A 129,895-nucleotide genomic window follows, 5' to 3' on the forward strand; every position below is an offset into this window, starting at 1 on the left:
ATATATATATATATATATATATATATATATATATATATATATATATATATATATATATATATATATATATATATATATATATATTTATATATATATATATATATGTGTGTGTGTGTGTGTATATATATATATTTTTTTTTATGGGTACGAACTGTCTCGTAAATTGGGTATGACTTTACATGTTCTGATGGGCACGATATGCTTGGGTACGAGTGTCCAGTACCTCGCTACTATTATGCTTTGAGGAAATACAGGTGAATCATAAAACTAAAAATTGCAATAAAATTAAAACATTTCGACTGACAACTGGAGTCCTCATCAGTTAAATAAAATAGTATAATATAATATATATTCAGGTTTAAATGTAAAAATGTGCCAAACATGTCCTAGCATGGATAGAAGACTTTCTACATGACCGCAAGCAGTGTGTGGTGATTAATGGCACGAAATAAATCATCCATACCTGTCACAAGCGGGGTACCACAGGACAGTGTATTGGGCCCGCTGTTGTTTGTTTGTTTCATAAATGACATGCCAGACGTTGTACACTACTCCAGACAAATGTTTGCCGATGACGCCAAGTTATTTCAGGAAATCAAGAACCAAGCGGACTGTGAAGAGCTGCAGAAGGACCTCTGCGGGCTCCAGGAATGGTCGAAGAAATGGCTGCTGAGATTCAATGTCACGAAGTGTAAGAGGATGCACCTGGGGCGTACCAACGGTAAGGAAGCGTATCATATGTCCCAACTAGATGAAGAAACTGCACTATTTGAGACTGAATGTGAGAAGGACCTATGATGTGTATGTTGACAATGAGCTGAAGTTCACGGGCCATTGCGAGAAGAAGGTAAATCAGGCAAATAAATTATTGGGTCTTATAAGAAGGTCGTTCAGATATCTAGACGGTCCGTCTCCTTTAACAATCTTCAAGAGTGAAGTGCTTCCCCATCTGGAGTACTGTCACCCCGGCTGGTCCCAGAGATATGCTAGGGACTGTCAGTTGGTTGAAAATGTTCAAAGGAGGGCCACCAGACTGGTGCCTGCACTTCGGCATCTCAGCTACCCTGAGAGATTGGAACGCCTGAACTTGCCCAGCTTATACTACACAATACGCTAGATAGCTTCAAACAAAGGTCAGATAGATATATGAGCAATAGGGGTTGGGTGTAAATGGGACTGCCCAGTATGGACCAATATGCTCGCTGCGGTTTCCTCCATTTGTATGTTCTTTTAACGTTTTAACCATAATGTCTTTAATATGTATTTTCAAGACTGAAAGCCAAAACTTAGTCTTTTTATTACAGCTTTCTACTTTTTGTGGATATCATGAAGATTAGGTCTACCTGCCCGCTTGCTTTTGATGTTTTCTTAACTTATATATATCTACCACCTAATTCCCTTATTTATGTTATTTCATGTGCCTTACAACATGGTATTACCTCTTGTTTTATTTAAGGAACATCATTGTTCGTGATTAAATAAATATATAAATGTATAAGCAGATAATCATGTATATTTATGCAATGACTTCTAAGAATAAAAATGTATATGGCTAATGACAAGAGTCTACGCTAATGACAAAGTCGATCTCCAGACAATAACACGTTTTCTATGATGACCTTAAATATTTATGGTAAAATTTAATCGAGAGATGGCGAAGCAGTCAGGGGCTGAACGTTAATTGAATGTAGTACAAGTTTCTCTATATATTCCTTCCTTGGTATAACACACCATTGTGACGTCACCAACAAGCCATTAGCCTGAGTGAGCCGCGAGGGAAGCACGTGTTGTGACAGGCTGTTATGTGGTGATTAATTTTTTAGTATTTTTATATTAAGTTATTTAAACACAAGCTTATGTTGCTACTGTCCTCTGTGGTGAGTAAATTGTTGGTATTTTTATTTTCATAATTAAGTTACATGTGATGTTAGAGAGTTGGTTAACCACCACCATGGTAGTTTGTCAACCCAGCAAGTAGTTACCTAGAGTTTTATTCCGTCATCAAATGGAAATTTAGGGGAAGATGTTTTATGAAAAGGTAATTGCAAAGATAAACTCCGCCATTTTATATATTATGCTGCCTTGGTATTAGTGTAGTTTATATTGGTGTTTGTAGTAAGAAATAATTCGTTGCCGTCGACGATTTGGGGAATTGAAAAAAATTAATAGGGTTAATATTTGCTTTTATCCCAATAGGTATTTTCGATTTTGGTTAATATATAGGACTAACCCGCCATATCTCACGTCCAGAAATGCCTCAAAGTTCTTTCTGTTTAATATACCAGGGAAGTTGGGTCCGACTAATTACCCAAATGTACCCAAATATAGCCGGAATGAAGTCAAATAATGGTCCTAGATGAATAAATCGGACTGCTAATCACTTCTCGACTAGTATTTGGTGTCACGAAGTCACAAAAAATTGGTAAACTTAATTTAATCTGAGTTAATAGATCGAGTGATGTACCTAATCTAACCTAACCTAACACAACTCAGATTAAATTAAGTTTACCAATTTTTTGTGACTTTGACACCAAATAATAATTGAGAAGTGATTCACAGCCCGATTTACGCTTGTAGGACCATCATTTGACTTCATTGCGACTACATTTGGGTTCATTTGGGTAATTACTCGCTCCCTCGGTACAAGCACGCGATCTATTAACTCAGATTAAATTAAGTTTTCCAATTTTGTTTCACTTTGACACCAAATACTAGTCGAGAAGTGGTTGACAGTCCGATATACAGTATTCATGTAGGACCATTATTTGACTTCATTGCGGCTACATTTGGGTAATTAGTCGGACGGGGGGGGGTCTAAAAAACACGTGATTTCAAATTCGTTCAAAACTTATCAAAATACATAGGATACCCTATTTTTAATTTTGAAATAAAGACCGGTGTGATACTATAAATTCACCAAAAAAAATTTATACACTAATATGATATTAAACACAAAAATGGAAATGACAATGCATAGAACCTAATAGAACCTGACCTAACGTACCCAACCTATGGGTTTGCTAGGTCAGGTTCTATTAGGTTCTATGTATTATTGTGTTAATTTTTGTGTTAAAGAACTTACTTTAATATTGAGGTTGATGTACATCAGCAATGGCGAGGAGAAATACGTGGAAGCGTTCACCATCATTTGGGAAACGTCTCTTGAACAGTATAACAAAAATCAAGAAAATAACAAACAACTTCTGGCCCTTTTCTACACCTTTACTTTATTTTTTTAATAAGGAATCGATTTTCTTCTATGTCATTTCCTGGGCAAATGCATAGTTTTTGTCAGGTCAGGTCAGGTCAGGTTAGGTTTGGTTTGGTTTGGTTTGGTTTGGTTTGGGTAGAGGTTAGTCTATTTTGGCATGACAAATAATTATTCTCGTGAATTTTGGTGTTTTTTAGTCAATGCTAAATGTTGTTTCTTTTGAAAATGAGCCTTTTCGGGGGTTTGATTCCTCAAAAAATTGAAAAAAAAAATGTTGCATTTCCAAAAGAAAGATGTTCAGAATCGACTAAAAAACAAAATACACCAGAAAAAATATTTATCATGCCAAAATAGGCTAACATATTACCATGTACCTACTACCCTAACCAAAATACTTGTACACCAGAAAAATATCTTATACCAATTGGGACAAAACAAATTTTTACCATTAATAGTGAGCTGAGTGAAGGTTTATACCAGAAATAATTTATGGAATTGAACCAAAATTTATGGAGATAATATTTATATGATACCGAATACGAAAATGGAAGTGAGAATGCACAGAACCTATTATAACCTGACCTAACCTAACTTTTAAACCTGTACATTGTCGTTTAAATTTCCGGTAATACTGCAGCTTACGGGTAACACCAGAAGGAGTTGTTGGGTTATGTTCGTTTTTTTCCATAGAAGATATTTGGCTGATAGCAAGTAATAGAACCATAAAAGAACTTTTTATGGTGTTACTATAGTGTGCCGTCTACAAAGATATCTCTAGTATAATCTTAACCAACCCAACCCTACCTGACCTGACCTAATATAACCCAACCAAACCTAACCCATCCCGACATAACCTAACCTAATCCAACCAACCCAACTTAACCTAGCCCAACACGACCTATTCTAACCCTACCTATCCTAAACATCTTGTAACCTGCATGCTATAGTAGCACCCTTTTTATTTTAATTATAAGTATATTGTTTATATTTTTTAGTTTTTCTCTACTATAATAAATCACCTGTAGTGTGCAGGGCATGAAGGCTGAGGGAAATTGCAGGGTAAAATAGTGTTAACTGATCAATTAACACTAAAATGATGTCTGTACGTGCTTTGTACGTGAAATAATTAATTATTTGTTGTAAATATGCCACAGAAAAATCTGCTTTTTGGTGCATGCTGTCATCTGCTCTTTGTTTGTGCAACAACCGACCTGTTCTTTACTTTACTTTTACAGTTATCCTCTTCGCCACTGATTGGCACGTTAGCTGCTTGGATGGTCGGTCACGTCTCTGTTAAGCACTGTTGGCTAGTACTGGGCATGCACTGGCTCCTGAATATAAATATGAACCTGCTCCAGTGATGGTCAAGTTTGGCCTTGAATGAGCTCAAACTCTTTGCCGCCACAACGCTCTCTGGCAGATTGTTCCAAGAGTTTACAATTCTCACTCCAAAAAAGTTTGCCCTCAGTTTTCTGGCTTCTTCAACCTTGAGCTGTGACCCCTTGTGGGGTGGATGTTTGCCAGCTCCAAGTATGTACATTTGCCTGAGTAGGTCGCCCCTTGCCCGTCTGTAGTATAAGCTAGGTAGTTGCAGGCATTCTAATCTCTCTGGGTAACTGAGGTTCCATAGAGCAGGCACCAGTCTGGTGGCCCTCCTTTGTTTTCAGTCGATTGACAGTCTCCAGCTTACCTCCAGACGGGGAAGCAACTCACTCTTATAAGACCTATTAGTTTTGTTGCCTGTTTCACCGTCTTTTCTTAATGGCCCAATTGTTCCGGCTAATGGAGATATCTCTTTACTAGTCATTCAGGCAGTTGGTCTGCTCTTTGTTAGTACTTTACTCTGTTATGATGTTTATTATCCAGTGTTAGTACCGGAGAAAACCTGCCATGTTTGGTCGTGTCACACTGAATAACACCTTTCCCACGTACTGTATGTCCGAGGTCAGGACTCAAACCCAGGACATGGTGGGTGAGAGATATGTGTGTTATCACTAGGTAAATGAGATTTGTTCAGGGGATGAAATAGTAGTCTGAAGCCTTTGATTGAAATGACTCAAACTTTTAATTAAAATGACTTAACCTCAGGAGTAAAATGACTTAGCCCCTTGAGTTAAGACATCTATTTACTGAAGGGAATAAATTCTTATATTCAAGAGGATAAGTTAGCATACTCAAGGGGTAAAGTCATCATACTCAAGCTTTTAAATCATCACATTGAAAGGGATTAAGCTGTACTCGAGGGATTAGATGATCATACTCAAAGGGTTAAATCATCATATTGAAAGGATTAAGTTATATTCAATGGATTAAATCATCATACTCAAAGGGTTAAATCATCATATTGAAAGGGTTAAGTTATACTCGAGGGATTAAATCATCATACTCCCAGGGCTGTACTATAGTGGTGAACATTATGCTGAAGGGTCATACTTACATCAACACAAAATAAGTAAACATAAGAACATATTTAAGTACAGTACATTGTCTTTTATTTCAGCTATGGACTGTGGTATCACTGAAGAGGCTGAACGAGGGTCCCTTATGCTGTTGGGTGGGTTGGTGGGAGGGAGGGAGGGCTGGGTGGGATGCACTGTTGGGTGGGAGGTAAGGTGTATTCATGGAAGTGAGTGTGTGTGTGTGTGTGTGGATGAGCAGTCCTCCTATCCACACACCCTTCCTCCCATCCACACACCCTTCCTCCTATCCACACACCCTTCCTCCTATCCACACACCCTTCCTCCCATCCACACACCCTTCCTCCCATCCACACACCCTTCCTCCCATCCACACACCCTTCCTCCCATCCACACACCCTTCCCTCCATCCACACAGACCTTCCCTTCCATCCACACACACCCCTTCCCATCCACACACTTCTTCCCCATCACACATCCTTCTTCCCATCCACACATCCTCTTCCATCCACACACCCTCCCATCCACACACCCTTCCCTCCCCATCCTTCCCATCCACACACCCTTCCCCATCCACACACTTCTTTCCTTCCACACATCCTTCCCTTTCATCCACACATCCTTCTTCCCCATCCACACACCCTCCCCATCCACACACACTTCCTCCCACACACACACATCCTCCCATCCACACACTTCTCTCCTCCCATACATGCCCCACCCACACACACCCTAACCACCCACCCACACACCTAACCACCCATCCACCCATCCTTCCTCCCACCCACACACCCTTCCTCCCCACCCACACACCCTTCCTCCCACCCACACACCCCCTCCCACCCACACCCTTCCTCCCCCCCCACACACCCTCCCTCCCTGCACCCACACACCCCACCCCCCCACACACCCTTCCTCCCCACCCACACACCCCTTCCCTCCCCACCCACACACCCCTCCTCCCCACCCACACACCCCTTCCCTCCCACCCACACACCCTTCCCTCCCCACCCACACACCCTTCCTCCCACCCCACACCCCTTCCTCCCACCACACACCTCTTCACACACCCTTCCTCCCACCCACACACCCTTCCCTCCCACCCACACCCTCCCCACCCACACCCCTCCTCCCACCCACACACCTTCCTCCCACCCACACCCCTTCCTCCATCCCACACCCTCCACACACACCACACACCCTTCCTCCCACCCACACACCCTTCCTCCCACCCACACACCCTTCCCTCCCACCCACACACCCTCCCTCCCCACCCACACACCCTTCCCCCCACCCCACACACCCTTCCTCCCACCCACACACCCCTTCCTCCCACCACACACACACACCCTCTCCCACCCACACACCCACACACCCTCCTCCCACCCACACACCCTTCCTCCCCACCCACACACCCTCTCCCACCCACACACCCCTCCCACCCACACACCCACCCACCCCACCCACACACCCACACTCCCTCCCCATCCACACACCCCATCCATCCACACACCCGTCCATCCACACACCCCTTCCCATCCCCACCCTCCCCACCCACACACCCCCCCCCATCCACACACCCCCCTCCCATCCACACACCCTTCCTCCCATCCACACACCCGTCCATCCACACACCCTTCCTCCCATCCACACACCTCCCTCACCCCACACTCCCCATCCACACACCCCTTCCCTCCCCATCCACACACCCTTCCTCCCATCCACACACACCCTCCTCCCATCCACATCCTCCCATCCACACACCCGTCCATCCACACACCCTTCCTCCCATCCACACACCCTTCCTCCCACCCACACACCCTTCCTCCCACCCACACACCCTTCCTCCCATCCACACACCCTTCCTCCCATCCACACACCCTTCCTCTCATTCTCACACCCTGAGGGTCTTTTTAAATCTCAGATTGTGTGGCTGTCTTAGGTGAATGGCTCTCTCGCTCAGGTGGATGGCTGGCTGGCTCAGGTGAATGGTTGACTGGCTTAGGCGAACCTCTGGCAGGACAAGAACCCCACCAAACAGGTAAAGTACTTGGGACACTATGTAATGTCTATATGTAAGGTATTTATGAACATTGTCTAAAACTTTTTGTATTCCAGGTATGTGGCTGACTGTGGACCCACTACAAGGTGCTTCCTGGAGGTGGTAAAGGTAGTACAGGTAAAACTTATTTGTGAAATAGTTGTAGTAGTAACATCACTATAGTTAGAAGTAGATACACAGTAGTAACTCCGCCTTGTTCAACTGAACATGCCGGTCCCCAGCCCGGATAAAGGAGGAGGGCTGCTGCAGTGAAGTTAGTAGATACACAGTAGTAACTCCGCCTTGTTCAACTGAACGTGCAGGTCCCCAGCCCGGATAAAAGAGGAGGGCTACTGCAGTGTTGCATGATCACCACTTCATAAACTCCGTTTTCCGACCAATTTATTATACAAGGTTCAGTAAGTTATATTTTATCAAGACCATGTTTACTGTATTTTCTCCAAGACCAGCAATGTAGTATTTTAGCTTTTTGTAGATAGTTAGTTTTGAAGAAATGAGATATTTACATAGATACTCACTACCACTTGATATGATCATTTCATACTTGTAGATGGAATTCTCAAAAAATAAAAGGAATTGTATATTCAAAGTATGTTTTATTTTCATTTGTATTATACACGTTACAGTATGAAATAACAGCCTAGAAATTTGATACAAGATTTACAAAAGTGAGTAAGCAGGCAGCTGGGTGGGGGTACGTAGGTGTGATATTTGTTCGGTTTACACCGTTCAACACCCTTCTCACATCTGTCCCAGGCTGGAGTTTGGGCCCAGGACAGTGTTGAGAAAGAGCCTACCACCAACACCCACTATACTTAGGTCAAATTTTTTATATTTTTGTTAAACCTCGTCATTGCGGCGCAGTTTTTAATGCTGAATACAGTGGTGGTGATGAACGTTTGGGGAAATGCGTAATTATTGAGTTATGACCACCCGGCTCCGCCAATAGTGGGCTGGGCTTCGAAGCAAGAGGGAAAATGTGAAATTAAAAAATAAATAATACAGTAACCTAACCCAATCTGGTCATTGTACTCACTCACTGGTTAATTATTACGTAAATACTGATGCACGGTTTACGCTCGTTACCCGCCATTGGCTTCTAGTTTAGGCTCGTTTGTCATCGCTCATTTGGCGGTATATTTGCCTAAAACATTAAGAAATTACTGGTTAGACGTTAGAGAAACACTTAATATAATACTAAACCATATTAATGTACTTGTTTAAGCTGCAAAGTAGGTACCATAGGCCTTACAGCCCAGTGAAACTTGGAGGTACGACCCTAGGAGGTAAGTGAACTGCAACAACCGGCTGGCAAGTTTGTTACTTAAATCCGCATTTATTAGGCCATAATTAAGTATATTAAATACTACCCAAAAGAATAACCATTTCTCTTGGCCATTTTGACTGTAGACAGTCGGGAAAAAAATTTACACGTATATAATGGAGACTAGAGGTACGGGGTGTGAGACTTTCCTGCTTGTCAGCTGCAGCCGGTGAGTGGTTGGTGAAGGATGGGGTGAGAAGGTGTCATGGTTTTGGGGTGGATCGGTCCACCAAGAATCGGTGGTAGTATGAGTGGATTATATTATATAAAGATAATAATATGTCGTATTTCTTATTTCTTACCGTAGAGTCCGATACCTTCACACTGATTACTTACAGGAGATTATGGCGTATCTACGTAGTTCACTCCACCACTCGACATTCCATGATTTATACTTGATAAATGATGATTTAATGAATTCATTTAATTTTCAACATCTATCTAAGTTACTGGTTATACTTTGTCATAACCAATCAGTCATTACCTTTAGTAATAATAGGATAGGATCATAGATACGGGCAGATAATTGCACTTACATTTATTTGTCAAACTTCCATACAATGATTTACAATTTGCATGGATATATGATTTACTCACGTTCACGCTGTAATAAAATTAATCTTCTAAAACAGGGAATTTCCAACTTGGGGACACATGTGATTACTCTACTGTGGTATGACTTAACAGAGCCTTAATTCTTCAAGTGATACATTTACTGCCAGCCTGGATTGCTTTTGTTGCAACCAGGCTTCATCACAAGAACTTCTTCCCACGGCCATAACAACAAAAAGGTACTCTTGGGTTACCACACATAGTCTCGCGTCACTGACAGTCACTGTGGACGGTTGTCGCGGCAAGTAGAACTGGTAAGCGTGACTTGAATTAACCATTAGGTGCAATAGACCAGCCTGGATTGCTTTTGTCGCAACCAGGCTTCCACACGTGATATTTCCACAGGGATAACAAACCTAGGTTAACACACTTAGTCTCGTGTCGATCACGGTCACGGTAGACGGGTGTCGTGCAGGAGAACTCTGTAAGCGTGAATTAATTAACCATTTACTGTAGGTTTGATAGGCCAGCCTGGATTGCTCTTGTCGCAACCAGGCATCCACACGTGATATTTCCACAGGGATAACAACCTAGGTTAACACGCTTAGTCTCGTGTCGACGACGGTTCACAGGACGGAGTGGCGGTGGAGTACTCTGTGTGGTGTGGTGTCCCGCCCCCTTTCAGGAGGGAGAGGATGGAGACGACGTCTTAACTAACCCATGGCTCAGGGGATACTACTCAAAATGAGGTTTTTGGGTGTGAAGCGATGAACAGTACAACACTGTTCCACTGCCCACCCCCCTAAAGGCTGGCTAACATACACTAATTGAAAAATACATGTCCCAGTTATGCCTCGCCGGGCGTCTTATCTCTGGTAAAACAAACTTTGGAGTTGGTTGCGTGGGTAAGCCTAACGCAACCCATGACAGAAGGAGTTAGTCGAGACTTTATATATGAAGGTTGAGAGTGACGTCACGAAGCTTCATTGAATCATTTTGATGCTTCATTGAAGCATTCGAAGCTTCGAACATGAATATACGTTAAAATACCTAAAAACGTCAAATTTATGGCCCAATTTCACGTTTGATTAACTTTTAGGATATAATACAGCGAAAATTGTGTCCCATAACTAAAAACTAAAAAGAAAAAGAAGAGAGAAAAGCCGGGACTCGAACTCGGGCCTCAATGAGTGGGAAATATCTACTTGCTGGCAAAGTTGGTTATCTACTTATCATAGAGAACGGAAAATTTGTATAATAGAAAATGGGGAAATATCTACTTTCCTGGAAAGTTGGTTATCTACTTTCCCGAAAAGTAGATTTTCTACTTTTCTGGAAAGTAGATTATCGACTTTTCGGGGAAGTAGATTATCGACTTTTTGGGAAATATGACCTAATTTTGCGAAGTAGATTATCATAGAAAATGGGAAATTTGTATCATAAAAAATGGGAAATATCTACTTTCCTGGAAAGTTGGTTATCTACTTTCCCGAAAAGTAGATTTTCTACTTTTCTGGAAAGTAGATTATCGACTTTTCGGGGAAGTAGATTATCGACTTTTCGGGGAAGCAGATTTTCGAATTTGGGGGGAAATATTACCTAATTTTGCGAAGTAGATTATCATAGAAAACGGGAAATTTGTATCATAAAAAATGGGAAATATCTACTTTCCGGGAAAGTTGGTTATCTACTTTCCCAAAAAGTAGATAGATTTTCTACTTTTCGGGAAAGTAGATTATCGACTTTTCGGGGAAGTAGATTTTCGAATTTTGGGGGAAATATTACGTAATTTTGCGAAGTAGATTATCATAGAAAACGGGAAATTTGTATCATAAAAAATGGGAAATATCTACTTTCCGGGAAAGTTGGTTATCTACTTTCCCGAAAAGTAGATAGATTTTCTACTTTTCGGGAAAGTAGATTATCGACTTTTCGGGAAGTAGATTTTCGAATTTTTGGGGAAATATTACCTAATTTTGCGAAGTAGATTATCATAGAAAACGGGAAATTTGTATCATAAAAAATGGGAAATATCTACTTTCCGGGAAAGTTGGTTATCTACTTTCCCGAAAAGTAGATAGATTTTCTACTTTTCGGGAAAGTAGATTATCGACTTTTCGGGGAAGTAGATTTTCGAATTTTGGGGGAAATATTACCTAATTTTCCGAAGTAAATTATCATAGAAAACGGGAAATTTGTATCATAAATAATGGGAAATATCTACTTTTCTGGAAAGTAGATTATCGACTTTTCGGGGAAGTAGATTATCGACTTTTCGGGGAAGCAGATTTTCGAATTTGGGGGGAAATATTACCTAATTTTGCGAAGTAGATTATCATAGAAAACGGGAAATTTGTATCATAAAAATGGAAATATCTACTTTCCGGGAGAGTTGGTTATCTACTGAAAAGTGAATAATTTCTACTTTCAGAAGTAGATTATCGACTTTTCGAGAGTAGATTTTTCGAGCCCCCCGGAAATATTACCTAATTTTCCGAAGTAAATTATCATAGAAAACGGGAAATTTGTATCATAAATAATGGGAAATATCTACTTTTCTGGAAAGTAGATTATCGACTTTTCGGGGAAGTAGATTATCGACTTTTCGGGGAAGCAGATTTTCGAATTTGGGGGGAAATTTTACCTAATTTTGCGAAGTAGATTATCATAGAAAACGGGAAATTTGTATCATAAAAAATGGGAAATATCTACTTTCCGGGAAAGTTGGTTATCTACTTTCCCAAAAAGTAGATAGATTTTCTACTTTTCGGGAAAGTAGATTATCGACTTTTCGCGGAAGTAGATTTTCGAATTTTGGGGGAAATATTACCTAATTTTGCGAAGTAGATTATCATAGAAAACGGGAAATTTGTATCATAAAAAACGGGAAATATCTACTTTCCGGGAAAGTTGGTTATCTACTTTCCCGAAAAGTAGATAGATTTTCTACTTTTCGGGAAAGTAGATTATCGACTTTTCGGGAAGTAGATTTTCGAATTTTGGAAATATTACCTAATTTTCCGAAGTAAATTATCATAGAAAACGGAAATTTGTATCATAAATAATGGGAAATATCTACTTCTGAAAGTTGGTTGTTTACTCTGAAAAGCAGATAGATTACCGGAAAGTAGATTATCGACTTTTTCAAAAGTAGATTTTGACTTTGGGAAATATTACATCAATTTTAAGTAGATAATCATAGAAACGGGAAATTTGTATCATAAAAAATGGGAAATATCTACTTTCCGAAAGGGTTATTACTTTCCGAAAGTAGATAGATTTTCTACTTTCGAAAGTAGATTATCGACTCGAAGTAGATTTTTCAATTGGGGGAAATATTACCTAATTTTTCCAAGTAAATTATCATAGAAAACGGGAAATTTGTATCATAAATAATGGAAATATTCATTTTCTGGAAAGTAGATCGACTTTTCGGGAAGTAGATTATCGACTAGAAGTATTTTTAAATTGGGGAAATATTACCTAATTTTGGAAGTAGATTATCATAGAAACGGAAATTTGTATCATAAAAATGGAAATATCTACTTTCCGGGAAAGTTATTATCTACTTTCCCAAAAGTAGATAGATTTTCTACTTTCGGAAAGTAGATTATCGACTTTTCCGTGAAGTAGATTTTCGAATTTTTGGGAAATATTGACTAATTTTTATGAAGTAGATTATCATAGAAAACGGAAATTTAGTCATAAAATGGGAAATATCTACTTCCGAAAGTTGGTTATCTACTTTCCTGAAAGTAGAAAATCTATCTACTTTTTGGGAAAGTAGATTATCGACTTTTCGAAGTAGATTTTGAATTTTGGGAAATATTACCTAATTTTCCGAAGTAAATTATCATAGAAAACGGAAATTTGTATGATAAATATGGAATCATCTACTTTCCGGAAAGGTTATCTACTTTCCCCGAAAAGTAGATAGATTTCTACTTTTCGGGAAAGTAGATTATCGACTTCGGGAAGTAGATTTCGAATTTTGGGGGAAATATTACGTAATTTTATGTAGGATAATCATAGAAAACGGAAATTTGTATCATAAAAATGGAAATATCTACTTTCCGAAAGAGAGTTTCACTTTCCCGAAAAGTAGATAGATTTTCACTTTTCGAGAGAGATTATCGACTTTTCGGGGAAGTAGATTTTCGAATTTTGGGAAATATTACCTAATTTTTCGAAGTAATTATCATAGAAAACGGAAATTTGTATGATAAATAATGGAAATATTCATTTTCTGGAAAGTAGATTATCGACTTTCGGGAAGTAGATTATCGACTTTTCGGGGAAGCAGATTCGAATTTGGGGAAATATTACCTAATTTTTGGAAGTAGATTATCATAGAAAACGGGAAATTTGTATCATATAAAAATGGGAAATATCTACTTTCCGAAGTTGGTTATCTACTTTCCCAAAAGTAGATAGATTTCATTAGAGTAGATTATCGACTTTTCGCGGAAGTAGATTTTTCGAATTTTGGGGAAATATTACCAATTTTGCGAAGTAGATTATCACAGAAAACGGAAAATTTTTATCATAAAAATGGAAATATCTACTTTCCGAAAGACTTTCCCGAAAAGTAGATAGATTTTCTACTTTTCGGTAGATTATCGACTTTTCAAAGATTTTCGAATTTTGGGGAAATATTACGTAATTTTTGAAGTAGATAATCATAGAAAACGAAATTTGTATCATAAAAATGGGAAATATCTACTTTCCGGAAGTTGGTTATCTACTTTCCCGAAAAGTAGATTTTCACTTTCGAAAGTAGATCGACTTTTCGAAGTAGATTATCGACTTTCGAGCAGATTAAATTTGGGAAATATTACCTAATTTTGCGAAGTAGATTATCATAGAAAACGGGAAATTTGTATCATAAAAAATGGGTAATATCTACTTTCCGGGAAAGTTGGTTATCTACTTTCCCGAAAGTAGATAGATTTTCTACTTTTCGGGAAAGTAGATTATCGATTTTTCGGGGGAATAGATTTTCGAATTTTAAGGGAAATATTACCTAATTTTGCGAAGTAGATTATCATAGAAAACGGGAAATTTGTATCATAAAAAACGGGAAATATCTACTTTCCGGGAAAGTTGGTTATCTACTTTCCTGAAAAGTAGACAGATTTTCTACTTTTCGGGAAAGTAGATTATCGACTTTTCAGGAAGTAGATTTTCGAATTTTGGGGGAAATATTACCTAATTTTGCGAAGTAGATTATCATAGAAAACGGGAAATTTGGATCATAAAAAACGGGAAATATCTACTTTCCGGGAAAGTTGGTTATCTACTTTCCTGAAAAGTAGACAGATTTTCTATTTTTCGGGAAAGTAGATTATCGACTTTTCGGGAAGTAGATTTTCGAATTTTGGGGGAAATATTACCTAATTTTGCGAAGTAGATTATCATAGAAAAAGGGAAATTTGTATCATAAAAAACGGGAAATATCTACTTTCCGGGAAAGTTGGTTATCTACTTTCCCGAAAAGTAGATAGATTTTCTACTTTTCGGGAAAGTAGATTATCGACTTTTCGGGGAAGTAGATTTTCGAATTTTGGGGGAAATATTATCTAATTTTGCTAAGAAGATTATCATAGAAAACGGGAAATTTGTACCATAAAAAACGGGAAATATCTACTTTCCGGGAAAGTTGGTTATCTACTTTCCTGAAAAGTAGACAGATTTTCTACTTTTCGGGAAAGTAGATTATCGACTTTTCGGGAAGTAGATTTTCGAATTTTTGGGGAAATATTACCTAATTTTGCGAAGTAGATTATCATAGAAAACGGGAAATTTGTATCATAAAAAATGGGAAATATCTACTTTCCGGGAAAGTTGGTTATCTACTTTCCGGAAAAGTAGATAGCTTTTCTACTTTTCGGGAAAGTAGATTATCGACTTTTCGGGGAAGTAGATTTTCGAATTTTGGGGGAAATATTACCTAATTTAGCGAAGTAGATTATCATAGAAAACGGGAAATTTGTATCATAAAAAACGGGAAATATCTACTTTCCGGGAAAGTTGGTTATCTACTTTCCTGAAAAGTACACAGATTTTCTACTTTTCGGGAAAGTAGATTATCGACTTTTCAGGAAGTAGATTTTCGAATTTTGGGGGAAATATTACCTAATTTAGAGAAGTAGATTATCATAGAAAACGGGAAATTTGTATCATAAAAAACGGGAAATATCTACTTTCCGGGAAAGTTGGTTATCTACTTTCCTGAAAAGTAGACAGATTTTCTACTTTTCGGGAAAGTAGATTATCGACTTTTCGGGAAGTAGATTTTCGAATTTTGGGGGAAATATTACCTAATTTTCCGAAGTAGATTATCATAGAAAACGGGAAATTTGTATCATAAAAAATGGGAAATATCTACTTTCCGGGAAAGTTGGTTATCTACTTTCCCGAAAAGTAGATAGATTTTCTACTTTTCGGGAAAGTAGATTATCGACTTTTCGGGGAAGCAGATTTACGAATTTGGGGGGAAATATTACCTAATTTTGCGAAGTAGATTATCATAGAAAACGGGAAATTTGTATCATAAAAAATGGGAAATATCTACTTTCCGGGAAAGTTGGTTATCTACTTTTCCGAAAAGTAGATAGATTTTCTACTTTTCGGGAAAGTAGATTATCCACTTTTCGGGGAAGTAGATTTTCGAATTTTGAGGGAAATATTACCTAATTTAGAGAAGTAGATTGTCATAGAAACGGGAAATTTGTATCATAAAAAACGGGAAAAATCTACTTTCCGGGAAAGTTGGTTATCTACTTTCCTGAAAAGTAGACAGATTTTCTACTTTTCGGGAAAGTAGATTATCGACTTTTCGGGAAGTAGATTTTCGAATTTTGGGGAAATATTACCTAATTTTGCGAAGTAGATAATCATAGAAAACGGGAAATTTGTATCATAAAAAATGGGAAATATCCACTTTCCGAAAAGTTGTTATCTATTTTCCCGAAAAGTAGATAGATTTTCTACTTTTCGAAAGTAGATTATCGACTTTCGGGGAAGTAGATTTTCGAATTTTGGGGGAAATATTACCTAATTTTCCGAAGTAAATTATCATAGAAAACGGAAATTTGTATCATAAATACGGGAAATATCTATTTTTCTGAAAGTAGATTATCGACTTTTCGGGAAGTAGATTATCGACTTTTGGGAAGCAGATTTTCGAATTGGGGAAATATTACCTAATTTTGCGAAGTAGATTATCCAGAAAAACGGAATTTGTATCATAAAAATGGGAAATATCTACTTTCCGGGAAAGTTGGTTATCTACTTTCCCAAAAGTAGATAGATTTTCTACTTTTCGAAAGTAGATTATCGACTTTTCGCGAAGTAGATTTTCGAATTTTGGGAAATATTACCTAATTTTGCGAAGTAGATTATCATAGAAAACGGAAAATTTGTATCATAAAAATGGGAAATATCTTCAGAAAGTTGGTTATCTACTTTCCCGGAAAGTAGATGATTTTCACTTTCGGGAAAGTAGATTATCGACTTTCGGGAAGTAGATTAATTTTGGAAATATTACCTAATTTTGCGAAGATAATCATAGAAAACGGAATTTGTATCATAAAAAATGAAATATTCCGCTTCCGGGAAAGTTGGTTATCTACTTTCCCGAAAAGTAGATAGATTTTCGGGAAAGTAGATTATCGACTTTTCGGGAAGTAGATTGAATTTTGGGGAATACCTAATTTTCGAAGAATTATCGAGAAATTTGTATCATAAAAATGGGTATATCTACTTTCCGAAAGTTGGTTATCTACTTTCGAAAAGTAGATTATCTACTTTTCGAAGTCGATTATCGACTTTTTCTGAATATTACTTCCGATTTTATCGAGAGAAACGGAAATTTTATGATATAAATTTCCGTTTCTATGATAATCTACTTCGCAAAATTAATTTTCAGAAGTCGATAATCCATTTCGAAAAGTCGATAATCTACTTTCCCGAAAGTAGATTATTCCACTTTTTGGAAAGTAGATAACCAACTTTCCCGGAAAGTAGATATTTCCCATTTTCTATGATACAAATTTCCCGTTTTTCTATAGTTAATAAATAACCAACTTTCCCAGAAAGTAGATATATCCCATTTTCTGTGATACAAATTTCCCGATTTCTATGATAATCTAAATTCGCAAAATTAGGAAATTTTTCCCCCAAAAGTCGATATTCTTCGAAAAGTCGATAATCTACTTTCCCGAAAAGTAGATTATCTACTTTCGGGAAATAAACAACTTTCCCGGAAAGTAGATATTTCCCATTTTCTATGATAAAAATTTCCCGTTTTCTATGATTAGTAGATAACCAACTTTCTCAGAAAGTAGATATTTCCCATTTTCTGTAATACAAATTTCCCGATTTCTATGATAATCTAATTCGCAAAATTAGGAAATTTTTCCCAAAAAGTTGATAATCTACTTCCCCGAAAAGTCGATAATCTACTTTCCCGAAAAGTAGATTATCTATTTTTTGGGAAAGTAGATAACCAACTTTCCCGGAAAGTAGATATTTCCCGTTTTCTATGATACAAAATGTCCGTTTTCTATAATAGAATTTCTGTTTTCTATGACAATCTAATTTTCAAAAAATTATGTAATCTACTTTCGTGAAAAGTAGATATTTCCCGTTATATATATATATATATATATATATATATATATATATATATATATATATATATATATATATATATATATATATATATATATATATATATATATATATATATATCTTGATAAAATCACACGGGAAAATGGAAAAAATGTGTGTGTGTGTGTGTTTGTTACGACCCTTGGCCTCTTAGGGTTTAACAAAATCACAAATTCAATTTCTCTTTGTGTAACAGGTCCAAGGAATAGATCCACAAATCATCACTTCATTACTATGGGGTATATTGAAATACATCCAGTAATTTTAATTACAGAATATATTAACAAACAAACAATAAAACAAATATATCAGTATGTACAAAAATAAACAAGTACAAATTAAATCTGATCAAATAAGTGACTTAACCGTGTGACAAAATAATGAACATAAAAGTAAAGACTTATTTAGTCTAGAAACTACAATGAACGTGGTCTATCCACCACACGTTTCTGCTAGTGTGTATATATATATATTAATATATATATATATATATATATATATATATATATATATATATACAGTAAACCCTCGTTTTAACTAACCCTCAGTTAACGTAAATTTAGATTAACGAACTGCCTTCCATAAGGATCTTCCAATTACGGTTAATGAAAAAATTAAGCTCAACGAACTTCTTACGAACCGACCTCAATATGTTTTAGCTTGCACTGACGGGCAACCAGCTTTAGTATCAATCGCCAATACATTAATCGGTTCTAGGGCTTAAATCCTTACTATTTTTGTAAATATCAAGAAGTTTATACTATTCAATAATTTTAAAAGTTTAATATTCAATTTTTAGTCATTTTAACAATTATTGAACAAATTGAAGGTAAAGTGACTAGTTTAATCTGCGCATCCAGCCTCTTAACACAGCAAAAGGCGTCAGTCTCTCTCGTTTTCACTGGGTAACATCTTGCTTGAGACTCTCTTCAACTAAACGTTTTTTCTGTGTTTCCAAGCAAATTATTGGTCATTTTGAAATATATTTTATATATTGACAATATATAATGCAGTGCAGCGTTGATTTAAAAGAAAATAATCTTGAATTAAACCAGAGCTAAAATTTTATGGGTGAAATGGCACCATGGGGTGACTTCTCTTCCACCCCAATGCCTTCTCTTCTTCCTTCTCCTCCACCCCATTCTAAATCCCATCATCATCATCATCATCCAGAGCCTTCTCATACACACCTCAAAGTAAGTGAACTTTTCTACCATTTTTGTTGAATTTAGGAATTTTCGGTGAGCTGGAACCAGTACCCAAAACCCATTGAAACAATGGTTTTAGGTTAACGAACGTTTGGTTAACGAAACGACCTTCTGGAGCAGTTGATTAAGTTTAACGAGGCCACTATATATATATATATATATATATATATATATATATATATATATATATATATATATATATATATATATATATATATATATATATATATATATATATATATATATATATATATATTATATATATATATATATATATATATATATATATATATATATATATATATATATATATTTATATTTATATATATATATATATATATATATATATATATTTATATATATATATATATATATATATATATATTTCATGTAAATCACAATGAAACGTGGATAAGATAAATCTTGATAAAATCGAAAAAACAAGCACCTCTTTGTTTTTATTCAAGACATCTTCAGGCCTCTGAAGATGTCTTGAATAAAACAAAAGGTGCTCCATTCCATTTTCATCAAAATTATATATATATATATATATATATAATATATATATATATATATATATATATATATATACAGTATATATATATATATATATATATATATATATATATATATATATATATATATATATAAACTTATTTTTTAATAAATAACGGCGCTACTATAGTATGTGGTCTACCGAGCTGAAGTTGTGTCTACCAGGATATTTACACTGATGTAGCCTCAGTCATCTTCTGTTGGTGGTGGTGATGTAGCCTCCTGTCATCTGGTGGTGGTGTAGCCTTCTGGTGTTGGTAGTGGCAATGTAGCCTCAGTCATCTAGTGACGGTGGTGGTAATGAAGCCTCAGTCATCTGGTTGTTGGTGTTGGTGATCATGTGATGGTGGTGGTGGTAATGTAGCCTCAGTCATCTTCTGTTGGTGGTGGTGGCCTCTTGTCATCTGGTGGTGGTGGTAATGTAGCCTCAGTCATCTGGTGGTGGTGGTAATGTAGCTTCAGTCATCTGGTGGGTAATGTAACTCAAATGTCTGGTGTTAGTGATGCAGCCTCAGTCATCTGGTGTTGATGATGCAGCCTCAGTCATCTTATAAGGTGGTGATGTAGCCTCAGTCATCTGGTGGTGGTGTTGTAGCCTCATTCATCTGGTGGTGAGTGGTGATGCTGGCCTCCTGTCATCTGGTGGTGGTGAGTTGTAACCTCCTGTCCATCTGTTGGTGGTGATTATTTGTATGCCTCAGTCATCTGGTGGTGGTGGTGTTGTAGCCCCCTGTCATCTGGTGGTGGTGGTGTTGATGGTTGTCATCTGGATGGTGGTGGTGATGTAGCCTCCTGTCATCTGGGTGGTGGTGGTGGTCATGTGGCAGTGGTGGTTGTGATGTAGTCTCCTGTCATCTGGTGGTGGTGGTGGTTGTGATGTAGCCTCCTGTCATCTGGTGTAGCCTCACTCATCTGGTGGTGGTGATGGTGGTAATGTAGCCTCAGTCATCTGGTGGTGGTGATGTAGCCCTCAGTCATCTGGTGTTGGTGATGGTAATGGCTGCCTCAGTCATCTGGTGGTGGTGGTGGGTGGGGTTGGGTGGGGGGGCAAAATTAGCTTATGTGCTACTACAATGATTCTAAATGGATGAGAAAAGTATAAGAATGAATTGTTAACAAAATTACCCAGACTTTTTCTTCTGGGTAGTGCAGAGTATTTGTAGCAGGCAGTTACACAGCACTACCCTAGGCAGCATCACTGGAGTAGACTGGAACTCACAGACTTACATTAAGCAGATTTTTTTTTCACCATTTTCTTTGTGAACTTTTTATAGTTATGCAAACTTCAAATTTTGAATGTCATGTGAACACAATTGATTTGGTTTTTGTAAATGAAGATTTGTTTTTTAATGTTTAGCAATTTTATTTGGGCAAAATATGAAATTATGAACATTCATCCTTACTTCTTTTGTAAACATTTTTGTCAAAAATTAACTTACTATGGAGTCTTCATCATCATGCTTTTCCTTGTGAATATCTCCAGCATTTTTTTTTACTGACCTGCTTCCTGTGCTTGGAAGAAACATCACTATGGCACTACATTCATCGAGTGTAAAAGCTTCTTAGTAGTTAGCTACTTACAGTGTGATTCAATGAGGTTGTTGACATCACCTTCAGTTATGTCACATACCCAGTATTACCTATGTTCTGCAACATCTTATCAATGACCCTTAATTTTGTGCTGTCATCGGGAAAATCGGGTATACAGTAGTAGGTTGCCTGGAGTTTTTTGTTGGTAAGCCACTAAGTTCAGGCATTGTACTGTATTCAACTGACCATAGATACTCAGGACCAGCTGCTTGTGTGAAGATAATGAATGATCCCTAACTTAATTATCATAAACCATCGACCTGTGAACATTATGTACAGGTATGCAGATAAACAGAAATCTACAGTATTTTGAAAAATAATAAAATTTTATGTGAAACTTACTTCATAATAGAGGTTTTATCAGATATACAGGATATTATATTCTGTACAGTAATTGTATGTCATACTGACTATGTATTGCTGGTTTGTTTTCAATATTTCCTACAATGTATAACAGGTATGAAGACAAGACATGAAACAGTCCAGAAACTTTGATGATTATTAATGTCAACCATCTTTGGCATTATAAGTCACCGATGATATTGACTACACACAACAAAATGAAACAGAAATTCAACACTTATCAACTGTACCAAAAGCTTTCAAAACAATGAAGACTATGAGAAGTTTCCTGCAATGATTTTAATTACAGTACTTACTAGTCAATGCAAATTAATAAGCATAAAAAGGATAAAGGAAACGAATTGTACAGCTTCAAATATCTACTAAAATCATAAAAAATAAACAAATGTGAAATATACAAATATATTTTTAAGTGCAAATAAAAATGAGTTGAAAATCTTGAGCAGACTACAGTTAATCCAAACTGCAGTGCACTCATTCTGAAGTACCTGTAGATGGCCTTCTCTGTCAAAACACAGATATTGCCTTCATACATTATTATTTGAAGAGTAAAGTGATTGCAATACAACATAAAGAATATTTACCTGTACAAATATTGTAGTATGTATATTCTATAAATTTCTTTTTACATATTTAACAGATTTATGATGCAATTCCTCTCTCAACATCAGTGTTCCTGCTACAAATAATTCTGTCATATCCCCATCTCTTGTAATTATGTGGAAATTACTTCAAACTGCAATTCTGTACTTTGTGGGTGATAATAAATGAATGTTAACGATTACCCCAAGGGTTCGTAATTTGTGACATTTACATTTAGAAATCATTGAAAATAGCTAATTCGATGTCTGACACTCCTTGTGTTGATCGCCAGTTATTTTCAGGATAGTCATCGAAGTTCCGGGTGTCGCCTTCGTAATTCACTTTAGGTACAATTGGAGGCTGTAAAAGAAAATTACCTTATTACTTCAGTACAGTACAGCAGTTTATTTGTCACAGTTTATCCCTAAAACATAAAAATCTATTACAGATACTTCAACCTACTAAATATCATAATACAGACTAAAATGGATTATTCTCTACAGTTCTGCCTGCCAGCAAGATACAGTACATTTATTTTCCTTTATATGTGTATCTCATTATTACCATTATTCATAAATTCATTAATAAATCTGAACAAGTTCTACAAACACAAGGTATGGATTCTCTTCCTGTGATAATCCTTATATCATCTGTGGTGCAAATGACCTATTCATTAAACTCTGCCATTTCTAGTAACCTGAGTAACCATTATAATTCATAGCTGTTCACTAGTTGTCAGTCGTCTGATGGATTGTGCCATCACCACCATTTTTTGTCTTTTCAATGTACAATATATTGAGAAGTTTTAAGTTGAAAAGATCTAATTATGTTAAATAAAGTAAAGAAAAATAATGCAGTGATACAACTCAACAACCAGAAAGAAATTGACTGCTATAACTTGTAATGATCCCTAATGATCTCAAGTCATTAAAAGTTAATGAATGTGGGGTTAAAGATACCAAATCAATTTGGAAAGCATTACTCACATGGTTCACATTTTTTTTAATACTGTACAATATGTTTTGAACACAAAGAAAACTTGACGGCAGCCCACACACTTCCTCCGTAAATGGCACAGTATCCTTTGTTGTATGCAGACAATTTTCTGTTCCAACATGTTAAGGATCCGACTCACTACAGAGGGGAGCAAACACCCAAACCACTGAATCTCATCATAACTAACGAAGAGGGTATGGTGACCAAGCTGGAACACCTAGCCCCCATTGGCACCAGTCACCATGTAACATTGTCCTTCAGATTTAAATGTTACTTGATTCAAGACAAAACCAGGCCAAGGTTTAAATATTACACTGGTAATTATGACAGAATGAGGGAAAAGATGAGGTGGTATCCACTGGCCTGACTCACTCTGCTGAATATCATAACCAATAAAGTGAACCATTTGATCAATAAATATATACCCAAAACCAAACCCAGTACCTCCAGGAATACAAGGGGACCAATACACATGAGACGTGCAGCGGTTGATGAAGTTAAGAAGAAAACTCAGGACTTTGAGACGTGGGTTAGGAGAAATGATGATCAGGATAGGAGTATGTATGCTAGATCCAGGTACCAGACAAAGTCAGAGTGTAGAAGGGCTGAAAAAGAGTTTCAGAGGCGGATTGCAAGCAAGGTCAAGTCAACCTCAAATGTGTTTTACCGCTACGCAAAAGTCGAAAATAAAAACACAAGTAGGTGTATTGGACTTGGGGCTTGAAGATGGTATAGTTACGCAGATTCTGACCAGTAGGGTGGTCTGTTGTAAGGCTGTGACATGTCACCATGCTGCCAAGATTTAGGAGAAAATTTATAAAATTGCGTGCCAAGTGCTGCGCATTTATAGACTTCCCCATAGGCCTCTGATGCCTCTATACCTAGCTCTCACTCATGTGCCTCAGTACACTGACAACCATCATGGAGGAAGTGTGTTCATCTCCAAGTTACCCAAAACCATCCACTTTGCATGGTACAGGTGGTGTGCAAATGAGATTTAGTGTAAATCGTTAGTGGTAAGAAGAAAATGTTAAATGGATAAGTTTAGCACTACTTCTTCAGATAAAACCTTATTAAAAATCAAATACAACAAAAGCAAAACATCTAAAACTGTACAGGGTATCCCAGTACAGTAGTATGTGTGTTACTTTAAAAGTTAAAAAACACATTTCTAACACCTATTTATATTTTTCAGGAATGAAACAACCCTAAAGGCTCACTATACCAATCAAGAGAAGGTGGAGTTGGTGTTATGACATGTTTGTAGAAGAAGTTATTTCACAAAAAAACACCCTGAGAACCCAAAGCTCCACCTTCTGACTGAAAAGAGTCAAACTACCTTAATAGTACCAAGTAAGTGATGGCAGAGGAAGCAACCATTCCTGAGTCTCCAGAAATAGATTAAAACATTAACCATCTTGTCATTATCTGGCTCTACAGCATAATCAATGTTTGCATATGGCAGTAAAGAAAGACTGAAGTTGCAGTGTTTAAGACTTAATGTCAGTAAGATAATTTTATATTACGCATAGCAATTATATATATATATATATACAGTATATATATTTTTTTTAGTAAAGCACCTTACTTTGGGAAGGAGGCATAGTACACATTATTTTTTTTAGCTACATGAACATAACCAAGTTTATGACTTGCATAGTTTCAACACATTTTTTTAACAGATGTTGGAAGATGGTGACCAGTGTATACTGTAGTTCAGAGCAGCCTGGGCTTACCTTTAATTTTTTCTGATATACGTCTTCCCAATCAATATTCTTGAAGAATCTATGTCTTTTGACATCATCAGCTCCATTCTGCAAAGAAAATAAACCATCAGCAGTGTTCTCCCAATATCTAGGAACACACAACTATCACACTTATTCAACTGGTAATACAGGGTATAAGATAAGTGAGAGCTTTTAGCATTGTTACACAATATTTACTAACTGGAAAGTTATCTTTCTTTCTGAAATCTTGGTTAAGTGGACACAATAGTAAATGAACATGCATACACACACTGTCCCTTCATTCATTCATTCACTCTTACTGATGTACGAGTTGTGTTCTGCTGTGGTACAGTACTCCCTATCAACAACTTCAGCTATGGTGACTACTTCTGCTATGGTACTCCTCCTCAACAACATACAGGTGTATCAAATCTGATTTACCCATCACTTTACACAAACTTCCTCAAAAATCATCCATGGTCATGTACTCCACTTATTCATGCAAACAGTGTTTCTTCCTGGATGTCCATCCCCCTTGTGTCTATTGTGTCCATCATTCTGTTAGAGATATTCACTTTATTTACAAAGTAATTTTTGTTAGATAATTACAAAACTGTAAATTATTTTAAATATATAAAAAATTCATATTTTCACTACATATAATGTGACTATAATATGGGTACGGTATTTATATTTAAAAGATAACAAAAGTTAGCCAATTAAATTACAGATCTTTCAGTAACAATGCCTAATATTAAATACTATATGGACAGAGAGCTGACAAGGATTTACAAAACTAGTACAATATGGAGAACTTGAGTGTCTATTTAAGAGGTAGCTGCCATGAGAGAGAAAGATCAAGAAAGAGATGGAAGGACAGGGGTGGAGAAGGCACTGACAGTGAGGGAAATGGACATCCAGGAAGCAGTGATGACAGTGAGCGCTTTCTGGACATGCTTACAATAGTAAAACTTGAAGTGAGTAAAGACAGGTAGAGTCTGTCTGTGCCCTTGATACAAGTCACAGTGCAATATAGAGGGAGTGAACTTGTATTAGCCAGCCAACTTTATTTGATGTCTTCATTTTACATTGGAAGAAAATTATTTGCACTTGCCTTACATAGCTGGCACGATAATAAATGAAGCAATATATAACAAAAGATACTTTACTAAGAAATCACCATACTTAAAAAAGATAACCATACAACACCATAAAACATTGTGAATGAAAGCCATATTGAAGCACTGCTCTGAGAGAAATACATTATATGCCACAGAGCAACATCAGGAATAAATATGATCCAAATATATAAAGACAGGAGAGCTAATAAAGAGGATGTATGGGACAGGAATGCAACTACTGAGTGAACTGGGGAGAAGAACTGACAGAATGAAGAATAGGTGAGGGAGAGAAGGAAGGCATTGACAGAATAAAGGGGTATGTGGGACAGGACCTCAAGGATAGAATAAAGGGGAGATAAAAAAGAACTGACACAGTGAAGGAGGGTGAGCGATCAAAAGAACCAGGAGAGAGGTTGATAAGAAAGGAACAAATATAGGAAATTATAGACATTACACTTCACACAGGTATAAGGAGAAGGTCTACAAGGATCATCACACTTCACACAGGTATAAGGAGAAGGTCTACAAGGATCATCACACTTCACACAGGTATAAGGAGAAGGTCTACAAGGATCATCACACTTCACACAGGTATAAGGAGAAGGTCTACAAGGATCATCACACTTCACACAGGTATAAGGAGAAGGTCTACGAGGATCATCACACTTCACACAGGTATAAGGAGAAGGTCTACGAGGATCATCACACTTCACACAGGTATAAGGAGAAGGTCTACGAGGATCATCACACTTCACACAGGTATAAGGAGAAGGTCTACGAGGATCATCACACTTCACACAGGTATAAGGAGAAGGTCTACAAGGATCATCACACTTCACACAGGTATAAGGAGAAGGTCTACAAGGATCATCACACTTCACACAGGTATAAGGAGAAGGTCTACAAGGATCATCACACTTCACACAGGTATAAGGAGAAGGTCTACAAGGATCATCACACTTCACACAGGTATAAGGAGAAGGTCTACAAGGATCATCACACTTCACACAGGTATAAGGAGAAGGTCTACAAGGATCATCACACTTCACACAGGTATAAGGAGAAGGTCTACAAGGATCATCACACTTCACACAGGTATAAGGAGAAGGTCTACAAGGATCATCACACTTCACACAGGTATAAGGAGAAGGTCTACAAGGATCATCACACTTCACACAGGTATAAGGAGAAGGTCTACAAGGATCATCACACTTCACACAGGTATAAGGAGAAGGTCTACAAGGATCATCACACTTCACACAGGTAAAAGGAGAAGGTCTACAAGGATCATCACACTTCACACAGCTAACTACAGTAGAACTGAGACTGGTGTTGGTGCAGTTATAAAATATTTACCTTCATGTTTCCGAGCCGTTTTGTACGATCCTGAGTAAGAAGTTTCTTGATAAGGTCCTTGGCTGCAGCATCCAAGTGTCTTGGCCATTCTACACGACCACCCAGTATTTTTTCATATATACCAAATGGGTTATCATCAAAAAATGGCGGATACCCAGCCAACATTTCATATATGAGGATACCTGTTACATAGAAAAATAAATATTCAGTATTCTCAAAACACACACACACAAATATATATATATATATATATATATATATATATATATATATATATATATATATATATATATATATATATATATATATATATATATATATATATATATATATATATATATATATATAGTACCTGTATACAGTACTGTATATGTATATACTGTATTACAACAAATTTTCCTCATATGCTATTTCCTACCAACAAGCCCATTTACCAAGTAAAAACCTGTCACTTTATACTTTACAACCCAAACTGAAATAACAATACGTAAAAGACAATGGAAAATTACTGAGTACAAATAAAATTTGTTGTGGACACAAATAGACAGACTGATAGACAGGCACATGGACAGTTGTATACAGTATTCCCTTCAACTTTCAGTCAATGAGTAAACAGCTGTCAACTGCATGATGCTGAGGTGTATAAAGCTATAAAATCATTACAGTCATCCCTTAAACATTAGAAAGTACAACAATCCTGCATTGTTTTCTATAAATTATACAACTACCATACTGACCTAGCGCCCACCAGTCCACAGCTTTGTTGTGTCCTTTGCTCTGGATGATCTCTGGTGCCAAGTATTCAGGTGTGCCACATAGTGTCCACGTTCTAGAAAATATTAAAACTCAACCACTTGTGTACGGGGTGGGGTCCCCTCTCTGCTAAATACAGTAAATAAAATCGTTTGGCGCTGGATAAATAGAATATTAAAAGTGACGTCCCTATAGTGTAGGCATTAGACTTGTACACTACATACAGTACTGACAAGTATCTGAGTTGATGGCTGTCACAGGAAATACTGGGAGATGTACTCCTGACCTACATGGAGAGAAACTAACATCTTACATACCACTACAAGTATACTATGTGTTCTATACTGTACAGTACTGTATTGTACAGTAATGTGGAATAATGAAAACTTTCTGGAGTTACAGCTTTCTTTTTTAATATCTCAAGATTTCTGCCACTATAATGTAATGTTTAAGTACACTAGTAGGTTACTTTGGATTACAGATGAAACCTCTAAACAATTTTGGAGAAAGAAAAAAAGTCTCTGGTAGCATAATTAGTTCTGCCACCAAGTCCTCCAAGTCCTCCAAAAAATTCAAACTCCAATAAGAATTCTGTACATAACTTAAACATTTGAGTTTTCTTGTAGGTCAACATAAAAATAAATATCAAAAGTGTTGTACACACCTGTCAGTGAGTTTCTTCGCAAAGCCAAAATCTGTGATTTTGAGATGTCCATCTCTGTCTAACAACAAGTTCTCTGGTTTGAGATCTCTGTACACCACAGAGAGGGAGTGAAGGTACTCTAGAGCACTCACTATTTCTGAGGCGTAGAAAGATGCTGAGGGGGACAAAATCAGATGAATATTAGTTTAAATATAACTTGTAGCTATATGTACTTATTGTACAGGTGTGTGTACACACACACACACACACACACACACACACACACACATAATGTCACAAATTAAAACAACCTAAATACTGACAACTTTATAAAGTAATGGTGAATTTATACCTGCAGCATGGATTCAATAGACCATGGGACATCAACTCCAAATATCGGATAATCTTATATACTGTACTGTATGTTCAATACAGTATTTCATTGGGTAGCAGCCCTGCAAATGAGACTGACAACTAAAACAACATCATACTTTCGTTGTTTCAAATTACAGTAATTAAATCTATTTGCAGTAATTTTCTGTATATACAGTATTTTACAAATATTTGTTATAATTTTAAAATGAGGTGGCCAATTACAGGACAGTATAATATTATCATGCCTACAGTACTTGGAGGGGGGGGGGCACATATAATACAGTACAGTACCAAGATCTGCAGATACACACACAGTCAATCAGGGTTCAACATTGATAAAGTAACCAATACAGTATTTGCATTAAAAATAGTGTTTCCTTACCCCTACAGTGTGACTTTATTATATAGATTACGTAAATAATAAAAGGTCCAAGTAAATTACAACTAATGTTATAAATTCACAAAGATGTCAACCACTTCTTCACCTATGACTTACAACGAATGATGTCAGTGTTGTGTGTTTGGGGAACTTTAATACAGAAATGCTGAGGAATGACCTAACTGACAGCGTTGAAGATAGAAAATTAACAACTATCATACTATCAGCCCCAACTGTTCTGGACTTCTGACGTTATAATGTAAAGTACAAAAAATATTTTATCATTGAATTATAATTTTCTTTAAGACTATTATAAAGTATGGTGGCCAGTAGTGCAGAATCCCCATGTTTATCAAAGGTAGCTAAATGTTGTGTAGCTGAGTATTGTTATAACTAATGATGCCGTCAGTATCATATATGCTATACCAAGACGTTTTTCACTTATCTGCAGTGTTTAGTGATGACAAGTCATTTGGAAGCTAAAAATGCCATCTCAACACACACACACACACACACACACATATATATATATATATATATATATATATATATATATCAACTTACCTGTTGTCATGGGGAACTTGCCAGCATTTCTGAGGTAGGCAAAAAGTTCCCCACCACACACATACTCAAAGAGCATATAAAGGAAACGATCATCCCGGTAATGCCAATACCTGCAACATAAGACAATGGGTATGTAGTCAAGATGGAAGTTCAGTAAAAGACACAAGTCTCAGTACAGGTATATTCAATGCTCAGCACACTAAGATTGTGGTAATAACATATGACAGATATAGAATTCCTATAAGAAACCCTGTCAATATTGTGGGGCTTTAAAGAAAACATTTTATCAAAAGTGAATCGATAAAACTCAATTTTTACATCAAAAGAAAATTGTAGGCCCTCAATTGTCTAATATTGTGGATTTGACATAACTACTACTAGAATTCCTAGTTACTGTACTGTTGGGATATATTTAGAAAAAAGTGGCCTCCAATAACTCAATAATCTGGCTTACAAATAGCCTACAGTCACGTGGATTTATAGGAATCCTGAAATCCCAAAGACACTGCAGTTGGTGCAGTAATGGTAACAGATTGGGAAGTAGTGGACAAGATATATCAATATTAGAACAGTAGTAGAGGGTAAATGTTGTGGCAGCAGAATGGACACAGCACTTGCTTCCTGTCTGGGGCACCTTCAGTCCATTCAGATATGAATGGGTACAGTACCTAACTTTGCGATTGGGGAATTGAGAGCTATCGAGTGTACTGCTGACCACACTGCCATGTACCAAATTAAGGCTTAGGCTACAGTGTGCTGTATCCATTTTGCCCTTAATGGGCGATCAGACCTACTGTACACGACCCATTTTCACTCTCAGTAAAGGAAGAGTTATCACCTAAAAGTGTCATATACTGTATACAAAACATGACAACAGTGACACTGAGGAAATAATATATCACTATTTATTTTTCTATAATGAAGGGATGACTAACCAAAAAGTTCTCACATATCTATAATGAAAGGACTAACCTGAAAGTACTCGTATATCTATAATGAAGGGATGAGTAACCAGAAAGTACTCCTATATCTATAATGAAGGGATGAGTGCCCAGAAAGTACTCACATATATCTATATATAACGAAGGGATGAGTGACCAGAAAGTACTAATATCTATAATGTAGAGATGAGTGGGGATGAGTGCCCAGTAAGTACTCACATATCTACAGTATAATGAAAGGATGAATAACCAAAAAGTACTCACATATCTATAATGAAGGGATGAGTGACCAAGCGGAGAATATTCTTCTCGTTCTTGACGTGTTCTATTTGCTTGAGCCTGATGACGTCACTGATGGCCAGGATCTTCATGGCCAGGTACTGTGACGTCACTTTGTCGCGGCACAGGCAAACCCGCCCAAAGGTGCCCGTTCCTGTGGAGAGAAAGAGTGAGTGAGTGAGTATGTAGAGGCTCTGAAACAAGTAAAGGAACCCTGTATATGGAACTCAGTGGGTGCTTTTACACACTCTTTGGGGGCTCTTAAAAACTGTGGACTCATACTACAGTAGCTGTAGGAACACTGTGGGAGTTGTTATTGGTTGTGGGAACACTGTGAGAGCTGTTATTGGTTGTGGGAACACTGTGGGAGCTACTATTTGTGGGAACACCGTGGGAGGTATTACTAATTGTGGGAACACTGTAGGAGCTGTTACTAGTTGTGGAAACACTGTAGGAGTTGTTACTAGTTGTGGAAACACTGCAGATGCTTACTAGTTGTGGAAACACTGTGGGAGCTGTTACTAGTTGTGGAAACACTGTGGGAGCTGTTACTAGTTGTGGAAACACTGTGGGAGCTGTTACTAGTTGTGGAAACACTGTGGGAGCTGTTACTAGTTGTGGAAACACTGTGGGAGCTGTTACTAGCTGTGAGAACACTGTGGGAGCTCTTACTACTTGTGGGAACAGAGTGGTCTTACAAAGTATGGGAACAACATCAGCACTCTTAGTAGTTGGGGCAATACTGGAGGCTCTCACTGACTATGAAAACACCATGAGGCTATTAATAACTATGGTAAATAACGTGGGGCTCTCATGGGCATTATAATGACTGGTAAAATTTCAGCTGTGGAAATTTCATTAGCTAATTCTCCACGGGGCGGGGATGTCACCATCAGCAATATAATACCAATACCCATATAAAATAATAACAGGTCTAAGTTTCTTTCAGTTTTATTGTCTTGTTAAGTTAGTTCTGGTTTCCACTGGTCGGGTAGTAAATTACGTTACAGCTACTGGTATGTTAATTTATAAGGGCGGATCCATGGGAAGGTCCTGGGGGGCCGGACCTTCTGTTCATCAAAAAATTCCAATACATTTTCTTTAATGCAGTACTGTACTCACGTGTTTTTGTATAGTAAAAAGTTATTACTATTGATCTCAAAATATATCTCAATATCAAGTGCACATGGCCTGAAAATGGGCTCAAAATGCTCATGACATTGGTCAGTTTTAGCCCCCCAACCTCCTTGATTCGCCCCTGGATTTAGGTTAATTGAAATAAAATTGGCTTTGCTTGATGGGTCAGGTTTGTTTGGAATTCTTCTATTTATTCATTCATATACTTCTCACATCTACTCTGGATCAGGGATTGAACCCATTGAACCCGGGACTGTGACAGAGCAGTGAGAGATAAGCGCGTTACCCCTGTACAATGCAAACATTTTATTTTTCCCTTACAACCATCTTAGACCATTCTTATCAACTCTCATCTCCCCGTTCAGCATGCCCTCCTTCCTGTTTTCTCTCTGCCCTCCCCACCAACGGTACTATACAAGTCTGTTATTTACCCGTCAATCAAGTGTTAAGTCTTAAGAGAATAACCTTCCCGCTGGGTTTACATCCCACACAGTTATGACCCTGAGCGACGTGAAGGAGTGTTTGTTGAACTTCCTGTTAGTTCACAACGCAAGTGCTTTACCCCTAAATCTAAATTATTGCTATTAGACAAAAAATAATGAGTCTGCTCAACTGCGATGGTGGCGAGAGTAACGGAGCGTTGTTTGCCTTCTTGCGGGTCCACCTCTTGCATTTGTTATACACTGAGCTTCGGAGAATAGAGTACAGTAGCTGAATACTTTTCCTGTGATGTACTTTACGATAACATGAGAAAACATAATACTACTAATTCTGAATGGCTGTGACCCTATGGAGTGTGAACGAACACTGTTTACCTCCTCACTGTCCATAAAACAAGTAGATCATGAGGATGTGAACAGTTTGTCCCCCTCCCATTAGTTCATACCTCGAATTGTAATGTTCACTCAATATTGTGAACATGTTCCGCTGGCTGCGATGTTAATGTCAAATAGGACGCACATGGAAGATAAACTATGAAGATAAGGACATCCCCACACTGTTACCCACAAACATTGCACAGCCCGCGTCTCCTAAATTTACCTACACAATAAAACCCACAAAATAATTCACTACACTAGAGATGTTAAAATAATGTACAAGCTTAGGAAAAATTACCATTAAAATTCGGAGTTAAATTCGCATCAATAATCACTCAAACTCCTTAGTGCATTTACATCTTTATGAATAAATGTTATAAGGAAATTGTTCCCAAGGAGCTTGAATAAGGAAGGTGGCGTGTTTAGCAGGTGTCGTATAGTGCCCGTTAATGTAACATAAAAACGTACAGCCCGAGCCTACCTAGCAAGTGCAGCAGGGAACAGCTGTGCAGCTTGGCAGGAGGCAGCACCGCCCGCCGGAAGACTCACATAAGATGCGACACAGCTGTCAGCGTCTTGGTCGGCGGCCATGACGGGTCGCGCCATGCAACCCACACAGTTGCTACAGATCACCGCTATTTTCAACCCTCAACCTTGTGGTTCCGGAACCTCATAGATTCAAAAGTTCTTTTACCGTCAATTCAAGTTGAGAAAACATACCTAGATGTGATACAGTCTAGGTTCAATTTCGTTTCGGTGCAATTTAGACCACAATTTTCATCCCGCAGCTGATGTGAGCCAGCTTGATGCTCTTTCGCATCACTTATAAAAGAAAAGCATCAAGATTCTATTAACCCTTATGTACAGTCAAAAAATATTTCCACTTCACTCCTGTAAAAAACTGTACCGAACCCAAATGAGATACTAGAGCACTATCTGTGGACAGTCAAGTAGTTTGGAGTCTCGGGCGTGTAACGGGGGATATATACCGCAATATTTAATCTGTTCTTTATATATATAAAAAAAAAAAAACCTTTATGTGTCAAAGACTGTGCGAGTTAAATCACAGGAGTCCCGCATCTCTAACCACGAAGAAAATTAACGCGCGAACTTCTGAGAATCTGAGCTTTGTGATGTAATTGTCTTCTTATCCATGTGATTGCGCATAATTACCCTCCAACAAATAATTACAGGAGAAGTAATTATGGATGGGTCTATAATTCCTTTCAATAGCGACAAACTGGTAATATCGTGCTGGTCTATCAACTCTCACACCGGGAATTATAGCCACGTTCAACAGTGATTGTTAGATCAATATACAGACCTGTAAAGTTGTGTGTGTGTGTGTGTGTGTGTGTGTGTCGGTCTACATCACTAACACCGATAAAACTTTACAACACAACTTACCACGAGAAAAAAAAAATATCCCAAATCCCATTAGACCACCTTTACCATAAAATGGGTAAAATCCCCATCAAAGAAAATCCCATCAACTGATTTCAAATTATAAAATCTCACCAGCAACAAGACATCTGTAAAACAACAGAGAGGATATTTATTACAAAAACAAACACAATCAGAAGTCTACTCTTACGCTCCTCATAAAATCATTGTAAATAGAAGCCACCAGACTGACGTGTGTAAAATACGGTTATGAATAAATCAGTACCGGAGTTGTAAAAAAATAACAGGTGGAACTGTTAGAATTTATACAGTATATAATGTGTGGGCAGCGCGTCCTTGGTGTTATGTTTTTATGGGAGCTGTAGTAGTCCCATACTGTGAACACTAAGCTTAATAACATACATAATGACTTGTCCGTGTGAGTCTGGTTGCCGTACAGCACAAAGCCTTCGTTTACTGGTTTTGTTCGGATTATTTTGTGTGTGAGTACTGTGTCAATAATGCCAAAGTTGGGTCCATATAAGGCGTCTGTAGCTTATGCCTGGTCCACTGTTGAAACATATTTTCACTTTACGGGTACAGTGTATCTAGTTATTTCACGGCTACAACTAGGGTTCCTACCTCCCCTGGCCTGGAGAGCCACTGTAGTATACTGTATACAGTAAATTCTTTATGAAAATGTGGACACTAGCTCTACCGCTACTTATTTTGTAAAGATTTGAAGATGTAGTAGTAGTACAAAAGAACTTAAGAGCTTAAGAATAGAGGAAACTGCAGGGGCTTATTGGCCCATACTAGGAAGTCCCGTTACACTCAACCCCTATTGCTCATATATCCATCCAGTCTATGTTTGAAGCTATCCAGCGTATTCGAGTTAATGATGATGTTTGGTAACTTGTTCCACTCATCGACTACTCTATTTCCAAACCAATGTTTACCTATCTCGCGCCTAAATCTATATTTGTTCAATTTAAATCCGTTGCTACGAGTTCGCTCCTGGTTGGATAGTTTGAGTACCTTTGCTATATCACCTTTGTTTAGCACTGACTTCCATTTATACACCTCGATCATATCACCCCTCACTCTACGTCTCTCAAGGGAGTGCAAATTAAGATGCTTTAACCTGTCTTTGTGCTCAAGGTTCCTAATGCCAGGGATTAGTCTTGTCATTCTCCTCTGAATTCTTTTTTGGGAGTCTATATCCATTCAGTAGTACGGTGACCAGAACTGCATAATCCTAAGGACGTCTCACAAGCGTAAAATATAGTTTTAGGATAACCTCGCTAGTCTTGTAACTAACACTTCTTAGTAGTAGTAGTAATAATATCAACCAGAACAGGTCTGCTTAAGTAACTTAACAACGCCAACGATTTTAAAAATATAAATACAATAATAACAACCAGAACAGAGTCCTGATTAGTGCCATCTCAACTCAAGCACTGAAGTCTGAGTCATGTAAAAAAAGTCTACCCTAAACCACCATAATAAACAAAAAACTACATACACTTAGCCATCCCTAATCTAACTTAAAAAAAATGAATCAATGGAACGATTTTCTTAGTCGATCTACCGTATAATACGTAGTCTGGTGCTGAACACAGCAAGGATTGGTTATGATTGCATAGTTCACGATAGTCAACCAATCAGAGTACATTACCGTACTTATATCTGAGGGTTGGTGACCACAGTCCTCCACTCTAAATGTTCTCGGGCTATTTTTACCAATACTCCATGAGTATGTGACTCTCTGGGGACCCAGTTTTAATTTCACTCATGCACCCCCCCCCCCAGTCTCTGCCTTCCCTAGTCCTCCTACCCCCAACTTGGTCCATCAGTATCTCTGTTACCGGTATCATCCCCTCATCCCTAATCATATGACCAAAGCATCTCATTTTTCTTTTCCTGTACATTTCAATATAGACAACTATTATTCTACTGAACATATTTTGTAATATTTTGAACAATCTTGAATATATCACAATGTAGAGGAATATGCCCAGTTAGTGAAGCCTCACCTAGGTTAAAATAGAGTGCTACAGTGATCGCTAGGTGGCAATCCTGATAAAAATAGGTGAAGGAGGCGGCACTAAAATTAAACTGGCAACTCCAAAATTACCTGGAGGGGAAAAATAACCCAAGAGGTGAGTTAGTGGAGGACGGGAGTGTTTGCCACCTCTTAAAGGGGAGGAGGGGGACAATACGCCTCTAAGTAGGAAGACCCAAGACCCACATTTTCAACGGATCTTATGATGAATAATCCTCGTAAAAAAAAAAAGAAGTAAAATTAAACCTAACAATTTGACTTAAACTAAACCACAAAAATAACATAAATTTCACACTGGTTTCTACCGCTAAAGACAACCGGAGAGGCAAATACTTTCATCTTGACCTACGAGAAGTATTCAGCCTACAAACCTTTGAGACTGTGGACCCAAGCGTGTATATAGATAAGGGAACTGACGCCAACGGTAGGAGGGTAATGGATCTTCGTCAGCGTCAATAAATCAAAGCCCTAATGATACGTGGTCAGGTAACGGTATTAGTGGGAATAGTATTAGGGATAACAGAAAGAGGATTGATAGTCGTAAAGGTCGTTAAAGTAGTAGTAGTGGACGTAGAAGTAGTAGTAGTAGTGGACGTAGAAGTAGCAGCAGCAGTAGAAGAAGCGTAGTTGGGTTCCCGACGAGAAGTTTAGAGTAGCACCTACGGGAATAATACATCAATGACCTTCCCCACGGCCTTCCCCAGGTGTTTGTGACGTCACCCCTCCCCACCCCATCAATACTCGAGGCAGCAGCAGAAGGTCAAGTACTATATACTGAAGTGTGATGACGGAGGCTTCTGGTCGTTGGGTACTAGGAGGCGAACCTATAGTCTTCCCTTGTACTGACCAATTCATTTCTCCTATTAATATTAGACTAAGCTATTTTATGGTATATATGTTTACATTCACACTTTACGAATTAATTAAATCTTCCGTTATAGTTAGTGTAAAAGAATAAAAATACAGACGACATATTCTACCGTGTATACTGAGTCGGCATTATTCTCACCGACTACAGTACAGCTTAACGTTCATTACATAATGCAGTAATCACCTTTACGATACACTCAAGAGTTATATTCAATCCGTTACCATAAATTTTATTATAGTTACGTATTGATTCTGTTTATCAGTATAATAACAATTACATATCAAGCTCGTTCCCAATAATTACTACATGTGAGTGTCATATCGTTATTACCTTAATGTGAGTAATTGGTTTAGCTGTGTTAAAGTTTAGCTTCACGTGGATTAGCTATGTTAAGTTTAGTTCCACGTGGGTTAGCTGTGTTAAGTTTAGCTCCATGTGGTTTAGCTGTGTTAAAGCTTAGCTTCACGTGGGTTAGTTGTGTTAAGTTTAGCTTCACGTGGGTTAGCTGTATTGTTTAGCTCACGTGGGTTAGCTGTTAAGCTTAGCTTCACGTGGGTTAGCTGTTAAGCTTAGCTTCACGTGGGTTAGCTGTTAAGTCTAGCTTCACGTGGGTTAGATGTATTAAGTTTAGCTTCAAGTGGTTTAGACTGAAAATCACCAATTTAGCTAACCTCCGTGGTTCCCTTTAGCAGGACGGATGTGATCGAGGTTGTTGTTCATCCTGGGAGAATTATCAAAGTGATGGCGTAAGAGGCTAAGTGACAGATAGTGACATGTTGTTTATGTGACGCCATTAAGACCTCGCTAGTACAGTTTATGAGGTTATGGATAAAAATTACGCTACTTTTCACCCTATATAACGGCATATGGTGACACCGTTTATTGGTTGTCACGTGAGCGTTGCCTGGTTAAAATATAACTTTCTTTTTTCGCGGTTTGTAAAGGCTTCTATGATTTTCCATTTAAACTTTCTGGTCTCCTACAACGAGTCACTGATGATTAGAAATTAATTAAAGGTTTGGCCAGACGCCCGGGTTCTCCTAAATTGGTTCCGTTGTCGTATACAGCGCCAACACGTATCCATTAACAGAACGGCGGCGTCTGATTGGTTAGCACCGAGAAGAGTCCCCAGAACGGCGGCGCCTGATTGGATAACACCGAGAAGAGTCCCCAGAACGGCGGCTCCTGATTGGATAACACCGAGAAGAGTCCCCAGAATGGCGGCTCCTGATTGGATAACACCGAGAAGAGTCCCCAGAACGGCGGCGCCTGATTGGATAACACCGAGAAGAGTCCCCAGAATGGCGGCTCCTGATTGGATAACACCGAGAAGTCCCCCCAGAATGACGGCCTCTGAATGGCTAACACACAGAAGACTCCCGATCAACAGCGATTCGTCTCACAATGGTTACCGAATCCACCAATCACACCTTGTTGCCCGTTTACTACACACCTGCTGGCTATGTATAGGACAACAGGGCACCAGTTTATGACTCGCCTGGGTGACCTGACACTGTGTAACCCACATTCACATTTAGCTCGTGTCAGCGATCACGAATTTATCAGTGCGGGTTATGTTGTGTGAAATAGATTGTAACTGCCCCTGCTTGGCCCGACTACAGAGTGTATAAACAGAGCCATCTACCCTATACAGTACACGTTAAAGTCAGTATATCCACTGTTTCTTCTCTGGATTTATTTTTCTATGGTTTTAAGTTTCTGGTCTGGAACTTTTTATTATTATTATTATAGGAACAACAGGCTACGTGCACACTGCGACGCACCAGGACAGCGCAGAGCAGGGTAGATAACAGATCCGGTATGATGCGTACGTGGGGTCGTGTACTGAATAATGGAGTAAATTACTTTCATGTTCAGTATGTTTTTTAATTTTTATTTAAAATGTTTGCTTCAGAGTTTTATGTGATCCCATATATCATCTTTGAGTTTGGTCAGGATCAATGGTGTCATAAAGTACCCTCTGACTCCCAACAGCCTATATAAGTTCCTCCGCCATATAAAAAAAAAAACTATGATTTTATGTCTCGAAAAAACCTGACTCGTCCACATGTTGAGCAAAAACTGTTTCAACACAGTTTTGCACCTGCTCCGTGCTGCCCTGCCTCCTAATGTGCGATCCCTCAAGTGCGCCTGGACTTAGAACAGCTTAAGAAGAACAAGATGGAAGAATAAAGAAATATCCTCATTATTATCATCCCAGGATAAACCATGCGTCGTATTACACAACGTACTTATCACTATCTGTGTACCAACAAGAGCGATGGTGCCTTGAGGTGCGGCGGGTGAGTGGGAACAATACTCGTCTCTTATCATAAGGGTCACTGGCTCGATCCTAGGGTAACCCCAGTCCACCCAGCTGTGAGTAATTACCAACATGGGCGACAAACCTTATGTTAGTTATTACCAACACGGGCAACATACCCTATATTTAGCGACACATGAACTAGGGGAGAGTAAAAACACTAGATTGATGAGGCAACGGTGGTGAGGGGGAGCTGCCAGAGAGAGGGAGGAAGGGAGAGGAGAGGAAGGAAAGGAAAATGGTAGGAAAGGAGAGTAGAAAGGAGGGATAGTGAGAGGGAGTGAAGCAGAGCTGGATGGGAGGATAGAATGAAGAAAAGCAGGAGGGAGGGAGGGAGGGAAAGCAGAAAGGAAGGAAGGAAGGAAGGAGGGAGGGAGGGAGAACAAGTGGAAGGGGAGCAAAGTGTTATGGTGTCACTAGGGAGGTGTTACAGTGGCACTCAACAAGCAGTGCCACCCATACCTGTGTCAAGGAGCCATAACGCAGTCGACAGATGACTTTGGCTCAGTGCCTCATGCAAAGGGGGGGGAGGAGGGAGGTTAAAGTGGGGTGGAGGGGGGGGGGGTGGGTAGGAGGGGGAAGGCACGGGCAGGATGAAGTAGGATATGTAGAGAGAGAGAGAGAGAGAGAGAGACCAATAAATTCACACCACAGTCAAAACACAAAACCTCCGCCATAACACCAATAACTCTAAAAAAGTCCAAATGGCGTCCAAATGGCACAGAGACTCTACCGTTCTAGGGGATAATTTAAGGTGAGGAGCCCCCTGAGATGAGAACCCGGAAGTGTGCTTTATAAGGGAAGGTAAAAAGTAGGACAAACACACTCAAGTATTTACGGTGAGGGAGACGATGCTGCTGCCTACACACACACACACACACACACACACACACACACACACACACACACACACACACACAGAAACAAACACACACACACACACACACACACACACACACACACACACACACACACACACACACACACACACACGCATATACTTATTCGCATATACAAACACACACACACATTCATACATACATACATACATAAACACGCATACACACTTATACATACAGAAACAAACACACGTATATAATTATTCACATACAAAAACACACACACACACACATAAACACACAAACACACACATTCATACATACATACAGTATCTAAAACAACTATCTGTACAGGTGTGGGTCACTATGCTCCGAAATCTTACGAGTGACTAGTGACAGCCCTCATATACCAAAACATATCGTCCATGGTCTCATATTGTTCCCCACAAAGTATGCAGAGATAGTTGTTTTAGCTACTGTACAGCTCACATATAGTCAATAACATTCAAAATAACGTAAAAAAAAAAACCTAAAGCTACCGACTGAACTAGCAACACTCTCTCTCTCTCTCTCTCTCTCTCTCTCTCTCTCTCTCTCTCTCTCTCTAGTCAGGTGGCTGTGTTAAACCACCATAGAAAAAGTATCTCTCACGTTCCATAAACATTTATTAGTGACGTCAGGAAAGGCCGTCTCGGGAAGCTAACTAAACGCCGGGGAAAAATAAAAATAAATATATCAATAAATAAATAAAATAAATAAATAAACGCCCGTAAGAAGAAGAACAGGAACAGAACAAGAACAGAACAAGAAGAACAACAGAATAAGAATAACAGAACAAGAGCAATAAGAACAAGAAGGACATAACAAGTAGAAGCAAAGAACAAGAACAACAAAATAAGAACAAGAACAACAACTGGCATCTTAACGACGTGTTTAAATATTACGTACAGATTAAATAAACATTATCTATTTATAAGGGGCCATACTATTTAGGCCGCCACCTGTGCCACTTATACCCACAGGTGTGAATTACTGTACCTGTACTGTACACCTGAACCGTACACCTGAACCTGGACTCTACACCCACACCTGTACACCAAGTCAGACACACTTGAATTACAGACCAGACCAGACCAAACCAAAGCAAACCTAACCAAACCAGACCAGTCAAGGTGAGGGAAAAATGGGGGGGAGGGAGGGATGAGACTTTCTTGGTCCTTGTACATTTCCAACTTACCGCTTATAGCTGGCCTGAGTGAGAGGAGGGGGAGGAAGGGAGGAGGGAGGGTGGGGGGAGGGAGGGTGGGTGAGGAAGGTAGGGAGGGGGAGGGAGGGGTGGGTGAGGAGGAGGTGGGAGGAGGTGGGTGAGGAAGGTAGGGAGGGTGAGGGGGCGGCTTGGCGGTGGAGGAAAATTATGGTAAAATTAATCTGCAGGTGGGTGGTGTGCGGCAACTCCTTTCCCATTACCCACCCACGCCCACCCATACCCCACCCACACTCGCCACCCACCTACTGTGCCTTATACCATCTATATGCTGGTCACGGAACCATCCACCTCACATACTTATTCTGCCACCACCCACCCACCCACCACCTCACCACTTAACTGCCCATACTACTCTACCACCCACCTCACATACTTATTCTGCCACCCACCCACCCACCCACCCCACCACTTATTCTGCCACCCACCCACTCACCACTTAATCTGCCGCCCATACTACTCTCACCCACCTCATTACTTAAATCTCCCACCTGTACCACCCACCACCACCTCACGGCTCACTCACAGGGTTTAAGCTACAGATTTAGGAATTACTTGTTGACTTACCGGTGGCGCTCAGGTGGGGGGGTGTACAACCCCCCCAGGTCACCCGCACCCCTACCAAAAATCAGCTGCAAAACTGTGGGGCAAGGAACACACACACACACACACACACACACACACACACACACGGGCAATTTATTATGATGTTAAGAGGAGGGAGGGAGAGAGAGAGAGAGAGAGAGAGAGAGAGAGAGAGAGAGAGAGAGAGAGAGAGAGAGAGAGAGAGAGAGAGAGAGAAGAGAGAGAGAGATACAATCTTAGCCCTCAGGAAAATCGAAGTGGGGGGTTGGGGCGGGGGAGGGGCGGGGCGGAGGTAGGGGAAGGGAAAGATGAAAGGGGAGATAGTGGGGAGAGGAGAAGGAGAAAGGAGGGAAGAGGAGGGGTAAAAGGGGGAGGAAGAGATGGGGAGGGGTAAAAAAGGGAATGAGGGTGTAGAAGGAGAAAGGAAGGGGTAATGAAGGGTGAAGAAGAGAGGGAGAAGGAGTAGTCGTCATGGTGTAGGAAGGTGATACACTGACAACAGCTGCTAACACTCTCTCTCTCACCACCACCCACCCACCCTCCCACCCCACACACCCTACACCCACCCTACCACACCCACCCTACCACCACCACACCCTCCACCACCACACTATCCATCCGGGTACAACCACACTACATCACCAACCACAATATGAGTAACAAACAAACAAGTTCACACAGCCACACCTCACAAGACCACCTCTCTACTTTGGACAATGTTTATGAACGATAAACTAACACACACACACACACACACACACACACACACACACACACACACACACACACACACACACACAAACACACACACACTGTCTTTAAACCATTCATGTAATATTATTGTTTCCTCTGAGTAAACATAAATTTATCTAAACATTAATTCCACATTATTTTGAGTACTATATTAGAGTACGGTCATTAATTCAGGTACTGTCATTATTCAGAGTAATGTCATTAATTCAGAGTACATCATTAATTCAGAGTACTATTAATCCAGAGTACGGTCATTATTTCAGAGTACAGTCATTAATTCAGAGTACAAACATTAATTCAGAGTACAATCATTAATTCAGAGTACAATCATTAATTCAGAGTACAATCATTGAAAGACCAGTTGCCAATTTATCGTAGTCGGACAGCTCTTGTAAGCCAGTCAGCTGATGCGTAATGTTAGGTTAGGTTAGGTTAGGTTAGTGCTTCAGTCAGGCTCCACGTGAGCTCTGATAGACACTGAAGCAACATAACAGTATGCTTTCCCCGTTATGTACTGTATACAAGGAGTCAATGGTTCACCCCAGCCAACTGAAGCAGTATCGACCCCCAAGTGAGATAAAAAATTTGTCTCTTCATATAATAGGTTAGATGGGGGTCCGCATCTAACACACTCTATAAAGGATTTCTCTCCACAGTAATCCGTTAGATGGAGGGGTCATATAACGAACCCTCGATATAATGGACTTTCAACTCTATATATTCCGTTAGATGGAGGTCTATAACGAACCCTCGATATAATGGACTTTCAACTCTATATATTCCGTTAGATGGAGGGGTCATATAACGAACCCTCGATCTTCAACTCTATATATTCCGTTAGATGGAGGGGTCACATAACGAACCCTCGATATAATGGACGTTCAATTCTATATGGTTCGTTAGCTGGAAGTTTCATATCTACAGAACCTCGATATAACGGACTTCCATCTCCATATAGTCAGTCCGTTAAATGGAGGTTTCACTGTAATATCAATAATAATCTAACCAAAAATTAGATAACACATAATTTACCTCACCTCGCTATCTGCTGTTATCATATGACGATATTTTTCACTACGAGTCCAGTTTAAAATGAGTCCGGAACCTATGATTAAAAATATACGAACGGAAAACAAAACGAAACAGGAAAATTCTCTCAGCGTTTCCGTCAGTTAGAATAAAAGAAAAATCCCAAAACGTTATCTTCCCAGTACAGTCTCAAGGGCAATTTGGACGCCATCTTGGAGTCAACGTGTTACCTGTGAAGCTCCGTGTTGTTACCTGTGATGCTCCGTGTTGTTACCTGTGATGCTCCGTGTTGAGGTGAAATTAACGCTCAGAAATATCACAACTACTGGTCTAATCTGGCTTAAGCGGTCAGTTCAGTTCTGGGGTGCAAGTTGGTGTGTGTGTGTGTGTAATCGGGGTCTTAGTCAACTGTAGGGTGGAGATAATAAAGCTTTGTTTATAATTAACTTATGGGTTTAAAATGGTAACACACACACACACACACACACACACACCATTACAAGCATCACCTTGAGCCAGTGTTGCCAAATCAACAAGATAGACAGTGCCACCTTACCTGACGCAGTGTTGCTAACTCCTCAACTCACCTGCAAAGACAAGGGAATTTTTGAGCATGTGATGGTGATTGGTGCGAGGCGTTAGTAACACTGCCTGACCTCAGATGCGTCACCAATGCGTCATACAGAACACACGACACACACACACACACACACACTTACTTATGATACACTGTTATTCCTTTCCAAAATAATCTCTCTCTCTCTCTCTCTCTCTCTCTCTCTCTCTCTCACCAAACTCAAATTAATCTCATGAACAGCAAGGAGGGCAAGTTGAGAGGGAGGGGAAAGGGGGGAGGGGGAGGGAGGAGGAGGGGCGTGAGTGGGCGGTGAGAGACAAGCTCTTAAAGGTGTAATAATGAGATTGAACACAGATCAGCTGAGTGTGTGTGTGTGTGTGTGTGTGTGTGTGTGTGTATAAGGGATCAGAGTCACAAACCAGGAACAATGTATCGATCCACCCCTAACACTCCACCTCCTTGGTATTAACCTTTGACCTGACCCCATACCGAAGATTACAGGTGAAATTCATAAAGGGACAAATAATTAATTATGAACCATTACCCATTAACTATCATAAATAAACTACCATTACCTATTAACTACCCAGAAAACACAATTATTACATCCAGGATCGTTAGAGAGATGGTGACCTGACCTGAAATATCTCAAAGGTCACACATACAGGTCATTAACGGGTGACCTATGACCCTGGAATGTAAATGAGGGCGCTTTGTGGGGTTTCAAATATGCTCCGAGTTCAATATTGACCTAGTGACCTGACCTGACCTGGTGTACCGTAACATAACATAACCTGACCTAACCCATCATATAGCCTAACGTAACATAACCTAAGCTAAACCAAACGTAACATAACCCAACCTAAGCCTAACCAAACCCAACCTAACAGCTTCTACGATCACACCCTTATAGGCTTTACAAATATTCCCTCTTTAATTAAACGCTGTGGCCAGGTGAGGGACAGGTGTATGGCTGCTGACTCCATACCTGTAGCAAACGTGAGGAGTAATTTACCACAATCACGACAACAATCACACTAACTATCGTAATCACGTCACCATAGCTACTACCAGAATCACTGTAGTAACCAGCACAGTTACTACCACAATCACAACCACCACCACAGCAACTACCACAATCACAATCACCACAGTAATTACCACAATCGCAACCACCACCACAATAATTACCACAATCATAAGAATCACTGCAACTACCACAAAGAATGCCTACAACTACCAGTATTACCACAACACCAACCACAATTATAACACAGGAAGGGTTACAGAAGCCTTAGTTAGGGTGACTGAGGTACATGACTCAACTAACGCTCCCTGTCTCTCTCTCCCTTCTTCTTCTCCTCCTTTTCCCTGTCTCTCTTCCTTTCTCTCTCTCTCTCTCTCTCTCTCTCTCTCTTCTTCTCTTCCTTTTCCTTGTCTCTCCTCTTTCTCACTCTCCTTCTCCCTGTCTCTCTCTCCTTTTCCCCTTCCTCTCCTCCCTGCCTCCTGACTCCCCACATGGAAGTTCTGTGTACCATGGTCAGGGTACTGCTGTCAATAATCCATAAGGCCTCTGTCCTTGACCTGTCTTGAAGTTTTGAAGACGCTAAAGAGTTTGTGATACTCTTGGCACAATCCACGCGCATGAGGGCATGGCACTAGCATTCCGCCATGACTTTACACTGATTGGCCCTTGTTCATCATGGAGGGAGGTGATTGGCCCTTGTTCATCGTGGAGGGAGCTGATTGGTCCTTGTTACATCTAAATGCTTAACTAATAGCCTCTCTTGGAAACACCAAATTTCTTAGGTTGCAAAAATTAATTAGATAAATTTGAGTTTTTAATTGGGGTCACTTATTTTGCTTCCATACAACGTTCCTAATCATCTGAATTTTAGCCACCCCAGTTTATTTCACCTAGGGTGCCTAATCATCACCTGAAACAAACTAGGGTGTCTAATCTTCACCTGAAATAAACTAGGGTGTCTAATCTTCACCTGAAATAAACTAGGGTGTCTAATCTTCACCTGAAATAAACTAGGGTGTCTAATCTTCACCTGAAATAAACTAGGGTGTCTAGTCTTCAAGTGATCACAGTTTCCTCCCACTAAACTGTACTCTACCACAGTCATGTCCGCCTCACGTGTAGTTTATCGCTTGGCATGTGGGCGGTGACGCGGTTCAGTCCTTATTAATATAAAACCTGAAGCCTTTTACCACAACCAGTGCCTCATTTCCTCCTCTGCCTCACCGACCTGTCATACGATCTGTCACTTCAGGCCAATGACAGTCAATCCATCAACTTTTAGTCACGACACATACATACATACATACATACATACACAAAGATCAGGCTTTAAAATTTCGTCAACTGAATCGACTTACAATTTCCATCCACAAAAGACGCGATAAATCATTCACACACACACAGGGACCTTAAACTACGGCTCCTTAATAAATCGTAGTTATAAACGATCTTTTTATCAATATATCGTCGTTATAAATGTCATTCTTCGAGTCTGTATGTATGTATGTATGTATGTATGTATGTATGTATGTATGTATGTATGTATGTATGTCAAGTCACCATGAGTTATGCCATGGCGGTATGACAGTCAACAAACCCGAACTAGACATTTAAGACGAACTGACACCTCATTAATAAAAGTCAGATGAAACCTAAAGATTTATCCATCACAGGACGGTATAACTCCCTCACCTCGGGGTTATGATCCAGTCGCCTGCACTTATACCTGGTACAATCATTGATGTGTTCAGTGAGATGTGGCAAGGCTGTGTTTGTTTACATCATATTAAAACTCCCACAATGACCCTAGGGAACTTAAGGATGCTACAATAGATAAGCATTCCACAGTTGCCACATCTCATAAAACGTACCAGACATTGTGCCAGGTTTAAATGCAGGCGACGACTGTACTAAATTATTGTATAGTGATCCCCATCTGGCGAGTGAGGGAAGAATTAACTGTGAATATCATGTGTCTATGGTGTAATGACTACCCAGTGTGTGTGTGTGTGTGTGTAAGGAAGGCGTTTATAGTGTGTCAATGCCCTAGAAATCAGTGTTATCCCATCCCAACACATGTGAATATTTATACATGTTTAAATATAGGGAGTCAACGTTGGCAAAGACACACCATAAACGTCTCCTGTACTACACTGATAAACTAACACTTTTACAGGGAATTGTATCGTGTTACCTGTGAACACCTTATGTGACTCGTTAACCCAGTGTGTGTCGGCCAAACCCTCTTGAATGCTATAAATTTGTCCACTGCTTAACATATCCCTTGAGTACGATGAATTAATCTCTTGGTTGTGATTTAATCCTTCGAGTACGATAACCGAATTTCTTGAGTACGATAAGTTAACATCATGATTACAACGACTTAATCCTTTGAATATACGAACTCATTCACTTAAATATGAAGAAATTGTACTCAGAAAATTATTGTACTCAAGGGGTTAATAACATACAGACTTTAATAACATTTAAAACTAATACCTAACCTAACATGACCTGATCTAACCTAACTTAACCTGACCTAACTAAATCTGACCTGACCTAACCGAATCTATTTTTTTGCATCACAACAACAGAGGCAGAAGTGTTTCCCATGTGTTACAAAGTTTATTAACACCACAACAAACTACAGGAGTGTATTGACATTAACTGGTATTGTTCTGATGTGTTGGCAGAGGTGGAAGACATGACCCAAAAAATAGCACAATAGGCCTTTGACAGAACTCACCATACGGAAACTAGCTTTAACAGAATCTAGTTATTATGGGAACGAGCCATACGGAAACTAGCTGTAAAGAAAACTAGCTACAGTATTACGGAAATTCACCACACGTAAACTAGCTATTATGGAAACTTAACCATACAGAAACTAGCTTTAATGGAAACTAGATTTAACGGAAATTCGCCATACGGAAACTAGCTTTAGCTATGGTGGATGAAACAAACTGAGGGAGGGGGGGAGGGCGATTCTTCACGTGATTCAAAACTATACGTACTGCACTCACATGACATAACACAGGTGATCAACTATCTCATTAACCTATTTTAATATACAGATTTAAGCTATACCCCCAAATGTCGCTGCCTGGGGTGTAATTATATAATCTAATATAATCTAGATACGTATAATAAGACTAATTTATTTATTTTCTTCAAATCCGGATTATTATTACCTAATCCCGCAGATAAACTTTGGTATAGGATGGGGTGGCCAATAGACTGACAGACGGTAAAAGTGAATTAGTTACTCGGTATATGCAGTGTAAGGTGGGGGGTAATAAGAGGGGGTAGTGAGGGGGATAGTGAGGGGGATAGTGAGGGGGATAGTGAAGATAGTGACCTTTGTGACCTTGGTGAAGTGGTATCGCTTAGGTCAAAGTGGCAATGAAGTTTATTTTGTATATGTAGAGTCACTCAAAAAACTCTCTGTACTTGAGGTGATCGATGAATTTCAGAATGAACACTACGACTCCTGTTGTCTCGGCAGGGTTGTCAAAATCCTTCGTCAGTTGTGTCATATTTTTTCACCATAATTTTGTACAGATAAATTTTATTAGTGTGTGTATGTGTGTGTGTGCAGTACTTCTCCTGATCACTACGTAGAGGGCCTTTAGTACTGTTCAAGTCTATAGGTTGTTGTTGGGCAAGTAAACACAGTGGTGGACAATAGATAAACAAACAGACGGATGGACGGACGGTCGGTTACACACATAACACTACATAAACATAATGTGTTGCAACGTTGTAATGGTCAGAGCACGGCACGAATTTCTGAGAACCTAGACTTGGAATAAGATAAATAAATAAAATTAATTTGCCACACGACGCTCTACACACACACACACACACACACACACACACACACACACACACACCAGAGTATCGAAGTCACTAAAATTTAATGGTCTAATTTCCACCAAACACCTTAACACTAACCTAACCCCCAAGGTAAAGCATTAGGGTAGTGTTTAATCATCTGGTGAAATAAGTTGGTGTTACTAATCTCCAGGCGAACCGACAAGGGCACAGCACCACGACTCCAGCATAACAAATAGAGAACAAAGCACAAATATTATATAAAAACAATGTTACAATGGTATAAACACGAGACAAAAAAATAACGCTTCGATATCAGAACATGAATGATTTAAGGGGGGATATCTAATCTAATTATTACCTCCAGGATGATTACTTTCCGATATCGTAATATTAATCGCGGAGATAAATTTAACTTACGATCCTGGAGAAAAAAAAACATACGAACAAAACAAATATTATGGTAACACTGCATGCATACCTCGGTGTTGCCCTCTATGCGGTCACTCACCCTACATCAAGGCACCACCCCCCTCCCCCTTACATAAGATAAAATCCACCATCATCTTAATCTAATACCATCAAATGCAACCACACCGTATATGTCATCATCGGAACGTGTGAGGAATTTTTCTAGGTGTTCGTGATCTCTTTACGACATGCAATGATATTCAGGACCTGGTGACGGCAACACTGGGCGGCGCTCAGCTGATGTTGACAATACCAAAACAATACCAAGAAAGTTGAGTTTTTATTGTTTGTTGACCAGGAAGAGAACTCCGTCGTCTTTTCTCTACAAATTATAGAAAACTGTCGCCCTCTCTCTAAAACAAAAGAAAATTTTTATTTTCCTTTTCTGCAAATAAAGAAAACTTTCTCTTAAAAGATCAAGAAACATTTTACTTTCTTTCTCTACAAAAATAAAGACAATGTAACGTTCTTGCCCTACAACATCAACAAATTTCTAAGGTTCTTTCTACACAGAATAGGAAACAAAATCTTACTTTCGCTTCCAAACATCAACAAAAAAGTTATCCTGACCTTCAAGAAACAACGTATAAATCAACTCACGTTGACTCTAGCATCAAATCCTCACAGCATTGTCCACTGAGTTTCCCTTCTTGATAGGGTATAGAGCCGGCGTAATTTCGACACCATTCCAGGGATTATATTTTGTGCTGAAGGTGATATAACTAAGGTAGGTTAGGTTAGGTTTTCACGTTAAAATTTCAAGGGAGAATGATATCTATAGGAAGCCAAACAGAGAAATAAACATACGAAGCCTTAAAGAATTCACCTGTGTTGTAGCTTAAGTGAGAGAGTTAATTTTAATACAGGTAAAGTTGTCAAGGTGAGAGCGTGACTAGGACGAGTATAAGGGGCTAGTTGTGGTGTGCATGGGGCAAATCAATGGTGGGGTGAGGGGTGATAATGGTGCATGCTGGTCATCATGCACCATCTCCATCACTATCTAACACCACTACCACCGTCACCAGCCCTTACCACTATTGGCATCACTACCAACAACCACTACTATCACCCTCACCACCCCCTACCAACACCACCAACAACCATCCCTACCACCACCAACAACCACCCCTACCACCACCAACAACCACCCCTACCACCACCAACAACAACCACCCCTACTACCACCATCACCAAACAAAAAACTTAGATTACGGACTATTTAGGGTGATAGTGATGAGAGTGATAATGATGGTGTTAGCTTATCATCACGACGGAATAATTGCACCATACTTCCCTCACCATCTACTACTGAGACAATCGTTCCCAGTACACGACGCTCAATACACTATACTGACTTAACAATCTGCCTACACGAATAATAAAAAATCCCCGTCTATAGCCTTAAGGTGAATAAAATACCAGATATAACCCAAATATCCAAGGAATTTTGTCTTAAGTGTAAATATATAAAACGATGAACTTAAAGGTATTCTAACTTTATTCAATTTAAATTATGGTTATTCAAGTTAAATATATCAATGGCTGAAAAAACACACAACACACACACACACACACACACACTTGAGTATCTCGGAGTACACATGTGTTAGTATATATTAATAAACAACACGCAGCATGACACATTGATTTGCGCTCTCTCTCTCTCTCTCTCTCTCTCTCCCTCTCTCTCTCTCTCTCTCTCTCTGTGTTAACGTGTATAGTGTGAGGTCCTTCTCTTGCTACACGAGACACTAAGTTCAGGTTAGGTCACATAAACACTACTACGGTTTGTTGTCCGTAGGTAGTGACGCCATAAGTTAAGGTAGAGTGACGCCATAAGTTAAGGTAGAGTGACGTCATAAATTAAGGTAGAGTGACGTCATAATTTAAGGTAGAGTGACGTCATAATTTAAGGTAGAGTGACGTCATAAGTTAAGGTAGAGTGACGTCATAAGTTAAGGTAGAGTGACGTCATAAGTTAAGGTAGAGTGACGCCATAAGTTAAGGTAGTGACGCCATAAGTTAAGGTAGTGACGCCATAATTTAAGGTAGTGACGCCATAAGTTAAGGTAGAGTGACGCCATAAGTTAAGGTAGAGTGACGTCATAAATTAAGGTAGAGTGACGTCATAATTTAAGGTAGAGTGACGTCATAATTTAAGGTAGAGTGACGTCATAAGTTAAGGTAGAGTGACGTCATAAGTTAAGGTAGAGTGACGTCATAAGTTAAGGTAGAGTGACGCCATAAGTTAAGGTAGTGACGCCATAAGTTAAGGTAGTGACGCCATAATTTAAGGTAGTGACGCCATAAGTTAAGGTAGAGTGACGCCATAAGTTAAGGTAGTGACGCCATAATTTAAGGTAGTGACGCCATAAGTTAAGGTAGTGACGCCATAATTTAAGGTAGTGACACCACTAGTTAGGTAATGGTGCTGACACGGGGTAAATGTTCCTGTGACAAAATAGAATAATTAAACCTGGTACTAACAAAATTGGTGAAGCAGTAAGTCAGTCAGTCAGTCAGTCAATTAGTGAGTGAGTCAGTCAGTCAGTCAATTAGTGAGTGAGTGAGTCAGTCAGTCAATTAGTGAGTGAGTGAGTCAGTCAGTCAATTAGTGAGTGAGTGAGTCAGTCAGTCAATTAGTGAGTGAGTCAGTCAGTCAGCTCTATAAAGACAATAGCTATCACCGCCGCGTAGGTTACAGTGTTAGGGGGCTAAGTTATCGTACTCAAGGGGTTAAGTCATCGTACTCAAGGGGTTAAGTTATCGTACTCAAGGGGTTAAGTTATCGTACTCAAGGGGTTAAGTTATCGTACTCAAGGGGTTAAGTTATCGTACTCAAGGGGCTAAATCATCGTACTTAAAAGATTATAGGTACCGTATATACAGGGTGTTTATAAAAGACCTCAACGATTTGATTCTTTAATATTTTCCACACTAATATAAAGCTAGACCCCCATGTATAAACGACAGAACAAATATCAAAGTTTATCATTAATCAGTTTGTTTGATTACTGACTGATTGACTGAGAACTAATTTTACTGACCTACTCATTTTGCCTCCACGATCACCGGCCATTACACTATTCGAGATGTGTGTAGGATCAAGGTTACCAACATCCATCAACCACGTACCAGGGTCAGGGATGGTTGATGCTTTGATGTTGGTACGCTTGAACATACATGGTGAAAATTTGAATATCGATTGGATGTTGTGCAGACGACCAATGGCTCTATATACATAATTTTTTTTAGCTTTATATCTTAATTAGAAAATAATAATCAAATTGTTCAGGTCTTTTATGAATAAACTCGATTTCCACGCGGGGAGGGGGAGAGGGGGGGGTTAGTTCATACGCCTGCCTTCACTATTGAGACGTTTCCTTTCTACGAAACTTGGCAACAATGTGCGGGGGGTTTGTTGACATTAAAACAAAGATGGCGGCAGTTTCTTCCAGTGGATGTAATTCGATTGTGTGAAAGGGTGGAGGAGGAGGAGGAGCTAAGGACGGGAAGAAGGAAGAGGGAGGGTGGAGGTGGGGTGTACAGCAAGGCGGAAGGGGGAAGGAGGGAGAGACAGAAGAAGGGAGGGAAGGAGGGAGAGACAGAAGAAGGGAGGGAAGGAGGGAGAGACAGAAGAAGGGAGGGAAGGAGGGAGATATAGAAGAAGAAGAAGAAGAAGAGAGAGAGAGAGAGAGAGAGAGAGAGAGAGTTACAAAACATTCCAGGTGACAAATGTATCGTCCATAAGAAACAAAGGAACATCAACTAAACCAATTGTAAACAAACAAAACAAACCAAAGACACAAACAAACAAACAAGGTCCTAGGGAGGCGTATAAGCGGCCAAGCGGAAACAGAGGGAGGGAAGGAGGGAGCGGGAAGGGAGGGAGGGAGGATAGTTGTCTTGATAGTACTCTCTCTCTCTCTCTCTCTCTTTAACTGTACTATCTATCTACATCTTTCACTCATACACGCAAAAAACAAAGTTAAAACTGAGAGAGAGAGAGAGAGAGAGACTCAGTAACCCTGTGACTTTTTCTTACCTGAACATCACTTATCAAACCCCCCCCCCCCACCCTCTCTCCGTTCCTTCTTTCCCTTCTCGTTCACCCTTTCCTCCCCCTGTTTCTCCCATTCCACTATTCTTCCTTCCCTTTATCATTCTTTTTCACTTTTCTTTATCTATCTATCAACATCCGGGTTCTTTTTCGTGTGTGTGTGTGTGTGTGTGTGTGTGTGTGTGTGTGTGTGTGTGTGTGTGTGTGCCGGGTGGGCCAAGTCTCCCCTTTAATACACCTCTGGCCTCCACCCAACAGCACAAGATGGCCGACAAACTCTCCTGTGACTATCTATAACCGCCTCGACCGTCTATCTATCTATCAATGACAAAATAACGGCTGTCTATCTGTCAACACAAGAGGTTAGGTTAGGTTGGTCTCTCTCTCTCTCTCTCTCTCTCTCTCTCTCTCTCATAAAAGATGGACACTGGTCATGCTTGTGAAGTATTTAGGATATGTGTGCTGTCGGTAGGTGAGGGAGTGGAGAGGGAAGGGAGAGAGGAAGGAGGAAGGAGAGAGAGAGATGATGGAAGGAACAGAGAGAGAGAGAGAGAGAGAGACCACACACACACAAACACACACTTGCCACCATTCTGTCATGCACAACAAGTCGCAGGCTGTCACAAGCACCAGGCCGGGGGATAATGAGGGCACCAGGACACCCCGCTACCCTCACTAAATTATGCAACGTCACACCCTCTCACACTGTTACGGTACGAGCCATCACCTCAAACACACTGTCCACTGTCACGTCACACTACACACTGTCACGTCACACTACACACTGTCACGTCACAAGTTCACAACACATCACACTACACACACACACACGGTCACAACACATCCCGCCACACTAAACAAACCCGTCTCCAGTGTTCAAGAGGTTCGGTGTTGGGGTTCGGTGACAGATTACGGAGGGTTCGGAGGGTTCGGAGGTAGGGAGTCACGAAACTGTCAGTGTGCTCGCTGTTTCCTGTCTCCCACCAGTGACAGAGGCAATTGGTCTTAAGATATCGATCACGCATTCTTCACTTGTGCCTGCTGCTACTACTACAGGTCGTATTACCACCACCACTACTACTACAGGTCGTATTACCACCACCACTACTACTACAGGTCGTATTACAACTACCACAACTTGCTTAGTTGATGCCGGAAGAACAGGCTTCCCTCACACGCCACCAGGATCACGTGACACCTATCACCAACACGAGAGAGAGAGAGAGAGAGAGAGAGAGAGAGAGAGAGAATAATAATCTTGGTTCACTCTCTGGTGGTTGAAGTTAAGGAAGAGGAAAGATGAAGGAAGGAAGGAAAGGCTGGGAGTAGAGAGAGAGAGGTGGGAGGAGGGCGTGAGAGAAAAGAGAGGAGGGAGGAGGGAGGAGGAGGGAGGAGGAGGGAGGGAGGAGGGAGGAGGGAGGGAGGGTGGTGACGGAGATGTGACACACCCTCCTCCCCCACATCACGTCTCCCCATGTCTCGTGCCTTCCTGTACTTACGTGTATACACACACACACACACACACACACACACCACCAAGAAACCCTCATAACACAACCAATAAAATACATTAGGGTAAAATATACAATAAGATACAATAGTTTATGGACAACATCTTGGAATACGTGCGCATTACCCATCGCTTTACGCCATTTGAACCAACACCACGCAAATTCTGTTCTGTGAGTTCATTTTCCAGACTTGAGATCATAAACACGTAATTTTCGATAAGACAGACAGACAAACATCACACAGACACACACACACAGGTCGACTGCTATCTTATGACTCTACAGGATGAATGCAAACGACGTAACCAGACAAGTTATTTATGTAATTCATTTATATAAAACTTGTCCAGACAACAATAACACGACGCTAAGTTACTGTTGATGGGTCTGACGCCACACTTTTGTCTTTTGTTTTCTGGTGTGGTTAAATATCATCATTAGTTTATGAATATCTGTGAGTCTTTTAAATGTTTCTTTTTATATATCGAGCCATCAAAATATGTTAGTTAGTTGTGAATAAGTCAGTAGTAATGGTGGACTTTTATGATACATCGCACTAGGCTACTTCACTCCACTCCACGCCTTCCTGACCTGACCAATCGATCTTTATATCAAGGAATGTTTTATTATTTAATGTGTAAAGAAACGTATTGAGCGATTCCTGGGAGCCATAACCCAACCCTTGTTTATGATCGTTTTCCTTGGTGAGTCACAAGCGTGTGAGTGGATCTGGTTCTGATGAGAGGATAAGTAGGGAAGTGAGACGAGGGTGGACTACTGCACCAGTGATTGTTTACATAAGAGTGACGCCTAGAAGTCTCTCACAAGCCGCGTTCGTCAACAGTACTCAAAACACAAGACCCACGTTGTAAGGTTTCCAACGTGAGACTTCCGCTGCTGGTTTTAAATAAGCCAATTACAAGACACGTAGACGATGACCTGCACTAATAAGCTACACAGTCATCCACTCACATACACGTACACTATCTATGTGAGTGATAGTGTGTGTACGCGCCCACCCGTTGTACACACTACCATGATGCAAGTTATCAAAATTCGTACTTATATTCGTCCTAATTAGAGGTAAGAAAATGAATCTGTCTACGGTAGAGTCTCTGCGTATTTCGAAGCCATACGATCTCCTCGTCTCAAAAATTCACACAAGACAGCCTCTATCCTAATCTATATCAACTTAACCTAACCTCCTCCGACTAAAACTGACCTAACCAAACCCAATTTCACTTAACCAAACCTAATCCAATCCAACGTAACCTGCCTTAACTCTGGGGGTCGTCTGCACCACTAGTTCACGAAAAGGAAAAAAAAAAGTCAAAATTTCCTTCACCTAACCCTCCCTCCCATAGATCACTGGGGGAGGGAGGGAGGGGCAACAGCAGCTTCATCTGAATAAAATCGTTACCCACGCCCCTTACGGCTATGTTCTGCTGAGTTTAGAGGAAATCGGTCCGAGGATTTTCTTTTTTTTTTTTAGGTGGTCGTGTAGAGAAAAAGGCTGACGCAGTTAGGTTGGGACAGCCCCCAGCCTAGTCGCCGAGTCAGGTGATAAACCCTAGGTTGAGTCCTTTGGGTAGGTGAAGTGGATCAGCTGAGGGCGGGACAGATGACTCCTTGTGAAAAACAAAAGTTGGATCTCTCTCTCTCTCTCTCTCTCGCTCTCTTAAAAAGCTAAACTACCTCCTTTCTCTCCCCTTCTCTGAAAAAGCTAAACTTCCTCCTCTTCTCTCTCTCTCCCTCCCTGAAAAAAAGCTAAACTACCTCCTTTCTCTCTCCTCTGAAAAAGCTAAACTTCCTCCTCCTCTCCCTCTCTGAAAAAAAGCTAAACTACCTCCTTTCTCTCCCCTTCTCTGAAAAAGCTAAACTTCCTCCTCCTCTCCCTCCCTGAAAAAAAGCTAAACTACCTCCTTTCTCTCTCCTCCCTCTCTGAAAAAAAGTTTAACCACCTTTTCCCTCCCATCCTCCCCCTCCCCATCCGCTAGTCTTTGTGTAGAGCATTTCAGTGACGGATAAAAATAGTCCTTAATGAATATCGTTAATTAGAATAGTATGGAAAATCGAAGGTTCCTTATTTGTCGTCGTTGTTGTGGTCATCAGCGTGTATAGACCAAATACCATCGGCCTATATCCCAGTGGACAAAAGTCATCAGACAAGATCCCATTGGGCAAAATCCCATTGAATAAATTTCCACTGGACATAATCCCAGCGGGCAAAATCCTACTTGAGTAAGTTACATTGTTTTAACACTTTTCAGTATAATGACCTCTTCTAAAATGACCTATCCCCTTGAGTACAATGATCTTAACTCTTGAGTATAATGACTAAAACCCTCGAATACGTTGTCTTAACCCCCGAGTACGATGTCTTAACACCTTGAGTACGACGTGTTAACCCTTTGAGTACGATGTCTTAACCCCATAAAATTAATGAAATAATCTCTTGAGTACGTTATCTTCACCACTTGAGTACGTCTTAACCCCTTGAGTACAGTAATTTACAACGTTCAATAAATATAAACACCATTTTGTTCACATTAAAAAACTGACGAAGATCCGTAACTAAATTTACCTGTGGACTTTTATTTCCTGATCTCTAAATCTGTTCTGCCGTCACCATCTGTCACCACCTGTTTGTGTATACAGGCAGGTGGTGAGGAGGAGAGGTAGGTGGTGAGGGAGAGATGAGGGGACAGGTAGGTGGTGAGGAGGAGAGGTAGGTGGTGAGGGGGAGACAGGTAGGTGGTGAGGGGGACAGGTAGGTGAGGAGGGACAGGTAGGTGGTGAGGGGAAACAGGTAGGTGGTGAGGAGGACAGGTAGGTGGTGAGGGAGGATGGTGGTGGTGAGGTAGTGGGTGGTGAGGGGGAGGGACAGGTGGGTGGTGAGGGGAGGGACAGGTGGGTGGTGAGGAGGAGGGGGAGGAGACAGGTGGGTGGTGAGGGGGAGGAGACAGGTAGGTGGTGAGGGGAGGGACAGGTAGGGACAGGTAGGTGAGGGGGAGGGACAGGTAGGTGGGGGGACAGGTGGGTGGTGGGGGAGGACAGGTAGGGAGGGACAGGTGGGTGGTGGGAGGAGGGACAGGTGGGTGGTGGTGGAGGACAGGGTGGTGGGGGGAGGGACAGGTGGTGGTGGGGTGAGGGGAGGGACAGGTAGGTGGGTGAGGGGAGGGACAGGTGGGTGTGGTGAGGGGGGAGGGACAGGTGGGTGGTGAGGTGGGTGGTGAGGAGGGGGACAGGTGCTGGGACAGGTGGGTGTGGTGGGGTGGGGAGGGACAGGTGACAGGTGGTGGGGGGGGAGGGACAGGTGGTAGGTGAGGAGGGACAGGTGGGTGGTGGGGGGGAGGGACAGGTGGGTGGTGAGGGGAGGGACAGGTGGGTGGTGAGGAGGGGACAGGTGGGTGGTGAGGGGAGGGACAGGTGGGTGGTGAGGGGGGGAGGGACAGGTGGGTGGTGGGGGGGGGAGGGACAGGTAGGTGGTGAGGGGGGGACAGGTAGGTGGTGAGGGGGGACAGGTAGGTGGAGGGGAGGGGACAGGTAGGTGGTGAGGGGGGGACAGGTAGGTGGTGAGGGGGGACAGGTAAGTGATGAGGGGAGTTAAAAGGTGGAGGAGAGAGGAAAGGTGTGAGTGGAAATGCTATGAGGTGAGAGTGGAAATGTGCGAGGTGTGTGGTGACAGGGAGGTGGTGAGGGACGAGATGTGAGGGGAAGGTCTGGTGGTGAGGAGAAAGGTGAGAGGTGGTGAGGAAAGACATTAAGAAGTGTGAGGGAACAAGTGTGTGAAGTGTGAGGGGAGAGGCAGATGTGAGGGGAGAGGCAGGTGTGAGGGGAGAGGCACGTGTGAGGGGAGAGGCACGAGTGAGGGGAGAGGCAGATGATGGGAGAGGCAGGTGTGAGGGGAGGGGCAGGTGTGAGGGGAAAGTGTGTTAAGTATGAGAGGGAGACATTAAAAGGTAGGTGAGGGGAAAGGCAGGTGAGGGGAGAGACAGGTGAGGGGAGAGAGAGACACACCTGTCATGACTTATCTCTCTCCGTGATGGGTCGTAAGAGAGACACTTGAGCTAACGGAGGAGGACGCGAAGTTGGTTGGTTGGCTGACTGCCTAGTTAGCTGGTTGGTTAGCTGGTGGGGTTGGTTGGTTACTGGTTAGCGGGTTGGTAGGCTGGTTGATTAGCTGGTTGGTAGGTTGGTTGGTTGATTAGCTGGTTGGCTGGCTGGCTGGCTGGTTGGTTGGTTGGTTGGTTGGTTGGTTGGTTGGTTGGTTGGTTGGTTGGTTGGTTGGTTGGTTGATTAGCTAGTTGGCTGGCTGGTTGGTTGGTTGGTTGATTAGCTGGTTGGCTGGCTGGTTGGTTGATTAGCTGGTTGGCTGGTTGGTTGGTTGGTTGGTTAGTGGGCTGGTTGGTTAATTGGTGGGGTGGCTAGTTAAATTCCAATCTAAAAAGTTTGTTAGTTTTGTGGCTATTTAGTTTCATCAATATTATGACCCACATGTACGTATATAAATTATGTTTCATTAAAAAAAATATTAGGATCTCTATATATGGGCACTTACACGTGACTTAATGTTTACTAAATAATAATAATAATAATAATAATAATAATAATAATAATAATAATAATAATAATAATACAATAAAAACAAGAATAAAATAACAACAACAACAACAATAATAATAATAATATAAGAACAATAACAATAATAACAACAACAATAGTAATAATAATAACAAAAATAATACAATAACAAGATTAAATACCAACACTAATAATAATAATAATAATACAGTAATAATAACAACAATAATAATAATAATAATAATAATAATAATAATAATAATAATAATAATAATAATAATAATAATAATAATAATATGCATTCGACAATAAGAGCGACTTCTTGGTTACGGAAGACCTGAGTTGCCTTAACGTGTGAAGTTACCGTAAACAAGGCAGAGATTCCAGCAGGAGGGGAGGGAGGCCAGATCGATCCCCCACACCCAGACCATTATCACATGCACAAAGCCCACCACCACATAAGGGAAAATGATCACAAAACCCGCCAATTTTAGTCGGATCACATGCCAATTCGCGAACTCGTCCTGATTAGCGGAGAAGGGGGAGGGAGGAGGGGGGAGTCTCAATGCTCCTGTCAAGTGTTAGGGAAATGTACTCTCCTTTAAATGTTCTCCGTACACATAATAGATAAGGTAAGGGCATGTTGGCGGGCAATTCAAGTAATAGCCCGCGAACTCCAGGGGGGTACAAGCCTAAAAAAAATAATAAGTGAAGCCTCGTTTTAAAGTATTTTATTAACCTGTACGTAGACGAAATTAATCTACTGTATGTAAATAAAGAGACAGAAAATAAATAACACTTGTTAGAGCAGAGAGGAGGGGGGCAAAGGCGTGTACACAAAGTTTCAAGTGGGATGACTAATGGCTTATCGCCGAGTCATCGTTTTATACCACACAATGTAAAGAGCCGGGGGACACACACACACACACACACACACACACACACACACACACACACGGTGATGCATCAACCTTAGTGGAATAGAAAATAAACTCGGATACTTCTGAAAGGTACCGAGTGATGCATATTTGTAGGAAGGAACACGACAAACCTCAACTTAGTACAGTATGTTGCTCTTCCACCTCCCCTCCCTCACTCCCACCTCAATCTCTCCCTTCCTTTCACCTTCTCCCTCCCTCTCAGCCCCTCTCCCAGTTATAGTACCAACCTAGCCCTCTCATCCCCCCCTCTCTCTCTCTCTCCACTCCCCAGGGTTAGTATTCTTAATTAATCGTACGTCAATCTCTTCCTCTTAACATCAAGTGACAATATCGACCCGTGAGTGAATTAAATAAGTTCTGGTATTTCCAATTAAGAGAAAAATTTTGACCCAATGAATCCATCTTGGTGTTATATCGTGAGTCAGTTAGGTAAGTTCTCACATCGATCAACACACAAGACATCCTGAGTGTGACTAAAGAGATTCACACACTCACACACTTGTCACAATAACATTCATCTATCAATGCCACACATGATAACAGAAAGTGCAGCAACATGTCACCGTACTCGACACAGTGATGGGTATTCCTTGACAACTTATTGGAATCAGTTGGCAATCAGAAAATGTTACTGGAAACACACACTAACCACTGAGAATGAGTTAAACGCACAGGGTAACCAAGGTCATTAGAGAGAGAGAGAGAGAGAGAGAGAGAGAGAGAGAGCAAAAAAATCTTGGTCACTTAACCTACATTTGATATCAGGACCTAAGATACATATATTACCTATACAAAAATAAAAGTACAATATACCGAGCGACCCAACACACAGACAGATGTGGATAACAATATATGCTCATTCCATTGATAAGGTGAGTAATAAAAGCATGCAGGTACCGTAACACTACCGCACAGTGGCAAACATCTCACCAGGTACAAGGAAGACAGACATACCTAACGGCAACTGGAGGTGACCACTACCACCACCCCGGGGCAGCAGGGGGCCAGGAAGTGTCGTTTCTCACAGGTAAACCCTCCAATACTTTCACAACCACACGTATAGCCCATTGTTTATAAGTATCCTATCCTAGTTCTCACGTCTATTGAGGGTGGATAAACTTAATGTACGATCCTTTGAGACTGTATACCTTTGTTAAGTGACTCACGTGGGCCCCAGACTGTGAGAAGCGTCCTTACATCTCAACTGGGGAGGGGGGGGGCACGGTGAGGAGGAAGGTTGGAGAACCCGAAGGCCTGGTAGCGACCCCTCCTGTGTGACGCAACACTACCGCTGTGACCACACGCACCTCACACACACACAGAAAGGGACTTTTATGATAGGCGACGCAATAAACACAAGAAAAAACTCGACCACCAACTCTCTCTCTCTCTCTCTTTCAACTTCACTCCCTTTCCCTCCAACACTATTTTTTCTCCCCCGCCATCACCTTTTTACTTTCTCCATCACTAATTTCTCCTCTCTCCACCTCACCCCCACACACACACACCATCACCCTTCCTCTCTCCAACACTCTCCCTCACCCCCCACACACACCATCACCCTTCCTCTCTCCAACACTCTCCCCTCCCCCCACACACACACCATCACCCTTCCTCTCTCAACACTCTCCCTCACCCCCCCCACCCCACACACCATCACCCTTCCTCTCTCCAACCTCCCCTCACCCCCCCACACACACACCATCACCCTTCCTCTCTCCAACACTCTCCCTCACCCCTCCCCCCACGCACCAGTGACTCAGTACGAAAAGTCAAGATTATTAATAGAGGCCCCCACCACCTTACCGGTACCTCCCTCCCTCCCTCACCTCTCACATTCGCACATCACTTCATCTCACTCATTTCCCTCACCTCTCACATCACTTCATCTCACTCTCCTTTCGCTCATCTCCCTCACCTTTCAGTCACACACCCCTCATCGCTCACTCATTTTCCTCACCTGTCACATTCACACATCTCTCATCTCCCTCAACTCTCAGTCACACAACCCTCATCTCTCACTCATTTTCCTCACCTCTCAGTCACACATCCCTCATCTCTCACACCTACCTCACCACTCACAGGAAACGACCATAGGAAGCTCTCAGTGGGGCCTACCACACCGGACACAAATTATCAGAAAGGGGGGGGGGAATGGTCTTGTTTGCAGCTGGGTTAGTGCGGGTATAAAATAAAATAAAAACCATATAAAACGCTGATGACTAGACTATCAATCCGCAGAATCAATGGCTGACAGTGAACCATAACTCTTTATCGATATTAATGATTTTTTTGTGTGTGTAGATATGAGTTATAATGCCCATAAGATTGTCTATAAACCGAAAAAAAACAGCCCGCGATCAGTGACTTTCATCCATATTGTTCGTATTGAAATTGTACCGCATGGCGAAATTTTCTGAAATATGAAATAAATCTCGACTTTGTTTACACCACCACCCTCCTTCCTTCCTCCCCCTTGCATCGCCACACACGGTTCACATCCCAGGCTGTCGGTCGTAAGGTATTCATTGCTGCTCGTATATTTCAGCTATATATACCGGTATGATGTAGGCTATTTATAACATGTAACATTTTTATTACTGGCGTGAGACAACTAAAACACACACACACGCACCGGCTTCAGCAGGTCGACTCTAATTTGGTCCGAACTGAAAAATTTACTTATTTCTTAAGACTAACATAAACTTACACCCACGGTACCTTAAATAATTTTTGTCCTAATGTAAATACAAATCCATTTCTCCATTCTCACCGTGTGTTTGAGGGGACGTGAACAGTAGTATATAATATTTAAGGAACAAACAGTTACTAATGTTAATTGAGAACCTTTAAAGAAAACCCTATATAAGGCACAAATCACCTGGACTGAGATATAACTATGACCCCCCCTCCCCACCCCTCAGCCAGGTGAATTTTGGTTGCCTGGGTATCACCTGCAAGGTCCACTGTTGATGTAAACAATTCTCTCTCATAGACACACTTATCAACATCTACTGTACTGTATACACAAAGGTTCTAAAAACAGTGCGGTGCCAGATTCAGTTACGTCCCCACACAGGCGCAGGAATTAATTTATCAGGCACCCCCTTTACACTGTGCAAGGCGAGGCTCAAAGGCACTACAGGCACCCAACGGAAGCACACAAAGAACAAGTTTGCCTTTTGGTGCATTGGCATAAACAAAAGTTACCGTGTCAACTTTGAACATTTTGAACAACCTCTTGACAACAAAGTGTAGTGGCCTGGACCTGTTGTGTATATGACCTTGCCAGCCTAATCAATGAGACCTTGTTTCTTACAACAAAAGAATCAGATAAATCAATGTGTCTTCTTTCTGGTTTAACAGGTCACCAGTAATTAAGGAGGTGCCGTGACCCCCAATACTGTTCAGAACGTCAGGCGAATAACATGTGACACATTTCATCATATACATAGGCTACTGGTCGCTCATTCTCCACTATAAAAACCAAGATATTATATTAAAGGCCCAACATACCAAAATTAAAACATAAATTATCATTAATAAAGAAGTAATCGTGTCCTGAGGGAGTGTATTTACAAGCCCCCACCCCCTCCCACACACACACATAAGAGCCACTGTTTCGCTACACCTTGGTCACACACAGTTCGCTGATGTCTATGCTCTCCTATCAGAGTAGACATGAAGGCTCCTGTTCCCGAGTGTATACAGACAGACACAGATACGCACGACGTCGAAACTCATTACAAATTCTTCACCACTTTCAGGACAAACACATACATACGGTACCACCAGACGCGCCCTTAGGAATAAATCTAAGTCACTTTAAGTGAGGCGGTGACGTAAAGTATCCCGTCGACACAATGTGTTCAGCGTACGTAATTAACACCTACTTAAATGTAACTCTTGCCTCACTCAGTCACTTTAATAAGTCGTTTAAATAGTGTGGAGTAATATATTCAACAGAGAATATTTGGCTAAAACTCATAGTGTGTGTGTGTGTGTGTGTGTGTGTGTGTGTGTGTGTGTGTGTGTGTCTCCTCGCTTACATGAGCTAATTAAATGTGTTATCGCACGTCCAGTTAGGAAGAAAAATATGAAAACTTTTTGAGAATCCTTCTTTGTGTCGTAACTTCAGCAAGCCAGTTATACATATATATCACCAACAACAAGATGTGTATACAAGTAACTAAATGTACGACATTTAGCGACTGCAGGTGCGAGGGGTGAGGTAAGTTGAGGGTCGCCTGGGTGTTATGTACGCAGCGATGATACCTTATTTGAGGTGCTCCAGCCTTCCTCGTCCTCCTCCGCCACCTACTGCCCTCACCTGTACACACACACACACACACACATGCGAGCCAGATTACTGTATCTCACTAACGGACAAACAACATTATAGTAGTTTTAGTGTACCGAGATATTTCGACGGCTACGGTCCTTAAGCATCATTAAAAAAATCTTGTTTTTTACACTAGGCAAATAAAAACTTACCAAAGCTGGTCGGATTAATGAACTTCCGGAATGTTACTACAGTAAAGACAAATGACTTGCTGACCATTGAACTCAACACACGGATGGAGGGTTGGATTAATTGATACTCTAATCATTGAATTCACGAGCTAAACAACTGGAATAATATCAGCGTGTGCAGTACGTCTTCAGTGTCTATTAAGGAACTCAACACTATAAATTTAACTTAATTATCCCTATCATATTACAGTTGATGTCTCCACGTGGTTATTTACATATTACAGCTGATGGACACCTTATGGCTACTGGTGTTCAATTGCGTAATATCTTAAGCTCGTGCTGTGATCATGAGATACGGGATTACTACAGCTGATGTTATCACATGGTAATATTTACATGCCAGAGGCAATGTGGTCACGCGATGGGTTTTGGTCCCACTGCAGGTGTGGTGACCATGTGGTACTATTTGTGTTTGTTTATATTTACACGATCACTGTTAACGTTAATCAGCTTTCGTCATTCATACAATTCTCATAATTTTCTGATAACGGAAAAGTAAAATCACTTTAGGGTAAATTTTACACAAACGTCGAAATAATGAACAGTCTCAGTACAGTACCGATAGTTACACACACAAACTGATGATTTACAGGGGCACAGGAACTTGTATAATAATACTAAAAAAATATTCTTACTGTCAATCCATCAAACACATAAACTAACTCGCCATATCGCAATCACTCGGCCATATACAGTATAAAGTAACTCCACCAAGACTAAATAAAGTCAACCGCACCAAACTAAACACAACCAAATTAACGAAACGAACTAACGAAAACTAAATCAACTTGTGAAATCTATATTAACGAATCTTGAATTAACCAAATCTAAGCTTAAATTGTCAACCGAACCTAAACAAACCCAACCAAACTATTTCTGGTTGTTAAACTGCAAAATGTAATTAGTGAGAATTGCTTAGGTACTTGTTACTGCTTGACGAATGACAAAAAAAAAATTTAAGGCTAGTCCCGAACACAGGGGCGTTTTTGGGTTTAAGTGTCTATCGATACTTGGCCTGCTATCTTGGCGTCGCTCCCGGTCCCCAGTTTCCTTGCTTCAATATCGATTAGGTTAAGACTACGGACGAGGAAACACGGAGTCGGGAACAAATACCCGTGCACTCCTGCATGCCCATAGGTTTAGGATCACCTGAAGATTCGTCCTCCCCAACTTATTTCACCTTTAGATTAACCATCCTAACTTTATATCGGGGTTAGGTTATGTTGTCGTTAAGGTGGTTAATCTTCAAGTGAAATAAACTGGCGGCGAACCTTCAGGTGATCCATGTCAGGGTTCCGTTGAGGAAGCCGTAACCACTCACTGCCGCTTCTTGTGAAATCAGATAATGTACCTTGCTAGGTTCAGTTAAGGCAAGTGTGGGATTAGATTACGGTGGGTTAGGTTAATATAATGTTAGGGTGATAGCTGTGTTAAGATGATTGAGTGGGTGCTAGGAGATAAAAAAAAAAAAACTATGCAGTATAATGTTTTCGTTTGCAAATTCCTGTATTTCGAGTTATTTTTACTTTTCAATTTTACCGAAAAAAAAATGATCGCACACGGTGGGTAATGTTTTGAAGTAGAGAAAATTTGGGGGATAAAAACAGCCAAAAACACTGACTATACCTAACGAAACCTTACCTTTCTTGTGGCGATTTTGCGTCGTTTTATGAAAAAACAGACGTGTTTATCTTCATGATAATGATAGTCTGCACCACACTTTGGACGCTTCTCGGAAGTTTGCAGAATAACAAAGGCCTTAAAAATGTCAATTTCAGTGGCGTTATTTACAAAAACACCATGAATGGTTTGCAATTCTGAAACCTTTCGCAGATAAACCACCTTGTGACTGACAAATTCCAACTCTTGAACATGCACAGGAGTAACATGACACCGAAGCTTCCGCTGATTGGCTGACTACCTGTACAACTGGAAAAGTATAAATTTGTGATAAAAACGCTATCGGTTTTTTTTTTTTGCTCTATCTCCCAATATATAAATCATTATGGAGTTCCGTGGTTGTCCTCTACCGAATCTTAGCCATATAAAATAGATTGGTATAAGGGGAAGATGCGTAGGGGTTAGGTTAAGATACATACTGTAGGAAGGTGTTAAAATAAGTTAAGCAGATGCTAAGTCATGATAGGAGCGAGTCATATTTGGTTATGTAAGGTTAAGTCCTTCATTAAGTTTGGTGTTGGGTCAGGTTTGGATATGTGGGGGTTTTCTCCTTAACTCATATCATAACATTTTCACACTTACCTATGGTCTTAACAATGTCGAAGTCGTGCAGGGAGTACTCCCTTGGGGAAGGTACACCGTTGGTGGAAGGCGAGGGCGGCTCTTTCTGCATGCCCACTCGCCGCCGGCCGCCCACACGCCCACCAGACATCATGGTGGTGGCAGACAACCCCTCTACCTTGAGCTGCGCCACCTTGCCGCTGTTACTTGGCTCCTGACGACTACTGAGCCCTCACGAGGCCGACTCAAGGCCCGAGGTTGTAAGACCAGTCACTTAGGCCTAGCACAAAGGTCACCAACCTCGCCACAACACTTGGCACTGTTAACAGCTGTGAGTCAAGAGGACGATGATCACTGCTGGATTAACGAGGTATTGACAGTTTTACCCCCGCCACACATACAGTACACACACCGGTTAATAGTGACAATTTTATTCAACAAACTGCATCAGTTGAGGTGACAAAGTACAACACTCGGTAAGCAATAGGTTGTATTAGTACACTTGGGTGGATCACAGTGGGAACAGTATGTCGAGCAAGTTCTACTGCCCAGGTGTGGTTCTGCCTCACAAGGCTGGGCGAAGGTCACGAGGCTGTGTATGTCTGGTGGTCACATTAGCGCATGTTACACTCTGGGGACACTGCACTTGCTGGGTGTCCCACGCCACACACTGGATGTCCCACCCCACGTAAGTGTGGGTACACAATAGGCGATGTTCACCACATACTACGTTTATCATTAGGTTGGCAGGACCTCCGACCCCGTCACCCCGATACAGTCAGACAGGGCAGCCAGGCAGGCCAGAGTGGATGATGTGATGACACCACCTCACACACCTGCCCTTCACACCACCACCACTACCGTCACACACCTCCCCACCACACACCACATATCCGGAATTCCAACTGGTGGCAGGGGTCACCCAGATTTCCCTCTCACACCCCCGGGATGGTAACTTGTCGACCAGTCTCAACGCTGTAGAACTTCCCCGGGTGAGCGTGGGGGGCACTGGGTCAAGTCCAGGGTAATAGGATCGCCCTTGGCAGCCTCACACTGACCTGGCCATTTAATAGGGAATTTAAACAGTGGACGGAGACGTCGGGCGGCAAGTGGCCACCACTCACTAGTCACCTGCGGTAATGTCAACGATCTCGAGAACCTACACTGATCCAAACACCTGTCATAACTCTCACAATAATTCGTCTCACCCATTAGGGTAGCATTTTTATGGCGTAATATATTGACAGCACACGTGGGATGCACAATGAAAAGCAAGCACACAAGATGGACTGAGCCCGGCAAGGCAACGTATCCTCTCTCCCCTGCTGCCACAGCCACACTGATGATGGCGGCGGCTCCGGAGCCTCCGTGGCAGCAACTTTCGAGCTGGACTCTCACCACTACCGCTCTCACCCTCCCTCCCTTCACCACGTTCACATGTTACGCACACACGCGTGATATCCAAGTTCTGTTAGAACACGAATATCTACGTCTGTCAACAGCTCTGAGGTAATAAGGCATTAATCATCAACTATGTCGAAAAGTAAACAGCAGACGTTGCCACACTGCACCATACGCGACGGTGATGATGGAGGTGATCACCGCGGTGCAGGGAGGCATTGTTATTATTTTTCAGCGCGTGGAAAATTAAATGCTATTGATTCCGACGATTTAATATTTATTTTTAAGTGAAACACATTCTACCTTGATTTTGACTGGTGTAATACAATTGACAACAACCACAACATGTGATCTATTATGATTTTAGAAGGGGTATTAAAATCTAACTTGCTCCACGATGTCAATGTGAATTATATTAATATGCATGCGTTGGGGGATTTTCTATTTTTTTATGAAATAAGGGTACCTTTGGGATATGTAGGACACAGTTTTAACGATAAATTCAGCACTTTATGGGTCATGAAATTTTAGTTATTTATAAATGTTATTGTTGTGCCATAAGTAAAACCAGTTAGATGCATTCTTTCATCTTCACTCATGGGGAAAGACAAAATATCAGTTACTATCAGTATAAAATGTTTCATGACTGAACTCATTATTAATCAACCGTTCACTTACTGAACCAAGTCGAATGAAATCATGACTATTCTCCAGAATATTGGTTTATCTGATTTGGGTGTCATGTAATTTGGCATATTTCTTTTTATGCGTTTAACAAAGTTTGTAGTTCTAAATCTCCTGTCACACAGTATTGACCGTCTGGATGTAATTAGAAAATCATTTATTAGCTGTCGCCTCCACCACGAATTTTAGCTCTATTTAGATATGTTGCACCTAACAAGCACAGAACGTACTTAAAAAAAAATAGCTTGCAAGCTTCGTTAGCACACTTCCTCCCCTTAATTACGTGAACGTTTATAACCTGTCAACACTGATAAGGTTTACAGCTCCGCAAGGTCGTTTCATAAGAAAAGGTGACAAAACTATTGATGTATTATTCGCCGATGGCATATACTGTGTTTGTATACAGGGGCAGATCCTGGAATATCAAAAGGGGGAGTCTAAGAAGTTGTGGGTGGGGGAACAGGGGGAGCCCGCCGAGCTAGTTTTTTTGTGGGGGTTTGAAGCCATGTACACTTGATATTAGGAGATATTGTGTGCCTATCAAACATTTAATCAGTCAGAGTCGTTTGCCAATGCGTAACTTGAGAACCAGTTTCAAGAAGCCAAATTTATTGTCATATGCAGTGGTATTTTTTAACTAGATATTTTAACTGCCATTGCCAGAGAGCAACATTCACGATGTGTATATTATATAACTAACAAAATGTTAAGAAAGGCGTGTCTTTGGGCAATGATGGTACGTTAGTACGAAATTTTAAGTACTGTACAAAACTGGAAACCTACGATGCTGACTACTGTGAACTTCCCTATTTTCAATATACGGTACTGTAGCCTGTCCTCACAACATGCAATACAGGTATACCTACATTTGCTATAACAATCCGGTATTATACTTTGTACAGTATACTGTATACTGTAAATGTACATATAAATGGCAATGAAATCGTCAATACATTTATGCTGACGATATAGTTAAGGTTAGTCAAGTTATTTTGCTTAGGTTAATTTTTTAGCAGTCTGATCTGTACACAATTTTACATATTGCAATATGCACATATTTAAGGTTTCTGTCCATTTTAATGTACTACAGTATTTGTAAGTGCATTCTAAGCTTGTAGTCTATAGACAAGTGTAGAGCTATGACAGATCTAATTAGCTGCAACAATAAAACCTTATCCCAATATTCCGCATCAGAAAAAAATTAATACTGAAAATCCCAGCAGCTCAAATTCCCTAAGTCTCAATACATTGTTGGGTTGTGTCCTTGAATAATTCCTAGGTAGAACTTATAAAAGTCCCCTGATCAGTGGTATTAGTCCCCCTGTATGAGTATTTCTTGAAGTAAAATTCACCCACTTATTGCATAGCACTGAAGACTGAGTTTGCTACAAAACCTGGTCAGGTGGAGACCCAGAGTGGTTCATGTTTGGTTGGTACATGGTAATGTGAGCCTTCTTAGCCCTGCAGTTTGGCACTCTCAATATGAAAGTGAGTTGTGTGTTGAACTTGAAAATTATTGCTTGACTCACACTAATTGCATTGATAAAGTTCCACCCACAAGACAAACCCCTCACTGAGTAAAATCCTGCCCAAACATTTTGCTCTGGTATAAATACCATTAGATAATCTCTCATTGTAGACGAATGCATCATGCAATTTCTCACTGGATTCTATCTCACCAATTAATTTCTTATTTAATAAAATTACTATTTTTTAATTATAAAAATCTCACCACCTAAGTTCCCACTGAATAAAATCCGAAGACTGTTAAGACATGTTCTCATTGCATAAAACTGGACCAAGAGATGCATGTGTCTAATTGTGGAGGAGAGGGGTGATAAGGGCAGGCCAAGAATGACATTGTAAGAAATGATCATTAAAGTTAAGAACTTGATGAAAGAGGCTGCAAGAGACCATGCGCATTAATAGCTGTCGTCCCATAACTGCTGCTAAACCCATGCAGTGTGGAAATGGGCCATAAAATGTTGATGCTAAAATCCCTTCAAACAGTGTCTCATAAGACAAAATCAAACCACAAATAATAAGCTGCACAAAATCCAACCAATTTAAACTTTTCAATTGTAATAACCATTTAGTTCTCAACCCTTTGAACACACCGACATTATATTCAAGGAAATAGCATTGCATTCAGATGGTTAAGGCATCATATTAAGGGATTAAGTCACTATATTTAGATTACAGGTGCTTCTCTACTTAAGAACGTTCAACTTCCAAACTTTCAGAGATACAAACATCATCACTGAAGGGGGTTACCTGCCAGAACAGGTGTTTAATGTGGATGAGACTGGATTATTTTGAAGAAAATTCCAGATTGAACAAACATTACCTTAGAGGAGAAGAGTGAGCCAGGTTTTAAGGCTGTATCAAAGGGTATAGCTGTACTACATAGCCATAATCTTTTCATTTTTTACAATATGTTTGGTATCTACATGAGTAAAGTTAGTTTCAAGTCATTTCTGAAATCTTTCTTTAAATTCTTTTTTTCAACTTTCTCTCATGGGACTTGTTTAATCTTGGATGTACTATATGGTCATATTCAGCCTTAGAAGAACCATAACAACCTGAGTTGGTCCAGCAATTATAGTCAGTTCTTGTCATCCAAACAGACCAAATGTCCTTCCTCTTAAGTGATAAAAGTGAACTAACCCAGGAGCCCATCTCTCTAAAGTGTCACAATAGCACTAATCCAGACACCTGTCTCTTACTTCTGGTTATTCTTAACAAAGACTTTCCAGGCATTCATTTGTTTATAAAATATTCATCAGAACTAAAATAATCAGACTACTGACTTGATTAAAGATGGAAAAGTCAGAACCTTGTAACTACAGTATTTACATTTTGAACCTCTCAGTAGTTTCCTGAAGGTCTAAGCAGCATTACCCATGCTTTTAACTCTGACAAGTTTTTCTTGGTCTTACACAGGGTAGCCAGACAATCCTCCATGGAGGTAAAAAATTGAACCCACCACTATTCAAATTAACCAAAGGAATGGAGTCGCTGCCAGTTTTATACAAAAGATACAGTACTCTTTTGTTTCACATAAGAGTACAGTAGTGTATTTTGCTTTTTCCTAAGCAGTCCAAGTCAAGAGTGGTATATCACTTTTGAGTGGCCATGCCAGGAATATTGAATTAAATTAATTTTTAAATAAGGGCATACTGAAATTTCAAGGTGAAATGACAGTTCACCTTGAAATTACAGAATTAGTTCTGGCTGTGAAAATGATATACGTACTTAACATGTTTTTTTCTGGTTCATTAGTTAAGACACTAACAATTGCGTGCCAAAAGAAATTCTTCTAAAAGCAAACTAGAATACAAAAGTGGGTGGAAAAGGTTGTAATTACTTCCAAGGGTAATTCACACGAGTGCTTACTCAACAAGATGTAAAAAAATATACAGGCAATAAAAAACAACTACTCCATGTTCTCTCGTGTGCAATGAATTTTTCAGTCAGAATTATAAAATTTTAAGGCTCTGCATTTAATGGGTTTTAATATCTGTGCAACCCATTCAATACTCAAGAGTCCAAAGAATCAAACTTTAAAAGTCATGGACCATCACCTTTTAATTCTTAAATATGGGCAATGATATGGCTGAGCATAAATACAAATGGGTGTAAAAACATTGGGCTTTACAATCATTTGGCATCTAGTCAAATACAGTCAAGTTATTTCAAGATGGTTCAATGGGTCCTGATGTTCCCAAACAATCAAGTTAAGCAGTGATATATGATGATTTATGTCCCACAGTATCAGCACACAACTTCTCCCACCACAAGAAACATTGTCAATATACTGACCTCACCCAGTCTGACCAAGAACATCTTAACACTGCTGCTATTCCATATTGACCTGGAACAACTTACATTACCCAGTGTATGGCCCAGGCAGTAGTAGCAGTCACCACATTGATGTAAGATGAATTGGATTCACTGTGACCCTGGTAATAGTTATACTGTACAAGGTATTTCTACATCAAAATGATCCAAGTGGTCATTGTGAATTTGCATCCCGATGAGCTTGCCAGACACACAGGGTTTTACTACCATGTCTGGAGAAACAATTATTGAGAAAGAATAACACAGCCAGATCAATCTTTTTATTTTCACTTATAGTATTTCTTTTTCAGTGAGGGTTTGTGCATTACCCTTGAGCAACTAAAATAAAATAAAAATATTCTTAAAGAATCATATCACATCCTGTGAGTGTCACAGCTTTAATTAATAAGAAAAGTACAGTACAGTACCTTTTTACATTCTTTTTGTTGTACAAGAACCAGACCTATATGACCTACCCCTTAAGCTGTGGGTTGTGTTTTATTAACTGTCTCTGCAAAAGGCATTGTGCAAGGAATGTACAAGAACTGTTGTACCAACACCACTTATACAGTACAGTACTGCAATCTCATTCTACATTACTTGAAATGTCTGAAGTCTTCACATGAAAACTACAAATGCTATTTAGTGCCTGATGCACATTAAAACATACATATACAATACTTCCTTTTTATGAGATATCTGGTCCAATGCAGTAAAGGTAATTTTAATGAACAATCATTTTTTTCACTTACAAAAGTGTAAAATTAAAAATGACCCATGTACTCTACATAACAATGACTTTTAACAGTATGACTATGTAATGAATACTAACATGACTACAATATTATGGCCAAATTCCTTTGAAAAGCCTTTCTTATCTTTTCTCTGAAAAATTGTACATCCATATTTCCCAGTACTAATACTCTTCTTTCTGTGTATCAAGTTTTTGTATCACACTGCATATTTACATCATATATTTTAATTCTCTTTTAATAATTTCCTGTCAATCCTGTGAGGTTTATATTTCAAGGAAATTGGCAGTTCATCAGCATACGCCTGGACACTTCAGAAATTGGCAGCTAATCTGCATACACCATGGACAACTCATAGAGAATTTGCACAGAGCACAGAAATATGTCCACTTTGATAATACTTATCACAGTTTGTTTCTTCATTGTACAATATTCAGCATATCCTTACACTGTAGACAAAACAAATCCTCACGCTGAGGAATCTAAAGGCCCTGTCATATACTAACATCAAGTAGAGGTAATATTTTTTTCTTATGTAAACATTAAAAGTAAAAGTAGTAAAACTTTGGGGTTTCAAGCACAAGAGTATAATACAACAGCCTAATAATAAAATGACAGAAAAAACAGGGTTCAGGCACAGCCTAAGATATCAGGCTTTCCTTTTCAAGGGCACTTTAAATACTTTCTGTTAGCTTTACTATGGCCTCTGTGAGTGGGCACACATAAACATGGCTAGAAGGCCCAATCACAAAGATGCAATACCTAGTACAATACATGACATGTTCAGCTAATTATCTATATTTCGTAAATTTCTTCAGCCATCAAGACTAATACATTATTGCTTCACAAGTGCTTTCCATGACAGCTCTTTTCTATTCTGCTGAACTTGTACCACAGGAAAAAGGAGCAGCCATCTCTCTTTTCATCACAATTACAAATAAATTGTCCACTTAGTAATATACTAAATAATGACTATGATCAGTACATCCCTGGGATCCGATGCACAAGTCAGGAACCTAACTCAAAGTTTAATGACCATCTTTTCTGGAGTGATCATTAATATTTGACAATATATTCAGATTTATCAACATTTATGAACATCTTTATTTCTAGACTTAAATATATCTTTGCACCTTTTTGGAAGGCCATAATTACCACTTAAAATATAATTCCCATTTATGCATCACTAACTTGTGTCTAATAATCACACACCCACGTGTTTAAAAATACATATATCATTTAATTTCAATAATACTAATCTTTACCTATGGTGGCACTGTAACTCTTATAACAGTGCTAGAAGTACTTAATTATTATTACATGAGAGGAACAATTTAATGATGAAGTTCATGAAGAAACATATGGACAATACATGCACCAATCAACACTGTGCAAGTTGGGGTAATTGGAGTTTATGTGATAAGGTATAATTGTATTAAAAAATTTCTATGAATCTTATAAATGATGGCTTTTGGAGATGAATTCTTAATACTAAATAAGAATAAAGGATTGATTTTAGGAAACCCCATTTCATAGCCAAGTCAAGACAAGGAGTCTTATGTATTGTACCTATCAAGTCAATGAGATATCAAGGCTAATCCACAGTACTGATGACTGGCACCAATCAAACAATTAGTACAGTAGAATGTCGATTTAACGTGAATCGATTTAAGATTATTGATTTAAAGCGACAGCCACAATGAAGGACAATGTTTTAATTTAAAGCAAATCTTTCCTATTTTGCGAGAGTCAATCAAGGAGCATCATATTTTAAATTTCGCGCCTAATGTTTCCCACCAGACTCGTCTCTGGACACGCTACACGGCTGCCCGCCACCCTCCACACCCTCAAGCATCCTCAGTTCTCACGCTGATGCTCTAGTGAACGGTCATACTGTGTGACACTATCTCTTCTACCACGTGTATCAACCATCACCATTATGTCCAAGAGGCCAGCTACTACATCATTAACTACCCCACAGGCCAAGAAATCAAGGCAAGCACTTACACTGGAGCAGAAAATCAAGGTGCTGGAAGCACTGCAGGGTGGAAATGGTGCTTCAAGTGCGAGATGTCAATTTTGACTGTCGGAGAGCTCTGTCCGCACTATAAAGCTCAACGAGAAGAAAATTAGAGCAGCCTATGCTTCACCAGATGTTGCCAAGGATAAACTCAACCTGAAGAGTACGTACTATGTATGGTGAGATGGAAGAAGCACTTAAGTTATGGGTAGAAGACATGCAGCGCCGAAAATTTCCTCTCATTGGCCCCTTGCTGCAAAACCAAGCCTACGAAATACAGTCTCGGATACAGTACTTGAAAAGGAAGGGAAGTCTATCAAAGACAGTAAGTTCACAGCAAGTACAGGTTGGCTGTACAAATTTATCAAAAGGACGGGGCTACGGAATGTGATGCTTTCAGATGAAGCTGCATCTGCCGACGCGAAGGCGGCTGAGGATATGAAGAAAGTTATGAAGGATATAGTGTTAGAAAATGGTTACTCTCCTTGCCAAGGTTGAAATTGTGATGAAACTGGACTGTATTGGAAAAGAATGCCCAAGAAAACCTATCTAATGAAGAGTGAAGAAAAAGCACCAGGATTTAAGGTCAGCAAGGACAAACTGACGATTCTCCTCAAGGCGAACGCATCAGGCACAGCACGAATGAAGCCACTCGTTATCCACCACTCAGCTAGACCATGTGCCTTGAAAAATGTGCACATCCCAAAACTTCCTGTAATTTGGCGAACAAACAAGAAGGTGTGGATGACTTCTGATATTTTCGATGAGTGGTACATCAGCCATGCCGCCCCATTCATCAAAAATTAAAATAAAAAATTGAACCTTAGCATCAAGGCCTTGGTTCTCATGGACAACGCATCTAGCCACTCCAAACATCTGTGCAGTGTGAATAATGACGTAAACTTGACCTTCTTCCCTCCGAATGCGACTTCACTTATTGAACCGGCTGGTTATTTCAAAGTTAACCAGGTTGGAACACACATATATTATATTGGGCTTTAGTAACAAAACCCAATTGAAGTTTCTTCTTTTTTTAAAAAGTATTGTTTGTATAATTCCTGACTGTAGATCAACCGTAACTTCCACTATTTATGAGCGTGAAGAGAGAGGACGGCGTCTATGTATATGGACGTGAATCAACGTCAGTACGATGTAAGTTTATGAGTCTGATTGAAAATGGGCGCCGGCTTATGTGCGCTTACACAAGTGCTGACATATAGTCAAATGAGCCAAGGAATCTTCCACTCACGTGTTCTATTCATGACAACTCATAGCTAGTGGAAAGTTACAGGGGGAAAATTTGAATATAAATTAAATGTAAAGAACCCATTTATATAATACTTCTGTTGATGAGACAGGGGCCATTACATTATTCAGCCACTAGATCAAGGTGTTATTGCCTTGTTCAAGAGATATTATCTCAAGAATACCATGAGGCAAATGGCTGAAGCTATGAACAAGGACAACAATATGACTGCAGCAACGTTTTGGAAGAGCTACACCATCAAAGATGCCATAACAAACATCACACTTGCTTGGAAAAGTGAGCCAGAAACTGCACTAAATGGAGTGTGGCATAATCTGTGACCTGAGATAGTCCATGAGTTCAAGGGATTTGATGAAGGCAAAGATGTGAAAGACATTCTGAAGCTCGTTAAGGAAGTGAGAGGTGATTCAGGATTTCAAGAAATCCAAGAAGAGGATGTGGCTGAACTGCTTGTTAGCATGGGGGATCCTCTCACTTCTGAAGAAATCTTGGAGATGGTGGAGATGGCGAAAAAACACGAGGAAGAAGAGGAAGCGACAGGTAAGCCCCCAAACAGTGGAGCAGGAACTGACAATTCCTAAGCCGAGGGAGTTTATGCAGTACGTCACTTCTGCCACCCAGTCTGCACTGCAACATGACCCTGATATGGAGGCGTTGAATAGGGCTGCATCTATGTACTCTCAGCTGCTAGATCAACTGATTATGGCCCAGCAACAGAAGAAACTCGCCTCATTCTTCCGTTCATTATCCTCATCAGGTGGGTTTGTTATGAAACCGTGTGTTATGAAACCGAGTGTTTATTGCTTGGAAAAATAGACATTAAATTTTGGGTATACGATATGTAATAATTATGGGGTAGAAATTCAATAATTTAATGAATGTTTTCCATTCCTTCAGCTTCTGAGGTAGCCGGCCCATCTATGTCTGGGCAGACAAGGCCGTCATCCAGTGCTTCCCGCGTGTCAACAGCCACACCACTAGACAGTGTTGTGGATGATGAGCTCGTTGAGTTGGGCTCTGCATCTTCAGAGGATGAATTGCCTAAATGTGATAAAAAATCTAATTTTGATAGCATAAAGAAATTAAAAAATAAGTTGAGAGGAAAGTGAGTCAGACGAGAGGCGGTTGGAGCGCGGCACCAGCACCACCACCCACCTCCATCAGCTGATCACTAGTAAACAGACCATTTCGCATCCCGTAATTTTAGCTGTGTTGATTTATGAGTGCTTGTTTTAACATAATACTACAGCCTGTACGAAACAATATTTTGTTTATTCTAGGAGATGGGCTGAGGTGCATCTAGGTGTATACTCTCAGTGGCCCAAGGCAGCAGACGGTACTACGCAGTACCAATACCATCCAGCTCTCAACTCGACTGCTGGGAGTGCTTGCTGCATATATATCATTACACCATATATTTTTCTCATATTTACTAGTTAATAAAAGTCTTTGTTAGTATTTTGTGTTTCTCTCAAGTATCAAACTAAATTTTTCCATTGAAACAACACTTCGATTTAGAGCGAATTCGGTTTAAAGCGACCTTTCTTGGAACGTATCTCGCGTTAAATCGTCATTCTACTGTACAACTATCCCATCACAAGAGTTTTGTGAGGTGAAAGTCCAAAGTCACCATTCAACGTTGAGAGCCATATGAGGTTTGGTACCATGGGTGTTTCCACAATACAGCCTTCTCATGTCTGTTACCAGCCACCTTGGATTTTACAGGAACACGTTTCAGTTCAGTTGAACTTCATAATAAGCCTGCGAGGAGAATTATAATCAGCCCCCAGGTAACCCTTAACAAGGCTTCCAATAAACCTATGTTCAGCCTCAAACCAGACAGTATTTCCAACTCTACAGAACAGATATTCACCTGCCTATAATAAAGGATGGGCAAAGTTACATACAATGTGAATTCAATCGGATACAATCCTAACACAAGAACCATGAATGACTAGTGGCTCAGCTACCATAGGGATCACTAACACAATTGGAACAATTATTTCAACCTGAATTAAATACTGTAAAGGATGGAATCATACACATAATGTTAATATGAAAGAGTTGCGTGGCGTTGCAATAAAGCTCCTTATGTAATACAGGTAAACCTCTATTTACGACATAGATATAGGTGTAGACAGCCTAGTATGGGCCAATAGGTCTGCTGCAGTTTCCTCCATTTTTAGGTTCGTATAAGTTATAGTAGAATGAATAAGAGACACAGGAGTCGGTGATATGTTCTGGGTGAGAGGCAGACCATTTTTTTTATGGGGGGGAGGGGGTTTGTGTGTTCTGTCTCCCCCCCCCCCACAGTTGCGCTTCCCTTCCTCTCTACCTCACTATTTACAGCATCTGTTCTAATTGTGTTAGAGAGATGAATTTGATACCATAATGATCATGAATAAATTCTCTACCAAACTTTTCTAATAAAGATACAGTAGACCCTTGCCATTCGCGGGTTTGCGATTCGTGATTTCGACGATTAGCGGTAAGCAGATGGCGGCTAGCTTGTGAGCCTTTTCCCGCAGCGCAATGATTCACCCCACGCGCCAGCGGTGTCTCATCTCTCTCTGTTCGCACTCACCCACTGCCTGTGACCCAGCATCTCGTGTTGTACTCTCAAAACTTTAGTGTTTCTTTGTGAAATGGCCTCTAAAAGATAAGTCATAAGTCAGTGATGACCCTGACAAAGAAAGTTGAATTATTAGAAAAGTTAAAGGAGGGGATGAGTGCTGCCGTGGTTGGTCGGTTGTTTGGTGTGAACAAATTCACAGTGCGGTATATAAAGAAAAGAGAACAAACAATTCGTGATTCCGTTCAAGCGAGTGCTCCTGCAAGTGCTAAAGTGGCACAGGTTGTTCATGACAAGAACACTGTAAAAACGGAAAAAGCACTGAACATTTTGATTGAGGATCAGCACCGCAAAAATGTTCCCATTGACAGCAATGTGATTTGTGAGAAAGCTAAAAGTCTTTATGCTCATTTTTACGAGTCAACAGGTGGTGAAGGGGCTAGTCCAGCTACTGAATCAACTTTTAGTGCCAGTAATGGTTGGTTCGAGAATTTTAAGAAAAGATTCTCTGTCCATAATGTGAAGCTGTCTGGGGAGGCCGCATCAGCTGACCACAACTATAGATGCATTTTCTGCCATAATAGAAGAGAAAGGCTATACACCAGAGCAAGTGTTTAATGCCGATGAATCCGGTCTATATTGGAAAAAATGTCTGGTAGAACATACATAAACAAGCAGGAGAGGCGTGCCCTTGGGTTCAAGTCAGCCAAGGACAGAGTGATGCTCATCTTCTGTGGCAATGCAGCTGGCCACATGATCAAACCTGGCTTGCTTTGCCACTCAGCAAACCCTAGGGCTTTAAAGGGTAAAAACAAGAACCTTTTGCCAGTTTTTTGGCAGTCAAACAAAAAGACATGGGTCCAAGCATTCCTGGATTGGTTCCATAAATGCTTCGTCCCGGAAGTGGAAAAGTACCTTGCTTCCAAGAAGATGGAATTCAAGGTGTTATTATTGATAGATAATGCACCAGGCAACCCAAAAAGTTTACAGTTTAGCCATCCAGGTGTAGAGATGGTGTTCCTACCTCATAACACCACTGCTCTTATCCAGCCTCTCGATCAGGGTGTAATAGCACCTTCAAGGTATATTACACCCGACACTCTTTTGGTCGTATCTGTAGTGCCATGGACGCAGACCCTGACCTTGATGTTAGCAAGTGTTAGAAGGAGTACAGCATTGCGGACTGCTTTACCAACATCAGTGAAGCATTCACTGAACTCGACAGTGAATGCTTGTTGACGAACTTTATGGCCTGAATGTGTGAATAACTTCCAGGGATTTCCGTCCATAGTAAAGGATGTGAATGACATTGTGAGTGTTGCACATCAGTTGGGTGGTGAGGGGTTTGTGGACATGGCGGCTGAAGATGTGAAAGAGCTGACTGATGGGCAAGGACAGGAACTGACAGAAGAGGATTTTAGAAGAGTTGGTAAAAAGTGCTGAGGAAGATGGAAGATCAAAAAGCAATTATGGAATTGCAACAAGAAGGTTGGGGCTTGAAAAATTTTGGTGAACTATTTCAACATGTGAAGGTGGTAACTGATTTCATTGTTGACCACGACCCTTCCATTGAACAGAGCCTTAAGATGGTCCGAGGAATCAACCAGGTATTGTTTCCCTACCAGGAAATGTTTAGAGACCTCAAAGCAAAGAAGAAACAAATACTGTACCAATCACCACATTTTTCAAGAAAGAACCATCTGCTACCGCCGCTGCTCCACCCTCCTCGTTCCAGCCACCCACCACCTCAATTCTTTTATGAAAAAAATGTAAGAAATGTTGATACCACAGTCTATAAAATCAGTTCTAATTAACACTCTCAGGATTGCCTGAAATTTATTTAATGAGCCTGTCACAGGACCACTTTTGAGCCAGCAGAATGACCAGAAATCATGGATAAGATATTGTGAAATATTTATACAAATGATGCCTTCCTATGTGAAAATGGTTGGGAAATCACATGAACCCCCATCCCCCCAATATATATATATATATATATATATATATATATATATATATAAATACATAAATATATATATATATATATATATATATATATATATATATATATATATATATATATATATATATATATATATATATATATATATATATATATATATATATATATATATATATATATATATATATATATATATATATATAAATACTTAAATAAAATAAAAGCCATATTGGCAAGTATAAGTGAAAAGTGAGAATTTACTGTTGATTCCTCTTTGTGCTGTACCCACATCATGGGCATCAGTCGGTATATAAAATACACGTCAAGAAAGAGTAAATCATGAGGAAGACGATAGTGAAATAAAAAAAAAACATAATGCAAAAAGCAATGGAGTTACAAAATCAAAAGTAAAAATAAGTGGTGGTTAGGCTCATAGTCGCAGACATGTTTATACAGGGTGTGCATAATTTTATTCCTTGCTAGTGTTTATGTCAAAATCTTTTGAAAGTATTTTTTTAATGATGGATTATTACTGTCCACATACTAAGGAAGAAATATAGACCAGTGAGAAGTTTCTTTGACAAAAATTGAAATTTTGGCAATAATATTTCCACTTACCACTCGGACAAGGTAGGCCTTGGAATATGGTCGATAATGGCATTACAAATACTTATCAGATAAACACAATAGGTATTCATTATAATTCACCATACCCATATGAATACCTCTACCGCACTACATTTCACTAACACTTATTATTTTTCCAAGCTAGGCCTATATATTACGACATGCTTTTCTGTGGTAAAGTATATGTAACTGTATTGTGAGTAGCGTAACTGTATTGTGAGTAGCCATTTCACCACCGTCACATAAATTAAAAAAATTTCACTATTTCATTATAAATATTTGACTACACATCACTTTATCACTTCATAAGAATAAATATCAAGGTTGTAAGTGATATATTGAGATAGCAGCGATAAGGCCACGGTGGCAATTTTTAAATCGCACAATGTCCCACACACACAACGCTTAGGAAGCCAGATGCACACTGGCGACTGTGACGCAATAATGCCTAGCCTACTACACCTAGACCGGTTGCCATCTAGCCTTAAGACTTGGTTCCGCACAGACAGTGGTGTTAAAAAAGTGGCATTAAATTTTGAAGTAATTTGACGAAGAAAGAAGAAAAAAAAAGGAAGAAAAAAAAGCCATATTGGTGTGTCTGATCGCAAGGCAAAAGTTTAATTTACATTAAATCAAAACGTCAATTATGCGTCTATGATCCCGAGAGTGTTAAGTTAGACACACAATTTTTAACTAAAATATTCCTGAATAATTTATCTAAAAGTTTGGTTAAATAAATATATTTAAAATACTAAAAATCTATATCATATGGGCGTGTGAGGCGCCTCGTGAATGGAGCTGTGTGTGGAATTTTCCACCCTGTACTAAGGAAAGTGAGTCTAAGCTATGCATCTCACATGGACAGACACAAGAGCTGTACAATATTTATTTACACAAACACCACTGTACATGTATGTACAATATATTGCAAATACTGTAAACAAAATAATGTATACTACAACTACTATACGTACTGTACTCACCAGCAGATGCTGTTGTCTTGAGCCTAGAGAATCAGACACTGTTATCACTTGAGATGGAGGTGGTAGAGAATAGTAGGGTCACGTTACTGACCTGACCTGATGCAATGTTAAGTGGAGGAGGGGTGGGGGGATTAGTGGTCTCATATTACTGAGGCAATGTCAGGTCACCCATTGTCAGATTGGGAAATCAGAGCAAAAGCATCTGACAGTCACTAAGACAGGGAGAGCGCTTTACAGCCACTAAAACACAGTACAATGTGAACTTTTGTGATGTCCTCTCACTGAGAAAAAATAAAAATAAAAAGATAAGATATTAAGCTCCATTTCTTAAGCTACGGTCACATTAGAGTTTTCCGTGGAATAAATCCACGATAGCATTTCATCCACAGGGAATAAGTCAATGGTACGATCCTCACACTGGCGAAAGGAACCATCGGCCAGGCACCCAGCTCGCGCAGCTAGTTTCAGCTCAGTTGGAGAGCAGGATGGCTTCATTGTATTTTTATTTATTTATTCATTTATTAATTTTTTTATGGGGATTAGCTCACCGGGGCACAGGTCACTGACCCACATCAGGGCCTGGGATGAAAATGTAATAAATATTCATAGTAAATAAAATTTATAATAAATAGGAAAATAAAATAATAATGATAACAATAATAATATTGTAATAATAATAATAAAGAACTATAAAGAAATACAAAAATGAAAAAATAAGTCAATAGTGAGAAATGCTATATGTATGTTGTGTTGTCAAGTAAGAGAAACAATTGAGACCTGCAATTGTGTGTAAATGGGGCAGAAAGACAGATCAGCAACCTGGGACTTGGTAAAAATTTTTGTGATGCCATATGGCAGCAGGGTCTACCATTAAACAACACATTATGCTTCCAATATCTTCCCAGGCAGTAGTACCTCCCGGTTTGGTAGCTGCCTACTACCTAGTTTCTATGGCAGCATTAACCGCTTTAGTGAGATATGTGTGGTCCTGTTAAAGAAGACCAAGATGAAAAAAAAAAATGATTGTGGGTAGCAGTATCCATCAAGGAAATTTGGTATGCGTTTAAAGGGTCCAAGCGATGTTTGTTTACAAAAGTGATGCAAGTACTCTAGAGTCAAATGAAATTCCCGTCGTGCTGAATTATTCTTATTTTTTATTTACGACAACATTTTTGCTCTTGTTTTGTTACTGAAATAGTTTTTATATTTTTTGTACATTTTGACATTAATAAGAAAAAATAAGAACGGTATAAATTTTAGTAATACAATAGACTCTCTATAGGAAATTTCAATCCACTGTACTGTGGCTTATCAGACGTTCCATATCGTCCTACTTTCGACAACAAATAAGTTGTCGCTGTAGAGACAACTTGAGGAGTTCGTTGAAAAATCAATGGTACAGTGGATTTATTCTGGGTAGAAACTCTAGTGTGACTGCAGCTTAACACACATGTAACCTATAAGAAACAATGGCTGGACTGTAGTTCACCAGAAGGCCACTAGACGGTGTTCAGGTAGATGACACCTCAGCTGACAAATGAAGTGAGTGATGCGTTCCATACGGTGAGTTGGCAGGATGACGAATATTGTTAATGCGACTTTGTTTACATTGCAAATAGGGGAGTGATCGTAATATATCAGCATCATTAATGTAAATTAGCGTAAATTGGGAGATCGTAAATAGAGATTTACCTGTATACAGAGGATACGGACACAACTTAACTTTATTTTTGAAGCAGTTACATCCAAGGACTACTTCAAATGGGGAGAAGGCTAGTCTGAGGCTTCTGAGTGGAAAATCTATGATGGCCAAGAAGGTTACATTACACAAGATACAGCAGTTCAAAAATGCTTAGCTCTCAACCATGATTGGTAACTTCTGCCTCCAAGTCCCCATTCTAGTAGCTAAGAATGCAATGAGAGAGCTGTACTAATTGTTTGATGAGCAACAACTGTCAATATGAGGGGTTAGCTTGGTTGGTAACCCACGGGTGCATTACAGGAGTCTCCGTGGACCAACACGAGGCTATAGAGTTCCCTGATAAGAAAGTGCACAAATGGAGTTCATAACAATAAAGCTCGTTCACCAGAAATGAAAACATACTTCTTAGTGCTTCAACATTCTTTATACACCTGTAAATAAATCTCTCTTATAGAAGTCTTTGTCAATCTGTATACCTGTCTTTACTGAGGCCACACATTGTATATATCAATTACTGCATTGTGTAAATCCTAAGAACAGTCATTATTTATACTGATAATTCCATGAGCTTTACATATATATTCACTATTACAAGTATGTTATTTCATTAAAATTTTAAGTTTCAGTTATACAGTATTGTACTGTATATTCTAAAACACATTCTTTTAAGTATAAGAGCGCTGTGTTAGTGGTTATGGCTGCCGTCTCTGTGCTGTATGATGCCCTGGTTCACTGCCATTCCTTCACTGAATACTGTACTTACATGATATTTAATGCCCGATTTCTTGTTTATTACGCGTCCTTATGGTTTTTCCATCATGATCAATTGTAAGTGTCATGAGTAACTTAATCATATTATATCAATAAATTATGCATTCCCCCCACATCGCTTTAGTCTTCACCAAGCTTCTCAATTTCATCAATGTTGTTATAGTCCAATTTGACTATTTTGATATCTGAAAAGAAGAAGAAAAAAATAAATAAATCATAAATTTTATACCTATAAGTTCAAAACATAAAAGGCAGTCACATGTAAGATTTTTGAATATCACAGCCACAGACAGTCACATGTAAGATCACCTGTGAACACCTTAGCCACAATCTCCACACTATGGTGTTAAACAAGCTGATATACTGCACCTGTTATCCTCTTCATTATTGGGATGCCACTTTTGATATTATATTTGGCTCATTTTATTCAGCACAGAGGGGATACCATACACAAGTGGTTAAACAACTTGCTTCTCACAAGAAAGGTTTAAACAAGATCAAAATCCTATAAAACAAGTGTTCCAAAAATGGCAAATACTGTACCATGCCCACTGTGACCCCCAAACTGACACCTTTCTTTTTTGCTAAAGGGGTCTGTGTGACATCATCATCATCAGATCGTATAAATGTAAGTTAAGATCTCAAAGTCAAACTTTTAGTTTAACTAACAATGATCAAGACCTTCCATTCATTGGCTCTAAAATCAAAAGGGAACTTTTTACCCTTTGGTGCAAAAATTCTGTTGAGGTCAGAAGTTTGCTAGCTCTCATATTGAAGCAGTAGCAAGCCCAAATGAAATTAAACAGCACATCCACACCACATGGCAGTCAGGGTAGATAAGTTTGAAGACTCATTCCTGTAAGTCAGTTTCACCATGGGGAGCAAACTTTGGTCCATGATTGTACCTGTGTACATCTGAACTTGGAAGGTCAACTTACAATTTTAGCAACAAAGATCCAGAAAAAAGTATCTTGCTCTTTATGAAGACAAGGTACTCATATAATGCCATGTTCATCTGTGCTTGGAAACTTAAGTTAAAATTAGAAAACAAAATTCTGTGTTGAATAAAATTGTCTGGCATAAACTAAATAAAATATTAAATGTGGTACAGTATTCCCACAATGAAAGGGTTAATGGTATATACAGTATAGGAATTACTGTATGGTTCAAAAGATATATGGCTTTGTGAGTTATACAATACTGTACAGTGGTCCCTCGGTTAACGAACACAATTCATTCAACAGAGTCATTCGTTAACCGAGTCCATTGTTTCAATGGGATATTGGGTAATTGGTTCCAGCTGACAGAAAAGTACATACAAAGTAAAAAAAAAATGCAGAAAAGTACACTTACTTTGAGGTGTGTATGTAAAAGGTTCCTGGTTGATGATGATGATAGGAATTAGAAGTGGGGGTGAAGAAGAAAGGAGAAGAGAAGGAAATGGGGATGGAGGAGAAATCACCTTTCAGGGGACCCATGCTTGATGCAGTAATTTCACCAATAAAATTTTAAGTTCACTAGGTGTAATTCAAGATTATTTTATTTAAATCAACCCTGCACTCGCTATATATTATCAATATGTTAACTAAATTTCAGAATGACCACTAATTTTAATGTAAAAATGAAAAAATATTCAAGACACCAACAAAACCGATGTTCACCCCACTGTTAACAAAGCCTAACTGACGCCTGGTGGGTGAGTCAAGCGACTGATGGGTGCACAAAAAACTAGTTTCCTGTACTGCATATATTATCAATATACTAACTAAACTTTAAAATGACTAATAATCTTAATATAAAAAATGCAAAAATATTAAAGACCACAACTTTCTTGATATTTACTCCACTGGAAACGAATGTAAACATACAACAGATTATTGAATTGGCAGATTAGCCCATCAGCTGATGCTCACAACAAAACGTGGTTTTCGTAAGGATCTCGTTAAACGAAGTTCTGTTCGTTAACCGAATTGAAGATCCTTATGGGAGGTAATTCGTTAACCGAAATTTCGTTAATCGAATCACTCGTTAACCGAGGAACCACTGTATATCTTTGTTCTGAAGAAATCAAGAAAACAAAAACAAAGATATTAGATGGACTCCAAGGGTAAGGGTCATGACAACACTCTTCCAGCTCTGGTTGTCACAGGTCAAGAAGTGATATCATCACTCAACTTTAACAATACTGTACTCACTGAAGTGCTGCTCAATTTCCCTCAATAACCTAAGGTCATCCTGTCCATCAACGATGTTGATGGCATTGCCAGTCTTGCCAAAGCGTCCAGTGCGGCCGATTCGATGCAAGTATGTTTCACAGTCTGCTTTGCCAGATCCATACACATGGGGAAGATCATAATTGACCACTAGGTTCACCTGGAATGTTATTAAAACAACCCTATAACATGGTGCTATTAAGCCTACCACATAAACAATCCCACTTTCATTTATAATTTGGGTGATTCAGTATCAAGTGTCTTTCATTCTGGTCAATCAACCAGATAATTATATATTTACATGACATCAAGGTATTTTATGATGCTGTATAAAGTTGTGACCTCAACAAATGGACTTCAATTACATGTTCTACACTTTACCTACTGATGACTCATATTCACGTTAAGGTACAACAAAGAATCTGTATCATTACACGATTAATTTTCTGGACAATATTTTAACCATTTAACTGTAATACAGACATCTGAATTTTATGTACATGATGTAGTCTCATGATGACATATAATATTAACTATGTTTTGAACCTTTAACCTTAAATTGATCTTAGACTTTTGACCTATATAATACATATTTGACTTTGGTTATCCACAAATTCTTACATAAATGAGCATCAACTGACATAATTTCTTTAATATTAGTCAAGCTGTTTCAGAGACATGTGGTGGATACAATTATGTGATGGGAAGAAATACACAAAGACAGACAAGACACTGTATGATCCCCCCATAATAGGGTAGATAACTGATGAGAAGTGGTTAAAGAATAAAATAAATTATGCAAAGATACTAGATAAATAACAAAGAAAATGAAATATAACATTTAAGATGATGAAGAGAAAGAACAATCAAGATAAAATAAAGGAAAAATATTTAAAATTCTTCAAACAAAGTACTGTACAACAGACTAAAAAAAAAAAAAAAATGCTTACTGTGTCAACGTCAATTCCTCGTGCCAGAACATTAGTACATATCAGTACTCTTTCAGATCCCTCACGGAAGCGGAGCAACACTCGAACTCGTTCATCTGGTGTTAAGTCACCTAGAATAATAAATAATAGTAAAGTACAAAACAGCTACAGTATGTTAAACCAGTAAATTCTGGCCTACAGGACAAAGTTTTCAAGCAACAAAATGTGCATGATGTTAACTTACACTATATCATATCATTATATATATATATATATATATATATATATATATATATATATATATATATATATATATATATATATATATATATATATATATATATATATATATATATATATATATATATATATATATATTTTAACTCTGGGAAGGAATATTTCGGTGACATTTCAAATTAATTAATTATTTTCCATATGAAGATTGTAATTAATGAAGAATACCAAGAACACCCTCAACACATCTCATGAACAAGAGTTCATTTCTTCAGCGTTCAGGTTCACCACAAAATAAGATTCACAGCAAACTTTCTTGGCAGATAACAGAAAGCTTTTTAAAAGATTCTGTCCACAGATAGACCATTACATTGTTAAAGTTGCCCCCAAAAGTTCTAAAGGTGAAGGTCAACAGTCTGTCTAATAATCTTCAATCTTACTAATGATAAGTTAATTAAATTTGGTCTCTTCAAAGACTTTATGTGGTAATAATAGCCAATATCACTGGGAAAGGAATATGGCTGATGGATGGGCCAAGAAAACATGTGTGTTGTTAACAAGAGATGTATGTATTCAGCCATGTTAAACTAACAGAGGAATGTATCTAACTGCTTGCCCTTACCGGTGAGCAGAGCAACTTGATGCCCATCTTCCTTCAGTCGTGTTGCCAACCAATTAGCATTCTGCTTAGTGTGGCAGAAAAACATGGCACTACCCACTGGGATGGAGTAGATGTTAGAGATGGCTTCATATTTCTCATCCTGACTCCGACATTCAACATACATCTGCAACAGGTACAAAAATACAAATATGAAGCATCTTATTTTTCCATCTTATAAACAGTGTCTCATTGCCCCTTCAGGAGTTGGTCAACACAGAGGAGCTTCTCTGCCATGTCACTACAGCTCCCACTTACCCTTTTTATTTCTCTCCTTCATTCCCCTCCTTCCCTCCCTCATGCATTGTTCCACCTTTGCCTGCCACACTCCCTGTCCCTCATGTATTCCATACTCTGTTGTAAGCAAGTACTGTGTGCTTATTTCTGACAAATTTATGTCCACTTATAAATTATGTTCAGGCAAGAATACCACAGAGAAGGAATACTCATCAACTTCACTTCAGTTATTCATACAAATTCTCTGGTTTTGTTTATACCCCTAATACTGTCCTCCTACAGTTTTTATTATTATTAATTTTATTAAGACTATACAATACTAATTTTTTCTCTTAATGTCTCACCCAATTCCTCCACCTTTTCCAATTTCACCTTCATTTCCTTTGGTCATAGTACATGTATTTCTGTCAGTTATCTATCTAATTTCCATTATAAGTTTTGAAACACCAGGTAGTGGTGTAAGCTGTTCCTTATTCATCTTACTAACTTTGTGTCCTTGCCTTGTTTCCTGATCCTCTCATCAACTACATAACCCATCAAAGAATTCTGTCCATACCACATTTCAACTTTTCTTTTCCTATAATACAAAGCTTACCTGCCAAGAAATTTTGTACAGCTTCTTTTCTCCTCAAGTCTTCCAGTGAAACTATTGCCTTATAAACACTTATTCCATCACTTCTCCAATAAATACTCCACTCCCCTGGTCTCGACTCATTAAGGTCAACAGGCTAAGGATGCACTCGGGGACAGTAACTATAACCAGCCAATATAGACTTACTATAAACATTTGGCTACTGTACTGTAGTACTTATTACTTCAATCCTGAAAATTTGAATCCTTACCTACAACAAAAAATTAAACAAAATTGTAAGCATTCCACATATAAATTATAATACATTACAAGTAAAACCAAAAAGCTTGTGAAACATTACTGTATAAGTCCAACTTTCTATGTTAAAAAATTATATATAAAAAACTCCATACCTAACAACAAAACAACAACAGTAAAACACCCCATAAGTCAGCATCTGATAAGTTACAATTTGCAATAAGTTTGCATTTGCACCAGATAACCATTATACAGTATTTTTGAGTAGTCGGAAAATTGGCACTAAGTCAGCAGGAGCAGAGTCATGCGCGAGAACTCAGTAAGCCAGCCCACGTATGTCAGCCCCCTGAGCGCGAGTTTACGTGTGCCTCTTGTCACAGGTAGACCTTCTGACAGATTAAGTGCCTGTGAAATGTTACTGTACCAAAAGTGTTAAGTGTTATGTAGAAAGTGTAGTTTTAAGTTTGTCAGAACAATAAATTACAGCATCTGTGAAGTGTTATTGTTATGTATAAAGTGCACAGTATATACAGTAGCGTTAAGTTCATCAGAATAATTTGCTATACTGTACAGTGCCTGTGAAGTGTTGCACACAATACAGAATGTACTTTGTACAGTACTACAGTTTGTCTGCCTTTTTTACAAGTTCATCAAGAAATTGCCCCTTGCTGTTGGTAAGTACCTAATACAACTGTTTTTATTTCATTATATACACTACAAGCTCATTACTGATAAGTAGGCAAATTCGATTACTCGGCAAGGCATCAGCACCATATGTACCAAGTTACAGGTTTTTACTGTACAGCACTGGACTTAGAAACCTACACTATCAAAGTTGGGTATACCTGCATAATGCCCCATCAGTTGCACCTTGTTTCATCTGAGGGATGTATTAACAAGGCCTCTTGGTGAAGACTTGGTGGAACTCAGTTTATCTTCTACTGTGCAGCAACCCACAAAGGTGCACTCAACAAAATTTTACAAACCACAAACTACCGTAATCTTTTTGACATTCTTATTTTCGTCATTACTGCCACCTTGCCACGAATATATCAAACTGCTAAGAACGATACATGAGCCAAACAATGCTTCTGAGGAACTGGTTCTTACAGGTTGAAACTGTAAGTAAAAAGATTTCAGCTGCAAAAGTGTTGCATAGCTTCTTTTCCAGACATGTTCTTATTAAGGACTTCAAAGAACAGTACAAGAAGTCTCTGGAAGGGACGGTGGTGAGTAGCACTGGTGAGAAAATGGACATGTTCCAATTTATTATTTATAAGAGGAATTATTTTACCAGCAAGGCATAATGCCATAACTTGTAAAGGATGGTAAAGAGGCTATATAGGGGATAACATACTAGGAATGTTGGATCAATGAAACTGACTTCCAACATGTAAGGCAAAGGTGGTATAATATATTAAGATGAGAAATGTGTGTATGGTAAAAGAAAAAGAGAGAGTGGAAAGGAAATGTGTAATGGGGCATCCAAGAGGCACTTCTATCAGTGCCACACGTCAGAGGAGAACTTCCCGAAGGAGCAAGGTGTCACATATAAGACAAGAAGAATGCCATTAACAAATTGGTGAAATTGAAAAGATGATTCATTCTGTCATTATTTCTTTACCGAGTACCTGAAATTAACCCATTTATTACATGCAGAATATCTTTTTACCTGTCTTATATTTGTTAGAGTTTCCTCTTCCCTTCGTAGACGGAGAACGACAGGGTCAGTAATGATGGCCTCAGCAAAATTAACCACTTCGTCATCATAAGTGGCAGAGAACAACATCATCTGACACTTTTCAGGAAGTTGTTTATGGATACGGACAGACTGGTCCTGTAGGTAAGAAAATATCCCAACTGTCATTTTTGCATAATGCAGTGACCAAAATGAACCAAAACATTAGCTCCTTCTTTTACTTAGTCATGAAGTTGAACAATATTTTTTGGGTGGTGAGTTCTGTAGAATGTCATTAACTGCACTGGGAAGTAAATACTCTGGCCCCAACTGTTCCCTTTGTCTAAGGAGTCTAAAGACATGAGGGGAGTGCTGATTTCACCCAGCCAAAGCACTTACTGGACTTTATATAAGGTATCCAGCCATAAAATTACTTACGTGGCAATAAAATAACGATATGATTAGAATGACTGAGTAACGTTAAGTGCACATACATTACTGTACAGTATATGTAATAATATATCAAGTTGTGCAGCGACTACAATGCTAAAAAAAAAGAAGATTAGGTGCAGTAATTTGAAGTATACGGTAGGTAAGCTGATAATGCTCTAACTTAGCATCCAAAAACTCAATACTAAAATAAAATAACTGGTGTACCTGATGGCCCTGAGTGGCTATCATGACATCGGCTTCGTCAAGTACAAACACTTTACATAAACGCAGATCCAGGCATTTGTACTTAGTAACCCAGTCTACCACCTTCCCAGGGGTGCCAATGACTATATGTTCCATAATTTTCTGTCCACGAGGAACTGAAAAAGAAGAAGGAAATGTTAAAACAATTTATCAGGTAAATATGGAACACTTTCAAGTCTAGAGCTCAAGATCAGCATCAATATTCAGATAATCACCTGAGTTTCCCTTCACAGCAGAGCGAATGGTAATATCAGTGCATTTCTTTCCCATCTGCTTCACACAATCAAGGGTCTGCAATGCCAACTCCATGGTTGGTGACAAACACAGAGCCTGAAAATTATAATCAAAATTAGTGTAAAAATGAACACCACCCCAAAAAATGGTCCTTTACTGTGACATTGTCAGCATAACATGGCTATAGAGAAAGTATAGGGGATAATCAGGACTATTTACTTTACAATGAACTTTTTTTTATTGAGCCAAATACATGATTTAAGTGGAGCATTTGCTGCCAACACAATGTACTAAGGCATAAGTGAGGGGATAATACGTAGTGCATTATACAATTAACTAATACCGTATATGAAACACTAAATAAAGTCACATGATTAATAAAAATGAACACTGGCACAAATACTGCCCCCAAAATTAATAAATAAATAATAAAGGCATGACATAGAATAAAAGTTAAGACCATTCCAGAATAAATAGATACAATAAGAATAATTGAGCAGCCATGCTGAATACAATACAGCACTGTATATCAGTTGATACAGCATAATTGGAGCAATCTTGCCTCTGTCATGAGGAAGTAAGACATGGAAATACTCATGATATGCAGTAGCATTGGACTGTACAGCAAAGTATGTCTGGAAAATATGTAAAACTAGTTGTTGAATAAACAAGTAAAAATAACTGCCTGAGAGGAGATACGTCAGCAAGCTTGAGCTACACATATAAGGCCAAGTAAAACAACGTGCCCTAATTATGAAGTAACTAAGAACAAAATACTTATCTGGTACCTGGCAACACTTCTTGGAGGAGTCGATGCGACTCAACATGGCAAGGGTAAATGCTGCTGTCTTGCCAGTCCCTGACTGTGACTGGGCAATCATATTGGCAGGCCTGTGGGGAGGGATTGAAATTATTATATACAGAACTCAATCAAATAAAAGTACTGTACATAATTATATATAGCAATCGCATGTAAGTACAAACATACCTCTTAGAATGAGGTTTCATTAAGAGGAATTTTCAATACAGGTATCCTTAGTTTAATGATGGGGTTGCGTTCCTGAGAAACATAACGTGTCGCAATTATCGCTAAATGAGGGATTACAACAAAGCACTGAGGGTGAACAACCGGTTCAAACGGCAGGATGGTAAACAATGAGTACAGTTCAGTACTCACTAATAATAATAAAAAAAAAAATTATTAAGCAAAAGGTGAGCCTAATCCAAACAAATTTCAAATTGCATACATCAAAAATGTAAAAAAATTGCCATGATAAACAATAAAATTGATACATAGCATATCGTAAAATACAATAGCACATATTTCATGTACAAAATATAGCTCCATCTACACACAAACCATCCTCTGGGAGACGCGACATAGTTCAGCCAGATGACTCAAGAGACGTGTGGCTGCTGCCATGCTATGCTGTATGTATGCCATGATGTCACATTGGGGTAGGGAGTCAGGGAGCATGACTCGCCTCGCGATGCAGTTACAGCCACTGCCTCCACAAATACATTCACTTCACATACACACATACCTATGCTCTTCAGTTTTCTTGTTTTATAGTTTTATATAACTGTATATTATTTTATTTATTTCTAAGCCACATGAGAGTATTGTAATGATTTTTCCACAACTTTTATAGTTTCATTACATATAAAAATGGCAACATGCTATCTCACAGGCCACCTCATCCCAAGTTTTTCCCTTTTCCAGTGAGTCAAGTTATCGCTAAACTGAATTTGGACCTAACGTTAAGTGAGAAAGGGTGTCAAAATTTTTCTATCACTCAACCGAATTAATATTAAGTGAATTAGTGCTAACGGAGGGATACCTGTCAGTCTGGCATGACAACAGGAAATGCAGTCACTAATCCTGGTGTTGGGTAATGTACAGACAAACAGAAAAAAAAAACTTGCTAGATAATTACGGATCAGCCAAAAGTGTAGGAAGAGAGATTTCTTGAATTTTTGAGGGAAGCTTAAATCCCATATCATAAATCCCCTCCAGGAGTTCTTTTCGTAGGTTGAGTTCCTCAAAAGTCTTGACACAAAAGAGGGGATTCTTGGGGTCCTTCCGGTAGACCTCCACATTGTTCTTGCACTCAACAATGCCTTTCCTCATTGCCTTCCTCATCAGTGACAGGTCAGCAGCAGTAACACTCTCCTCTGGGGAGACTTCATTTGGAGCTGTCTGTTTTTCTGGGGATACACCATCCTCTTCAGTTTGGGGGAGCTTTAAGTTACAGACCTGCAGGTAATAATAATAGTGATGAAGAAAATTTTTCCAGAGGTGAAAACCTGTAAACCTATTAGTGTGAGGCCTACTGACATCATGTTTACAATGAAGAGATGTACACAATAACTGCTGTTAAGTTTAGAATACAAGAAGTAGCTACACTAATGCATTCAACATGTGAGCAGCTGTTTTTGCTCACATGGATAAATTCACATTTTGTTTTTCTTTGCTCCAAAAAAAGATGTGCATTCTATGCAGTAAACCAAACATAACCATAAGAATTTCATAAAATTATATATATATATATATATATATATATATATATATATATATATATATATATATATATATATATATATATATATATATATATATATATATATATATATATATATATATATATATATATATATATATATATATATATATATATATATATATATATATATATATATATATATATATACCCTGTGAGTTTCCACAGCCATCGCAAGAGATTTCCTGTGCCAGAAACAGATACACTATATAATCTCTTGTTCAACAAATAAACCAAACTAACCTACCTGAGCTTGAGCTTCATCTAAACAGTATTATATAAATCAGGTTAGGTAAGGTAGGTTAGTTTGATTCATTTTATGAACAACAGATTATATAATGTATCACTTTCTGGTACTTCAGAAAGTTTCCAGTCTCAATGAATGTCAACAAAGGTGTTCATGATTTCACGCTGTTAAACACAAGATTAGCCAACCACCAGAATGATATTACAAGAAACGTTTTCCTCGTCCACTTATCATTCTTCTCATGAGGTATGAAAGCTTTTATCTTCTGGAGTGAAATTCCCTACTGTAGGTAGTTAAGGAGCACAGATAATCTGGACATTTACCACTAATTCATGTAGTTTCTGCAAACAAAGCAGAAAATTACAACCATAATGACTTTAATAAACAACTCACCCCGAGCCATAATAACAGGAGCCACACACACCTTACTGATACAACCACCTGGCCAATTTCACCTCAAATACTCTGGTGTACATATACTAACATAACTAACTCCACAAACTGTAAAGTGGCTTGTAAGTTCCATTGTTAAATTTAGAAAAACCCGAGACAGCATTTTTGCTTTGCCCTTGGAATGAATGTGGACTCCAGGGACTCTACCACTTCCCTTTTAGTTTCCCTGATTTCCCAACGATAAAAATACCGTATCCTTACTTTATCGACCAAGTCCTTGGCCTCCTGCTCCTCGGCTGCCTTAGCCCAGTCGTCACCCATTATTATCAGGTTTTAGACAGGACAAACCTCGACACTCACGTAGTTCTGACTGAGGAAAAACAACTTAGCGGAGTCAGTATTTCCGGGTCATAAACTAGAGACTTGTAGGAAAAAAAACATTTATATATGATATAAATAAACCAATAAACAATATAAATAAAGTGTTTGCTATAATAATTGATTATATATGAATGGCGACTTTAAAACTTTTTCTTTCTCACACTTACATTCTTAGTCATATATCTTGAAACCATGAGGAAGAACTAAGATGAAATTGTGTCAAACACGCAAATGAGATGAAACAGGGAAGAAATTACAGTAGTCTGATGCTGAGTCAAGAGTAAACCTCACAATACATATATCATAATATTACTCTTCAGAATATGTTATCATTTTATATTGATAGGTATGACATATTTTCAGGAGAGGATACACGAACACGTAGAAAAACTGCAATACTTTTCTCTGGAAAGACTTACAGGATGTATAAAGATTTGGAATATCAAACTCCAGCAACTAAGAAATTCCAATGAAAAGAAGCTACCTAACCTACCATATGCAGTTTTAGTCAATGTAGATAGTGACTCAAACAGCACATGCTTCTCTACCCTGCCCAGACCTCACATACATGTACAGCACCGCGTCATACCTCCGAAAAATGACCTGTGTTAATCCCCTGACCCAGCCATATCCCCCCCCCCCCCAAGACGACCATATCCACAAACAAATGTAGGCCTGTAAGCTTGACCAGCATAGTTTGTAAAGTACTAGAGAGCATTATAAAAGATGTCATGATGGAACATTTACGAAATAGCCTTCTTTTCTTTTACTTTTACTTACCTTTATCCTCTTCACCACTGATCGGCTCGTTAGCTGCTTGGGCGATCGGTCACGTCTCTGTCACGCACTGTCACAACACTTTCTGGCAGATTGTTCCAAGAGTTCACAACTCTCACTCCGAAATAGTTTGCCCTCATAGTTTTCTGGACTTGCGGCTTCTTCAGTCTTGAGTTGTGACTCCTTGTGGGGCGAGCGTCCGCCAGCTGCAAGTAAGGACACTCGACTGAGTAGTGCCCCTTGAAGTTGAGACGCTTATACGCCTCAATTAGGTCGCCCCTTGCCCGTCTGTAGTATAAGCTAGGCAAGTTCACGCGCTCCAATCTCTCAGGGTAGTTGAGGTGCCGAAGTGCAGGCACCAGTCTGGTGGCCCTCCTTTGAACATTTTCAACCAACTGACAGACGGGGTGACAGTACTCCAGATGGGGAAGCCACTGATCGGCTCCTTAGCCGCTTGGGCGGCCGGTCACGTCTCTGTTACGCACTGTTGGCAAGTACTGGGCAAGAACTGGCTCCTGAATATATCTGAACCTGCTCCGGTGTTGTTCAAGTCTAACCTTGTATGAGCTCACACTCGGTGCCGTTGTACGGGAGCGTTTTCCTTACTTCATATTTTATACTATCCTTACACAATTTTCACCCCGAAAAAGTTTGCCTTCAACCTTGAGTTATGACTCCGTGTGGGGCAGGCGTCCGCCAGCTCCAGGAATGAACAGTCGATTAAGTATTGCCCTCTGTAGTAGCTGAGGTTCCGTCGAGCAGGCACCAGTCTGGTGGCCCTCCTTTGGACATTTTCAATCAATTGACAGTTTCTAGCAAACCTCGGGGACCAGACAGTACTCCAGCAAGGCCACCTTGACTCCAGACGGGGAAGCACCACACTCTTGAAGATCGTGACGAGCGACGGACCAACCAGTTATCTAAACGACCTTCTTATAAGACCTACTAGTTTCGATGCCTGATTCACCTTCTCACAATGCCCCGAGAACTTAAGCTCATTGTCAACATACACACCCAGGTCCTCTTCGCATTCAGTCTCTATTAATGCAGTCTCTTCGTCCTGCTGGGACATGTGATACGCCTACTTACTTTTGGTGCGACCCAGATGCATCCTCTTGGATTTCGTGACATTGAATCTTAGCAGCCATTTCTTCGACCACTCTTGAAGCTCATAGAGATCTTTCTGTAGCTCTTCACAGTCAGTTTGGTTATTAATTTCCCTAAATATCTTGGCATCGTCCACAAACATTTGTATGGAGGAGTGTATAGCTTCTGGCATATCACTTATGAAGCAAACAAACAACAACGGGCCCGATACACTGCCCTGTGGTACCCTGCTTGTCAGAGGTACACCCACTAAAAAATTATTCGGTACCCTTGGCTCTGATACACCCCCGCAACGATCACCGGTACAGAAGCCGTAATTACGTGGTGTGGTGTGGTCTCTCTCTCTGTATGTGTGATTGTGTGTGTGTGTGTGTGTATGTGTGAAAGTAATATGATGTTTTCTGTAGCCACGTGTAGTAATTAACGGATAATAAACGGGAATATTGTATCACGCCGTAAGGGTGCCGAATAATTTTGGTTGGGTGTACACAAGACGATTTCATACCATTAATCACCACACAGTTTGCGGTCATGCAGAAAGTCTCCGATCCACGCTAGGGCATTTCCCTGAATCCCGTACCTTTCCAATTTAATTCTCAGCCTTTCATGGGGCACGCTGTCGAAAGCCTTGGCAAAATCTATGTCGAGAATTTGAGTCCAATCATCCAGCCTTAAAAAGGAATGCCAACATACAGAGGTCAAGTGGCATATACAGTATAATTGAATATTAGAAAAAATGGGTTTCATTACCATGCAACATAATTCCATCTTTTCCTACATGAAAGTACATAATGAGGTTCCATACAAGGGTTCAGACGTAATCAATAACGAACGGATTCAAATCCGGAATCCAGATCAGGTAAAGAACTCAATTGTCTGTAAACATTAACCCTGTGTGACGGTGATCAGTGACACCTATGACATGGCTACATCAGGTGTGTATATATTCTGTCATTTGAAAGAATACACATATCGGCTGTAATATATAGTTACATAGATAAACACTTATGCCATCATGCTGTATTGTACAATATCATGCTCTGTTCTGCTCCGGGAAAGAAAGGCTTGAGGCAAATAAAAGCAATTCTGCCAATGAGCAGAAGTTTATTTTCTTGTAAGCTGATCTGGGGGTTCACTACCCATGGCATACAGACTAATGAATATAGTCGATGATCATTAAGTGAAAAAAAACGTAAATATTCTGTTGAGTACATGACGGAAATCACTAACAAAATTAGATTTCACAAATGTAATTGTTGGTGATTTAAAAGAATATGAGCTTCATTTCTGGTGGAAATGAATAGTAATGTAGATATAATCCACTCTCACTACCCATGAATTTGATTGCATGGTTTAAAACCCTGCCCATTTTGTGCAAGGGAAATTGTGCGAGTGAAATTGTGGGATAAAAACAAATAACAGACCAAACCAAACCTATAAAAAACCTGACTTAACTTACCTTACCTTTGTGTTGGCGAATTTGCATCTTTATTAAAACCAAACTTGTTTATTGTCACGATAGTGGCAGTCCCCACCACACTTTGGACACCTTTAAGGATGTAAATAAGGTAAATGTTCACTTGTTGTCACTGTATGAAATTGAAGTTGAAATTATGTTTACCGATCGGTTTTGTTGTGTTATGAACGAATTTCACCTTCATTTCTGGTGCAAATCAATAGTTTCTGAGATAAGCCCCCCTCCCACCTCATAATCTAGAGATTTGCAATAAAGTCAATGAAAAAAGTGTTCAAAACATCAATAAACATCGGAAAAACAGTTTTGAATTGAACCTAACCCACCTAACCTAATCTAACCGGGGAAGCTTCACAGTTGTTCGATGTTCTGGGTGTGTACCGCCACGTACGAACAAACTTAAACACCTCCAAATTGTAAGATTTTTTAAAAATTATTAATGAAAATACAGTAACTCAGAAATTAGGAATTTCCACCAACAATACAATAGAATAAAGTTATACTGTATTATTTTGTATGATCTATCATCCTACAGTATACATAAATCAATAAAGACTCCTGTGAGTTCCCTGATTAGTCAAGCATGATCATGTGAATAAGAAGTAAACAATATATTCTGCAAAACTTCTTTCAGTTATCTTAAATTCTCTCCTATCTAATGAAATTTGTTCCATTGAACTTAAAACCCCCTCAAATTCAATTTTTTTAAGTTTTTCATATAATCAAAATAACTGAGAAAATATGTTTCTGCCAAAAAAATGCAATAAAGTACTGTACCTGTACTCTTAATTTTTTTTTGTGCTTTTTCATCCTAAATGAAAATTAATATAAACTTTCGTGCATGTGTTCTACTGAATCTTAACCCCCCAAATCTTACAGATCTGATACAACAGAAGTAAAACACCTTTTGACCTACTGGAATATCACTCTGAAGATTGATAGATTCATGCGTATGTTAAAGGTTAAGGAGAGGGTCACCACTTTCATGTTATTTTTTGGTGGGCCCTTTGCCAATTTTTTTTTTATTCACAAAATATAAATCTGGTATGAGAGAAATGAAAAGTGGGTGTGGGCATCAATCAATAGTGTTGAAAGTGACTCTTTGAAGGAACACTTAACCCTCACACTTTCCTGCTCTCAATTCTGCAGGTTGGGCTGGTAGATTGTTCCATAGGTCTAGCACCCTCTGTGTGTGTGTGTGTGTGTGTGTGTGTGTGTGTGTGTGTGTGTGATAGATGTACTTGTCTAAAAGATGGACTGGCTAGGAGCACATTAACCCCATCTGTGCTATAGGGTAATAGAAGAATTAATTATATTGTAATGCTAAATCTATATACTGTACAGTAATGTACTTTGAATTATGAGATTTATGTCTGACACTGGAACAATTCTTTAGTAATCTGAAGTGTCTACCTGGGTGATTAATATACACTGAATCACGTCATTTAATAATTAGCATTGATAGTATTACAGTTTTTGGATGTCATGTAAAAATTGGTTTGCCCAAAATTAGAACAAGATAAAAAGTCTGTGGCTTAGATGTTTTACTAATACATCCTAAATGTGATAGAGGTTTAGAATACGTATTGGAAACATTTCAAATTCAATGGGGAAGTACACAAATAAAGAGCATAAGATCAGGCATATATGGTGAAATTATGTAGACGAAGCTTCTCAGGTTGGAGCTCAGTCATGTGAGCAAAGCTTAAGTCTGTGGCTCAGGGGACTGTGGCATAAATAAGTTGGCTATGACAGTATACTACACAAACCTTTCATAACTTACTGATCTTAGTTATGTTTTGGCTCAATTAAGTTTGGTAGATTCATGCTATGTGTTGTGATAAACGATTTTTGCCATAGACTCACCTATTTAAACTTTAAACTTTATTGACAAAACCAGAAGATAAGCCCCAGCTTATTTCACCTCAAGATTAACCTCCCAAATTCTAACCTTACCTAACTGAATCTAATTTAACCGATCTTCATCTAACCCCCCGATAGAAATAGGATGTTTAACCCACTCAATGCAGACATGGATGTGACAGTTGACTGGGGAAGTGTCATATATGGAACAGACACCCATTATGTACCAAAACTAACCCACTGAGGGTACGCTTAAAATTTAGATCACCTGCATTGAGTGGGTTGATCATGAGGTGAGATAAGTTGAGGGGCTAATCTTCAGGTTAATCAAATGGGTATTTTCAGATTAATGTATACTGGTACTAATTTTTCTTGTTCTTCTAATGAACTTGCAGTTTATTGGTAAATATTTTTAACTATATCCCCTGTATTGATCTTTCACTTGTGACAGAAGCAAAAAATGAGAGGCGGCGGCGGACAGAGCTGCTGCAGTTTTATGGCGGGGTATCAAAAGAAGACACTCCATATAACATTAATTCCAAGCACTTCAACCATGACATGTATGTCCAGAAGACCATAAAGGTGAGACTGGGACAACTTCAGTGTACAGGACTGTATTTGTTTGTAAATTTTTCAAGCTGTGTGATAATGTGGAACATCATCTGTTAACTTAGATATGATACATAAGGAAACCCTCATTAGAAAATAAAACCTACTTGTACATTGATCCGCAACAACTAAATAATACAGGTTGTCATTTTTATAGTATAGTATTTTCATATTTTTATCAGGCTTCATATATTGTGCTGTGTTATGCTGTATCTCATCCTATATGTTCCCAAAACATAAGAAGAGGCTGAAAAAAAGGTTGATGCATGATAAAATCATTGATGTTGAGGCATAGACCAGTGAGTGGGGTGAAGGCAGAAGTACTTGTGGCTAAAGACAGAATCATTGTTACACATAGTCTATGAATCCATTGCTCACCCTGAGGTGCCTCTTGAATCTAATCATTCTCTTGGGAAGGACTTTATCATGTAAGGCTAATAGTTAACTTACATAGATATTACATCAGTTATTTCACATTGATTTTGCATTTTATTTCAATAAAGTTTGCTGATTCTAATTAAACTATACAGGAGAGCAGTTTAAAGCAGCTGCTGGAACATGAGGCACAGATGGTGTCAGAGATACAAACCCTAGACTCAGATTGTCAGACGCTGGTGTACGACCATTATGACAAGTTCATCGCCGCTGCTGACATTGTTCGCAAGGTAACAACTCTGATTATCTGCTTTATAAAGGACTGTAATCATACTTATTGTACCTATAAGATGCATCAAGACCACAAATGCGATTTTGTTATACAGTAAAACCTCCATTTTACGGACACAATCTCACGGGTATAGTCCGTTATATGGAGGTTTCACATCTGATGGACCTCGATATAATGTACTGCACAGTACTACACTCTCCCATATAGTTTCACTTTACAGTATAGGAAACATTATCACGATCTTACATAAGCTTTTATCTTATACAGTATTAAGTGAAACACCACAGGTATTTTGAAAGTATAAATACTGTATTATTAACTATGACTTCTAAGTACAGTACTATTAAGTCCACAGCCAGGAACAGCCTCTGATTCAGAACTGTTTTCATATTACAGAAAAAAATCATCTGTTAGTTTAGGCACATAAGTTATTGCCAAGTAGTTCAGCTTAGATTGATGTTTATCATTTTTTATTTATTTTTTTTTATTTTTGTAATGTACATGCAGGGGTGCACACATATTACACTTGTCAATCCATCCATCCAATTTTATTAGAGTAATTGAGAAAAAAATCTGCCAATTATTGTTTAAATTTTAATGACCATTTTGTATGCATCTTTGGATTATGTGATTAGATTTCCTAGTTATTTAATTGAATTTTGTACCAGTGGAGGCCTTTATGTCTCTCAAACATAACTCTCTTCCCCACTTCTCAAGATGAAAGAGGGGTCAGTCAAGATGGAGGCTCAGATCACTCGCCTTCAGGAAAACATGGGAAGAATCACAGCCTCATCCACTAGTATCACCTCAGCTCTTCAGGTCAGTACTGTTTCTTGCTGCTCTTCCTCACTGGCAATCTTTATACTCAAGGGAAATACTGGGTTAACTTATTACTAATCTTTGTGGCTTTATTCAGAGCTTATTGAGGTGCCACATTGGGGCAATGACAAAGAAATCCTTGTTACTGTGAAGGATCCCGTAAAGGTAATCCTATTTTTCCTGTAGGATATTCTAGGTTGTCTTGAAGATACAATAATCCTTTTTCCTCAAGAGTATGTCATCTCATATAGCTTAAAGTAACACAATATAGGTCAAATTATCAGAAAATCCCAAAAGAGTGAAATGGATAGATATTGTATACCCATTATAATATTCTCGTGGCTTTTAGGAGCGTCGAGGTCACCTGAGCCGGCTGCTGGGTGTTCACGGTACACTGAGGAAGCTGGAGTTTCTCTTTCATCTGCCTCAGAAAATTGATGAATGCATTGCTGATAAAAACTTTACTGAAGTAAGTTATGCCACCTACAGTACCTGTATTGATTGGTCCAATATTTAAGTATGATATGAGGTTATTTTTATGTTTATACTGATATCAATGAGTTAAGGATGTGTTCTGTGTATATAATTTACTAACAGCTCCTTATGAGAGAATTTTAAATATGTTCTGTGTTCATATATATTATTTGTTTCTAGGGTGTTCGTAGCTATGTTGAAACTGCTGAAGTCCTCCATCGGTACCGCCACATGCCATCTTTCAATGCCATCCATGACGACTGTGAAGCTGCTGTTGGTCGCCTCAATCTGGCCCTTAAGGAACAGCTTGCCCTTAAAGAGGTCAAGACAATGTTCACTTGTACTTTTATTTTATTTTTTGGGCTGTAAATTTTTTTAATATTAAATTCACACTGTTCCATACATCTCCTTTGCTTAAACATCACAACTTTGGGTAATTATTTGGTTCTTCTTCTGATTTTGATGTCATTATAAGAGCATATGGAAAAATATATTCGTACTGCATTGGTATCTCTGTCCTGTATAAAATGTTTCTATTTACTACATTTTAGACTTAATGAAGTGGTAGAATTGCAGTACAGTATATACCGTAGCTTCATAATATGAATATTGAGGTCAAGTTTGATAAATAATAATTTCCATATTTATACACTAGTTATGGCTCCTGGTGACCTTAAAAATTTAGGTGTGGATCAGTCATACTTCTCCAGTATTTTGTTTACTTCTCAGCTTATGGTGACTTGGTGGATAATTGCTTCTTTTTTTGCTTGGTAGTTATTCAGTCTTCTCTTACCCATTTCTTTCTTACTTATCTTAATTTTCAGTAAGATTGTCTTAATATGGGTAACTTGCCACTGCAGGGAAGTGCTCGTCATTTGACTGAGTGTGTGGATCTACTTCTTCAACTTGGTGAGCCAGCTGAGGGACTGTGTGATGACTTCTTGGCCCATGCACGCACTAAGCTGGAGGATGATCTGTCTAACCTCACCAAACTGGCTGAAGCTGCTGTAATATTAGAGGAGGATGAAGCACTCAGTCAAGGTGCTGGTGAGGAAACTACTGGGCCTGACCATACTAAAGAACAACCTTCACAGGAAGAGACGGGAGAGGAAGCTAAACTTGAATGCACAACCGTGGTGGGCAATGTTGTGATGTGTTGTCTTGTAGAATACAGTAAATATGTTGTTATATAATTATGGAAGGCCAAGCTTAAAAGAATAGATTCTTCATATTCATATCATTTTAAAGATGGCAGCAGAAGGTGTGAGAGACATGGAGTTAGGTGATCCCATCATTGATATAGTAAATACAGTAGTCTAAAAATAATAAAAATTTTATCCTTGATGCACCTGTTCCTCACCATTAAGTTCAGAATGTAGTCAAATTAATAGAGAAATTGTATAAAGGAAATATAGATCTAGTTACAGGGCTCACAACATTATGAATTTTGTGTTTTGATTGACGCAGATGGGACAGTTGATATTTAAGGGGATTAAGTGCCAAGGGAAGTAAGGAAAGCTTAAATGGTACAAGGGATAGAGACAGTTACTAAATAAGAGTGGATTTAGATACCAAATAATTGAAGATAATATTGTATGGGACCACCAGATGGGCGTCGGTGTGGATTTATCATTGGGATGAACAATCCGAAAAATATGAAACCATTATCTTCATAGTGCAGTATTATGATTTTTCTTGTCTTCATATCCATGGTGACTGATGCATCATTTCCACCTATACTATGATATGAACTCTTCTTTCTATACATTTTGTAGAGAGAACATTTAGGAACATGGGTCACACAAATCACTTAGTTCTACTCCTTAGTTGTAAGCTGGGATGTCATACTTCACTCCAGCACAGTATTTAAAGAATCTGTTGACTCCAGTATAGTTAGGTCTCAGTCTCTTTAGTTGTGTAGACAACTGCAGTAAAACATATACTATCAGCATAAGATGGTAGTTGTTGACCTGAGACTCATATAAACATTGAAAAGGTCAATTAGAAAAATATTGTCCTGATGTGGCTGTAGAAAAAAGTGTATTATCCTCAAAACAGACACAAAGATGAAGAGCAGCACCAGAGTCAAGGTTGGTGATGTACTTCCTGTTAATATTTTGTCTTATCATTTATCACATCTTCCCTTTGATACTCTCATGTCATTTCTGGATCTCCTTTGTTTTCTCATGTCCAACATGACAAACAGATCTACCATCAAGTGTGATCCTAGAGAGAGAATCCAAAAGATTTCATAGCCTTGGCTAGGATACTTTATCCTCTATTCTTCTTCGTCTTTTCTCCAATTGTGAAAATTTTTGTTTGTGCCAAGGTGTGTGTTTTATATGTAGTTAGGAAGACTTTTGTATACTATATATACATGAAATTAACATTTTTAGTTCAATAATGGTGTTACTTTATGACAGGACATTCTAGAGTTTGTGGACATCTGCCATGAAACCTTCGTGGGGAACCTGTGGTTGGTCATCTCTTCATACAAGGAAATGTTTCTCAGAAGCCCAGAGGAGGGAGGGAGGTGAGTTTATCCCAGGAATTAGATTAACTAGACTAATTTTAATGTATACTGTACTGTACTTTTTTGGGGAAGGAGATACAGTATAAAAATATGGGATGAAATTTGCTTTCTATTTTGTGTTGTGGTAACAATGCCGAGGAACTTTACAATTTTATCCCTGTGGTTTAGCAGGTCCTCCAGTGTTGCTCTGGAGAAACTACGGGTGTTTGTGGCAGGGCTGGTCGAGCAGTACGTGGCTGTGGTGGGGGTGCGGGTAACTGCCGAGCCCGACACTGCACATTATGCTCCCCTCACCACCGCCCTTGATAAGTTTCACCGACGTCTTCATGCCATCACGCAACTCCTGCCAAACACAAACTTTGGGGAGTGAGTGTTTTTGATTGTCCTTTTATTTTTAGGAAGTGTAGTGTAAACAAGGTATGTGAAGGAGTGTCTACTTGATGATCAGTTGAAAAAGTATACTGTACAGTATTGATTGACAAGTAATTATATGAACGCTTCTTCTATCAAGTCATTTCTACGTGTTTATAAAGCAATTTAATGCAGGCAAGATATATGTGTTTATTCTTTTATTTATACATAACATATCTGCTGTACATACAATACAGGTATTGATATACTGTACTATACTGTATACTGTATTTCATAAGTTCTGATGTTTTTCATTAGATTTCATGAACAAAGAGACGCTGTATAATATCTTTTACTTTTAGCTGCTTCACCACTGATCGGCTCATTGGCCGCTTGGGCGATCGGGCACATCTCTGTTATGCACTGTTGGCAAGTACTGGGCATGCACTGGCTGCTTGTCCTTCCGCTGAAGATATATAATATGCCTAATACTAAAAAAAATTTTTTAATCTTACAGTGCAGCTCTGAGTCTTGTGATTGAAGCTGGGCTGGCAAGATGTCAGTCATCATTGTCTGCTCTCAAAGTTGAATTAGCATTTAGTCTGGGGGATGTACGTCATGCTCTGGCTGCCCCTAGACATTTGACTCAAGATGGCACTGAGTCAACACACCGTCAACTAAACGAACACCTCACACGTCTCGTTGCTGCCACTGCCGCTTCCATCAAAGAGCGCGTCACAGCTTTACAGGTTAATTTTTTAATTTTTCTTATATGTCATGCTGAGGCATTTATGTGTTGCAGAACCACTCGAGTGTTCATGATTTTATCACCAGCAAGTGACCTGTGGGAATACAACCACTATATACCCTGTCTGCACGCACCATGCATAGAGGGCAATAGGGCTCAGGGATCAAATGTGGACCATTAATAAGCACAAGTCTCTTAGACACCAAGGCATATCAGTCTGGTCTTAACAGTTGATAAAAATGACTGTGGACTTGATTATCTCAGATAACCAATTAGTAGCTAAGTGGAGAGATGTTTATCAAGTCTTGAGGTTCGACTAATGAGACAAAATGTAGTTCCTTTTGGATTGAGTGATTTAATTATTTCCAATCACTTAACCCATCTAGACCAAGGGCTGTATAGTACAAGGAAACACTTTTAAGATAAAAAAATAAATGGTGTAAAGAACACTTAGATGCACATTCAATTAGATATGCAGTAGAATATAGGCATCCCCTGTTAGTAGCATGGCACCAGGCTGGGAAATGTGAGATTTGCTGTATGATTTCATAATTTTGCAGGATTCAGGTCAAGTGAATAAGTTAAAGGTTCCTCCTGGTGTGTCTGATGACTCCCTCTCTTTTGAGGCAACCACTAGATTAAGGTGGGTGTCAGCTTCATAACTTTAGTTTGACTGAGTGATTTGCTGTTTACAGTACTTCACTTATCCAATTAAGACAATGACCCTGTCTCAAATGTAGAGGGCCATGGACAAAACAGGCTTTGTCCTCAAGTTGTTCAGACTGGGAGTCTCGCAGGTTACTGACTTTTCCTTAAGGGTACAAAACTGGATTTCATACTTCTGTCCTTTGTACATTCTTAATATCATTAGTTTATTTAGTTGTAGCATCCACAATAGGATCTCTAGTTTGTGTAATAAACTTTTGAATTTTTTAAAGAATCTTCCTGAAACTTGGCAGACTTACTGTTCATAGATTAAAGATGTCCTTTGAATTTTATTTTTCACTTACACAAATAATGTGATTTTATCATAGTTAAGACAATTATGTAGGACAATCTAATCCTTTTTTACTCCATAGTGTGTGGAGGACTTCTCTAAAATATAATATTTTCTGTATTCCTCTAGGCCTTCACACAGCCCAAGCATACATTTGCCGTGCGTGCCGAGTTTCGCCGTCGGTTTTGTCGTGAGCTGGTGCGAGAGGGAGTTGTAGTTGCCTTCTTCTTACACATCACAGACACCATGTTACAGTTTTGTCACAAGAAGGACAAAGATCCAGTTCTACTGCTGCTCCTCTCTCGAATGTGTCTTGACCTCCACACCTCCACTGTTCATTACCTGGTGTGTGTCTACTGTGGACGTCTTCTTATCCTGCAGTATTTGTCACCCAGACTCCATTTTATCCCAGAGAATTAGATTTTCACTTTTTTTTTTATCATGATGTGGTTCAGGATCATTTGAGAGATTCTGTTTTTAACAAGGATTGATTTACTGACACATTTCAATCAATTTCTCCAACCTTTAATTAATTGTAATCAAAAGTGAGAGAAGAGTGATGATAATAAGTAAGAATATTATCCAGAGATATAGATAGTATTACTTTTATTTTGATTAATGTGGATCACTTTCACCAGCTAAGTCACTGTGATGAGCAGCTGCAGTTAGAGGACAAGACAGGCCTGACACAGCTGCACACCATCACAGATGGAATGAGAGAGGCAGGACAGAAACTCCTGAATCATTATGTGCACACCCAGGGTGCCTCCATCAGTCAGGTGTGTTTGTGTTAATATTCTCTCCATCATGTCTTGGCTGACATAACTCTTCATCCTTACAGATAAGGAGAGGATAACAAGTAGGTTATGTGATGTAGACTAAAAGTACCACTTCACTCTGATGCAGGCAGACCAAATGGTGATATGATGATATAGGATGGCCTGCTTTTGTCCTGTACCATCTTCTATAGGAGGTGTTGCTTCTCAATCTCCTCTCCCTCCATGAAGGAGGGACTGTACACACACTGTAAACTATACATACACCCTATACACACTAGTCTACAGTAGGCATACACTGTCCACTCTGCTATGTAAAGTACTGTACATACAGAACTTTCACACTTACTGAATGTACAGTACTGTACATTACTGTATATAAAATTGTTTTCACTTTTTACATCTTAAGCCTACTTTTATGGTATTCTTGGCTGATTATATGCTAGTACTTTAATGTACAGAACTGTACTCTGTACTGCACAACACAGATTAAGCAAAAAACAGCAGTGAGCGAGCAAACAAGCTTGTACAATGGCAGCAACATTGGTGCGAGAGTGTGAGGGGATAGGGTGCGAGATACATTGACCAATCATAGGCATCCCATGCAGTCACATGACAGTAGTGGCCAATTGGAACCCATGAGTACTCTGAGCCTACCCACTCATGTGCCCGGCACACATCCCCGCAATCTCTTGGAAATTAGTGTGAATGCCCAGAACGGAGAAATTTTCTTGGAATTTTCTGAAAATGCACATGCTGTAACCCTCGGAAATTCCTTTGAATACTTGGAATAGAGAGATTAGTCATAGAATTTCTTGGAATCTTCAAAAAATGTTTCCAGCTATTGGATAGGTCCAGGGATTGAAGATTCCGGCTAACGGAGAGATTACTACAGTATATTAGTGGTGTTGTCTTTATCCTAATATTTAGCTTATTGTGTACGAATGACAAGATTAAACCTCTGTGTCATAGATGTGAATTAACACCCTTTATTTTTAAATGGGATTTATATAGGTTTGAGATATACTTTATAAACAGATAAATGGACAGCCAAATGAATAATAAAATACAGTATATGGATAGTCATATATTAGTTATAACAGATCAGAAGTGACCAATATTTTGCTCTGGAATCATTAATATATACAGGGTATTTGCTTAAATTCTCATTTTGAATGAAAAAAACTTGCATTTGTCATTTAGGCATTTATTTTTTCCTTACCGGGAGCATACCTTATCTATTGATGTGCATTATATGAATGTGATTTATGAAGGGCAGAACATCAAATAAAATACAAGTCCGTGTCTTAAAGGTGAAGATAACAGCTGAAGTGTAAAGATCAGTTGCCAGCTGACATAAATTCCTGTAATAATCTTGTTTCATTTGCTTCTTTCACATGGTTCAACATGTTTTGGACTCGTTTCTTCATTCTAATATAAAACTTTTGAATTTTGTGCACTCACCAATCTGTGCATTTCTGTTTTATGAAAAATATTGCTCCCATTATTCCTCTTGGATGGAAAGTTATAGTACAGTACTTTACTTTGTGTTTGTATGAGTTGATCAATCTCCTTTCTATTTATTTTTGGGTGACATACATTAATTTCCTTTACTGTGGTTTAGTAACTCTGGCCACTGGTTAAATGTCACTGTCAAAGGGGGTGGGGGTTGAGAGCCTACATTGTACAGTACCACTGTAGGTGTCACTTGTGTTTTATGTTTTGTGCAGATGTTACGTCGTAGTGTAGAGCTGAAGGATTGGCTAGGTTGTGGGGAGCCTCGCAGCGTACGCAGGGTTATGAGAACCGTTCTGGATGAAATCTGTACCATGGACACTCAGGTAAGTCTTGTTTACACTCAAAGATTTGTGAAAGATCTTCACTTTGGTGTATGTAGTACAGTACTGTACTTGACTCATTTAGTATATAAATGAATTTATATTTGGACAGTATTTCAGAAATCTTAAAAATTACTTAGTAACCATAAGACTTTGGCCACCATTTGTAAGTGAGGGGAGTTTCTTGAGAAGCTAAGTTTGCTAGCTTTACCACATTGAGTTGGCAACTGTTCAAACTCAGTGTGTCATCTTGAACTTTTCTGGTGAAGAATAATAATACTGTACATTGGAAATTGATTTTGTTATTGGGAGAACAAACAGCAGAGGTTAAAACATTTTTTTCAAAATACCTGTACAACTGAATCTTCTATACATTTTCAGGTTGGGGCACTTTATGAAGAAGGAAATCGTAGAGACAGATCTTCAGATTCCTCTCGCCGTACCTTCCACAGGTAGGGACTCGCTCCATTGTTCAAATTTTCCTTAGATTTTGTTGTTTTGGAAATATTCTTATGTATACAGGATGGAAAAAATCTTGAAATATGCTGGTTTTCATTTGATTTTATCTTCTGTATTGTTAATTTACTGTTAATTACATTTGAAACACAGGGACATCTCATAATTTTCTCAAAGAGTTACTTATTTTGCACATAGTAACTTCATAACTGTTTGTCTTATTCACCAGTGTTGGTGCATCCCGGGGAGGAGCTGGTGGTCGTTCAGCTTGGTCATCTTACACCCCAAGCCAGCTGGACAATAGCTTGGTTGCAAACCTCAACAAACTCTGGTCTGAGCGCATTGAAATATTTGCTCCTGTAGAATTCACCAGGGTCTCAATTTTAACTGGAATTGTCAAAATCAGTCTTAAGGTAAACATATCTTACTTGTGTGTATCATATGTTAAGAGTCGCTGAAGTTATAATATTCTTCTTGCATTTCAACAGCTAAGGTTTCTAAGCATGTAGAAAGGTTAGTTATTACACTAGTCCATCAACAATTACAAATTGTGATGGATAGAACTTGCTGCTTAGAGTCACACATCCTTAATCATCTCATTTCATATACTGTATCCTTGTAATATTGACATCACACCTCTTGTTATTTACTGCCTGTTACCTCGTCTTTTTATCCATCACTTACTAATGTTTTGCAGGGAAATGTGAGCCTCTTGTGAATTATTATGATGGCTTCATGCTTTCTAATATATTACTGACACCATTTTAAGAATATGTAGTGCTACCTGAGCAGTATACAGTATATCATAAATGATATATGTCTTTCCCTCCAGACTCTGCTTGAGAGTGTGCGACTACGAACCTTCAGCAGGTTTGGCCTACAGCAAGTCCAGGTGGATGCCCACTACCTGCGGACGTATCTCTGGTCCTATGTGGCCGACGAACACGTTTTAAACGTCTTGCTGGATGAAGTTGTGACATCAGCAAGTGTGCGGTGTTGTGACCCAGAGTTAATGGAACAAAGAGTGGTGGAATTCATCTGTGATCAGAGTTGATTACATCAGCCAGTGTCAGATTTGGTCACTATGAAAGTTACTGGGCTTAAGTTGAACAAATACGGTATAGCATTCTATTTTAGCACATTGTCCTCCATATAATTTATCCTTTTTCTTGTTATCTATTACAACTAAAAGAAGTATTAATAAATATATCGGCAAAATGTTGTTTTAATGAAATTCAAGAATTTATCTCCTATTGTCATATACATTTGTACATTTACAATTTTGAATAGTCTTCTGAAGGACAGTGTAGTACTTGATGCTCCAGAAATAATATATGACCCAGAATAGAAAGGAAGACAGAAGCTAATGACACACAAACAATGGTAATGGCACACAAACAAGGGTAATGATACAAACAAGGGTAATGATACAAACAAGGGTAATGACACAAACAAGGGTAATGATACAAACAAGGGTAATGATACAAACAAGGGTAATGATACAAACAAGGGTAATGGCACACAAACTAGGGTAATGATACAAACAAGGATAATGACACAAACAAGGGTAATGATACAAACAAGGGTAATGACACAAACAAGGGTAATGATACAAACAAGGGTAATGACACAAACAAGGGTAATGATACAAACAAGGGTAATGACACAAACAAGGGTAATGATACAAACAAGGGTAATGATACAAACAAGGGTAATGACACAAACAAGGGTAATGATACAAACAAGGGTAATGACACAAACAAGGATAATGACACAAACAAGGGTAATGATACAAACAAGGGTAATGACACAAACAAGGATAATGACACAAACAAGGGTAATGATACAAACAAGGGTAATGACACACAAACAAGGGTAATGACAAACAAGGATAATGATACAAACAAGGGTAATGACACACAAACAAGGGTAATGACAAACAAGGATTATGACAAACAAACAAGGGTAATGACAGACAAGGATTATGACACAAACAAGGATTATGACACAAATAAGGGTAATGACAAACAAGGATTATGACACACAAACAAGGGTAATGACAAACAAGGATTATGACACAAGTGGATAACAAAAGAACACCCTGAGTGATTTTAAGGTGGTGTTAGAGACCAAAATGCTGTGTTGGAGGTTTTAAGGGAGGTGTTGGAGACTAAGGAAGTGTTGGAGACTTTAAGGGAGGCGTTGGAGACTTTAAGGAGGCGTTGGAGACTATAAGGAGGCGTTGGAGACTTTAAGGGAGGTGTTGGAGATTTAAAGGAGGTGTTGGAGACTTTAAGGGAAGTGTCGGAGACTTTAAGGAGGCGTTGGAGACTTTAAGGGAGGTGTTGGAGACTTTAGGGAGGCGTTGGAGACTTTAAGGAAGTGTTGCGGAGACTATAAGGGAGGCATTGGAGACTATAAGGAGGCGTTGGGAGACTTTAAGGGAGGTGTTGGAGACTTTAGGGAAGTGTTGGAGATTTAAAGGAGGGTGTTGGAACTCTAAGGGAGGTGTCGGAGACTTTAAGAGGCGTTGGAGACTTTGGGGAGGGTGTTGGAGACTTTAAGGAGGAGTTGGAGACTTTAAGGAAGTGGTGGAGACTTTAAGAAGGGAGGTGTTGGGAGATTTTAAAGGGAGGCGTTGGAGGCTTTAAAGGGAGGTGTTGGAGACTTAAAGGGAGGTGTTGGAGGGAGTTTAGGAGGCGCGTTGGAGACTTTAAGGGAGGTGTTGGAGACTTTAAGGGAGGCGATTGGAGGCTGGGAAGTGGTGGAGACTTTAAGGGAGGTGTTGGAGATTTTTAAGGAAGGTGTTGGAGAGTTTAAGGGAGGTGTTGGAGATTTTAAGGGAGGTGTTGGAGATTTTAAAGGAGGTGTAGGAGACTTTAAGGGAGGTGGTGGAGACTTTAAGGGAGGTGTTGGAGATTTTAAGGAAGGTGTTGGAGATTTTAAGGGAGGTGTAGGAGACTTTAAGGAAGGTGTTGGAGATTTTAAGGGAGGTGGTGGAGACTTTAAGGGAGGTGTAGGAGACTTTAAGGGAGGTGGTGGAGACTGTCTAGGTCACATCAGTCAATCAAATCGTAACTTAGGTTTACTCGGTTCAATAATTACCAGATGAATCATTTTTTTTCCAAACAAAGCAACAAATTCTATTCTGGATGTCGACCACGTTAGACAATATGTACGTTAGACTTGAGTGTAAGTACGTTTCCTATGTTGGCGACCCAGCACATGATGACAGATAGTGCTACAATGCTTTCACATGTCGCCCCGAGCTCCAAACTCTAATACCACTTAAACACATTTGACAGTATGTGACATCTATCTATCTACTTGTGGGTTATATGTGTGATCGGCTTATACTACCTGGTGAACACTGTTTTTCATTATTAGTTACGTCACAATAACATGAAAAAAAAATATTATATAAGGAATGAAAATATAATGCCCAGATCTTATACCACACTTACCTACATGGTCCTCAATTAGATGCCAGATATTGACAGAAATAGAGATGTAATTTGGTTTCAACTGTGTACCTAACGACCGTCAATAAAAAAAAAAATATCAGAGGAAGTTTAGGTAACTGCTCATCCTCACCACGGCTTGCCTTATAACCCCCCCCCCCACCGTAACAAGTAAGCTAGTATTTATTTATTATTATGCTGTATATCATTTCGCTATGCACTAACGGTTCATAAGTGCAAAAACAACTTCGTGTAAAATCCAAATCGACATAAATAAAAGCCTCATTGTAAGTAGCACAATCATGAAAAGAATACAACCCTGTAATGCTAATGCGTAGACAAATAAACCTTTTCACATATCCTTTGAGACATTGTTACATAATTATTTGACAAATTTCATAACCGAATGACAACACATATCGAATGACAATCTAAAATAACTGTTCGTTCATGCTAACGGAAGTGATTGACTTAAGTTATGAAGTTGACAGACGTGAACAATAAACCGACAGTCTACATATAGTTTGAGAATGTAACAATTGGAGAATGACATACCACCAACAGTTATTTTAGATTGTCATTCGATATGTGTTCTGTCATTCGGTTATGAAATTTGTCAAATAATTATGTAACAATGTCTCAACGGATATGTGAAAAGGTGTATTCCTCTACATATCACAAGGGGGGTTCGTTTACCTTCATCACTTACATATAAAACATATGAACGTAACATGGCTGTGGCCCAATCCCCATTCAGCTAGGTCGACTTCGCTCATTGTTTACGTTGATAAAATTAAGTCAAAGTAACTTAATCTATTTTAACAGAGAAAGGAATATATACTGTACTGTAATTCCCACGCGGTTCGGTTGAATAGCTTCCAGTCAGACGCAGCGCACCTCTCCTGACACACTGGTAATTCCCGGACCAGACCAGTTATGCCTAGTTCTCACAGTACAGAACCCTTGGGTTTCACGTGACCAGCCCTGGGCTAACATACTGTAAATCCATAGTGAGCAGGCGGTTTGTGTCTCAAGTTCACTCCTGTACATCTGAATGCCATTATTTCTCACTTTCTCACTCAGCTTAATCATGCCACTTGAACGATTTCCACTTGGACGATCGTCTGTTTTCTGCGATATTTATCCTTTTTAGTTGTATGATCAAATTAGGTTAGGTGAGGCTGGGAGGTTAAGTTACGCTAAATAGCATAAAACAGACGACTGTCCAAGTGGGAATCGTCCAAGTGGATGGAATCAATATAGTATTGGTTAAAAGTCGGCCCAATCACATCTTCGATACTCCTTTGTTCTACTCCCTCTTCCAGTTCACTTAGCTGTAAATACATCCCTGTGTACCGAAGGCTTAGTGCTGTATATACACACTGTCCCTAAGCGTGTATAGTCATGTTTATATGTACCACTTTCAGACAGATTCAAATATTCCCCAGTTATGTTTTCATTGTTTTTTATTATTATTTTTTCTAAATAATTGTGGTTTTAACACTTATTGTGATATCAAAAAGGAAAAATAGAATTACCACATCATATTTATATATTTTTAAAAACATAATAAATACAGTATATCACGAAAACAATTCATAGAATAAAGTAAAGGCAGACATGTGAGTGAGTGAGGAGGACAAGCGAGCACAACCTGAAAACTTTGTTTTTATTGATCCTGAATGTTGAAGTAGTTATAACTTTACTGTAATTTGTTCTCATTGCGGTCGGTCACGTCTCTGTTACGTAATGTTGGTAAGTACTGGGCGTGTGATTGGCTCTAAAATGTATTGTACCTGAACCTGCGCTCGTATTGGCCAATTCTAGTCGTAAGTGAGTCCACACTTGATGTCGCCAAAACACTCCCTCCCTGGCAGGTTATTTTACTGGTTCACAACTCTCCCAAAAAGTTCACTTTGGCAATTTCCTGTGCTTGTGGCTTTAATCTGAGGCTGTGACCTCTAGTGGGGCAGGTAAGAAAATTCAGCTGAGTAATGCCCTCTGAGGTGATTATACTGTAACTTCTATTAAACCATCCCTTGCCCGTCTATGGTATAGGCTAGGTAATTACAAACGTTCTTGTCTCTGTGTGTACTCGAGGTGCCAGAGTGCAGGCACCTGTCTGGTGGCCCCAACTGACAGTCTCTAGTATACAGTATATTGCAGACTAATCTTAGTGAATGACTCGAAATTTCTTCTGTAAGGTTAAACGAAAAATAGTGAGAACCAAGACCACGAGACCAGTTTAGGTTAGTGATGTAGATTTTAAGTGTATCTATAATTTTATCTTGGTTAAATAAGGCATGACTACCTTTATGATGCTGCCACCACTGTACGCCAAAACCTATACCTGTAATGATATTATTGAACAAACTCTCCGACCACCTGCTTAAAATACACCTGCCCTGTGTATCTAATTCAATAGCTGACGTCACATTTCCGAGAAGAAAAAAACAAACCCTGACATTCTGACAACACTGGCGATGGTGCCCACGTAACATAACCTTTAGTGTTTTCTGCTCCTTTATTTCCAATTATGATAACACACATTCATCATCGTCCATACAGTTAGTTAGTTTCCGTATTCCTCATTTTTTTCTTTCGTTTTTAGTTATTTTATTGCCTCACTCTACAGTCAAAAACTAACTACAAGACGACCGCTCTAGCTTCCTCAATATACCTTGGCAAGAAAAAGTTTAAATAAAAACACTGTTAGTAAGAGTTATGCAATAGCAAGTTAAGATTTCCTCTCTGTCACTCAGCCACACTTGAAAGAATCAGAGGCTAGGCTAGAACACGTGCCCAGAGAGTGCCTTATACGTCAGCCACTGTACGAGAATTAATCCAACATCCTTACAATACACAGCGAACGTTTTCCATCAAGTTTCAACAAAAGAGTGAGTGGTAGAAGTAAACGAAACCCGAATCAATAAATTAACTGGTTCGGATGTTGCTTTAAGTGGTTCACTAGCCAAGGATATGAAACACGGTTCCCTGAGTTCCTATATCAGCTAATTTATAATAAAACTGAAACACTGGGATCTGGGAGTTGCGTGATGTTATGAATATATTAAGACACCAAAGCATCACGCAAGGTTTATACCGGGTCTCTGTCGGTGACCCACATATCTGAACCAGATAGATGATCACCTGAAGATTAAGCGCCCCTACCTTATTTCACCTTAAAGGTTAACCGTCCCAACGCTTTCCTGGGGGTGGTTGGTTTAGGTTAGATTAGATTAGGTTGTGTTAGGTTAAGTTAGGTTAGGTTAGATTAGCTTTAGGTTTGGTTAGCGGTAGGTTAGATTAGGTTCGGGTAGTTAATCTTAAGGTAATAGAAGATGGGCGTTAATCTTCAGGTGATCACACGCAGATTCCTATGTATACCTGTAAGTGCTTAAATTAATTGTTGTTGTTATGATATATATATATACTGTATGGGTGTATATGTGGTGCAAGTATTTATACAATAGTAAGGTGCTATTATAGAAACACCCACTCCAACACCCACACACCCATTTCTCGCACACAACCACTTCACGATCCACACACCCACTCCACGGTCGCCACTACCCACACACACTCACTCCACGGCCTCCACCATGCATACACACGCATACCCACTCCACCACCCACACACCCACTTCAGTAACCAAGCACACCCACAGACAAACCCCAAAGGATTCTACCAAATGTATCAAACTAAAACACGAGATAAGATTGGACCAATACGTTCAGATACCGGCGAGCTAACTGATAACGACGGTGAAATGAGCAATTATCTGAATAAATATTTTCAACAGTTTTCACCACCGAAAATTTAAACATGATACCCGAGGCACCGACTCTTTTCAGAGATAGTGAAGAAAACAAATTAAGCGAGATAGTAGTGACTAGTAACGATGTTAATAAGCAAATAGACAAACTGAAGCCTAATAAGTCACCAGGTCCCGATGAGATATTTGCCAGAGTATTAAATGAATGTAAGGAAGAGCTTAGTATGCCCTTAGCAAAGTTGTTTAACATGTCATTAAAAACAGGTGTAGTACCAGAATCCTGGAGGATAGCGATTGTAATACCGATTTTCAAGAAGGGGAATAGATCACTATCCTCTAACTACCGCCCAATCAGTGTAACATCAATAGTAGGCAAATTACTAGAATCACTCATTTCAAACTCTATTCGAAACCACTTGGAGAAAGCACAAGTTGATCAATGATTCCCAACATAGCTTCACAAGCAGGCGTTCATGTCTAACTAATCTATTAACATTCTTTTCATCAGTTTTCGAATCGGTGGACGAGGGGCACAATTATGATGTGGTATATCTCGACTTTAGCAAAGCATTCGACAGAGTCCCCCACAAAAGACTAATTAGAAAGGTAGAAGCGCATGGCATCAAAGGTAATATCTTTAAATGGATTAGGACGTGGTTACGGGACAGGAAACAGCGAGTGAGCATAAACGGCACTAAATTGCATTGGAGCAACGTCACTAGTGGAGTTCCCCAAGGCTGATGACACTAAAATAGGACGTGTAATTAAATCTGACGAGGACTCGGCAAAACTACAGGAAGATCTAAACAAATTTTTCGAATGGTCGAAAAAATGGCAGATGAAATTCAATGTGGACAGATGTAAAGTACTCAGTATAGGAGATGTAAACAGGGAAACCAGTTACCAGATGAACAACGATGCCAGTGTGGAATCCGACTGCGAGAGAGATTTAGGAGTAATGATAAGTAGGGATCTTAAGCCAAGTAAACAATGTGTTTTTGCTCGTAACAAGGCTACTAAAGTACTTGGGTTCATACAAAGGAGTGTTAGTTACAAGACTATTTAGGTCATCTTAAAATTATATCTAGAGCTTGTGAGACCTCACCTGGATTACTCAGTTCAGTTCTGGTCACCGTATTACAGAATGGATATAGAATCCTTGGAAAGAATCCAGAGAAGAATAACAAGACTAATCCCGGGCATTAGGAACCTTGAGCACAGAGACAGGTTAAAGCATCTTAATTTGCACTCCCTCGAGAGACGTAGAGTGAGGGGCGACATGATAGAGGTGTATAAATGGAAGTCAGGGTTAAACAAAGGGGACATTACAAAGGTACTCAAACTATCCAACCAGGAACGAACTCGTAACAATGGTTTTAAATTAGACAAATTTAGATTTAGGCGTGAAATAGGTAAACACTGGTTTCGAAACAGAGTAGTGGATGAATGGAACAAGTTACCAAATATCATCATTAACTCGAATACGCTGGATAGCTTCAAACATAGGTTGGGTGCTTATATGAGCAATAGGGGTTGGGTATAAACGGGACTGCCCAGTATGGGTCAATAGGCCCGCTGCAGTTTCCTCGATTCTTATGTTCTTCACGGTCTCCACCACACACACACACACAGCGGAAGAGGACCTATGAGTCATCGACGCCCCTTGTGACGTCACTATTAACCTTTCCAGGAAATTCAAATGAAAGACTCCCAGAAACTATGTGTATGTGTGTGTGTGTGTGTGTGGGTGTGTGTGTGTGTGGGTGAAGTGGGTGTGTGGGATATGGGTGGGTATGTGTGGGTTCGATCACCGGGCAGAGTGAAACTATGGGCAAGTTTCTTTACGCCATTTTGCCTCTGTCTACCCAGCAGTAATTGGGAACCTGGATGTTAATCGATTTGTGGATCTTGGTGTAATGGTTAGCCAGTGCAGATGGCGAGGTGTCCGGTCTTCTCGTATTATTCCTTGACACTGGGTCATGCAACTCGTTAACTCAGGGTGTGGTTGTTGTGTTGGCGACAGCTTCTACACCTTAAACAAATTCACGCCTAGGTGGCCCTAGGGCCGGCCATCCTCGAGTTCAAGGGGCATGATTAAATGTATGTATGTATATAACAGTATAAAGTAACAGTGTGAATCACTGTTTTGTCGCAACACAGTCTAAAGGGTTCGTAGGATTACCTGAATTAAAGACACCACAGTTTACATCACCTGAAAACTAACCACCCCAACCTAACTTAACCTAACCTCTCTTAGCCTAAATTAACCAAATTTAAGTTAGACTATCCTATATTAGTCTAACCTAAGCTAACTTAACCTAGACTAACCTGTCTTAGCTTATACTAACCTAACCTAACCTACTCCAACCTAACCTAACCTAATCTAACCTAACCTACTACAACCCAACCTAACCTAACCTACTGCAACCTAGCCTAACCTTACCTAACCTACCCAACGTAACGTAACCTAACCTACCCCAACCCCCAGGTAGCGTTAGGGTGTTTAATCTTCAGGTGGTCCAGTTCCTAAAATGAATGAATGTGACATCTGGCAGCCTCTCCGACACTAAGCGCATCCCAGGACCTAATTCCATCTTAGGTGAGGTAAAGGGAGGGAAGGTGAAGTGAGGTGAGGTGAGGCGAGGTGAGGCGAGGTCAGTGAGCTAAGGTGAAGCGAGGAAAGGTTAGCCTAGCTTAAAGTTAAGATGTGTCTGCTCTACAACGTTAGATGGGCGTGGCCAAATCTATCGGGGTGAGGAGGAGGAGGAAGAGGTGGAGGAGGAAGAGGAGGAAGAGGAGGAGAAGGAGGAAGAAGAGGTGGAGAAGGAAGAAGAGGTGGAGGAGGGGAGGAAGAAGAGGAGGGGAGGGAAGAGGGAAGAGAAGGAAAAGGAGGAAGAAGAGGTGAGAAGGAAGAGGTGGAGGGAGGAAGAAGAGGAGGAGGTGGAGGAGGAAGAAGAGGAGGAGGAAGAGGGAGGAGAAGGAGGAAGAAGAGGGGAGAAGGAAGAAGAGGTGGGAGGAAGAAGAGGTGGAGGAGGAAGAAGAGGAGAGGAGGGGAGGAAGAGGTGGAGGGAGGGAAGAAGAGAGGAGGAGGAGGAGGAGGAGGAGGAAGAAGAGAGGAGGATGAAGAAGAGGTGGAGAAGGAAAAGAGGTGGAGGAGGGAAGAAAGGAGGAGGGAGGAAGAAGAGGTGGGAGGGAGGAACAAGAGGAGGAGGAGGAACAAGAGGTGGAGGAGAAGAGGAGGAGGAGGAGGAGGAGGAGGAGGAGGAAGAGGTGGAGGAGGAAGAGGAGGAGAAGGAGGAAGAAGAGGTGGAGAAGGAGGAAGAAGAGGTGGAGAAGGAAGAGGAGGTGGAGGACGAGGAAGAAGAGGAGGAGGACGAAGAAGAAAAGGATGAGGAGGAAGAAGAGGAGGAGGAAGAGGAGAGGTTACGGAGAGGAAGGGGGAACCTAGAACTGGAGGAGAAGGGGAGCTTGGGGGATGGAAGGGAGATATCTAGGACTAAAGGAAGAGGAGGAGGAAGAAGCTGGGGAAGGGAGGATGGGGAGGAGGGGGAGGGAAGGAGGAGGGAGCGTTTGGAGGAAGAAGGGGAGGGGAGGAAGGAGGGAGGGGGAGGAAGTATGCCTCGTGTGGAAGGCGAGGAAGGGAGGAGGGTGGAGACCTCAGTGGTTGTTACATGGTTGCCTAGCAACAGTGGTTGAATACCGCCAATGCACCAGCCATCCCCAACACACACTCTGGTGCTTCTTGTGACTGTGGCGTCTTTGGGGTGTAGAGGCTGTGCCAAGGTTATTACCCCCAAGATGAATAATAATAATAATAATAATAATAATAATAATAATAATAATAATAATAATAATAATAATAATAATAATAATAATAATAATAATAATAATAACAATAATAATAATAATAATAATAATAATAATAATGATAATAATAATAATAATAATAATAATAATATGAAAAAACAAAAATAATAATAAAAATAATAATAATAAATAATGTTAAAAATATAATAATAATAATAATAATAATAATATAATAATAATAATAATAATAATAATAATAATGATAAAAAATAAATAATAATAATAATAATAATAATAATAACAATAATAATAAATAATAATAATAATAATAATAATAAATAATAATAAATAATAACGATACAAATGAAATAAAAAATAATAATAATAATAATAATAATAATAATAATAATAATAATAATAAAATAATAATAATAATAATAATAATAATAATAATAATAATAATAAAATAATAATAATAATAATAATAATAATAATAATAATAATAATAATAAATAATAATAATAATAATAAATAATAATAATAATAATAATAATAATAATAATAATAATAATAATAATAAATACGATAAAAATGAAAATAAAAATAATAATAATAATAATAATAATAATAATAATAATAAAATAATAATAATAATAATAATAATAATAATAATAATAATAATAATAATAAAATAATAATAATAATAAAAATAAAATAATAATAATAATTAATAATAATAATAATAATAATAATAATAATAATAATAATTATTATAATAAATTATATTAACAATAAAATAATAATCATAAAATAATTAAATAATAATAAACAAAAATAATAATTATAAAAATAATAATAAATAATAATGATAATAAAATAATAATAATAAAATAATAAAGATTATATAATAATAATAAATAATAATATAAATATTAATAAAATAATAATAATAATAATAATAATAACAATAATAATAATAATAATAATAATAATAATAATAATAATAATAATAATAAACAGACGATTTGACCAAGGACAGCCGACCAGGCCATAAGAAACTTATTTCCAGTAGGGCTCTTTTAACCTCGGCTAAAACACTAAACATACAAAAAAAATAATATAAAAAAATCGCAATTGCACTGAAACTCGATTTCAAGGGGTTAAGTCATCGTACTCAAGGGGTTAAGTCATTGTAATCAAGGGGTTAAGTTATCGTACTCAAAGGGTAAAGTCATCATACTCAAGAGGATTAAGTCACCATACTCAAGGGAACTAAGTCATCGTACTCAAGAGGATTAAATCATCATACTCAAGGGGATTTTTTTAAGTCATAGTACTCAAGGGGTGAAGTCATCGTACTCAAGAGGATTAAGTCATCATACTCAAAGGGAACCAAGTCACGGTACTCAAGGGGAATAAGTCATCGTACTCAAGGGGTGATCGTACTCAGAGGTTAAATGTTCCTCAGATGCTTCCAGTACCTCCCCCCCAGCGATTAGTCTACCTGCACCGGGGTGTAGTGGACGCTGACCCTTTAGTTTACCAGCTAAGGACATTATTTATTTATGTCTAATATAAATATATATTTTTTTTCATATCGTCATTTTGTCTCTGTTTGTCTGTCTCACTCTGTCTTCTTTTAGTACTTTTCTTTACTGTGTCTGTCCTTTCTGTTCTTTTTCGTGTTTCTCTCTGCCAGACACCTACAACTGCTCCTACCAAAATTCACACACGTGCACACAGGGAGATGCGTGCACATACATATACATCTCCGGCACAAACAACATTGTGTTTATTAAAATGTGTCGGTGTGGTGTTTGTGCTGTGCGAATTTACTAAAGTGCTCCAGTGTTTACCCCTTTTTCTCTGAGTTTTTATCAAGATCTATCAGGGAAGGTGGTATTCATATTCTGTATTCGTATGCATTCGAATACGTTGCTATAGAACATTAAAGTACTTGCAATCGTGATGGAACACTACGAAAACGTATTCGTATTCACAGAATAATGTTATGAACACCTAATATTTTAATAACAGAAACCAGCTTAGCTTAACAATATCATACACCTGACTTCAGATTTTATTCTTGGAAATCATATTCAGACGAGTGAGAGGGAGTGATTAAGCATTTTTTATTCTAGCTGTACCCCATACCCTCATCAGTATTGCTTTCATGTAATACCCTGAAGTTCCACGCAGCAGACATGACCAACTCTAACATCTGGGTAGACGTGTGATCAGTAACCTAGAGTTGTTCAACAGATTCATCTACCATATATATTTGTAGAGGTCTGACGGTACTAACCTACAACGAAATTATTGTAAAAACGTACACAACTTCAGCAAATAGTTCTTCTTTACAAATACTGTAATTGCGAAAATATTCCGTACCCAGCTGACAGTATGCCTACCGTAGCTTAGACAGTGCTTTCACACGCCTGGAAATTGGAAATGAAAATACTGTAGTGATCAGTGGCAGGCAAACGGAAACTGAATATTAATTTTGTGTCCCAATAAATAAGGATAATTGTGTTGGTAGTAATAACTTTCAAGTAACGTATTTATTCTCCTTTGGGGGGAGGACTTTGTCTAAACATACAGTATTCTTAAATTTACTGTTATTTGCATCATTTGATTCACATTTTTGCGTTTATCTGTTGGAATTATGAAGTGTGTATACATCACTGACGGTCCCGTAGCTCAGATGTCATACTGAAAGTGTTTCTACTGTATTGATACGGTGAAAGTGGGTCTCCTAGACAGGCACACAATGATATATATATCTATATTTACACAACTATTTTAACGCAAACACACACACACAAGCGTAAAATGGGTGTGTTGGGACTTGGGATCAGCATAAGGTTGTATGGTAAATATCCCCTTGTAATGAGCATTAATATTTATCTTAATGATTTAACTAGACTACGGGGTATAGGTGGCATAATTATAATACTGTCAATGTTGTAATGAAACTATAGACGCGTGAAAGGGGAAGGATTAGTAGCGTGTATTATGAAGGATATAAATAACAGAACACGTAGGAAAGCAACAGCATTTCTACGCATCAAAACAAACCAATTGTCGTAACGTTCCAAGTTACAGAAAATTAAGAAATTAGCAAAAAACTATTGAATAGTTTTATACTTACATTTCGGAGAATATGTTTCTTTGTTTATCTTTCAACGAATATAGAAAGTAAGCTTACATGAAAACTTTCTGAAATTATGAAATTATTTCCATATTTTATACTGAGCAATGACGTTAATGGTTGGCCAAGTTAGGAAGTGAAATATAATGTCGTTTTTTTTAGAGAGAAGAAATTAGTGTAGTATATATATTAGCGTTTAAGTCTAGTATTCATTTGTGCCCTGATATTATGGAATATTTATACAGTATATATATTTGTGGTCGACTCTTTTGGTCAATACTAAGCTGGGTATCTGATCAGCTTTGTTTTAATGGTTATATATGGGTAGGAGTATATGTTATGTGAGAAATACTAATTAATGAGTTCTAATAGATGAAAACTGACTTCAATAGCCAGTGAGGTGCACACAAACACAAACACACACACACACACACACATCACCACACACACACACACACACATCACCACCCACACACACACACATCACCATCCACACACACACACACACATCACCATCCACACACACACACACATCACCATCCACACACACACATCACCATCCACACACACACACACACACACACACACATCACCATCCACACACACACACACATCACCATCCACACACACACAGTAACTGAGGCGTAAGGTTGTCTTCAATGAGCCCCAGCCACTACACCACACGTCAATACCGTCTCAGGCACGCAGTATGGTCACCAGGGGTCGGCAACATGTACTGTGTATAGTCATCGACCACACTATAAATAATAAATCAGTAATCGACCAAGGCCATCACACACACACTGTAATTACGCTATATGCATTAAATTCATAAACAAATTGAAATTGGGCATTAAGAAATATACACTGCTAGTGTAACCTGCACGTACACTCGCACCAAAAAGTATCGGTGCAGGGTGAGATAGACGAGTTCCTAAACGATAAGTATACACTGTGATATGTCGGGAAGGTTGGTAAGTGTATCCTGATAACCCCCCCCCCCTCCACTAGGTGTTGCCATATGGCTGACAATCAGAGGACTGCCAACATACGGCTGGAACAACTCGCCTTTCCCAATACCTATAGTCACTGGTGTCAAATTGTTCACACTACAGTATGCACCGATACTTTTTGTTGCGAGTGTACATGATGTATCCGTCAGGTCATATTCGTGTACAGGACAGGAACGTTCATGTTTCGAGTTTTTGTTAATTGTAACTTGTTAGTAATTTAGCAACACTCGTATTTCACCTATTTATTTATTTAATTATTTTTGCTTAGAGAAAGATTATGAAAATGCGAGAAATTCCATCATTTTCAGATTCCGTCCCGGGATTTAAGTTAACTATTGGGCGGAATCCTGGGACAGAAACCCTTATTATGTCACTGTCCTCATTATCATCTCTACCATCAGTCATCATCATTATCGCCATCATCATCATCATCATCATCATCATCGCGTTTTCATTGTGTTCACTGCATTCCCCCACAGTCATCAGTTTTATGACATACTAAATCACACAATATGTTAAATCATGCTGAAATTGCCTTTAACTACTCTACGGTAATTACTCGCCACATTAAACCATGACACGCGTCACTTTACCGTCACATTATACACGGAAACATAAATACCTTGTAACATCGAAGGGAAAAAACACCTCTTGACAATTTATTTTATTTCCGCTATAATCGTGTGTTACGGGAAGTTTATGATCCCTTCTACGGGGGTACGGTAACCCTTTGATGGTTTAACCCTTGTAGGAGGATGGTGCTTTAAACCTTGGAGGATGGTGGTTTCACCCTTGGAGGATGATGGCTT

The 129,895-nt window shown here is 39.2% G+C and overlaps 3 protein-coding genes across 6 annotated transcripts; 1 reads left to right on the plus strand and 2 right to left on the minus strand.

Annotated features, from left to right (window-relative positions):
* Positions 1 to 22,299: 22,299 nt before the first annotated feature.
* On the minus strand, positions 22,300 to 69,868 carry LOC121868593 (cAMP-dependent protein kinase catalytic subunit 3-like). Of its 2 annotated transcripts, none has more exons than XM_042369371.1 (8): positions 68,539 to 69,868; positions 31,657 to 31,825; positions 30,452 to 30,561; positions 29,155 to 29,308; positions 28,475 to 28,566; positions 27,738 to 27,919; positions 25,270 to 25,347; positions 22,300 to 22,897 (listed from the first exon to the last, which is right to left on the minus strand). In XM_042369371.1, the coding sequence occupies exons 1-8, from the start codon at positions 68,669 to 68,671 to the stop codon at positions 22,772 to 22,774; spliced, it is 1,044 nt and encodes a 347-aa protein (XP_042225305.1). In that variant the 5' UTR covers positions 68,672 to 69,868; the 3' UTR covers positions 22,300 to 22,771. The 2 variants fall into 2 exon arrangements, with proteins under 2 accessions (XP_042225305.1, XP_042225306.1); XM_042369372.1 differs by lacking the exon at positions 68,539 to 69,868 and adding an exon at positions 34,108 to 34,243.
* Positions 69,869 to 85,635: 15,767 nt separating this feature from the next.
* LOC121868595 (DEAD-box helicase Dbp80-like) lies at positions 85,636 to 98,402 on the minus strand. Its single transcript, XM_042369373.1, has 10 exons — positions 98,270 to 98,402; positions 96,745 to 97,064; positions 95,596 to 95,698; positions 94,789 to 94,903; positions 94,535 to 94,689; positions 93,872 to 94,036; positions 91,098 to 91,260; positions 90,263 to 90,372; positions 89,295 to 89,472; positions 85,636 to 87,284 (listed from the first exon to the last, which is right to left on the minus strand). Exons 1-10 carry the CDS (start codon positions 98,327 to 98,329, stop codon positions 87,220 to 87,222), a joined length of 1,434 nt encoding a protein of 477 aa, XP_042225307.1. The 5' UTR covers positions 98,330 to 98,402; the 3' UTR covers positions 85,636 to 87,219.
* Positions 98,403 to 101,127: 2,725 nt separating this feature from the next.
* LOC121868596 (vacuolar protein sorting-associated protein 51 homolog) lies at positions 101,128 to 115,096 on the plus strand. Of its 3 annotated transcripts, XM_042369378.1 has the most exons (17): positions 101,191 to 101,208; positions 101,796 to 101,841; positions 104,062 to 104,192; positions 104,750 to 104,884; positions 105,604 to 105,705; positions 106,055 to 106,174; positions 106,360 to 106,500; positions 107,040 to 107,315; positions 108,603 to 108,712; positions 108,881 to 109,078; positions 109,581 to 109,812; positions 110,938 to 111,153; positions 111,447 to 111,587; positions 113,315 to 113,425; positions 113,804 to 113,874; positions 114,108 to 114,291; positions 114,711 to 115,096. In XM_042369378.1, exons 3-17 carry the CDS (start codon positions 104,169 to 104,171, stop codon positions 114,930 to 114,932), a joined length of 2,283 nt encoding a protein of 760 aa, XP_042225312.1. In that variant the 5' UTR covers positions 101,191 to 101,208; positions 101,796 to 101,841; positions 104,062 to 104,168; the 3' UTR covers positions 114,933 to 115,096. The 3 variants fall into 3 exon arrangements, with proteins under 3 accessions (XP_042225308.1, XP_042225309.1, XP_042225312.1); XM_042369374.1 differs by lacking the exon at positions 101,796 to 101,841 and having other exon boundaries at positions 101,128 to 101,208; XM_042369375.1 differs by lacking the exon at positions 101,796 to 101,841 and having other exon boundaries at positions 101,128 to 101,208; positions 108,884 to 109,078.
* Positions 115,097 to 129,895: the final 14,799 nt, after the last annotated feature.

The sequence above is a fragment of the Homarus americanus genome, unplaced genomic scaffold, assembly GCF_018991925.1.
Source record: "Homarus americanus isolate GMGI-L3 unplaced genomic scaffold, GMGI_Hamer_2.0 scaffold59495, whole genome shotgun sequence".
Taxonomy (NCBI): Eukaryota; Metazoa; Arthropoda; class Malacostraca; order Decapoda; family Nephropidae; genus Homarus; species Homarus americanus.

Coding starts and splice junctions, on each gene's coding strand:
- LOC121868593 (XM_042369371.1), bottom strand. CDS start 68,671: ATGATGTCTGGTGGGCGTGTGGGCGGCCGGCGGCGAGTGGGCATGCAG. Junction 30,562..31,656: donor CATCCCTTCATTATAGATAT/GTGAGTACTTTT, acceptor CTTATGTTGCAG/GTATTGGCATTACCGGGATG. Junction 22,898..25,269: donor TATATCAGAAAAAATTAAAG/GTAAGCCCAGGC, acceptor TTTCTTTTACAG/CCTCCAATTGTACCTAAAGT.
- LOC121868595 (XM_042369373.1), bottom strand. CDS start 98,329: ATGGGTGACGACTGGGCTAAGGCAGCCGAGGAGCAGGAGGCCAAGGAC. Junction 94,690..94,788: donor TGCTGTGAAGGGAAACTCAG/GTGATTATCTGA, acceptor CTTCTTTTTCAG/TTCCTCGTGGACAGAAAATT. Junction 91,261..93,871: donor CTCTAACAAATATAAGACAG/GTAAAAAGATAT, acceptor TACCTGTTGCAG/ATGTATGTTGAATGTCGGAG.
- LOC121868596 (XM_042369374.1), top strand. Junction 106,175..106,359: donor CTGATAAAAACTTTACTGAA/GTAAGTTATGCC, acceptor ATTTGTTTCTAG/GGTGTTCGTAGCTATGTTGA. Junction 113,426..113,803: donor TCTGTACCATGGACACTCAG/GTAAGTCTTGTT, acceptor ATACATTTTCAG/GTTGGGGCACTTTATGAAGA.